The sequence below is a fragment of the Haliotis rubra genome, unplaced genomic scaffold (genome assembly GCF_003918875.1).
Source record: "Haliotis rubra isolate DU_JTF1 unplaced genomic scaffold, ASM391887v1 Scf71, whole genome shotgun sequence".
Taxonomy (NCBI): Eukaryota; Metazoa; Mollusca; class Gastropoda; order Lepetellida; family Haliotidae; genus Haliotis; species Haliotis rubra.
In genome coordinates, this window is record NW_025767424.1 from 1,501,732 (window position 1) to 1,640,910 (window position 139,179).

The 139,179-nt window shown below is 43.2% G+C and overlaps 4 protein-coding genes across 4 annotated transcripts; all 4 read left to right on the forward strand.

The window, feature by feature from the left end:
* The first annotated feature begins 907 nt into the window (after positions 1-907).
* LOC124259129 lies at positions 908-10,733 on the forward strand. The gene is made up of 9 exons (XM_046693223.1): positions 908-969; positions 1,055-1,121; positions 1,474-1,560; positions 2,433-2,534; positions 5,900-6,089; positions 6,918-7,031; positions 7,550-7,713; positions 9,245-9,391; positions 10,530-10,733. The coding sequence occupies exons 1-9, from the start codon at positions 908-910 to the stop codon at positions 10,677-10,679; spliced, it is 1,083 nt and encodes a 360-aa protein (XP_046549179.1). The 3' UTR covers positions 10,680-10,733.
* A 7,048-nt stretch (positions 10,734-17,781) lies between these two features.
* Positions 17,782-77,863, forward strand: LOC124259131 (cell wall protein DAN4-like). Its single transcript, XM_046693225.1, has 4 exons — positions 17,782-17,823; positions 18,748-18,856; positions 75,522-76,168; positions 77,085-77,863. Exons 1-4 carry the CDS (start codon positions 17,782-17,784, stop codon positions 77,316-77,318), a joined length of 1,032 nt encoding a protein of 343 aa, XP_046549181.1. The 3' UTR covers positions 77,319-77,863.
* Positions 77,864-88,501: 10,638 nt separating this feature from the next.
* LOC124259132 (ficolin-3-like) lies at positions 88,502-92,380 on the forward strand. The gene is made up of 3 exons (XM_046693226.1): positions 88,502-88,654; positions 88,776-88,851; positions 91,482-92,380. The coding sequence occupies exons 1-3, from the start codon at positions 88,502-88,504 to the stop codon at positions 92,168-92,170; spliced, it is 918 nt and encodes a 305-aa protein (XP_046549182.1). The 3' UTR covers positions 92,171-92,380.
* A 3,933-nt stretch (positions 92,381-96,313) lies between these two features.
* On the forward strand, positions 96,314-112,506 carry LOC124259105 (angiopoietin-1-like). The gene is made up of 3 exons (XM_046693199.1): positions 96,314-96,794; positions 97,329-97,404; positions 111,666-112,506. Exons 1-3 carry the CDS (start codon positions 96,501-96,503, stop codon positions 112,316-112,318), a joined length of 1,023 nt encoding a protein of 340 aa, XP_046549155.1. The 5' UTR covers positions 96,314-96,500; the 3' UTR covers positions 112,319-112,506.
* The last annotated feature ends 26,673 nt before the right edge of the window (positions 112,507-139,179 follow it).

Sequence of the window (139,179 nt, forward strand, 5' to 3'; positions counted from 1 at the left end):
ATTATTTACAGACCGCCGCCATATAACTGGTATATTGTTGAGTGCGGCGTAAAACTAAACTCACTCACTAAACGATCCAACTCATATCGAATGGGAAAAGGGGATTTTACGAACTATTCCGAATGCGACATCGGTACCATCTGAAGCGCTCGTGAAATCTTCATCATCATCATCATCACAAAAACCGTAAATGTGTTCATCACAGATCAGGTAAATTATATTGGTAAATGGAGAAAAATAATTTAACAAAATAATGCGCTATTTATCCGATAATTATGCTGAAATATGTTTTCCACAATGTTCTATATTCACCATCCGAGAACGTGCTTCCTTTGAACGCTGTTAATTATATTTATGTTGTAAATGTTTTAAAATATGCATGATAGTTCCTTTACACAATTCAATTTAAAAAACCCTTAAATCTGATTAAACTAAGCAATCTACTTGGACACCCCCACCCCCACCCCACCCCTCCAAAAATAATAAAAAATGAAATAAATAGGCTCAAGTAGAAAGTTGAAAGGGTTGATAGGAGGGAGTTTAATTTGAAATATCCTTATCAGAGTGGGGAAACAAAGACGTTATTAATGACGACACGATCTCGGAATTAACGTTTGAAGATTTCTTGGAAAACGTCCACTTCTTCCGACTGAGGATTGCACACTGATTACGTAACATGTGAACATGCGTACAATTGGTTAAGCATACAAACTAACACATACCGTTATCTTTTAATGAAACCAAAGGTCATCTCAACTGCTCTTGTTACTTCGCTGATGGTAGATATGAGAGTGTATTCCTCCGCAGTTTAAAAAATACCGCCAACTGACTCCTGAACGGGGTCCGCTTGAAGAAATAGTTCGCAAAATTCTTCGCCATGTGAGAAGATTTGGAAACAAAGTTAGCAATGGAGGGGAAATTGTTAGTTTTGTTGACCTTGGCTCTCTCCGTCGTGAAGCTTTATGGAAGGTGAGGTTATTTGATATGATGTCACGCAATTTGAATTCAAATTTTAATGCTGATTCCAATTGTAAAATGTGTGTATATGTTTCAGTTTTTTAGAGGTAAACTACCCAAATGTAAACGTCACGGCCGAGCCAAATGGAAGCGTTGTCGTTCAGGTAATATGTCTACATATATTGAAATACATACGCTCACGAAAATCTTCAATTTGGACGGACTGGTTTCCGATTATCTGAAACATTGGTTGTAAACTGCCGCGCACATGAGAGTATACACATGAAAAGCAGTCGCTGAAATAACGTCCTATCTATCCCCAAAATAAAAATTCCCTATCAAAGCTTGAACAGTATATATAATAATACCGGAACTGTCTTCCACAGTTTTCATATTTGTATTACAGCGGTATTGAAAATGTTTAATCAGAGGATAGAAGATCCAAATACCGCTTTTTAGTGATCATAACCAGCTTGATAATTGTTCCCCTTGCCTTTACTTGTTTTTCGTTTGCAGGGAGGTGTTGGAGGCGATATATTGCTGTACCCCGGAAAAATTGGATCTCTATACATCAACGGCTACGACATTGAAGGCCTAATCGCTGTCAGTAACATGGTTACTCGAGATATAGATATATAATGTTTTTAGGCAGGTAAAGTCAAATACCGATGTGTCGAACTTTCATATGTCGAACTGACGGTTGTCTTAAGTAAAAGCTTATTCCCTCATTATTTCTATGTATTTATTTTGCAGTTGTGACGAACCTCCGATTCCTCGAAGTGAGTGAGTGAGTATGGTTTTACGCCGCTTTTGGCAATATTCCAGCAATATCACGGCGGGGGACACCAGAAATGGGCTTCACACATTGTACCCATGTGGGGAATCGAACCCAGGCCTTCAACGAGCGGACGCTACCCCACCACCCCGATTCCTCGAAGTATTTACGTAGGTCTTTAAACGTCGACACAACGGTACTTGGCTGCGTATGTTATGTGTGACACTCAAGAAATATGATAGAAGGGCAGAAAACGATTGTGTATCACCCTCGGATTTGTGAAATCGGAGTGATCAATATAAACTTTATAAATAGTCCAAATGATGCCAAACATCTAGCCAGTGTCTCGCTTATTGAAAATTATAAGTAAAATATTGATTTGGATAAAATTAATGCTATATCCGTTTCGCATACGAAATCTGAAACCATAGTTTCGAACACAATATGTATTAAGACTTTAAAAAACCGTAAACACCCCTGTTTCGTTTCTAACACATATATCTATACGTTTCGTTGCTACTGTGTATGTGAGATAGATTTGCAACCAGTCTAGAGCATCCGTTGAACCATTGGCAAAATAGCTGTGAAAATTTCATGAATGGAGTAATGAAAATTGGTGCCGACACCGGGTGTTCAGGATTAGACAAAATGAACACCTCTGAGCATGACTATATTGGATGTATCAGTGTTTATGATGCAGATGGTGAACAGCCTCCCACCTGTCTGGACCAAACAAACTGTACATGACTCTCTCGGCACGTTTGATGCAGGGAAGAACCTGTCCGTCACCATCAACGCCAAGGTATGTTTGTTTGTGTAACGCCCAGGTGTGTTTGTTTGTGTAACGCCCAGGTGTGTTTGTTTGTGTAACGCCAAGGTATGTGTGTTTGTGTAACGCTTAGGTATGTTTGTTTGTGTAACGCGCAGGTGTGTTTGTGTAACGCCTAGGTATGTTTGTTTGTGTAACGCCCAGGTATGTTTGTTTGTGCAACGCCCAGGTGTGTTTGTTTGTGTAACGCCCAGGTATATTTATTTGTGTAACGCCCAGGTGTGTTTATTTGTGTAACGCGCAGGTATGTTTGTTTGTGTAACGCCCAGGTATGTTTGTTTGTGTAACGCCCAGGTATGTTTGTTTGTGCAACGCCCAGTTGTGTTTGTTTGTGTAACGCCCAGGAATGTTTGTTTTTGTGTAACGCCCTGGTATGTTTGTTTGTATAACGCCCAGGTATGTGTGTTTGTGTAACGCCTAGGTGTGGGACCGCCTCCGTGGTGTAGTGGTAAGAGCGTCCGCAGGGAAGAACCTGTCCGTCACCATCAACGCCAAGGTATGTTTGTTGTGTAACGCCCAGGTATGTTTGTTTGTGTAACGCCCAGGTATGTGTGTTTGTGTAACGCCCAGGTGTGTCCGTGTTTGTGTAAGCGTCCGCAGGACGAACCTGTCCGTCACCATCAACGCCAAGGTATGTTTGTTGTGTAACGCCCAGGTATGTTTGTTTGTGTAACGCCCAGGTGTGTTTGTTTGTGTAACGCCCAGGTATGTTTGTTTTTGTGTAACGCCCTGGTATGTTTGTTTGTGCACCGCCCAGTTGTGTTTGTTTGTGTAACGCCCAGGAATGTTTGTTTGTTTTGTGTAACGCCCTGGTATGTGTGTTTGTATAACGCCCAGGTATGTGTGTTTGTGTAACGCCTAGGTGTGGGACCGCCTCCGTGGTGTAGTGGTTAGAGCGTCCGCAGGGAAGAACCTGTCCGTCACCATCAACGCCAAGGTATGTTTGTTGTGTAACGCCCAGGTATGTTTGTTTGTGTAACGCCCAGGTGTGTTTGTTTGTGTAACGCCCAGGTATGTTTGTTTGTGTAACGCCAGGTGTGGGACCGTGTTTGTTTGTGTAACCTGTCCGTCACCATCAACGCCAAGGTATGTAACGCCCAGGTATGTTTGTTTGTGTAACGCCCAGGTGTGTCTGTTTGTGTAACGCCCAGGTATGTTTGTTTTTGTGTAACGCCCAGGTATGTTTGTTTGTGCAACGCCCAGTTGTGTTTGTTTGTGTAACGCCCAGGAATGTTTGTTTTTGTGTAACGCCCTGGTATGTTTGTTTGTATAACGCCCAGGTATGTGTGTTTGTGTAACGCCTAGGTGTGGGACCGCCTCCGTGGTGTAGTGGTTAGAGCGTCCGCAGGGAAGAACCTGTCCGTCACCATCAACGCCAAGGTATGTTTGTTGTGTAACGCCCAGGTATGTTTGTTTGTGTAACGCCCAGGTGTGTTTGTTTGTGTAACGCCCAGGTATGTGTGTTTGTGTAACGCCCAGGTATGTTTGTTTGTGTAACGCCCAGGTATGTGTTTGTTTGTGTAACGCCCAGGTATGTTTGTTGTGTAACGCCCAGGTATGTGTTTGTTTGTGTAACGCCCAGGTATGTGTGTTTGTGTAACGCCCAGGTGTGTTTGTTTTGTGTAACGCCCAGGTATGTTTGTTTGTGTAACGCCCAGGTATGTTTGTTTGTGTAACGCCCAGGTGTGTTTGTTTGTGTAACGCCCAGGTAGGTATGTTTATGTTTGTTTGTGTAACGCCCAGGTATGTTGTGTTTGTGTAACGCCCAGGTGTGTTTGTTTGTGTAACGCCAGGTGTGTTTGTTTGGTGTGTATGTTTGTTTTTGTGTAACGCCCAGGTATGTTTGTTTGTGTAACGCCCAGGTGCATGTTTGTTTGTGTAACGCCCCATGGTATGTTTGTTTTGTGTAACGCCCAGGTATGTTTGTTTGTATAACGCCCAGGTATGTTTGTTTGTGTAACGCCCACGCCCAGGTATGTTTGTTTGTGTAACGCCCAGGTGTGTTTGTTTGTGTAACGCCCAGGTATGTGTGTTTGTGTAACGCCCAGGTGTGTTTGTTTGTGTAACGCCCAGGTATGTTTGTTGTGTAACGCCCAGGTGTGTTTGTTTTGTGTAACGCCCAGGTGTGTTTGTTTGTGTAACGCCCAGGTGTGTTTGTTTGTGTAACGCCCAGGTATGTTTGTTTGTGTAACGCCCAGGTATGTTTGTTTGTGTAACGCCCAGGTATGTTTGTTTGTGTAACGCCCAGGTATGTGTGTTTGTGTAACGCCCAGGTATGTTTGTTTGTGTAACGCCCAGGTATGTTTGTTTGTGTAACGCCCAGTTGTGTTTGTTTGTGTAACGCCCAGGAATGTTTGTTTTTGTGTAACGCCCTGGTATGTTTGTTTGTATAACGCCCAGGTATGTGTGTTTGTGTAACGCCTAGGTGTGGGACCGCCTCCGTGGTGTAGTGGTTAGAGCGTCCGCAGGGAAGAACCTGTCCGTCACCATCAACGCCAAGGTATGTTTGTTGTGTAACGCCCAGGTATGTTTGTTTGTGTAACGCCCAGGTGTGTTTGTTTGTGTAACGCCCAGGTATGTGTGTTTGTGTAACGCCCAGGTGTGTTTGTTTGTGTAACGCCCAGGTATGTGTGTTTGTGTAACGCCCAGGTATATTTATTTGTGTAACGCCCAGGTATGTTTATTTGTGTAACGCTCAGGTATGTTTGTTTGTATAACGCCCAGGTATGTGTGTTTGTGTAACGCCCAGGTATGTTTGTTTATATAACGCCCAAGTATATGTGTTTGTGTAACGCCCAGGAATGTTTGTTTGTATAACGCCCAGGTATGTGTGTTTGTGTAACGCCCAGGTATGTTTGTTTGTATAACGCCCAGGTATATGTATTTGTATAACGCCTAGGTATGTTTGTTTGTATAAGGCCTAGGTATGTTTGGTATGTTTGTTTGTGTAAGGCCTAGGTATGCTTGGTATGTTTGTTTGTGTAAGGCCCAGGAAGTTCCAAGCTATATTTATATATTCAAGGTTCAGGTTTACCAGGTATCGGTGAACATGACATTATTCTTGAAGTATTTAAATAAATGAAAAAAATGAACCCGTGCCGGATGTACTGTACTGTTCAACTTTTGATGAGGATATTTAGATACCACATACATTTAACCCACATGTTTTTAATGAGTAATGACAAAATACGTTTGGTGAATAAAAAATATTGAACGAACAAAAGGTTGTATAATACATTTGAGAAAGATTTCTGCCAAAATCGATCACATTAGCATCTGGGTTCCTAGAAGTAAGTGTCTGGAAGACGGTTGACTGTTCACTGATTTATATAACCAAGGACCCCGAGGGGGGAGCGTTACAGTTCTCCTTGATATCTGGTCGATTCCCACCTGGCATCAGCCTCAACAACAAAACCGGCGTCATCAGCGGCATGGCGCCCAACTACGACGCCACCTACAGCTTCGGTATCCGTATCACCGACAAAGACGGCAAGTACGCCGACGGAACCTTCTCCATTGACATCAGAGGTACGTCATCGGCGTACGTCGTAGGTGAACCCATCGTTCACTGAAGATAGACATCAATTATTCAAATGTAGAGTCTAAACTGCCGGGCATATGACCCATGTTCGATTGTGTCGACAAATGTAACAAACAACAAATGGTCATTCGACTGTGCTGTATCTTCGGTTTCGTTTTTTGTAAATTGTGGTCAAATACAATCTTCAAGCGTATACTTTCTTTTCCCAGTAGAGTATTCAAACATGATGATGTATACATAACTCTCTGTATTCATGTGTCCTAAAACATGTGTATTCGTTTATTACTTTTGTATTGATTCTCGTATAATTTTGTTTCTGGTTTAACGCCGTTCTCAGCAATATTCCTAATGACGGCAGTCTGTTAATAATCGAGTCTGGATGAGACAATCCAGTGATCAACAGCATGAGCATCGATCTACACAACTGGGATACGATTGCATGTGTCAGCCAACCACGTCAGCGAGCCTGACCACCCGATCCCGTTAGTCGCCTCTTTCGACAAGCATGTGTTGCGCTGAAGATCAATTCTAACACGGATGGTCACTGGTAGATTATGGGATTTAGACATTTTCCATGATAACCAACCAGTATTTCTTCGTTACTGTATGGTGCGACGTGTGGAAATAATATGTCCTGGATTGAATTCAATGATCTGAAATTATTTTGTTAGAGAGGGATGGGTGTGTGTATGGATGTGATGTTCTTGTGTATATGTTAATCTTATTGTGTTAACCTCATAGCAAAGGGACTAGTCGTGACTGAATTATTTGAAAATGCAGAACATAACACTTCCATACGTTATCTGCTGTTGTAGAGCGAGAGCTGTGTTCCTCAAGGCCTTGTCTCCACGGGGGGACGTGTGTGGACGTCCCGGGGGGCTTCCGCTGCGACTGCATGCCCCTTTATGGGGGTAGGGCCTGCGATGTCTGTAGGTGGAACTCTTTACCTTGACTGTCGAATACTTTAGTTTCGGTATATATGGAAGAACCGATGGTTCAATGGGACTTCGGACGCTTACCAAATATAACAGTAATACAGTGAGAGGCAGAATTTAACCAAAACGCGAAGATGAACATTTTAACGTCATTTGTCGATTTCTCGCGTTTTGTTACAGTTACGCGACATAGCGACAATTTTCAAGGCATATCGCGTTGTCGCGCGTCGCCCCATATATAGCGATGTAAAACAGTATCCGGAACCATGGACAAGACATATATTTTCGTTGTCGCGATGTTGCAACAGGAATTGTTTTATACATAGCGACAATGTCCCTTCTCGGATTCCATAGATTTCTGTGTTACAGTTAAGGCATATGAAGTATATAGCGATGTGTATCCGCCATGGAGACGTTCAACAGGAATTGTTTTATAAAATATTCTTGTTTGTTTTTTCAAATTAATATTGGATACAGGAACGGCTTCATGTCTAGATCTGTTCCTGTTTCAGTATGTTCTTTGAACCCCCTCGGTGTTGGGATGAAGAACAAAGTGGTCCCTGACGCCCAGATCACGGCACATTACAGCTTCAACGGCTCCCAGGCCTCTGACGGACGACTGGACGCACCTGTTGGTGTGGGATGGGTGGGGCAGGGACTGGGGTCCTGGCTGCAGGTAATTCTGGGATTCATCTTTATGACGGGGGGATGACTTCTATGGGAGGTCTAGGCGGGAAGGTTTGAGCAGTATTCCAGCTATATAATGGCGTGTCTGTTTAATGTGGGAGGAAGGCCGGGAGTAATGCTGATCTTAGACGTTTAGTATACTCTTCCCAATTGCGTACATTGATGCTCATGCTGTTGATCACTGGATTGCCTGGTCCAGGCTCGATTATTTACAGACCGCCGCCATATTGCTGGAATATTGCTGATTGCGGCGTAAAACTAAGCTCACTCACTAAGATACTCTTCCCAAAAAAGTAAGGAAACCTGAACTTTCAATTTGGATAAAAAGTATAAGCGTTAAAAGTATTTTCAAAGGAAGACATCTTATGAACACACCACCATTTCTCTTTATCACCACCCCTAAACACTACACTGGATGGACTTGGTATGCGCTTCAAGAAGAATGGAACATATCCCCCAAGTGGTCATTGGGAGACTCATACGTAAAACTGACTTTCAAAAGAAAGTACACACCTGATGCGTTGGTACAATGTTTTCCTGAAAACAGCGTAATATTTAGAAAAGTGTTTTGATTGCGACTCACAAGTCACAAACATTGTGTACGTGTTGCAATAACACCATAGATATCGTACCCAATTGGAACATTGCTAGCAAAATATTTACGTTGTTTTGATAGTCTCAAAGCACCAAGTGTGTACTTTCTTTTGCACATCAGTATAGTATGACTCGTGGTCTGAATAAATGTCTGACCCTTCGTGGTGGAATCACACACTACTGAATGACAATCGTACACGTGCAAATCTGACGTCCTACACCAATCATCTTTCAACAGTATTACTGTACCAACAACGATGGTCATACAGAAGTCCAAGTGGTGATGCGCTCTCAAAACATTCATTATTATCATATGGAAATTGATTGACTCAGATATATCTCCCAATTTTTCCAATCGTAAATTAATAATGAAGTTCCCCTACTTTTTGGAAGAGTATATTACTTTGATGAAGGCCACTAGTACAGGTATGGTGCAGGTGTACTAGTTGTTGATTGTACACATTCAGCCAGGTCGCACGTACCTGGAACCTGTTGAGACCCGATACCACACAAAGGCTGACAATTAATGGTAGCATTTACAAATGGATATCTGGTGTCCAATAGGTCGATCCCTTAGTGATAGATCCGTGTCGATATCTTGGTAGTGTCCGGCATATCGATTTCTTTATTACTGTCTGGTATATCAATCTTTGATTTTTTCAAGTATATCAATTACTCAGTTTGTGTTTTATGGTATCGATCCCTTAAATTGTGCCAGGAACTCTGGTGGCTGATTAGGGCCATCGCTTTCTCGCCTTAAAATTCTCAGGCGAGAAAGCGAGAAAGCGATATCACGAGACGAGAAAGCGATATCACGAGACGAGAAAGCGAGATGGCCCTAATCAGCCACCATAAGGAACTGTTTCCGATAGATCTCCCTCTTGATTTGTGTCTGATTCATCGATCACTCCACCTGTGTCCGGCAGGTTGATCTGAACACAGAGATGAAATTGAACCGGCTCGCTGTTCAGGGCGTCAGCACGAACTTCTACACAAGCGAGTTCACGGTCCAGTACAGCACCGACGGCAACGTCTTCACCGACGTTCTTGACGCTGCCACTAAGAAGACTGAGGTGAGCATCAATGACCTAACTCGGGCGAGTGAGTGAGTGTATGTTTCCGTGAGGATGAAATAGAGACACGAACATTCACTTCATTTGCTTGTTCTGCATAGTGTAACGGAATCAGAGCCCCTGTTCATATTATCCGTGACGTCGTAAATGGGTACCCTACAGTAACCATGGTGTTGTCTTATACTTATTTGCAGCGTGCGAAATAGTTTCCAAATTTTGCTAGCCAGTCGGGCTAGCAATGCCTGAAAGTTACTAGCCCACAAAATTATTCACTGGCCCGAACTTTGAATGTAGACACGGGTTTCATCATTAAGCTGCTAATATGATGAACATTTTTATCAGGCCATAATCTTGCATGATTTAAAAGTGTATTATAACTTAACAAGTCGGAGAGAGTGATATACATGTATTTACAAAATGACCCCCATGAAAATTCACTAGCCATTCGGGCCAGTGACTGTGGAGATTTACTGGCCCGACTGGATTTTTACTAGCCACGGGCTAGCGGGCCAGTGGCTATTTCGAACACTACTTATTTGTGATCATTTTCAGAGACCACGGAGTGTTCCTCCTGATATCATGTACTGGTTGGTGTCGGTTCAGACTTAGGTATAATTATAATGCCACTAAAAGCGAGGTAAAACACACAAAAAACCGCTCCCTGAAGTATTATGTTTGATTGCTGACTGAAAAAAATATTGAATACGAACTGCGTCTTTATTCATAAAAACATCAGTCTACTGAGAGATAATTTAACCCACGCAACTTTACCCTAATACCATTTGTCATACAGGAACTGTATTCACTAGTTCACGTGACCATAACACAATCTAGCGGCATCAGATAGATATGATGTAGCTCCATATCAAAGTTTGTAACTAATTTCTATTAACAGTAAAATATTTCTCTCAAGTCGAATATACGATGATCGCCTCGTTTTCAATCATAACGTGAAATATCACAACTACGTACTAACTGGTGCATCATGCACGTATCGGATGGTGACCTGAGTTTATATTGGCCGAGTTCATTTCACCGTCTGCATAGTTCGTAATAAATATTGTCATATTAATATAAATATAAAATATACCCTTTGTTGTCTTGTTGATTTATAGATAAACGTTCTATTCATCTTCAGATATTTCACGGCAGTGCGTCCTATTTGATTCCTCAGCTGAAGCCGTTCGACCCCCCAATCCGGGCGCGGTTTGTCCGCTTCCTCCCCCTCACGTGGCACAAGGGGGCGGGGACACACCCGGGCTTGCGCGTGGAGCTGTATGGATGTTAACGGTCACAATATAAGTTATAACTTCACAACATTCACAATAAAATTTGAAACCTTTGCTTTTTCCATTGTTTTATCATATAAATTCTTAAAAATCACTGGGGGCGGTTGGGTAGCCTAGTGGCTAAAGCGTTCGCTCGTTACGCCGAGGACACGGGTTCGATTCCCCACATGGGTATTATGTGTAATATTGCTAAAAGCGACGTAATACTAAAATCACTTACTCACTCACTTAGGTCCACTGATTATCGCATTATCTATAGTGTGACATAAAGGGTTAACTTACTGACACTTGACCCACTTCCATACCGCTCTGTTATAAAGAATCGCTGTGCATTCGTGTTGCTTTGTCAATGTAGACCAGACATTTTGTTCAATGCTGTACCATTTAGACAAAAGACATACATTTTGTATTCATAGAACATCGTCTGAAGTCTACACACCTGATGTTGAAATTTGAAGAATGGTTGATTATTCTCTTGCCTCTGAATGTTGTGGAAAACATGTTCATTTTAACCTAAACTGCGCGTACGTCATGCCACGGCTTACAGAAAATCAGCGTATCCGCGCCGTGGGTATGCTGGAGACTGGAATGGCCCAAAAAGAAGTGGGTAGACATTTTGGTGTCCATCGAAACACGATCTCATCGCTATGGAGACGTTTTCAACATAATGGGAACACCAGAGATTTGCCTCGGACCGACCGTCCACGTGTGACGTCACGTCAGCAAGACAACCATATTCGGCTGACCCATGTAAGGAATCGATTCAGACTGCCAGTTTGACTTCTCGGACCATTTCTGGCTTACGTCCAATGAGTTCCAGGACTGTACTGAACCGACTTAGGGAGCACAACATCCGGCCCCAACGGTCTGCAAAACGTCAAATTTTGCTTCAACGTCGCCAACAGGCACGTCTTGCTTGGTGCAGACAGCAACTACGGTACAGGTGACAAAATTGTTTTGTTCATTGACGAGTCGAGATTCCATCTGGTCAGCTCAGATGGTAGGGCAAGGGTGAAAGGTATGGTGACACGAGCGTTGTTCAACGTCGACAGTTTGATGTCGCGAGCGTTATGGTATGGGAAAGCATCACATCTCATGGTCGGACACAAGTTGTCATTGTCAATGGCAGTCTGACAGGTCTGCGATATAGGGATTCGTTCATTCGGGCATAGACGTACGAGAGACGTAACTTTACGCTCCTGCAAGATAATGCCCGTCCACATGTCGCTCGCGTTGTGACAGATTTCCTGGGACAGCAGAACATTCCGGTACTCCCCGAACAGCTGTTTCTCCGGACCTGTCCCTATCGAGCACGCTTGGGATGAAATGGAGCGACGTTTACGTCAAGCACAGAATCAGCCATTGACGTTAGCTGAACTGGGACAAGCGTTGTTTCAGACATGGAACAACATCCCCGAAAGTTTCTTCAATCGCTTAGTGTAGTCATTATGTCAAGCCCGCATCAACGCCAATGGTGGACACACACGATACTGAATTTATTAACTGACTTTTGACACCACATCTATCGAAGGGCGTGTCACGATGCCTAGTGTCAAATCATACAGATTTCGATATTATCCTGTCAAAAGTTAAACAGTGATTAAGGAAAACACCACAAATCATGTTATTATCATTTTGCATTAAAATGGCATAACATCACATAATTCTCAGTTATTTGTTTTTAGTGGTATATATTGCAGGTATGCGGCGACGATCTGTATATAATCGAGTCTGGTTCCAGACAGTCAGGTGATTGACATCATGAGCATCTATCTACGCATTTTGGATACGATGGCATGTGTCAACCACGTCGGCGAGCCGTAAGAGGTGTTGTTTATATCCTTGTTTCGTTCCAACAGAGGAGAAGCTAGTAAGCCTACTGCGTCCGCTCGTCATGCCGAAGATCTGGGTTCGATCTACAGATGGGTGTAATGTTTAAATCTCCTTTTTTACTGAAACATGTGCCAAAGCGGCGTAAAACACAACTCACTGTCAAAGCGGCGTAAAACACAACTCACTCGCCCCGAGATAATTAGTCATCGCCCATTCGTAGCTGAAACAATTCACGTTTGTGTTTGTCTACCATCGGTGATCCACACGAGGCGTTTCCTATTTCCTATTCAACTAGAATTAGATGTAAGTTTAAAATAATGACGAGATTAACATATCACCAGACCCGAGTGATTGAGTAAGTGAGTGGGTTTAGTTTTACGCCGCTTTTAACAATATCACGGCGGGGGACACCAGAAATGGGCTTCAAACATTTACCCATATGGGGAACCGAACCCGGGTTATAGGCGAGACGAGCAAACGCTTTAATCACTGGGCTACCCAACCACCCCTCGCCTTCCCTGAACACTTCAGATAATCAGTAAGGAATTTCTACAATGCTTGAGTCAAGCACCCTTATGGTAGTACGTGCGTTTCGAAGGTCGTAGGTCACATCATTGCAATCACATGTTGCTTTTTTTCCCCATGTCCATTCTTTGTTGAAGAGTAAGTGTCACCCGTTCTTGGGCTGAATTGAAGTACATGGCTGCTGACAAGTGGGTTAGCCCATTGTACTTATGTATACGGACAGTTATTGCATGGCCGAGATAACACGACAAACGACCCCAACACCTGGATTTTTCATTGTTCTCATCCACTTGGTCAAAGGTTGGCTTCAAAAATATTCAAAGTCAAGATAATTCTCATTTCTTAATTGGATATTAATATCCAGTGTTGGGGCGAACTATTGTCCACACATATGAAAAGACAAAAATTATCTGTAAATAATAGTCGGTCTGTAAAATAATCGAGTCTGGACCAGACAATCCAGTGATCAACAGCTTGAACGTGGATCTACACAATTGGGATTCGATGACAAGTGTCAACCAAGTCAGCGAGCCTGACCACCCGTGAGTCACCTGTTATGACAAGCATGGGTTGCTGAAGACCAGTTCTAACCCTGATTTCACGGGTAGTAGCACCCTGATTTCAAGGGTGGTGGTAGTAGTAGTAGTAGTAGTAGTAGTAGTAGTAGTAGTAGTTCCTAAGTAGTGATGTTACCGAGTTGTACTGGTCACTCGCCAATACACTTTACACATTTCTGCTATGCTTTAGCAAACGCCCTGAGCTCCCAGTTCAATTCAACAGAGACCATTATCGATACGGCTATTGAAAACCTCCGTCCATTTCGATCAGTGATAAATCAATCATCTGCTGATACGATCGACGCGTAACCAGGCGGAGGCCTTATGCCTGTGTTGGCACCAGCTTTACAATCGCTGTAGGCGTGTTACTTCGCCGTACTATTTAGTGGGGCATGTTACGTAGCGGGTTAATTACCCACGGTTACAAGATTGTCATCGGTTAAACGTAAATGATCCAACAAAAGGAGCAGGAACTAACCCTTATTCAATTTTGGCCAGTGACACTGGGTGGAAAGTTATGTTACCTTCATGTAAAATACTTTAATTTCATTGGTCAATGACGGTTTAACAAGTTTCCGTGTCACCCTCCCTGGAGGGTGACAATCCAGTGATCAGGTCACTTCAGGGATAGGGCTAGGGTGACAACTGGAAAAAATATTACCCGATGCCACGGCAACCGCCAAGCTCTCCACCGAGAAGCTGAAGCGCTAACAATCGTATGACGTCATAATATGACGCATGCCGTTCCCGGAGTTCGAAAACCGTTCGATCAGCTGTTTTTGTGTTCACTTTGTACAGATTTATTTTACCGACTTTCACTGCTTTATTTAAGCTATTTTATACATTGAGTGGTTTGCACACTCAGCTTAAACATAATTAACAATTTTATAGCAGTTTTATGCTTGTCAGAATATGTTTCACTGATGTTAAAAATCCTGTCGAGAGGCAGACGCCATTTTGTTTGCATGTCATATAGTCGGTAGCGATCTTTAACATAAAATAAAATGATATTTTGTACGTTTAACATGGCGGTAAGATAAATATGTTGTATGCTTCTCCCTCGGGTAATACGGTCTGATGTACGCCTCTTTGTAGCAGCGTCATCCCTCGCTTACCGGCTCGGGTGACACTGCTACAAAGAGGCGTACATCAGACCGTATTACCCTCGAGAGAAGCATACAACTTATAGTGTCGCCGTAGTAAGAATTGTAGTTCAAGAAGAAACTAAATGCCTTACCATAAATTGTTACTGTAGTCATAGTAACAAAATATGCATGGTCTATGATAGCAGAGACCATATACGGTATATGGTCTCTGATGATAGTGTATGTAGTTATTGGCAATAGACTGTTTGTCAAAAGAAACCACACTTTAAAATAGTACTTGACCAAAAACGTTAAACGTCATATGCTATTAGCCGGCAAACTGTGGGGACCTTAGTCCCAATACATTATCATGATATCAGTATGAAGAATTAACATATCGCCACTATCGAACACCAGAGAAGCCACCCTCAGACACGGGTATATACTTACTTCTGTTCGGCAGACTCCTACCAAAAACAAAAGTGGTATTAGTGTTATATATTACGACATATTAATAATTATTATTTGAAATCAAAGAAATTCATATATCATATGACAATGAATTCTTTTTTGGGCACGGAGTCAGTGTTCTATGCCCTTGCAGCCCTCGGGGCGGTGGGGTAGCCTAGTGGTTAAAGGCGGTGGGGTAGCCTAGTGATTAAAGGATCACTCGTCACGCCGAAGACCCGGGTTCGATTCCCAACATGGGTACAACGTGTGAAGCACATTTATGGTATCCCCCGCGGTGATATTGCTGGAATGTTGCTAAGAGCGGCGTAAAACCAAACCCACTCTGTGCATTTCTCTGTACAGTCTTGGGTGTTGCCGCAATCCTCTGATCGTGGGATTGAAACCCACATTCGTGCTGATTATTTAGCTCTACTTCGCGTTGGTAAAAGTCTAAGACCTACATCACTTGAGCTTCCCACCCAATTTAAATTGACACACCGTGATAGAGCTGAAATACTGTTAAATACAGAGTTAAACCCAATTCACTCACTCACTATCTCACATGTCACAATTTGCCTTAAATCATCGTTGGTTGTAAGACAGGCTGTTTGTTGTGTGGCAACTTTCCTTTGACTATGTGCACTTGAATACCGGAGTTTAACTGTCACAACTACCGATGATCCGCAAACACATAAAGAACATCACAAAAATGGGTTTATAGCCCTTTCCCATGGTGAATAAGTGACCCCGTTAAAACCGAACTCAGTGCAGCGACTGCACCATACAAGGTTGCTAACACATTAAACATGCAGTGTTGCGAGTTGATCACAGAGTGATACGTGGCACGTTCGTGGTCCTGACAATGTATATATAAACACAACGAAATCACTTCCAGATGACCCCAAATATTAGGATAAAACAACAAATATTACCACAACGACATGAACATTGGGAAAATATTTAAATATATATATATATTAGCTTGAAACAGAGTTTCTCGTTACTCGTTTTCTTAAAATGTTTTGATTTTTTAACTGCTTCGACCCCGAGTCTTATCAGTACTTCTCGGAAATAATCAAAGACGGCATGTATTAGACGTGACTCACTCTAACAGTTTTTTACTGAGATCATTTATCTTCATCACATGTTTACAGAGTAAAAAAACTACCCGTGACTGGTAAAAAAAGGAAAAACATCTTATAATTCTTCGCGAATCAGTACTGAAAGTCAACACGTGACTGTTTTACAGATGCTTGTAAATTCATAAAGGTAATAACTTCTAATGACATGGTACTTTTATTGAATTGTGCTAAATTTACCATATCATCTCTTAAATATCGATCTTCTATATATTGACAACACACATGTCTGCCTATTGCCATTATGCACAATAGCATTATATTGCTTTTTGTACATGGCCGATGGCCTACAAACTGAAATAAACTTCATACAAATGCACAATAGGAGCGGCTGGGAAGTCCAGTGGTCAAGGCTTTCGTTCGCCACGAAGAAGACCGAGTTCGAATCCCAATATTGGTACAATATGTGAAGTTCATTTCTGGTGTTTCTCGCTGTGATGTGGCTGGATTATTGCTAAAAGTGGAGTAAACCCATAATCACTCACACATAGGTCTCTAAATTAAGTTATTCTCTTAATTGTTTATTTCTTTATGATCGGTATAGCTGGGATAGTGTGTAATTACACATGCCAATTATGGAGCCTATTGTCGGAAAATCATTAGTTTACTCAAAAAAACCACATTATCGTAATGTTATGTCCGTTAATTCTACAACCATTTTGTTTTCAGATAAACTGCACACGTCTATTTCATAAACCAAAAAAAATTGAGGTATGCCGATAACTGTCAATATATTTTACAGTTATGATAAATGTTTTGATATGAAATATTAACTCAACGAATCCGAAAGTCAGATCATAATAAATATATTCAAGACTTCAAACCGAGACACAAAATCGATATCAAATTATATATCTAAATCACTTATTTCGTATATATGTTTTGATACGCTCTTCATTAAAAATATATTTCAAATACTACAAAATTAAAAAAACAACAAAAAAGACGTAGAGACCGACGTAAACATTGAGCAATACACAGAAACCATGTAAGTAGCATGTGATCCGTTTCCATATGTGAATTACTCGCATTTAATTCACTTACCATGATTAATTCTCTATGTTTTGTTAAGCAGCGATAAGGTTTCACTTGCAAAGAAAGAGCTTAGTTATCAGACTGGATCTAGGAGGGGTTAACGCTAGCGCTTTGTATGGCCTGGCCTGTTGAGGTCTGCCTGGTAGTGATAAATTACCAAACAACCGTAGAAAGTACCTGACGTTAACTGTTCGCAATCCTAACCTACACCTATACAAACCTCAACATATATGCCAAAGTTTCAGTGTGTCTAGGATCGTGGTCGTGACTCTCCTCCAGGAACTCCTGACATAATGTTGACTTTCGTTGGAATAAGTTGCGGACCTCTGACGTGATCGAGGACCAGATTGAGGACATCGTCGTGCGATTGTTTTTCGTTAAACAATGACAAACTATTATATATGTGTGTTTTTCGGAATAGTTTGTCTGATCCTGGCCATTGAGGCACGGACTAGGCACAGGTACAGGAGACTGGATATGGAGGACGAGGAGGAGTCCTCGTGGTCGGAAGAATTTCGGGTGAGTTGAGAGTATTTTTATTGTGGCGTTTTCATGCTGGGAACCAACTCACGCCTCAGAGAACGCCCTCACTCACTCAACAACCTCACTCAGTCAACAATCTCACTCAGTCAACCTCACTCAGTCGACGCTCTTAGTCAACAACCTCACTCCGTCAATGTGTTCGGTTAACACCCTCACTCACTCAATACACTCATTCACTCAACAACATCGCTGTCAACACACTCACTCACTCAACAACCTCGCTCAGTCAACACCCCCACTTACTCAACAACCTCACTCGGTTAACAACCTCACTCAGTCAATACGTTTAGTTACCAACCTGACTCACCTAACACACACTCAGTCAACAACCTCGCTTACTCAACAACCTCACTCGCTGAACATCCGCAGATGATCAACATCCTTAATAAAACTTTAAACCCTAAATTTTAGTACAGTTACTATTTGATTGTACTGAAAATATTCATAGATAAATTCGTTAACCTTAAGAATTGAAAGGGTAAAGGTCACTCAGTGAAATCCCATTAATCCGTGATGCCACTGTCATAGAGTCCCACAAATGGATACCAGGTGGTTAAAATGGATGCTTAGTAAGAAAAAATGAAAGTCGTCCACTTGTTTGTTGTTTAACGCCGCAATCACCAACATTCCATATATAATTTACGGCGATCTGGACTAGACAATCCAGTGATTGATACCACGAACATCGATTTACACAGTCTCACTATAAGATGCTGTACCTGGTTGGTACATGTTTGACTTGTCATCGCACCTGTCAGCGTAAAGCCATTGCCCGTCATGAATAGAGACAGAATCTAGTCCAGTAGCTCCTTTCACGGAGCAACCTTTACTAAGGTTAACCTTAACTCCCATTCTTTAACATTGTACTAAGGTTACCTTAGTGACTTACGATCACCTTAGTACTTTGTGAAAGGAGGTCCAGTCCCGATTCCTATGTTCAACTGTGCTATCATAGAAATTCCCGTGTCGGTGATAAGCAGCACTGAAGTATTGCTCAGAAACCTGACAGGTGAGATGAAATGGGGATTAACGTCGCGTGCAAGATTATTCCACATATACAGCCACGTGGGTGCACTAGTGGGTGTGGCTGGTACAGGCCCGGACTTATCCCGGTGTTACAGAGCTGCCCACTGAGATACTATGCGGCTGTTAGACATGGTACCCTACTCAGGTTCCACCCCGACCACCCCTTGTTCTACTCCGGTCTGGGGCGGTGGGGTAGCCTAGTGGTTAAAGCGTTGGCTCGTCACGCCGAAGATCCGTGTTCGAATCCCCACATGGGTACAATGTGTGAAGACCATTTCTGGTGTTCCCCGCCGTGATGTTGCTGGAATATTGCTAAAAGCGGCGTAAAACCAAACTCAGTCAGTCAGTCAGTCTACTCCGGTCTGCCGAGCGCCTGTCAAGGGTACCAGCACTTTGTGGTGTGGTTTGATAAGACGGGATCGAACACCGACCTTTCCGCTCTCCGACCATACGCTTAAATTACTAAATTCACATTCACAATATATTATAGGCAATATGGCGTCATATTTTATGTTCTTAGACATTCACCTATTAAAATACTAATTATTATGTGGCATATCCCGTGTTTAAGACATAAATTCAAATTAAAAGTGAATGTTGTACACTATTCATCCCTTTCACTTAGCCTTTCTCCCATCCCCCGTCAACTCCCACCTCTTATTTATATCTGGCACTAGATGGTTAGATGATATAGCATACACAAAATTGGATTTGCTAGAAAAATGTAGAAATTTAAAAAAAATTATTAAAAGAATTAAAAAATAGAGTAACATTTGCCGAAACATTCCAAACGTAACGTCCAAAACACAACCATGTTACCTATATCGAATGTTTCAACATGGAACATCCGTTTCATTTTTGGTTTTCAATTTTGGCTAACAATACGGGTGTATAGTTTCGTTTCCAAGGCAGGTTAGTTTGGATAAAGCCGTACCATGCATGTCTGTTCGATCACTGGCTATTCTCACCATACATCGCTTGCTCAGGCTTACCCGTACGACAGTCGCTCACACTTAGAGTTACGACCGTCAAGAATCACCATGCAACGTCATCGTTGTCACAGCCCGGCCCCCGGAGGTTTAAGCGGGCCGGGTCAATGTACTCACATCAGTACATTTACAGTGTCTCGCCTGTACATGAAAGCACACCGGTATCAGTAAACAAGCTTTTCACACCTGTATACTTACCTGTATCCGAGTAATTGCCAGCTCTTTAAAGCCTTTATTCAGGTAACGCGGCGATTGAAAAATACACTGAATCAGGCGGCCCAACCCAGCAACAGTTTAGATTTCGAATCACGCATGTGAATAATTAATATATTTTGACATATACGTCAGCACTATGATTTGCTCATTTCGGCTACTCACGATATGGCTGAAATATTGCCAAAGTGACTTTAAATTTAAACTCACTCACTCATTTCGGCTACAAACACAGTTGGAAATTTACAGGCAAAGATTGTTTGAGTGAGTTTGTAAATGAATGAATATGGCTTTACGATAGTTTTAACAATATTCCAGCAATATCACGTCGGGGAACACCAGAAATCCCACGTTGTACCCATCTGGGGAATCGAACCCGGGTCTTCATCGTGACGAGCGGACGCTTCATCCATTAGGTTACCACACCGCCCACAGGGAAAGAAGTAGCCATTGATTGGTACCCATTTTCAATGTGTCTATCATTATATCAGTGTTCTTATGTGATCATTAACAACCTGATTGATTCACATCAGAACATTACTTCGAAGACACGTTGATTATTTTTCTAAATGTAAAAATTGTAACGACTTAAAGTGCTTCTCTTATGTAAATGTTTCAACGTTTCAGATCTGAAAAGGTTATTGATTAGAAATTCAACCTTAAAAATATCAAGAAGAGACACTGTTCTTGCATTTATTATCCTGTCAAAGCACTCCGAAAGGAATTAAAAGACGATACATGTACATACATCTATAATTATATTTAGCGAAACATCATGAAGAATATGTTGCATGAAAATAATTTTTGTATCAGAGAGGGCTTCAGATAGGCATTACACCTGTTGACCAATCCGATATGTTTGAAAGTACAGTATCGTCCAAAACACATGTGGGTTTACAAACAACAAACTTCGGTTTACACTACTTGAATCAAAATGGCGGGGCGTGCCAATCAGCTTGGGCCCAAACCCCCTTTAACACCGATATGGCTGTGTGGCAGATAAAGGCAACGTCAACGTCAGAGAATATACAGTCTCGATTATCTTCCGAAATAGTTCAATTTGGGCCTCAAGTAAAATGGTGATGAAAAATATCAAAATGGATCACTGAATCTCAATGATGAAACCTGGTGTTCTCGAAAATGGAAGCCATGTTCTCCTGGTAACACCCGCAACTCTCACCATTAGTATAAGCATGTAAGCATCTGTTTGTTGATTAACGCCACAGAGCGGCGCTCCTAGCATACGACGTTGTCCTGTAAACAAACGAGTCTCTGACCAGGCATTACAGAGCCATTAAAGCGTGCTTCCTGATTTCGTTGAAAATAAAAACGATGTTGAGAAACGAACTGATTTAGACCCACAGTCGGCTGATTCAAGTTTAAAATGTTAAAATGTAATTTTGCATATAATATTTTTGAAACTTTAAGCTTGTTTTACGCCTAATAAAATGTTTTAAAACATATAAATTTATGAAAGGTTGACTGCTCCTTGGCTGGATTTTCACCTGCCTTGTGTATTACAAAACGCTCACTACCTCATTATGAAACACAATGACGTTCCTCTATATACCGATGGCGGTATCGTTGGGCATAACACCCTGTGTGAAACCCTAACCCTAACCTAATGAATGGAGCTATGTACGTGTGGCGTACCTCGGGGCTCCGTCCTAGGTCCGGTCCTCTTTCTCATCGATACAAACCAGCTCAATCCGTCATCGACAGCTTCAAAATCTCGAACTATTCGTATGCAGATGATACCCCAACTCTGGAAGCCTTTCACACCTGCGTTACTATCACCAGCCGTCCAACAACTAGAACTTTGCATTGCTGGAATAATATCATGGATGAACGGCCAAACACTAAGCTCAATGATGAAAAAACAGAGGTTCTACTTGTTGGTAGAAAGCATCACCTAACTGATCTCAGAAATGAAGTCACAATTGGTTCAGCACAAGGGTCTACATCGAGACTTGTGAAAGACCTCTGAGTTCGGATTGACGTAGACCTTTCACCGCAGGAGCAAGTCAACAGAATATGCAAATCATGTTATTTTCATCTTAAATCCATAGGAAACATCAGGAAGTACATCACAGCGGAATGTGCCCACATCCTAGTCAGATGTCTAGTGCTATCCAAACTAGACTACTGCAACGGACTGTTGATTGGCCTCAGCAAACACAATATCTCCAGACTACAGAAAGTACAGAATACAGCTGCAAGAATTATTTCTCTGAAGACTAAATCTGATCACATCTCTCCTGTTCTCAAATCCTTACACTGGCTGCCTATTCATCAGAGAATCAACTTCAAACTTCTCTGCATCACTTTCAGCTGTCTCCACAATAAAGCTCCAGAATATCTCACTGAACTAGTCACAGAATACATTCCATCAAGATCACTCCGGTCCCTGAATCAGCACCTACTACAAGTTCACAAATTCCACCTAGTTTCGTATGGGAAAAGGGCTTTCGCCTATGTTGCACCAACTCTTTGGAACTCTTTACCTTTAGAAATCAAATTATGTAAATCTTTCTCAACCTTCAAGTTAAAACTCACCTGTTTCAAAGTGCCAATAACTGACTCTTTTACTCAATTCTTTTCAGCGCATTGAGCATTCATAAGTGTGTGGACATTTGCGCTTTATAAGTGACATTATTATGTTTTACAGATCAAAGATAGTATGCAGCAGAGAGGGTTCGGGTGATATTATTAGTATATAATAATACAAAAATTTAAAATCTAAATTTATCAAACCTGTGTAGACACATAAGGATTCAAACTCAGAGATTAGTGACATGTATCCAACATGCATGCACGTGCCACGTTCCGTGACGTCAATGGGTTCGTCCTTGAGACTTGCAATACGTTGTTGCACGTGCATTCCGGGAAAGAGAAACAGAGCAAATGAATGCCACACAATACTGTCACTTTGGAAAGCTCAACCCCTGCCCTTGCGATCGTTCAAAAAATTAAACGGCTATTCAAACGCATAGCATGCCAAGGCTCACGTCTGCACAACGCCATGAGGCCATTGGGATGGTCCGTGGGGGAATGTCTCAACGACAAGTGGCTGCACATTTTCACTGCCACCGGAACACCATTTCTGCACTGGTGAGACGCTACCAGAACACAAATGACGTCATCGATCGGCCACGTTCTGGACGTCCACGTGTAACAACGCTAAGACAGGACATATGGATAAACGTGACCCATCTTCGCCACAGGTTTCAGACTGCAGTGATGACTGCCCGAACCATCCCAGGACTTCGCCGTATCCACCCCAACACAGTTCGACAACGTTTACGTCATGACGGGATCAGACAACGACGTCCCGCCATACGGCCTATCCTGACACAACGTCATCGACAAGCTCGCTGAATGTGGTGCCGAAATCATGTCCGCAGACCCTTGTTTTGGTGGAGAAATGTTGTTTTTACAGATGAGTCCAGGTTTAACATTTCCCATAGTGATGGTCGTCAACGTGCCTATAGACGCGTGGGAGAACATTATGCACAGGCCTGTGTCTTGGAGAGGAGTCGCTTTGGTGGTGGTGGTTCCGTGATGATTTGGGGTGGAATAACAGCACGCCAAGAACTCCTTTGGTGATTTTTCAGGGCAACTTAACTGGTGTGGGCTACAGGGATCAGAGTCTTCGACCTGTGGCAATTCCTTTTTCTGCAACGTCATGGCCCTGGGTTAGCATTCCAACAGGACAATGCCCGCCCTCATACGGCAAGGGTTGCTATGGATTTCTTGCAACACCACAACGTTGACTTAGTGCCTTGGCCTGCAAATTCACTGGATCTCTCCCCGATAGAGCATGTTTGGGACGAGATGGATCGACGTCTAGGCCGTCTTCCTCATCCGCCAGATAACGTCCTTGACCTTGCAACAGAACTTGAGTGAATCTGGCGTGACATCCCACAAGCCTTCCTTGCACGTTTGATGCGTCGTCGATGCACTGCTGTTCTCAATGCCGATGGTGGACATACCCGTTATTGAGCTTGTGACATGGTCGTTTGACCCCTGTCCCGCTTGTGGACTCGTCACGTCATTATGATTGACTTTTCAATTGAAATTCTCCCGACTTGTCTCATGATCCCTCCATTAAAGTTTTTATGCACCTTTGACATTGTTATCGTACTTATCAACTGGGATAATATTTTGACAACGCACAGTTTCGTTATGTGGCTAGTATAGGTACACGCAGCGGTGCTCCGTGAAGCATTTTGGGATAGTCGAGATGTGTACCCTGTACTCCACAATTACTTTGAGAGTATTTTCCTTTATGAAAGACTTCATTTTCGTTGTCTTCTTCTTCTTTAGATTAAACAATTGCAGTTCGGGTCTGGGTGACATTTCTTCTTTTTTCGGATAAAAATTAAAATTGCAGGAAAAAGAAAGTACGGTGATCCTTGCATAGTGGGACTGGTTAGGTTCACCAGGAGTTCAGGGCCCTTGACCAGTTTTCAGTCCAAACCTTTTGTAAGCGAGGTCCGCATATTTGTCTTTTTTTAATCCTGTCAATCGCTTTAGTGTTAAAAGGGAAAGGAAGATGGATTTTGATAAACGTTTCAGGACGAAATACAGAAGGATACATTATTCATATGTTCTGTTGATACCAATGGACTTGTACACAAGTGTGTACAACCGCGGAGGACATAAATCTAGTGTGGGTAACATGTGGGTACTGTGTTTGCTCTTCGATGAACGGTACCTACTATATGTAACCCTGGTTATTGCTCAAATGTCTTTGTGCCATAAAAACTCTAAATAATAATCAATTTCTGACACACACTAACAAATACTAACTTTTGATACGAGGGTTTCGAGTGATCATCCTCGACCAGAAGAATTCAAAAACAATGCATGCTGCAAGAGCAATTCAAGGTATTGGTGACTGGCAGGCTACGAAGTATGTCCTGGCCGATGGTGTTTTAATGTGGCCCTTGGTTCTGTGGGACATTTACGATCATCAACCACTGGTTTGTAGATAACAGAGAAGCAGAGAAAATCCCCCCTGACCACACACACACATGCGCACGCACGCACGCACACGCACGGACATGTAAAGACAAACACACATACAAACACGCAAACAAATAAACACAAAGACGCACATGCAAACAAAAACAAACACATAGTATCAAGTAAACACAGGGGAACAAACACAAACAAACCTACAAATGAATATACATACAAACACAAACGCACAAACATACAATCACATATCCACCACACACACACACACACACACACACACACACACAAACAATCAAATATCCATACAAACCCACAAAAACACAACAAACACACACAATCAAATAAACATACCAACAAGCACACACATTCAAGCACACAGAGACATAAAAACGGACATGTACATACACACGCACACACTAACAAAAGATGGTATCAATACTTCTTCCCCACTTAGTGTGGAAGGACGGGTGCTCCAGTCAGCCCCATAAAACATCCCTAATGCATGACTGCCTGTTCTACCTAAGTGTTCTCCATTACCTGAACTTAGCTGTAGACGAGTATTGTCGCCTGCTACATTAATACACACAATACAAATGTCAGGAACACACAAGCGTCGCCGTAAATTAAGCACGCACACATATACAACATTGAACCGTTGTTGGTAACTAACTTGTTCGTGTAGGCGGGTACGTAAACTGTCAGACAAAATACATTAGTTCGTGTTATCTTGATGTGTTTGATTACAGGACTGGTTAATTCGTGCAAATTCCTTTACCCGTACCGAACATTTCCACGTCACTGTTAATTTATACTTGGAAACAACAAATGAGCGTTTGATGTACATTTGGCCAGTTTGTCTTGTTCGAGACAGAACTTGTATTCCCCACTGCTTTAGTACATGCACTTGTGTCTCTGAAAGGGGGAGTAGGGTGAGAGGTGATGGTAGCAATACTACAACGGTCTCATCAGCCCAGTTTTCAGTCCAAACTTTTCGTAAGCGAAGTCGGCTTATTTGTTGTTGTCTTTCTGAATCCTGTTAATCGCTTTAAAAAGTGTTAAAAGGGAAAGTAAGAACGATTTTGATAAACGGTTCAAAAAAGGCAAAAACACGCTGTACCCATTGCACCATGTGGGGAAACGAACCCGGATCTTCTCCGTGACAGGCAAACGCTTTAAACATTAAAACATTTATTAACTCACGCTAACAATTTCTTATTCAAATACTTAATGTACTCTCGCTAACATTGTCTCTTATTCAAATACTTATGTACTCTCGCTAACATTGTCTCTTATTCAAGTATTTATTTAGTCTCGCTAACATTGTCTCTCATTCAAGTATTTATTTACTCACGCTAACATTGTCTCTCATTCAAGTATATTCACTCACGCTAACATTTTTTATTCAAATACTTAACGTACTCTCGTTAACATTGTCTCTCATTCAAGTATTAGTTCAGTCACGCATACATTGTCTCTTATTCAAATACTTATGTACTTTCGCTAACACTGTCTCTTATTCAAATACTTAACGTACTCTCGCTAACATTGTCTCTCATTCAAGTACTTATGTATTCTCGCTAACATTGTCTCTTATTCAAATACTTAAGTTACGTACTCACTGCTAACATTGTCTCTCTTCACATGTATACTTACGTATTGCACTCTAACACGTCTCTTATTCAAATACTTACAATCACTGCTAACATTGTCTTCGCTAACATTGTCTCTTATTCTCTCATTCAACATTGTCTCTTATTCAAATACTCACGCTAACGTACTCTCGCTAACATTGTCTCTCATTCAAATACTTACGTACTCTCATTCGCTAACTAATTGTCTCTCATTCAAATAACATTGTCTCTACTTTCAAATTCACTCACGCTAACATTGTCTCTTATTCAAATACTTACGTACTCTCGCTAACATTGTCTCTTATTCAAATACTTATGTACTCTCGCTAACATTGTCTCTTATTCAAATACTTATGTACTCTCGCTAACATTGTCTCTTATTCAAATACTTATGTACTCTCGCTAACATTGTCTCTTATTCAAATACTTACGTACTCTCGCTAACATTGTCTCTTATTCAAATACTTACGTACTCTCGCTAACATTGTCTCTTATTCAAATACTTACGTACTCTCGCTAACATTGTCTCTTATTCAAATACTTACGTACTCTCGCTAACATTGTCTCTCATTCAAATACTTACGTATTAACACTGTCTCTTATTCAAATACTTACTCGCTAACATTGTCTCTCAAATATTCAAATATTGTCTCTTACGTACTCTCGCTAACATTGTCTCTCATTCAAAATACTAACACTGTCTCTTATTCAAACTTACTACTTCGCTAACACTGTCTCTTATTCAAATACTTACGTACTCTCGCTAACATTGTCTCTCATTCAAATACTTACGTACTCTCGCTAACATTGTCTCTTATTCAAATACTTACGTACTCTCGCTAACATTGTCTCTCATTCAAATACTTACGTACTCAACGCTAACACTTTGTCTCTCTTATTCAAATACTCATTCGTACTCTCGCTAACACTGTCTCTCATTCAAATACTTACGTACTCTCGCTAACACTGTCTCTATTCAAATACTTATGTACTCTCGCTAACACTGTCTCTTATTCAAATACTTACGTACTCTCGCTAACACTGTCTCTTATTCAAATACTTACGTACTCTCGCTAACATTGTCTCTTATTCAAATACTTATGTAATCTCGCTAACACTGTCTCTTATTCAAATAGTTATTTATTCACGCTAACATTGTCTCTCATTGAAGTACTACTTCATCTACCATCACTTTCATTTGTCTCTCATTCAAGAACTTATCACTCATGCTAACACGTGATCTCATTCAACTGCCACTATCCATTTTTAACACACGCTGACACAATATACCATAATATTCGCTCTCACAGGGTCTCGTTTGGTCATTTACATAAGCAGATAGTTTATCCTTCAATCATTCATTTATTCACACACAGTAACATTATTTCGTTCAATTATCCGTTGTGTGTAAGGTGACATAGTCTCCCATTCAATCATTTATATATTTACGTACATATGCCTCATTCAATAATCCATTTATTTACACACGTAGACATAGTCTCTCATACAGTTGTATATACATCCACTCACTCTCTTAACTCTCGGGGCGGTGGGGTAGCCTAATGGTTAAAGCGTTGGCTCGTCACGCCGAAGACCCGGGTTCGAATCCCCATTTCTGGTGTCCCCCGCCGTGATGTTGCTGGAATATTGCTAAAAGCGGCGTAAAACCAAACTCAGTCAGTCAGTCAGTCTTAACTCTCGTCATATTTACACACGTTGATACGGTCTTTTATTCAACCATTAATTTATTCATTCACTCACATTAATATAGCCTTCCATCCTAACTAAGGTTCAGTCAGTCAATCTTTCATCAACACTATCTTAATATAAGAAAACTCTATCTCTAAGACAGAAAGGATGGTTTATTCAGTCATTTCTGAATTCGCCGTGTGTTTTGTTTACAATGCCAAAATGTCCCTGACATACTTCGCGGAAAATAGAACCAGATTTCTTTATCTATTTCATTAAAGCTTTTGTGGATGAAGATTATCAGTTCGAGATTAGTCCTATTCATCACTTATTCATACAGTGAAGACAATTCAGCCTTGCCGCTTACACCAGTACGGTGAATCAATTTGTCACCAAGCTGTGTGGCGTGTGAAGACAAGACCAGCGAATATTGCCTACCTTTATGTGCGGCTGCAGTACGTTAAACGCTTGTTATTTGAAGCATCTAAATTATATTCCGTCTGCCGACCAGTCCTTGTTTACCTAATGCCATTAACAACACAAGTACCATGATTATAACAACAACCGACTCTTCGGGGCTCGAATTGGAGGAGTGAGTGAGGCGGACGTTTTACCCTGCTTTGAGGCGGTCTGTAACATATACTCATGCACAATGTTATACAACAACCGCTCTTCAGCTCGCATTGGAGGAGTGAGTGATTTGGGTTTACACTGCTTTGACCGGTATTTCATATATCATGGTAATAAGTCAGGTCAAAACCATGTAAGTCTTCAAACATCATGGTAATAAGTGGCAAAAATTAACGAGTAGACGGGGGGATGCGTTATCAAACTCTGTATTCTATTAGCGAATGTGTGACCATGGAATTTTATCACGGCGGGCGACACCAGAAATGGACTCTCAGAGTGTACTTATTCTTTGTGAGGAATCGCACTTTGCGAAACGGGGTCTTCAACATATATCTAGCATTTAGTGATGTTTATACCGAATTTAAACTTTTAGTTAGTGAAATTAATTATATTAGTGTTAGTGTATTGAGTTTATCATTCAGAAACAAAATGAACATTGTTAACAAAACCGACGTTCATTGTGATTATAATTTTACTAGTGAAAATAATGAATATGATCGACTATCATAAACGCCAAACCGATGATTTAATGATAAAATTAAAACTATCCACACCACTGCTACTGCTAGAATTGATCCATAAATGTCGCCTCAATCAACGTGGCAGTTAGACCCGTTAATCCGGACGTCATCGTTCCAATAAAATCATCATTAACATCAATTCCGGATAAACGAGTCAAGGTTTCCGTATTAATGGGGCTTCTGTGTACATTCCTGTGTGACTACTCTCATGAGTCAGATCTCCTATCAAGCCTGCGAATGTCCAAAATAACTGAATAATATACATGTAATACGACTAAATATCATCTTATCTCAAAATCAAATATATTGACAACCTAAGAGCAACAAATCAAATTCCGTCCTAGATTGAAATTAGATAATAACAATTAAACAAATTAAATGTTGATTTTTACAAACATTTTCTAATATTCATGATTACACTGACATATATGATATATTGTTAACCTTCGGTGCTCCCAGATACAGTTTTAAGACATTGGACATAGTGACTGTGAAATCTAGGTGTGGCAACTAAAATTAGAAATGGCAGAAAAAAACAACAAATCATTTGAATTAAATATACTAACTACTCAAAACGGATGACTTCGTTCATTTCTTTTGGTGACAGTTGCATTCTACAGACGTTTTCAGTTAAGGACCTTTATGAATATTGTTAAATATCGATAAGAGTTCATCAGATTCATAATAAATCATGAGATGAGTTAATTAAATGCAAGCACTTAACTCCCTTTTACAGGAATTATTATTATTATTATAATATTATTCTATATTCATTTCTTTGTCCTGTGAACAAAAGCAACACAGTCCAGCATTGGGGCAGTACTTTTTTTAGCTACACGTAGCCACCATTATCTAAATCTGGGTCGGTTGGTCTAAAATATAAAAATTAAGAATTTAGAAAAAAACCTCTTTATTCGTTTATATCTACATTATAAAAGAAGACAGGAGTGCATATGGAAAATCTGCACCCTAAAGAAGAACATTTATTCTGCTTTCTTTGCTATTCAGAAAATTAAAAAATATATACACAAAACCATGTGTTGTCAAATTTGCATATTTTGAATCCATAACACAGATGGCACTGCAAACAAAAACATCAGAGAACAACAAAGAACAATCCAAAACATGTGTTCCCGGGTCACTAATACCCCCGACCATGACTCCCGACTTCAGCTGAACAACAACTAATATTGATTATTGTTGATAAAAACACAATATCTGTACTAAACTTTGCAAATCACCTTTCCTATAACCAAAGAAACCATTACCCAAATCAGAAAACAATCCATTAAAGATTAAAGTTTTTGGCTGTTTTTTTTCCCCGGGATCAAAGATGTAATTTGTGATAATTCTTGATACATTTATAACATCAAAATAAAAGATTGCACAACACCTCTTCTATAGGTATGGCGGTTTAAAACCAAATTTGAACAGATTTCTTTAAGACACTGGTTGAACAAACATTTCTACGTTCAAATTTGTAAATTTCTGTAATTCTTTTTAAAAATAAAATATCATAATTTAAGGTTTCACCTCTCCCTCAGACAAAGACGGAAGGTGGTCTCCAAATTTGAAAACAATCCATCCAATAAATAGGAACGATTTTTTTAATGGATAGACAACTTCTTTTGAAAAATGGATGCGACGTTTCGGGGCAGATGCTTGATAACGGTGTTAGCATCTACACCGAAACGTCGCATCATTGCAATAAAGAGGCCCCGTTCATCGTACCAGCTTCTGAATGCCACTCAAAGAAATCCAACCAATATTGGTCAAGTTATTTGTTGAACAGACTTTTTGTGTTCAAAGTTGTAAATTTCTGTATTTCTTTAGCGAAATAAAATGTTTTAATATCAAAATTTGCACTGCACATCTAATTTACACAAAGAAGGTTTTTTTAAATTTTAAAATAATCCAGCACAAAGGTTTCAAGATATTTATTGAACAAACGTTTCCAAGTTCCAATTTGTGAATTTCTATAATAATAAAAAAGCAAATTATAATTATACTTTGCACTGCAAGTGTTCAGGTCGGGGATATAAAAAGCATCAGAGAACATCAAAATAGACTGAAACAGATGTTACTGTTACAAAGTTAGACATTGGACATTGTCATTCAAAAGGTTGCTTCACTAGTGTGTTAAAGAAAGAAGAGTGTTAATACCTAGCTCGTGAACATAATACTTTTTTGTACTGTACATGTATATGAAAGGTAGTAATACTGAAACAACCAGTGAAGATCGGCGACAGAATCGGTTTTCAGCAAGCCATGCTTGTCGTTAGAGCGATCAACAAGATTGCTGACTGGTTGACTCATGTAATCGTGTCCCCATTGCGTAGAAGGATGCTCATGATGTCGATCACTGGTCCAGATTATTTACAGACCGGCGTCATACAGTTCGGCTACTGCGGCGTTAAAGAACAAACAAACAAACAAACAAACAACCTAATACTGAAACATTGTGCGGTTCCCAGTAAGCGGTGTTTCTATATGTACCTACTACTCTTGGGCGATGGGGTAGAATAGTTGTTAAAGCGTTCGCTCGGCACGCCGAAAACCCGGATTTGATTGTCCACAGGGGTATAATGCATGAAGCCCGTTCCTTGTGTTCCCCGCCATGCTGTTATTGGAATATTGCTGAAAAGCAGCGTTAAACCATACTCAATCTCTAGATCCGACATAGTGAGAAAACCACATGGCGAAAACTGCATTTATAGATTCTGTTTTTGAAAAAAATATAAGATTTATACTCATGCCAATAATGGTTGTCACCCCCCTCCCCACCCCAACCCCACACACACCTCGCACCCCCATCCCACACACCCTCTCCAATTAAAAAAATTGAAGGGGGTGACAACCATTATTGGCATGAGTATATAAGATAATCTTCAAACAGTAAACTTGTGGGACATGACTGAGTGAGTGAGTTTAGTTTTACGCCACTTTTAGCACTATTCCAGCAATATAACGGCGAGGGACACCAGAAGTGAGCTATACACATTGTATCCATGTGGGGAAGCGAACAAGGGCCTTCGGCGTGACAAGCGAACGCTTTAACCACTAGGCTACTCCACCGCCCTTGTGGTACATAGCACAGTTTAGGTTGTAAATGGTGTTTGCAAACACAATATGACAGTAATAAATGTCCAAGTATGCCAGCCTACCGGGGCTTAAATCTTGGAAACAACTAGGACATGTTCAAGAGGACTGACGCTATTGCAATAAAAGCACGCATTGGACATTGCGAGCATAGGGTAGATTTCACAAGACGAACGTTAAAGGAGCCTTGATTGTCTACATGCCACTGTCGTTCGGGATATGTATGTGAGGTTAGGCAACACATATACAGTGAAATATTTACATAATGAACATGTTAAAACGAGTTTGGTTATATGGGTGTGGGGGGGTTGGGGTTGAGTTTTTTTTGTCTTTAGTGGCCCCTTTGTGTTCGTTATAACCGGAGTTAACTGTGTTTCTGTAGGAACATTGTGTGAGTAGCGGATGTTACCCATGAACAGGATATGCTAAGCATTCAGCGGTAGTATCCTTAGATCCATTTTTATTATATCGAGGGTATTAAATTAGGGATTTAGCTGGAATATTGCCATGGCTTGAAATTATTCGTATACTTTGATTATCATTTCCTTTCAGAGATGACTTAATTGAGTTGGATCTTTTTTAATGACAAATATAAAATGCGTTTCTTTAATGTTACTTTATTCCAGAAAACACATTTTCAAAACAGCGGAAATACAGCAGAGGAATGGACGGGCTCAAATAATCAACATAGAAAGCTTCTTTCAACAAATCAGGTAAATATCCACCCAGCTCCGTCCTTAAAAGCACCTCTGCTTTCAGGAAGGAACAAGGCAAACCTGCTGAAGAGCATCTTAGCTCAAGGTATCACCAAACACCCTGAAGCAATTAGTATAGACACCAGTCAGGAAAATAATGAGAAACATTATTTGTCCAGTGTTCTCATGCGACAGCGTGTTAAAAAACATTTGGCATCTTCAAAATCTTCTGAATCTGCACCAGAGAATACAGAAGAGATTCGGTCAAACAAAGAAAACAAAACCAATTTCAACTATAACAATGCCACATTAAACAATACGTTACTAAGTACAAACAACAGATATAGAAGGGATGCTGTTTCAAAAAACGACTCAACCTCAACCACAGAAACAACTACTGCAAGTCAGCTGACAACCTCGGAATCCACATCTACAAAAGAGGTAATCACACAGTCATCACTTTCCAACCAAACAACAGAAGCTACCGAAACGTCCAGCACACTCTCGTTCGTGCCTTCAACAGAGAGCACGACTGAATCAATTACAGGACCAACCCAAACATCCACCTCTACAGAGGAAGCATCAAGCACTTCGCAAAGTACATCTCCGACACAGGAAAGTACAACAGAGGTAACCACCAGCCCAACCTCTTCCCAGACTGAGGAAACCACTTCTCAAGCTTCCACATCTTCCGAGGAAACTACATCAGCAGAGGTAACTTCCCCACAGTCTGCATCCACAGAAACGTCTACTGCAAGTCAGCTGACAACCTCAGAATCCACATCTACAAAAGAGGTAATCACACAGTCATCACTTTCCAACCAAACAACAGAAGCTACCGAAACGTCCAGCACACTCTCGTCCGTGCCTTCAACAGAGAGCACGACTGAATCAATTACAGGACCAACCCAAACATCCACCTCTACAGAGGAAGCATCAAGCACTTCGCAAAGTACATCTCCGACACAGGAAAGTACAACAGAGGTAACCACCAGCCCAACCTCTTCCCAGACTGAGGAAACCACTTCTCAAGCTTCCACATCTTCCGAGGAAACTACATCAAGCAGAGGTAACTTCCCCACAGTCTGCATCCACAGAAACGTCTACTGCAAGTCAGCTGACAACCTCGGAATCCACATCTACAAAAGAGGTAATCACACAGTCATCACTTTCCAACCAAACAACAGAAGCTACCGAAACGTCCAGCACACTCTCGTCCGTGCCTTCAACAGAGAGCACGACTGAATCAATTACAGGACCAACCCAAACATCCACCTCTACAGAGGAAGCATCAAGCACTTCGCAAAGTACATCTCCGACACAGGAAAGTACAACAGAGGTAACCACCAGCCCAACCTCTTCCCAGACTGAGGAAACCACTTCTCAAGCTTCCACATCTTCCGAGGAAACTACATCAGCAGAGGTAACTTCCCCACAGTCTGCATCCACAGAAACGTCTACTGCAAGTCAGCTGACAACCTCGGAATCCACATCTACAAAAGAGGTAATCACACAGTCATCACTTTCCAACCAAACAACAGAAGCTACCGAAACGTCCAGCACACTCTCGTCCGTGCCTTCAACAGAGAGCACGACTGAATCAATTACAGGACCAACCCAAACATCCACCTCTACAGAGGAAGCATCAAGCACTTCGCAAAGTACATCTCCGACACAGGAAAGTACAACAGAGGTAACCACCAGCCCAACCTCTTCCCAGACTGAGGAAACCACTTCTCAAGCTTCCACATCTTCCGAGGAAACTACATCAGCAGAGGTAACTTCCCCACAGTCTGCATCCACAGAAACGTCTACTGCAAGTCAGCTGACAACCTCGGAATCCACATCTACAAAAGAGGTAATCACACAGTCATCACTTCCCAACCAAACAACAGAAGCTACCGAAACGTCCAGCACACTCTCGTCCCGTGCCTTCAACAGAGAGCACGACTGAATCAATTACAGGACCAACCCAAACATCCACCTCTACAGAGGAAGCATCAAGCACTTCGCAAAGTACATCTCCGACACAGGAAAGTACAACAGAGGTAACCACCAGCCCAACCTCTTCCCAGACTGAGGAAACCACTTCTCAAGCTTCCACATCTTCCGAGGAAACTACATCAGCAGAGGTAACTTCCCCACAGTCTGCATCCACAGAAACGTCTACTGCAAGTCAGCTGACAACCTCGGAATCCACATCTACAAAAGAGGTAATCACACAGTCATCACTTTCCAACCAAACAACAGAAGCTACCGAAACGTCCAGCACACTCTCGTCCGTGCCTTCAACAGAGAGCACGACTGAATCAATTACAGGACCAACCCAAACATCCACCTCTACAGAGGAAGCATCAAGCACTTCGCAAAGTACATCTCCGACACAGGAAAGTACAACAGAGGTAACCACCAGCCCAACCTCTTCCCAGACTGAGGAAACCACTTCTCAAGCTTCCACATCTTCCGAGGAAACTACATCAGCAGAGGTAACTTCCCCACAGTCTGCATCCACAGAAACGTCTACTGCAAGTCAGCTGACAACCTCGGAATCCACATCTACAAAAGAGGTAATCACACAGTCATCACTTCCCAACCAAACAACAGAAGCTACCGAAACGTCCAGCACACTCTCACCCGTGCCTTCAACAGAGAGCACGACTGAATCAATTACAGGACCAACCCAAACATCCACCTCTACAGAGGAAGCATCAAGCACTTCGCAAAGTACATCTCCGACACAGGAAAGTACAACAGAGGTAACCACCAGCCCAACCTCTTCCCAGACTGAGGAAACCACTTCTCAAGCTTCCACATCTTCCGAGGAAACTACATCAGCAGAGGTAACTTCCCACAGTCTGCATCCACAGAAACGTCTACTGCAAGTCAGCTGACAACCTCGGAATCCACATCTACAAAAGAGGTAATCACACAGTCATCACTTCCCAACCAAACAACAGAAGCTACCGAAACGTCCAGCACACTCTCGTCCGTGCCTTCAACAGAGAGCACGACTGAATCAATTACAGGACCAACCCAAACATCCACCTCTACAGAGGAAACATCAAGCACTTCGCAAAGTACATCTCCGACACAGGAAAGTACAACAGAGGTAACCACCAGCCCAACCTCTTCCCAGACTGAGGAAACCACTTCTCAAGCTTCCACATCTTCCGAGGAAACTACATCAGCAGAGGTAACTTACCCACAGTCTGCATCCACAGAAACGTCTACTGCAAGTCAGCTGACAACCTCGGAATCCACATCTACAAAAGAGGTAATCACACAGTCATCACTTTCCAACCAAACAACAGAAGCTACCGAAACGTCCAGCACACTCTCACCCGTGCCTTCAACAGAGAGCACGACTGAATCAATTACAGGACCAACCCAAACATCCACCTCTACAGAGGAAGCATCAAGCACTTCGCAAAGTACATCTCCGACACAGGAAAGTACAACAGAGGTAACCACCAGCCCAACCTCTTCCCAGACTGAGGAAACCACTTCTCAAGCTTCCACATCTTCCGAGGAAACTACATCAGCAGAGGTAACTTCCCCACAGTCTGCATCCACAGAAACGTCTACTGCAAGTCAGCTGACAACCTCGGAATCCACATCTACAAAAGAGGTAATCACACAGTCATCACTTTCCAACCAAACAACAGAAGCTACCGAAACGTCCAGCACACTCTCACCCGTGCCTTCAACAGAGAGCACGACTGAATCAATTACAGGACCAACCCAAACATCCACCTCTACAGAGGAAGCATCAAGCACTTCGCAAAGTACATCTCCGACACAGGAAAGTACAACAGAGGTAACCACCAGCCCAACCTCTTCCCAGACTGAGGAAACCACTTCTCAAGCTTCCACATCTTCCGAGGAAACTACATCAGCAGAGGTAACTTCCCCACAGTCTGCATCTACAGAAACGTCTACTGCAAGTGAGCTGACAACCTCGGAATCCACATCTACAAAAGAGGTAATCACACAGTCATCACTTTCCAACCAAACAACAGAAGCTACCGAAACGTCCAGCACACTCTCACCCGTGCCTTCAACAGAGAGCACGACTGAATCAATTACAGGACCAACCCAAACATCCACCTCTACAGAGGAAGCATCAAGCACTTCGCAAAGTACATCTCCGACACAGGAAAGTACAACAGAGGTAACCACCAGCCCAACCTCTTCCCAGACTGAGGAAACCACTTCTCAAGCTTTCACATCTTCCGAGGAAACTACATCAGTAGAGGTAACTTCCCCACAGTCTGCATCCACAGAAACGTCTACTGCAAGTCAGCTGACAACCTCGGAATCCACATCTACAAAGAGGTAATCACACAGTCATCACTTCCCAACCAAACAACAGAAGCTACCGAAACGTCCAGCACACTCTCGTCCGTGCCTTCAACAGAGAGCACGACTGAATCAATTACAGGACCAACCCAAACATCCACCTCTACAGAGGAAGCATCAAGCACTTCGCAAAGTACATCTCCGACACAGGAAAGTACAACAGAGGTAACCACCAGCCCAACCTCTTCCCAGACTGAGGAAACCACTTCTCAAGCTTCCACATCTTCCGAGGAAACTACATCAGCAGAGGTAACTTACCCAAAGACTGCATCTACAGAAACGTCTACTGCAAGTCAGCTGACAACCTCGGAATCCACATCTACAAAAGAGGTAATCACACAGTCATCACTTTCCAACCAAACAACAGAAGCTACCGAAACGTCCAGCACACTCTCACCCGTGCCTTCAACAGAGAGCACGACTGAATCAATTACAGGACCAACCCAAACATCCACCTCTACAGAGGAAGCATCAAGCACTTCGCAAAGTACATCTCCGACACAGGAAAGTACAACAGAGGTAACCACCAGCCCAACCTCTTCCCAGACTGAGGAAACCACTTCTCAAGCTTCCACATCTTCCGAGGAAACTACATCAGCAGAGGTAACTTCCCCACAGTCTGCATCCACAGAAACGTCTACTGCAAGTCAGCTGACAACCTCGGAATCCACATCTACAAAAGAGGTAATCACACAGTCATCACTTTCCAACCAAACAACAGAAGCTACCGAAACGTCCAGCACACTCTCACCCGTGCCTTCAACAGAGAGCACGACTGAATCAATTACAGGACCAACCCAAACATCCACCTCTACAGAGGAAGCATCAAGCACTTCGCAAAGTACATCTCCGACACAGGAAAGTACAACAGAGGTAACCACCAGCCCAACCTCTTCCCAGACTGAGGAAACCACTTCTCAAGCTTCCACATCTTCCGAGGAAACTACATCAGCAGAGGTAACTTCCCCACAGTCTGCATCTACAGAAACGTCTACTGCAAGTCAGCTGACAACCTCGGAATCCACATCTACAAAAGAGGTAATCACACAGTCATCACTTTCCAACCAAACAACAGAAGCTACCGAAACGTCCAGCACACTCTCACCCGTGCCTTCAACAGAGAGCACGACTGAATCAATTACAGGACCAACCCAAACATCCACCTCTACAGAGGAAGCATCAAGCACTTCGCAAAGTACATCTCCGACACAGGAAAGTACAACAGAGGTAACCACCAGCCCAACCTCTTCCCAGACTGAGGAAACCACTTCTCAAGCTTCCACATCTTCCGAGGAAACTACATCAGCAGAGGTAACTTCCCCACAGTCTGCATCCACAGAAACGTCTACTGCAAGTCAGCTGACAACCTCGGAATCCACATCTACAAAAGAGGTAATCACACAGTCATCACTTCCCAACCAAACAACAGAAGCTACCGAAACGTCCAGCACACTCTCGTCCGTGCCTTCAACAGAGAGCACGACTGAATCAATTACAGGACCAACCCAAACATCCACCTCTACAGAGGAAGCATCAAGCACTTCGCAAAGTACATCTCCGACACAGGAAAGTACAACAGAGGTAACCACCAGCCCAACCTCTTCCCAGACTGAGGAAACCACTTCTCAAGCTTCCACATCTTCCGAGGAAACTACATCAGCAGAGGTAACTTCCACACAGTCTGCATCCACAGAAACGTCTACTGCAAGTCAGCTGACAACCTCGGAATCCACATCTACAAAAGAGGTAATCACACAGTCATCACTTTCCAACCAAACAACAGAAGCTACCGAAACGTCCAGCACACTCTCACCCGTGCCTTCAACAGAGAGCACGACTGAATCAATTACAGGACCAACCCAAACATCCACCTCTACAGAGGAAGCATCAAGCACTTCGCAAAGTACATCTCCGACACAGGAAAGTACAACAGAGGTAACCACCAGCCCAACCTCTTCCCAGACTGAGGAAACCACTTCTCAAGCTTCCACATCTTCCGAGGAAACTACATCAGTAGAGGTAACTTCCCCACAGTCTGCATCCACAGAAACGTCTACTGCAAGTCAGCTGACAACCTCGGAATCCACATCTACAAAAGAGGTAATCACACAGTCATCACTTCCCAACCAAACAACAGAAGCTACCGAAACGTCCAGCACACTCTCGTCCGTGCCTTCAACAGAGAGCACGACTGAATCAATTACAGGACCAACCCAAACATCCACCTCTACAGAGGAAGCATCAAGCACTTCGCAAAGTACATCTCCGACACAGGAAAGTACAACAGAGGTAACCACCAGCCCAACCTCTTCCCAGACTGAGGAAACCACTTCTCAAGCTTCCACATCTTCCGAGGAAACTACATCAGCAGAGGTAACTTCCCCACAGTCTGCATCTACAGAAACGTCTACTGCAAGTCAGCTGACAACCTCGGAATCCACATCTACAAAGAGGTAATCACACAGTCATCACTTTCCAGCCAAACAACAGAAGCTACCGAAACGTCCAGCACACTCTCACCCGTGCCTTCAACAGAGAGCACGACTGAATCAATTACAGGACCAACCCAAACATCCACCTCTACAGAGGAAGCATCAAGCACTTCGCAAAGTACATCTCCGACACAGGAAAGTACAACAGAGGTAACCACCAGCCCAACCTCTTCCCAGACTGAGGAAACCACTTCTCAAGCTTCCACATCTTCCGAGGAAACTACATCAGTAGAGGTAACTTCTCCACAGTCTGCATCTACAGAAACGTCTACTGCAAGTCAGCTGACAACCTCGGAATCCACATCTACAAAAGAGGTAATCACACAGTCATCACTTTCCAACCAAACAACAGAAGCTACCGAAACGTCCAGCACACTCTCACCCGTGCCTTCAACAGAGAGCACGACTGAATCAATTACAGGACCAACCCAAACATCCACCTCTACAGAGGAAGCATCAAGCACTTCGCAAAGTACATCTCCGACACAGGAAAGTACAACAGAGGTAACCACCAGCCCAACCTCTTCCCAGACTGAGGAAACCACTTCTCAAGCTTCCACATCTTCCGAGGAAACTACATCAGCAGAGGTAACTTCCCCACAGTCTGCATCTACAGAAACGTCTACTGCAAGTCAGCTGACAACCTCAGAATCCACATCTACAAAAGAGGTAATCACACAGTCATCACTTTCCAGCCAAACAACAGAAGCTACCGAAACGTCCAGCACACTCTCACCCGTGCCTTCAACAGAGAGCACGACTGAATCAATTACAGGACCAACCCAAACATCCACCTCTACAGAGGAAGCATCAAGCACTTCGCAAAAGTACATCTCCGACACAGGAAAGTACAACAGAGGTAACCACCAGCCCAACCTCTTCCCAGACTGAGGAAACCACTTCTCAAGCTTCCACATCTTCCGAGGAAACTACATCAGCAGAGGTAACTTCCCCACAGTCTGCATCTACAGAAACGTCTACTGCAAGTCAGCTGACAACCTCAGAATCCACATCTACAAAGAGGTAATCACACAGTCATCACTTCCCAACCAAACAACAGAAGCTACCGAAACGTCCAGCACACTCTCACCCGTGCCTTCAACAGAGAGCACGACTGAATCAATTACAGGACCAACCCAAACATCCACCTCTACAGAGGAAGCATCAAGCACTTCGCAAAGTACATCTCCGACACAGGAAAGTACAACAGAGGTAACCACCAGCCCAACCTCTTCCCAGACTGAGGAAACCACTTCTCAAGCTTCCACATCTTCCGAGGAAACTACATCAGTAGAGGTAACTTCCCCAAAGTCTGCATCTACAGAAACGTCTACTGCAAGTGAGCTGACAACCTCGGAATCCACATCTACAAAAGAGGTAATCACACAGTCATCACTTTCCAGCCAAACAACAGAAGCTACCGAAACGTCCAGCACACTCTCACCCGTGCCTTCAACAGAGAGCACGACTGAATCAATTACAGGACCAACCCAAACATCCACCTCTACAGAGGAAGCATCAAGCACTTTGCAAAGTACATCTCCGACACAGGAAAGTACAACAGAGGTAACCACCAGCCCAACCTCTTCCCAGACTGAGGAAACCACTTCTCAAGCTTCCACATCTTCCGAGGAAACTACATCAGCAGAGGTAACTTCCCCACAGTCTGCATCTACAGAAACGTCTACTGCAAGTCAGCTGACAACCTCAGAATCCACATCTACAAAAGAGGTAATCACACAGTCATCACTTCCCAACCAAACAACAGAAGCTACCGAAACGTCCAGCACACTCTCGTCCGTGCCTTCAACAGAGAGCACGACTGAATCAATTACAGGACCAACCCAAACATCCACCTCTACAGAGGAAGCATCAAGCACTTCGCAAAGTACATCTCCGACACAGGAAAGTACAACAGAGGTAACCACCAGCCCAACCTCTTCCCAGACTGAGGAAACCACTTCTCAAGCTTCCACATCTTCCGAGGAAACTACATCAGCAGAGGTAACTTCCCCACAGTCTGCATCTACAGAAACGTCTACTGCAAGTCAGCTGACAACCTCGGAATCCACATCTACAAAAGAGGTAATCACACAGTCATCACTTCCCAACCAAACAACAGAAGCTACCGAAACGTCCAGCACACTCTCACCCGTGCCTTCAACAGAGAGCACGACTGAATCAATTACAGGACCAACCCAAACATCCACCTCTACAGAGGAAGCATCAAGCACTTCGCAAAGTACATCTCCGACACAGGAAAGTACAACAGAGGTAACCACCAGCCCAACCTCTTCCCAGACTGAGGAAACCACTTCTCAAGCTTCCACATCTTCCGAGGAAACTACATCAGCAGAGGTAACTTCCCCACAGTCTGCATCTACAGAAACGTCTACTGCAAGTCAGCTGACAACCTCGGAATCCACATCTACAAAAGAGGTAATCACACAGTCATCACTTTCCAACCAAACAACAGAAGCTACCGAAACGTCCAGCACACTCTCACCCGTGCCTTCAACAGAGAGCACGACTGAATCAATTACAGGACCAACCCAAACATCCACCTCTACAGAGGAAGCATCAAGCACTTCGCAAAGTACATCTCCGACACAGGAAAGTACAACAGAGGTAACCACCAGCCCAACCTCTTCCCAGACTGAGGAAACCACTTCTCAAGCTTCCACATCTTCCGAGGAAACTACATCAGCAGAGGTAACTTCCCCAAAGTCTGCATCTACAGAAACGTCTACTGCAAGTCAGCTGACAACCTCGGAATCCACATCTACAAAAGAGGTAATCACACAGTCATCACTTTCCAGCCAAACAACAGAAGCTACCGAAACGTCCAGCACACTCTCACCCGTGCCTTCAACAGAGAGCACGACTGAATCAATTACAGGACCAACCCAAACATCCACCTCTACAGAGGAAGCATCAAGCACTTCGCAAAGTACATCTCCGACACAGGAAAGTACAACAGAGGTAACCACCAGCCCAACCTCTTCCCAGACTGAGGAAACCACTTCTCAAGCTTCCACATCTTCCGAGGAAACTACATCAGCAGAGGTAACTTCCCCACAGTCTGCATCTACAGAAACGTCTACTGCAAGTCAGCTGACAACCTCGGAATCCACATCTACAAAAGAGGTAATCACACAGTCATCACTTCCCAACCAAACAACAGAAGCTACCGAAACGTCCAGCACACTCTCACCCGTGCCTTCAACAGAGAGCACGACTGAATCAATTACAGGACCAACCCAAACATCCACCTCTACAGAGGAAGCATCAAGCACTTCGCAAAGTACATCTCCGACACAGGAAAGTACAACAGAGGTAACCACCAGCCCAACCTCTTCCCAGACTGAGGAAACCACTTCTCAAGCTTCCACATCTTCCGAGGAAACTACATCAGCAGAGGTAACTTCCCCACAGTCTGCATCTACAGAAACGTCTACTGCAAGTCAGCTGACAACCTCGGAATCCACATCTACAAAAGAGGTAATCACACAGTCATCACTTCCCAACCAAACAACAGAAGCTACCGAAACGTCCAGCACACTCTCACCCGTGCCTTCAACAGAGAGCACGACTGAATCAATTACAGGACCAACCCAAACATCCACCTCTACAGAGGAAGCATCAAGCACTTCGCAAAGTACATCTCCGACACAGGAAAGTACAACAGAGGTAACCACCAGCCCAACCTCTTCCCAGACTGAGGAAACCACTTCTCAAGCTTCCACATCTTCCGAGGAAACTACATCAGCAGAGGTAACTTCCCCACAGTCTGCATCTACAGAAACGTCTACTGCAAGTCAGCTGACAACCTCGGAATCCACATCTACAAAAGAGGTAATCACACAGTCATCACTTCCCAACCAAACAACAGAAGCTACCGAAACGTCCAGCACACTCTCACCCGTGCCTTCAACAGAGAGCACGACTGAATCAATTACAGGACCAACCCAAACATCCACCTCTACAGAGGAAGCATCAAGCACTTCGCAAAGTACATCTCCGACACAGGAAAGTACAACAGAGGTAACCACCAGCCCAACCTCTTCCCAGACTGAGGAAACCACTTCTCAAGCTTCCACATCTTCCGAGGAAACTACATCAGCAGAGGTAACTTCCCCACAGTCTGCATCTACAGAAACGTCTACTGCAAGTCAGCTGACAACCTCGGAATCCACATCTACAAAAGAGGTAATCACACAGTCATCACTTTCCAACCAAACAACAGAAGCTACCGAAACGTCCAGCACACTCTCACCCGTGCCTTCAACAGAGAGCACGACTGAATCAATTACAGGACCAACCCAAACATCCACCTCTACAGAGGAAGCATCAAGCACTTCGCAAAGTACATCTCCGACACAGGAAAGTACAACAGAGGTAACCACCAGCCCAACCTCTTCCCAGACTGAGGAAACCACTTCTCAAGCTTCCACATCTTCCGAGGAAACTACATCAGCAGAGGTAACTTCCCACAGTCTGCATCTACAGAAACGTCTACTGCAAGTCAGCTGACAACCTCGGAATCCACATCTACAAAAGAGGTAATCACACAGTCATCACTTCCCAACCAAACAACAGAAGCTACCGAAACGTCCAGCACACTCTCACCCGTGCCTTCAACAGAGAGCACGACTGAATCAATTACAGGACCAACCCAAACATCCACCTCTACAGAGGAAGCATCAAGCACTTCGCAAAGTACATCTCCGACACAGGAAAGTACAACAGAGGTAACCACCAGCCCAACCTCTTCCCAGACTGAGGAAACCACTTCTCAAGCTTCCACATCTTCCGAGGAAACTACATCAGCAGAGGTAACTTCCCCACAGTCTGCATCTACAGAAACGTCTACTGCAAGTCAGCTGACAACCTCGGAATCCACATCTACAAAAGAGGTAATCACACAGTCATCACTTTCCAACCAAACAACAGAAGCTACCGAAACGTCCAGCACACTCTCACCCGTGCCTTCAACAGAGAGCACGACTGAATCAATTACAGGACCAACCCAAACATCCACCTCTACAGAGGAAGCATCAAGCACTTCGCAAAGTACATCTCCGACACAGGAAAGTACAACAGAGGTAACCACCAGCCCAACCTCTTCCCAGACTGAGGAAACCACTTCTCAAGCTTCCACATCTTCCGAGGAAACTACATCAGCAGAGGTAACTTCCCCACAGTCTGCATCTACAGAAACGTCTACTGCAAGTCAGCTGACAACCTCGGAATCCACATCTACAAAAGAGGTAATCACACAGTCATCACTTCCCAACCAAACAACAGAAGCTACCGAAACGTCCAGCACACTCTCACCCGTGCCTTCAACAGAGAGCACGACTGAATCAATTACAGGACCAACCCAAACATCCACCTCTACAGAGGAAGCATCAAGCACTTCGCAAAGTACATCTCCGACACAGGAAAGTACAACAGAGGTAACCACCAGCCCAACCTCTTCCCAGACTGAGGAAACCACTTCTCAAGCTTCCACATCTTCCGAGGAAACTACATCAGCAGAGGTAACTTCCCCACAGTCTGCATCTACAGAAACGTCTACTGCAAGTCAGCTGACAACCTCGGAATCCACATCTACAAAAGAGGTAATCACACAGTCATCACTTTCCAACCAAACAACAGAAGCTACCGAAACGTCCAGCACACTCTCACCCGTGCCTTCAACAGAGAGCACGACTGAATCAATTACAGGACCAACCCAAACATCCACCTCTACAGAGGAAGCATCAAGCACTTCGCAAAGTACATCTCCGACACAGGAAAGTACAACAGAGGTAACCACCAGCCCAACCTCTTCCCAGACTGAGGAAACCACTTCTCAAGCTTCCACATCTTCCGAGGAAACTACATCAGCAGAGGTAACTTCCCACAGTCTGCATCTACAGAAACATCTACTGCAAGTCAGCTGACAACCTCGGAATCCACATCTACGAAAGAGGTAATCACACAGTCATCACTTCCCAACCAAACAACAGAAGCTACCGAAACGTCCAGCACACTCTCGTCCGTGCCTTCAACAGAGAGCACGACTGAATCAATTACAGGACCAACCCAAACATCCACCTCTACAGAGGAAGCATCAAGCACTTCGCAAAGTACATCTCCGACACAGGAAAGTACAACAGAGGTAACCACCAGCCCAACCTCTTCCCAGACTGAGGAAACCACTTCTCAAGCTTCCACATCTTCCGAGGAAACTACATCAGCAGAGGTAACTTCCCACAGTCTGCATCTACAGAAACGTCTACTGCAAGTCAGCTGACAACCTCGGAATCCACATCTACAAAGAGGTAATCACACAGTCATCACTTTCCAACCAAACAACAGAAGCTACCGAAACGTCCAGCACACTCTCGTCCGTGCCTTCAACAGAGAGCACGACTGAATCAATTACAGGACCAACCCAAACATCCACCTCTACAGAGGAAGCATCAAGCACTTCGCAAAGTACATCTCCGACACAGGAAAGTACAACAGAGGTAACCACCAGCCCAACCTCTTCCCAGACTGAGGAAACCACTTCTCAAGCTTCCACATCTTCCGAGGAAACTACATCAGCAGAGGTAACTTCCCCACAGTCTGCATCTACAGAAACGTCTACTGCAAGTCAGCTGACAACCTCGGAATCCACATCTACAAAGAGGTAATCACACAGTCATCACTTTCCAACCAAACAACAGAAGCTACCGAAACGTCCAGCACACTCTCACCCGTGCCTTCAACAGAGAGCACGACTGAATCAATTACAGGACCAACCCAAACATCCACCTCTACAGAGGAAGCATCAAGCACTTCGCAAAGTACATCTCCGACACAGGAAAGTACAACAGAGGTAACCACCAGCCCAACCTCTTCCCAGACTGAGGGAAACCACTTCTCAAGCTTCCACATCTTCCGAGGAAACTACATCAGCAGAGGTAACTTCCCACAGTCTGCATCTACAGAAACGTCTACTGCAAGTCAGCTGACAACCTCGGAATCCACATCTACAAAAGAGGTAATCACACAGTCATCACTTTCCAACCAAACAACAGAAGCTACCGAAACGTCCAGCACACTCTCACCCGTGCCTTCAACAGAGAGCACGACTGAATCAATTACAGGACCAACCCAAACATCCACCTCTACAGAGGAAGCATCAAGCACTTCGCAAAGTACATCTCCGACACAGGAAAGTACAACAGAGGTAACCACCAGCCCAACCTCTTCCCAGACTGAGGAAACCACTTCTCAAGCTTCCACATCTTCCGAGGAAACTACATCAGCAGAGGTAACTTCCCCACAGTCTGCATCTACAGAAACATCTACTGCAAGTCAGCTGACAACCTCGGAATCCACATCTACGAAAGAGGTAATCACACAGTCATCACTTCCCAACCAAACAACAGAAGCTACCGAAACGTCCAGCACACTCTCGTCCGTGCCTTCAACAGAGAGCACGACTGAATCAATTACAGGACCAACCCAAACATCCACCTCTACAGAGGAAGCATCAAGCACTTCGCAAAGTACATCTCCGACACAGGAAAGTACAACAGAGGTAACCACCAGCCCAACCTCTTCCCAGACTGAGGAAACCACTTCTCAAGCTTCCACATCTTCCGAGGAAACTACATCAGCAGAGGTAACTTCCCCACAGTCTGCATCCACAGAAACGTCTACTGCAAGTCAGCTGACAACCTCGGAATCCACATCTACAAAGAGGTAATCACACAGTCATCACTTTCCAACCAAACAACAGAAGCTACCGAAACGTCCAGCACACTCTCACCCGTGCCTTCAACAGAGAGCACGACTGAATCAATTACAGGACCAACCCAAACATCCACCTCTACAGAGGAAGCATCAAGCACTTCGCAAAGTACATCTCCGACACAGGAAAGTACAACAGAGGTAACCACCAGCCCAACCTCTTCCCAGACTGAGGAAACCACTTCTCAAGCTTCCACATCTTCCGAGGAAACTACATCAGCAGAGGTAACTTCCCCACAGTCTGCATCTACAGAAACGTCTACTGCAAGTCAGCTGACAACCTCGGAATCCACATCTACAAAAGAGGTAATCACACAGTCATCACTTTCCAACCAAACAACAGAAGCTACCGAAACGTCCAGCACACTCTCACCCGTGCCTTCAACAGAGAGCACGACTGAATCAATTACAGGACCAACCCAAACATCCACCTCTACAGAGGAAGCATCAAGCACTTCGCAAAGTACATCTCCGACACAGGAAAGTACAACAGAGGTAACCACCAGCCCAACCTCTTCCCCCAGACTGAGGAAACCACTTCTCAAGCTTCCACATCTTCCGAGGAAACTACATCAGCAGAGGTAACTTCCCCACAGTCTGCATCTACAGAAACGTCTACTGCAAGTCAGCTGACAACCTCAGAATCCACATCTACAAAAGAGGTAATCACACAGTCATCACTTTCCAGCCAAACAACAGAAGCTACCGAAACGTCCAGCACACTCTCACCCGTGCCTTCAACAGAGAGCACGACTGAATCAATTACAGGACCAACCCAAACATCCACCTCTACAGAGGAAGCATCAAGCACTTCGCAAAGTACATCTCCGACACAGGAAAGTACAACAGAGGTAACCACCAGCCCAACCTCTTCCCAGACTGAGGAAACCACTTCTCAAGCTTCCACATCTTCCGAGGAAACTACATCAGCAGAGGTAACTTCCCCACAGTCTGCATCCACAGAAACGTCTACTGCAAGTCAGCTGACAACCTCGGAATCCACATCTACAAAAAGAGGTAATCACACAGTCATCACTTTCCAACCAAACAACAGAAGCTACCGAAACGTCCAGCACACTCTCACCCGTGCCTTCAACAGAGAGCACGACTGAATCAATTACAGGACCAACCCAAACATCCACCTCTACAGAGGAAGCATCAAGCACTTCGCAAAGTACATCTCCGACACAGGAAAGTACAACAGAGGTAACCACCAGCCCAACCTCTTCCCAGACTGAGGAAACCACTTCTCAAGCTTCCACATCTTCCGAGGAAACTACATCAGCAGAGGTAACTTCCCCACAGTCTGCATCCACAGAAACGTCTACTGCAAGTCAGCTGACAACCTCGGAATCCACATCTACAAAAGAGGTAATCACACAGTCATCACTTTCCAACCAAACAACAGAAGCTACCGAAACGTCCAGCACACTCTCACCCGTGCCTTCAACAGAGAGCACGACTGAATCAATTACAGGACCAACCCAAACATCCACCTCTACAGAGGAAGCATCAAGCACTTCTGCAAAGTACATCTCCGACACAGGAAAGTACAACAGAGGTAACCACCAGCCCAACCTCTCTTCCCAGACTGAGGAAACCACTTCTCAAGCTTCCACATCTTCCGAGGAAACTACATCAGCAATTACGGGAAGGTCCAACAACAGAGGTAACCCCCAGAGTCTGCATCCACAGAAACATCTACTGCAAGTCAGCTGACAACCTCGGAATCCACATCTACAAAAGAGGTAATCACACAGTCATCACTTTCCAACCAAACAACAGAAGCTACCGAAACGTCCAGCACACTCTCACCCGTGCCTTCAACAGAGAGCACGACTGAATCAATTACAGGACCAACCCAAACATCCACCTCTACAGAGGAAGCATCAAGCACTTCGCAAGGCACATCTCCGACACAGGAAAGTACAACAGAGGTAACCACCAGCCCAACCTCTACCCAGACTGAGGAAACCACCTCTCAAGCTTCCACATCTTCCGAGGAAACTACGTCAACACAAGCAATTACGGGAAGGTCCATGACAACAGAGGTAACTTCTCCAGAGTCGGCCACCACAGAAACATCTACTGCAAGTCAGATGGCAACCTCGGAATCCACATCCACACAGGAAGTAGTCACAATCTCATCGTCTTCCATCCAAACAACAGAAGCTACTGAAGTGTCCAGCACACTCTCGTCCGTGAGTCCCACAGAGAGAGAGCACAACTGAATCCTTTACAGGATCTACTCAAACATCCACCTCTACAGAGGAAGCATCAAGCACTTCGCAAAGTACATCTCCGACACAGGAAAGTACAACAGAGGTAACCACCAGCCCAACCTCTACCCACACTGAGGAAACCACCTCTCAAGCTTCCACATCTTCCGAGGAAACTACGTCAACACAAGCAATTACGGGAAGGTCCATGACAACAGAGGTAACTTCTCCAGAGTCGGCCACCACAGAAACATCTACTGCAAGTCAGATGGCAACCTCGGAATCCACATCCACACAGGAAGTAGTCACAATCTCATCGTCTTCCATCCAAACAACAGAAGCTACTGAAGTGTCCAGCACACTCTCGTCCGTGAGTCCCACAGAGAGCACAACTGAATCCTTTACAGGATCTACTCAAACATCCACCTCTACAGAGGAAGCATCAAGCACTTCGCAAGGCACATCTCCGACACAGGAAAGTACAACAGAGGTAACCACCAGCCCAACCTCTACCCACACTGAGGAAACCACCTCTCAAGCTTCCACATCTTCCGAGGAAACTACGTCACCACAAGCAATTACGGGAAGGTCCATGACAACAGAGGTAACTTCTCCAGAGTCGGCCACCACAGAAACATCTACTGCAAGTCAGATGGCAACCTCGGAATCCACATCCACACAGGAAGCAGTCACAATCTCATCGTCTTCCATCCAAACAACAGAAGCTACTGAAGTGTCCAGCACACTCTCGTCCGTGAGTCCCACAGAGAGCACAACTGAATCCTTTACAGGATCTACTCAAACATCCACCTCTACAGAGGAAGCATCAAGCACTTCGCAAGGCACATCTCCGACACAGGAAAGTACAACAGAGGTAACCACCAGCCCCACCTCTACCCACACTGAGGAAACCACCACCTCTCAAGCTTCCACATCTTCCGAGGAAACTACGTCACCACAAGCAATTACGGAAGGTCCATGACAACAGAGGTAACTTCTCCAGAGTCGGCCACCACAGAAACATCTACTGCAAGTCAGATGGCAACCTCGGAATCCACATCCACACAGGAAGCAGTCACAATCTCATCGTCTTCCATCCAAACAACAGAAGCTACTGAAGTGTCCAGCACACTCTCGTCCGTGAGTCCCACAGAGAGCACAACTGAATCCTTTACAGGATCTACTCAAACATCCACCTCTACAGAGGAAGCATCAAGCACTTCGCAAGGCACATCTCCGACACAGGAAAGTACAACAGAGGTAACCACCAGCCCCACCTCTACCCACACTGAGGAAACCACCTCTCAAGCTTCCACATCTTCCGAGGAAACTACGTCACCACAAGCAATTACGGGAAGGTCCATGACAACAGAGGTAACTTCTCCAGAGTCGGCCACCACAGAAACATCTACTGCAAGTCAGATGGCAACCTCGGAATCCACATCCACACAGGAAGCAGTCACAATCTCATCGTCTTCCATCCAAACAACAGAAGCTACTGAAGTGTCCAGCACACTCTCGTCCGTGAGTCCCACAGAGAGCACAACTGAATCCTTTACAGGATCTACTCAAACATCCACCTCTACAGAGGAAGCATCAAGCACTTCGCAAGGCACATCTCCGACACAGGAAAGTACAACAGAGGTAACCACCAGCCCCACATCTACTCCACTGAGGAAACCACCTCTCAAGCTTCCACATCTTCCGAGGAAACTACGTCACCACAAGCAATTACGGGAAGGTCCATGACAACAGAGGTAACTTCTCCAGAGTCGGCCACCACAGAAACATCTACTGCAAGTCAGATGGCAACCTCGGAATCCACATCCACACAGGAAGCAGTCACAATCTCATCGTCTTCCATCCAAACAACAGAAGCTACTGAAGTGTCCAGCACACTCTCGTCCGTGAGTCCCACAGAGAGCACAACTGAATCCTTTACAGGATCTACTCAAACATCCACCTCTACAGAGGAAGCATCAAGCACTTCGCAAGGCACATCTCCGACACAGGAAAGTACAACAGAGGTAACCACCAGCCCCACCTCTACCCACACTGAGGAAACCACCTCTCAAGCTTCCACATCTTCCGAGGAAACTACGTCACCACAAGCAATTACGGGAAGGTCCATGACAACAGAGGTAACTTCTCCAGAGTCGGCCACCACAGAAACATCTACTGCAAGTCAGATGGCAACCTCGGAATCCACATCCACACAGGAAGCAGTCACAATCTCATCGTCTTCCATCCAAACAACAGAAGCTACTGAAGTGTCCAGCACACTCTCGTCCGTGAGTCCCACAGAGAGCACAACTGAATCCTTTACAGGATCTACTCAAACATCCACCTCTACAGAGGAAGCATCAAGCACTTCGCAAGGCACATCTCCGACACAGGAAAGTACAACAGAGGTAACCACCAGCCCCACCTCTACCCACACTGAGGAAACCACCTCTCAAGCTTCCACATCTTCCGAGGAAACTACGTCACCACAAGCAATTACATGGGAAGGTCCATGACAACAGAGGTAACTTCTCCAGAGTCGGCCACCACAGAAACATCTACTGCAAGTCAGATGGCAACCTCGGAATCCACATCCACACAGGAAGCAGTCACAATCTCATCGTCTTCCATCCAAACAACAGAAGCTACTGAAGTGTCCAGCACACTCTCGTCCGTGAGTCCCACAGAGAGCACAACTGAATCCTTTACAGGATCTACTCAAACATCCACCTCTACAGAGGAAGCATCAAGCACTTCGCAAGGCACATCTCCGACACAGGAAAGTACAACAGAGGTAACCACCAGCCCCACCTCTACCCACACTGAGGAAACCACCTCTCAAGCTTCCACATCTTCCGAGGAAACTACGTCACCACAAGCAATTACGGGAAGGTCCATGACAACAGAGGTAACTTCTCCAGAGTCGGCCACCACAGAAACATCTACTGCAAGTCAGATGGCAACCTCGGAATCCACATCCACACAGGAAGCAGTCACAATCTCATCGTCTTCCATCCAAACAACAGAAGCTACTGAAGTGTCCAGCACACTCTCGTCCGTGAGTCCCACAGAGAGCACAAGTGAATCCTTTACAGGATCTACTCAAACATCCACCTCTACAGAGGAAGCATCAAGCACTTCGCAAGGCACATCTCCGACACAGGAAAGTACAACAGAGGTAACCACCAGCCCCACATCTACTCACACTGAGGAAACCACCTCTCAAGCTTCCACATCTTCCGAGGAAACTACGTCACCACAAGCAATTACAGGGAAGGTCCATGACAACAGAGGTAACTTCTCCAGAGTCGGCCACCACAGAAACATCTACTGCAAGTCAGATGGCAACCTCGGAATCCACATCCACACAGGAAGCAGTCACAATCTCATCGTCTTCCATCCAAACAACAGAAGCTACTGAAGTGTCCAGCACACTCTCGTCCGTGAGTCCCACAGAGAGCACAACTGAATCCTTTACAGGATCTACTCAAACATCCACCTCTACAGAGGAAGCATCAAGCACTTCTGCAAGGCACATCTCCGACACAGGAAAGTACAACAGAGGTAACCACCAGCCCCACATCTACTCACACTGAGGAAACCACCTCTCAAGCTTCCACATCTTCCGAGGAAACTACGTCACCACAAGCAATTACATGGAAGGTCCATGACAACAGAGGTAACTTCTCCAGAGTCGGCCACCACAGAAACATCTACTGCAAGTCAGATGGCAACCTCGGAATCCACATCCACACAGGAAGCAGTCACAATCTCATCGTCTTCCATCCAAACAACAGAAGCTACTGAAGTGTCCAGCACACTCTCGTCCGTGAGTCCCACAGAGAGCACAACTGAATCCTTTACAGGATCTACTCAAACATCCACCTCTACAGAGGAAGCATCAAGCACTTCTGCAAGGCACATCTCCGACACAGGAAAGTACAACAGAGGTAACCACCAGCCCCACCTCTACCCACACTGAGGAAACCACCTCTCAAGCTTCCACATCTTCCGAGGAAACTACGTCACCACAAGCAATTATGGGAAGGTCCATGACAACAGAGGTAACTTCTCCAGAGTCGGCCACCACAGAAACATCTACTGCAAGTCAGATGGCAACCTCGGAATCCACATCCACACAGGAAGCAGTCACAATCTCATCGTCTTCCATCCAAACAACAGAAGCTACTGAAGTGTCCAGCACACTCTCGTCCGTGAGTCCCACAGAGAGCACAACTGAATCCTTTACAGGATCTACTCAAACATCCACCTCTACAGAGGAAGCATCAAGCACTTCGCAAGGCACATCTCCGACACAGGAAAGTACAACAGAGGTAACCACCAGCCCCACATCTACTCACACTGAGGAAACCACCTCTCAAGCTTCCACATCTTCCGAGGAAACTACGTCAACACAAGCAATTACGGGAAGGTCCATGACAACAGAGGTAACTTCTCCAGAGTCGACCACCACAGAAACATCTACTGCAAGTCAGATGGCAACCTCGGAATCCACATCCACACAGGAAGCAGTCACAATCTCATCGTCTTCCATCCAAACAACAGAAGCTACTGAAGTGTCCAGCACACTCTCGTCCGTGAGTCCCACAGAGAGCACAACTGAATCCTTTACAGGATCTACTCAAACATCCACCTCTACAGAGGAAGCATCAAGCACTTCGCAAGGCACATCTCCGACACAGGAAAGTACAACAGAGGTAACCACCAGCCCCACCTCTACCCACACTGAGGAAACCACCTCTCAAGCTTCCACATCTTCCGAGGAAACTACGTCACCACAAGCAATTGGGAAGGTCCATGACAACAGAGGTAACTTCTCCAGAGTCGGCCACCACAGAAACATCTACTGCAAGTCAGATGGCAACCTCGGAATCCACATCCACACAGGAAGCAGTCACAATCTCATCGTCTTCCATCCAAACAACAGAAGCTACTGAAGTGTCCAGCAAACTCTCGTCCGTGAGTCCCACAGAGAGCACAACTGAATCCTTTACAGGATCTACTCAAACATCCACCTCTACAGAGGAAGCATCAAGCACTTCTGCAAGGCACATCTCCGACACAGGAAAAGTACAACAGAGGTAACCACCAGCCCCACCTCTACCCACACTGAGGAAACCACCTCTCAAGCTTCCACATCTTCCGAGGAAACTACGTCACCACAAGCAATTACGGGAAGGTCCATGACAACAGAGGTAACTTCTCCAGAGTCGGCCACCACAGAAACATCTACTGCAAGTCAGATGGCAACCTCGGAATCCACATCCACACAGGAAGCAGTCACAATCTCATCGTCTTCCATCCAAACAACAGAAGCTACTGAAGTGTCCAGCAAACTCTCGTCCGTGAGTCCCACAGAGAGCACAACTGAATCCTTTACAGGATCTACTCAAACATCCACCTCTACAGAGGAAGCATCAAGCACTTCTGCAAGGCACATCTCCGACACAGGAAAGTACAACAGAGGTAACCACCAGCCCCACCTCTACCCACACTGAGGAAACCACCTCTCAAGCTTCCACATCTTCCGAGGAAACTACGTCACCACAAGCAATTACGGGAAGGTCCATGACAACAGAGGTAACTTCTCCAGAGTCGGCCACCACAGAAACATCTACTGCAAGTCAGATGGCAACCTCGGAATCCACATCCACACAGGAAGCAGTCACAATCTCATCGTCTTCCATCCAAACAACAGAAGCTACTGAAGTGTCCAGCACACTCTCGTCCGTGAGTCCCACAGAGAGCACAACTGAATCCTTTTACAGGATCTACTCAAACATCCACCTCTACAGAGGAAGCATCAAGCACTTCTGCAAGGCACATCTCCGACACAGGAAAGTACAACAGAGGTAACCACCAGCCCCACCTCTACCCACACTGAGGAAACCACCTCTCAAGCTTCCACATCTTCCGAGGAAACTACGTCACCACAAGCAATTACGGAAGGTCCATGACAACAGAGGTAACTTCTCCAGAGTCGGCCACCACAGAAACATCTACTGCAAGTCAGATGGCAACCTCGGAATCCACATCCACACAGGAAGCAGTCACAATCTCATCGTCTTCCATCCAAACAACAGAAGCTACTGAAGTGTCCAGCACACTCTCGTCCGTGAGTCCCACAGAGAGCACAACTGAATCCTTTACAGGATCTACTCAAACATCCACCTCTACAGAGGAAGCATCAAGCACTTCTGCAAGGCACATCTCCGACACAGGAAAGTACAACAGAGGTAACCACCAGCCCCACCTCTACCCACACTGAGGAAACCACCTCTCAAGCTTCCACATCTTCCGAGGAAACTACGTCAACACAAGCAATTACGGGAAGGTCCATGACAACAGAGGTAACTTCTCCAGAGTCGGCCACCACAGAAACATCTACTGCAAGTCAGATGGCAACCTCGGAATCCACATCCACACAGGAAGCAGTCACAATCTCATCGTCTTCCATCCAAACAACAGAAGCTACTGAAGTGTCCAGCACACTCTCGTCCGTGAGTCCCACAGAGAGCACAACTGAATCCTTTACAGGATCTACTCAAACATCCACCTCTACAGAGGAAGCATCAAGCACTTCGCAAGGCACATCTCCGACACAGGAAAGTACAACAGAGGTAACCACCAGCCCCACATCTACCCACACTGAGGAAACCACCTCTCAAGCTTCCACATCTTCCGAGGAAACTACGTCAACACAAGCAATTACGGGAAGGTCCATGACAACAGAGGTAACTTCTCCAGAGTCGGCCACCACAGAAACATCTACTGCAAGTCAGATGGCAACCTCGGAATCCACATCCACACAGGAAGCAGTCACAATCTCATCGTCTTCCATCCAAACAACAGAAGCTACTGAAGTGTCCAGCACACTCTCGTCCGTGAGTCCCACAGAGAGCACAACTGAATCCTTTACAGGATCTACTCAAACATCCACCTCTACAGAGGAAGCATCAAGCACTTCGCAAGGCACATCTCCGACACAGGAAAGTACAACAGAGGTAACCACCAGCCCCACCTCTACCCACACTGAGGAAACCACCTCTCAAGCTTCCACATCTTCCGAGGAAACTACGTCACCACAAGCAATTACGGGAAGGTCCATGACAACAGAGGTAACTTCTCCAGAGTCGGCCACCACAGAAACATCTACTGCAAGTCAGATGGCAACCTCGGAATCCACATCCACACAGGAAGCAGTCACAATCTCATCGTCTTCCATCCAAACAACAGAAGCTACTGAAGTGTCCAGCAAACTCTCGTCCGTGAGTCCCACAGAGAGCACAACTGAATCCTTTACAGGATCTACTCAAACATCCACCTCTACAGAGGAAGCATCAAGCACTTCGCAAGGCACATCTCCGACACAGGAAAGTACAACAGAGGTAACCACCAGCCCCACCTCTACCCACACTGAGGAAACCACCTCTCAAGCTTCCACATCTTCCGAGGAAACTACGTCACCACAAGCAATTACGGGAAGGTCCATGACAACAGAGGTAACTTCTCCAGAGTCGGCCACCACAGAAACATCTACTGCAAGTCAGATGGCAACCTCGGAATCCACATCCACACAGGAAGCAGTCACAATCTCATCGTCTTCCATCCAAACAACAGAAGCTACTGAAGTGTCCAGCACACTCTCGTCCGTGAGTCCCACAGAGAGCACAACTGAATCCTTTACAGGATCTACTCAAACATCCACCTCTACAGAGGAAGCATCAAGCACTTCGCAAGGCACATCTCCGACACAGGAAAGTACAACAGAGGTAACCACCAGCCCCACCTCTACCCACACTGAGGAAACCACCTCTCAAGCTTCCACATCTTCCGAGGAAACTACGTCACCACAAGCAATTACGGGAAGGTCCATGACAACAGAGGTAACTTCTCCAGAGTCGGCCACCACAGAAACATCTACTGCAAGTCAGATGGCAACCTCGGAATCCACATCCACACAGGAAGCAGTCACAATCTCATCGTCTTCCATCCAAACAACAGAAGCTACTGAAGTGTCCAGCAAACTCTCGTCCGTGAGTCCCACAGAGAGCACAACTGAATCCTTTACAGGATCTACTCAAACATCCACCTCTACAGAGGAAGCATCAAGCACTTCTGCAAGGCACATCTCCGACACAGGAAAGTACAACAGAGGTAACCACCAGCCCCACCTCTACCCACACTGAGGAAACCACCTCTCAAGCTTCCACATCTTCCGAGGAAACTACGTCACCACAAGCAATTACGGGAAGGTCCATGACAACAGAGGTAACTTCTCCAGAGTCGGCCACCACAGAAACATCTACTGCAAGTCAGATGGCAACCTCGGAATCCACATCCACACAGGAAGCAGTCACAATCTCATCGTCTTCCATCCAAACAACAGAAGCTACTGAAGTGTCCAGCACACTCTCGTCCGTGAGTCCCACAGAGAGCACAACTGAATCCTTTACAGGATCTACTCAAACATCCACCTCTACAGAGGAAGCATCAAGCACTTCATAAGGCACATCTCCGACACAGGAAAGTACAACAGAGGTAACCACCAGCCCCACCTCTACTCCACACTGAGGAAACCACCTCTCAAGCTTCCACATCTTCCGAGGAAACTACGTCACCACAAGCAATTACGGAAGGTCCATGACAACAGAGGTAACTTCTCCAGAGTCGGCCACCACAGAAACATCTACTGCAAGTCAGATGGCAACCTCGGAATCCACATCCACACAGGAAGCAGTCACAATCTCATCGTCTTCCATCCAAACAACAGAAGCTACTGAAGTGTCCAGCACACTCTCGTCCGTGAGTCCCACAGAGAGCACAACTGAATCCTTTACAGGATCTACTCAAACATCCACCTCTACAGAGGAAGCATCAAGCACTTCTGCAAGGCACATCTCCGACACAGGAAAGTACAACAGAGGTAACCACCAGCCCCACCTCTACCCACACTGAGGAAACCACCTCTCAAGCTTCCACATCTTCCGAGGAAACTACGTCACCACAAGCAATTACGGGAAGGTCCATGACAACAGAGGTAACTTCTCCAGAGTCGGCCACCACAGAAACATCTACTGCAAGTCAGATGGCAACCTCGGAATCCACATCCACACAGGAAGCAGTCACAATCTCATCGTCTTCCATCCAAACAACAGAAGCTACTGAAGTGTCCAGCAAACTCTCGTCCGTGAGTCCCACAGAGAGCACAACTGAATCCTTTACAGGATCTACTCAAACATCCACCTCTACAGAGGAAGCATCAAGCACTTCGCAAGGCACATCTCCGACACAGGAAAGTACAACAGAGGTAACCACCAGCCCCACCTCTACTCACACTGAGGAAACCACCTCTCAAGCTTCCACATCTTCCGAGGAAACTACGTCACCACAAGCAATTACGGGAAGGTCCATGACAACAGAGGTAACTTCTCCAGAGTCGGCCACCACAGAAACATCTACTGCAAGTCAGATGGCAACCTCGGAATCCACATCCACACAGGAAGCAGTCACAATCTCATCGTCTTCCATCCAAACAACAGAAGCTACTGAAGTGTCCAGCACACTCTCGTCCGTGAGTCCCACAGAGAGCACAACTGAATCCTTTACAGGATCTACTCAAACATCCACCTCTACAGAGGAAGCATCAAGCACTTCGCAAGGCACATCTCCGACACAGGAAAGTACAACAGAGGTAACCACCAGCCCCACCTCTACCCACACTGAGGAAACCACCTCTCAAGCTTCCACATCTTCCGAGGAAACTACGTCACCACAAGCAATTACGGAAGGTCCATGACAACAGAGGTAACTTCTCCAGAGTCGGCCACCACAGAAACATCTACTGCAAGTCAGATGGCAACCTCGGAATCCACATCCACACAGGAAGCAGTCACAATCTCATCGTCTTCCATCCAAACAACAGAAGCTACTGAAGTGTCCAGCAAACTCTCGTCCGTGAGTCCCACAGAGAGCACAACTGAATCCTTTACAGGATCTACTCAAACATCCACCTCTACAGAGGAAGCATCAAGCACTTCGCAAGGCACATCTCCGACACAGGAAAGTACAACAGAGGTAACCACCAGCCCCACCTCTACCCACACTGAGGAAACCACCTCTCAAGCTTCCACATCTTCCGAGGAAACTACGTCACCACAAGCAATTACGGGAAGGTCCATGACAACAGAGGTAACTTCTCCAGAGTCGGCCACCACAGAAACATCTACTGCAAGTCAGATGGCAACCTCGGAATCCACATCCACACAGGAAGCAGTCACAATCTCATCGTCTTCCATCCAAACAACAGAAGCTACTGAAGTGTCCAGCAAACTCTCGTCCGTGAGTCCCACAGAGAGCACAACTGAATCCTTTACAGGATCTACTCAAACATCCACCTCTACAGAGGAAGCATCAAGCACTTCTGCAAGGCACATCTCCGACACAGGAAAGTACAACAGAGGTAACCACCAGCCCCACCTCTACCCACACTGAGGAAACCACCTCTCAAGCTTCCACATCTTCCGAGGAAACTACGTCACCACAAGCAATTACGGGAAGGTCCATGACAACAGAGGTAACTTCTCCAGAGTCGGCCACCACAGAAACATCTACTGCAAGTCAGATGGCAACCTCGGAATCCACATCCACACAGGAAGCAGTCACAATCTCATCGTCTTCCATCCAAACAACAGAAGCTACTGAAGTGTCCAGCACACTCTCGTCCGTGAGTCCCACAGAGAGCACAACTGAATCCTTTACAGGATCTACTCAAACATCCACCTCTACAGAGGAAGCATCAAGCACTTCTGCAAGGCACATCTCCGACACAGGAAAGTACAACAGAGGTAACCACCAGCCCCACCTCTACCCACACTGAGGAAACCACCTCTCAAGCTTCCACATCTTCCGAGGAAACTACGTCACCACAAGCAATTACGGGAAGGTCCATGACAACAGAGGTAACTTCTCCAGAGTCGGCCACCACAGAAACATCTACTGCAAGTCAGATGGCAACCTCGGAATCCACATCCACACAGGAAGCAGTCACAATCTCATCGTCTTCCATCCAAACAACAGAAGCTACTGAAGTGTCCAGCACACTCTCGTCCGTGAGTCCCACAGAGAGCACAACTGAATCCTTTACAGGATCTACTCAAACATCCACCTCTACAGAGGAAGCATCAAGCACTTCGCAAGGCACATCTCCGACACAGGAAAGTACAACAGAGGTAACCACCAGCCCCACCTCTACCCACACTGAGGAAACCACCTCTCAAGCTTCCACATCTTCCGAGGAAACTACGTCACCACAAGCAATTACAGGAAGGTCCATGACAACAGAGGTAACTTCTCCAGAGTCGGCCACCACAGAAACATCTACTGCAAGTCAGATGGCAACCTCGGAATCCACATCCACACAGGAAGCAGTCACAATCTCATCGTCTTCCATCCAAACAACAGAAGCTACTGAAGTGTCCAGCAAACTCTCGTCCGTGAGTCCCACAGAGAGCACAACTGAATCCTTTACAGGATCTACTCAAACATCCACCTCTACAGAGGAAGCATCAAGCACTTCGCAAGGCACATCTCCGACACAGGAAAGTACAACAGAGGTAACCACCAGCCCCACCTCTACCCACACTGAGGAAACCACCTCTCAAGCTTCCACATCTTCCGAGGAAACTACGTCAACACAAGCAATTACGGGAAGGTCCATGACAACAGAGGTAACTTCTCCAGAGTCGGCCACCACAGAAACATCTACTGCAAGTCAGATGGCAACCTCGGAATCCACATCCACACAGGAAGCAGTCACAATCTCATCGTCTTCCATCCAAACAACAGAAGCTACTGAAGTGTCCAGCACACTCTCGTCCGTGAGTCCCACAGAGAGCACAACTGAATCCTTTACAGGATCTACTCAAACATCCACCTCTACAGAGGAAGCATCAAGCACTTCGCAAGGCACATCTCCGACACAGGAAAGTACAACAGAGGTAACCACCAGCCCCACCTCTACCCACACTGAGGAAACCACCTCTCAAGCTTCCACATCTTCCGAGGAAACTACGTCACCACAAGCAATTACAGGAAGGTCCATGACAACAGAGGTAACTTCTCCAGAGTCGGCCACCACAGAAACATCTACTGCAAGTCAGATGGCAACCTCGGAATCCACATCCACACAGGAAGCAGTCACAATCTCATCGTCTTCCATCCAAACAACAGAAGCTACTGAAGTGTCCAGCACACTCTCGTCCGTGAGTCCCACAGAGAGCACAACTGAATCCTTTACAGGATCTACTCAAACATCCACCTCTACAGAGGAAGCATCAAGCACTTCGCAAGGCACATCTCCGACACAGGAAAGTACAACAGAGGTAACCACCAGCCCCACATCTACTCACACTGAGGAAACCACCTCTCAAGCTTCCACATCTTCCGAGGAAACTACGTCACCACAAGCAATTACGGGAAGGTCCATGACAACAGAGGTAACTTCTCCAGAGTCGGCCACCACAGAAACATCTACTGCAAGTCAGATGGCAACCTCGGAATCCACATCCACACAGGAAGCAGTCACAATCTCATCGTCTTCCATCCAAACAACAGAAGCTACTGAAGTGTCCAGCAAACTCTCGTCCGTGAGTCCCACAGAGAGCACAACTGAATCCTTTTACAGGATCTACTCAAACATCCACCTCTACAGAGGAAGCATCAAGCACTTCTGCAAGGCACATCTCCGACACAGGAAAGTACAACAGAGGTAACCACCAGCCCCACCTCTACCCACACTGAGGAAACCACCTCTCAAGCTTCCACATCTTCCGAGGAAACTACGTCACCACAAGCAATTACAGGAAGGTCCATGACAACAGAGGTAACTTCTCCAGAGTCGGCCACCACAGAAACATCTACTGCAAGTCAGATGGCAACCTCGGAATCCACATCCACACAGGAAGCAGTCACAATCTCATCGTCTTCCATCCAAACAACAGAAGCTACTGAAGTGTCCAGCAAACTCTCGTCCGTGAGTCCCACAGAGAGCACAACTGAATCCTTTACAGGATCTACTCAAACATCCACCTCTACAGAGGAAGCATCAAGCACTTCGCAAGGCACATCTCCGACACAGGAAAGTACAACAGAGGTAACCACCAGCCCCACATCTACTCACACTGAGGGAAACCACCTCTCAAGCTTCCACATCTTCCGAGGAAACTACGTCACCACAAGCAATTACGGGAAGGTCCATGACAACAGAGGTAACTTCTCCAGAGTCGGCCACCACAGAAACATCTACTGCAAGTCAGATGGCAACCTCGGAATCCACATCCACACAGGAAGCAGTCACAATCTCATCGTCTTCCATCCAAACAACAGAAGCTACTGAAGTGTCCAGCACACTCTCGTCCGTGAGTCCCACAGAGAGCACAACTGAATCCTTTACAGGATCTACTCAAACATCCACCTCTACAGAGGAAGCATCAAGCACTTCGCAAGGCACATCTCCGACACAGGAAAGTACAACAGAGGTAACCACCAGCCCCACCTCTACCCACACTGAGGAAACCACCTCTCAAGCTTCCACATCTTCCGAGGAAACTACGTCACCACAAGCAATTACAGGAAGGTCCATGACAACAGAGGTAACTTCTCCAGAGTCGGCCACCACAGAAACATCTACTGCAAGTCAGATGGCAACCTCGGAATCCACATCCACACAGGAAGCAGTCACAATCTCATCGTCTTCCATCCAAACAACAGAAGCTACTGAAGTGTCCAGCACACTCTCGTCCGTGAGTCCCACAGAGAGCACAACTGAATCCTTTACAGGATCTACTCAAACATCCACCTCTACAGAGGAAGCATCAAGCACTTCGCAAGGCACATCTCCGACACAGGAAAGTACAACAGAGGTAACCACCAGCCCCACCTCTACTCACACTGAGGAAACCACCTCTCAAGCTTCCACATCTTCCGAGGAAACTACGTCACCACAAGCAATTACGGGAAGGTCCATGACAACAGAGGTAACTTCTCCAGAGTCGGCCACCACAGAAACATCTACTGCAAGTCAGATGGCAACCTCGGAATCCACATCCACACAGGAAGCAGTCACAATCTCATCGTCTTCCATCCAAACAACAGAAGCTACTGAAGTGTCCAGCACACTCTCGTCCGTGAGTCCCACAGAGAGCACAACTGAATCCTTTACAGGATCTACTCAAACATCCACCTCTACAGAGGAAGCATCAAGCACTTCGCAAGGCACATCTCCGACACAGGAAAGTACAACAGAGGTAACCACCAGCCCCACATCTACTCACACTGAGGAAACCACCTCTCAAGCTTCCACATCTTCCGAGGAAACTACGTCACCACAAGCAATTACGGGAAGGTCCATGACAACAGAGGTAACTTCTCCAGAGTCGGCCACCACAGAAACATCTACTGCAAGTCAGATGGCAACCTCGGAATCCACATCCACACAGGAAGCAGTCACAATCTCATCGTCTTCCATCCAAACAACAGAAGCTACTGAAGTGTCCAGCACACTCTCGTCCGTGAGTCCCACAGAGAGCACAACTGAATCCTTTACAGGATCTACTCAAACATCCACCTCTACAGAGGAAGCATCAAGCACTTCGCAAGGCACATCTCCGACACAGGAAAGTACAACAGAGGTAACCACCAGCCCCACCTCTACCCACACTGAGGAAACCACCTCTCAAGCTTCCACATCTTCCGAGGAAACTACGTCACCACAAGCAATTACGGAAGGTCCATGACAACAGAGGTAACTTCTCCAGAGTCGGCCACCACAGAAACATCTACTGCAAGTCAGATGGCAACCTCGGAATCCACATCCACACAGGAAGCAGTCACAATCTCATCGTCTTCCATCCAAACAACAGAAGCTACTGAAGTGTCCAGCAAACTCTCGTCCGTGAGTCCCACAGAGAGCACAACTGAATCCTTTACAGGATCTACTCAAACATCCACCTCTACAGAGGAAGCATCAAGCACTTCGCAAGGCACATCTCCGACACAGGAAAGTACAACAGAGGTAACCACCAGCCCCACATCTACTCACACTGAGGAAACCACCTCTCAAGCTTCCACATCTTCCGAGGAAACTACGTCACCACAAGCAATTACATGGAAGGTCCATGACAACAGAGGTAACTTCTCCAGAGTCGGCCACCACAGAAACATCTACTGCAAGTCAGATGGCAACCTCGGAATCCACATCCACACAGGAAGCAGTCACAATCTCATCGTCTTCCATCCAAACAACAGAAGCTACTGAAGTGTCCAGCACACTCTCGTCCGTGAGTCCCACAGAGAGCACAACTGAATCCTTTACAGGATCTACTCAAACATCCACCTCTACAGAGGAAGCATCAAGCACTTCGCAAGGCACATCTCCGACACAGGAAAGTACAACAGAGGTAACCACCAGCCCCACATCTACTCACACTGAGGAAACCACCTCTCAAAGCTTCCACATCTTCCGAGGAAACTACGTCACCACAAGCAATTACAGGGAAGGTCCATGACAACAGAGGTAACTTCTCCAGAGTCGGCCACCACAGAAACATCTACTGCAAGTCAGATGGCAACCTCGGAATCCACATCCACACAGGAAGCAGTCACAATCTCATCGTCTTCCATCCAAACAACAGAAGCTACTGAAGTGTCCAGCACACTCTCGTCCGTGAGTCCCACAGAGAGCACAACTGAATCCTTTACAGGATCTACTCAAACATCCACCTCTACAGAGGAAGCATCAAGCACTTCGCAAGGCACATCTCCGACACAGGAAAGTACAACAGAGGTAACCACCAGCCCCACATCTACTCACACTGAGGAAACCACCTCTCAAGCTTCCACATCTTCCGAGGAAACTACGTCACCACAAGCAATTACGGGAAGGTCCATGACAACAGAGGTAACTTCTCCAGAGTCGGCCACCACAGAAACATCTACTGCAAGTCAGATGGCAACCTCGGAATCCACATCCACACAGGAAGCAGTCACAATCTCATCGTCTTCCATCCAAACAACAGAAGCTACTGAAGTGTCCAGCAAACTCTCGTCCGTGAGTCCCACAGAGAGCACAACTGAATCCTTTACAGGATCTACTCAAACATCCACCTCTACAGAGGAAGCATCAAGCACTTCGCAAGGCACATCTCCGACACAGGAAAGTACAACAGAGGTAACCACCAGCCCCACCTCTACCCACACTGAGGAAACCACCTCTCAAGCTTCCACATCTTCCGAGGAAACTACGTCACCACAAGCAATTACGGGAAGGTCCATGACAACAGAGGTAACTTCTCCAGAGTCGGCCACCACAGAAACATCTACTGCAAGTCAGATGGCAACCTCGGAATCCACATCCACACAGGAAGCAGTCACAATCTCATCGTCTTCCATCCAAACAACAGAAGCTACTGAAGTGTCCAGCACACTCTCGTCCGTGAGTCCCACAGAGAGCACAACTGAATCCTTTACAGGATCTACTCAAACATCCACCTCTACAGAGGAAGCATCAAGCACTTCGCAAGGCACATCTCCGACACAGGAAAGTACAACAGAGGTAACCACCAGCCCCACATCTACTCACACTGAGGAAACCACCTCTCAAGCTTCCACATCTTCCGAGGAAACTACGTCACCACAAGCAATTACGGGAAGGTCCATGACAACAGAGGTAACTTCTCCAGAGTCGGCCACCACAGAAACATCTACTGCAAGTCAGATGGCAACCTCGGAATCCACATCCACACAGGAAGCAGTCACAATCTCATCGTCTTCCATCCAAACAACAGAAGCTACTGAAGTGTCCAGCACACTCTCGTCCGTGAGTCCCACAGAGAGCACAACTGAATCCTTTACAGGATCTACTCAAACATCCACCTCTACAGAGGAAGCATCAAGCACTTCGCAAGGCACATCTCCGACACAGGAAAGTACAACAGAGGTAACCACCAGCCCCACATCTACTCACACTGAGGAAACCACCTCTCAAGCTTCCACATCTTCCGAGGAAACTACGTCACCACAAGCAATTACGGGAAGGTCCATGACAACAGAGGTAACTTCTCCAGAGTCGGCCACCACAGAAACATCTACTGCAAGTCAGATGGCAACCTCGGAATCCACATCCACACAGGAAGCAGTCACAATCTCATCGTCTTCCATCCAAACAACAGAAGCTACTGAAGTGTCCAGCACACTCTCGTCCGTGAGTCCCACAGAGAGCACAACTGAATCCTTTACAGGATCTACTCAAACATCCACCTCTACAGAGGAAGCATCAAGCACTTCTGCAAGGCACATCTCCGACACAGGAAAGTACAACAGAGGTAACCACCAGCCCCACATCTACCCACACTGAGGAAACCACCTCTCAAGCTTCCACATCTTCCGAGGAAACTACGTCACCACAAGCAATTACATGGAAGGTCCATGACAACAGAGGTAACTTCTCCAGAGTCGGCCACCACAGAAACATCTACTGCAAGTCAGATGGCAACCTCGGAATCCACATCCACACAGGAAGCAGTCACAATCTCATCGTCTTCCATCCAAACAACAGAAGCTACTGAAGTGTCCAGCACACTCTCGTCCGTGAGTCCCACAGAGAGCACAACTGAATCCTTTACAGGATCTACTCAAACATCCACCTCTACAGAGGAAGCATCAAGCACTTCTGCAAGGCACATCTCCGACACAGGAAAGTACAACAGAGGTAACCACCAGCCCCACATCTACTCACACTGAGGAAACCACCTCTCAAGCTTCCACATCTTCCGAGGAAACTACGTCACCACAAGCAATTACGGGAAGGTCCATGACAACAGAGGTAACTTCTCCAGAGTCGGCCACCACAGAAACATCTACTGCAAGTCAGATGGCAACCTCGGAATCCACATCCACACAGGAAGCAGTCACAATCTCATCGTCTTCCATCCAAACAACAGAAGCTACTGAAGTGTCCAGCACACTCTCGTCCGTGAGTCCCACAGAGAGCACAACTGAATCCTTTACAGGATCTACTCAAACATCCACCTCTACAGAGGAAGCATCAAGCACTTCTGCAAGGCACATCTCCGACACAGGAAAGTACAACAGAGGTAACCACCAGCCCCACATCTACTCACACTGAGGAAACCACCTCTCAAGCTTCCACATCTTCCGAGGAAACTACGTCACCACAAGCAATTACGGAAGGTCCATGACAACAGAGGTAACTTCTCCAGAGTCGGCCACCACAGAAACATCTACTGCAAGTCAGATGGCAACCTCGGAATCCACATCCACACAGGAAGCAGTCACAATCTCATCGTCTTCCATCCAAACAACAGAAGCTACTGAAGTGTCCAGCACACTCTCGTCCGTGAGTCCCACAGAGAGCACAACTGAATCCTTTACAGGATCTACTCAAACATCCACCTCTACAGAGGAAGCATCAAGCACTTCTGCAAGGCACATCTCCGACACAGGAAAGTACAACAGAGGTAACCACCAGCCCCACATCTACTCACACTGAGGAAACCACCTCTCAAGCTTCCACATCTTCCGAGGAAACTACGTCACCACAAGCAATTACGGAAGGTCCATGACAACAGAGGTAACTTCTCCAGAGTCGGCCACCACAGAAACATCTACTGCAAGTCAGATGGCAACCTCGGAATCCACATCCACACAGGAAGCAGTCACAATCTCATCGTCTTCCATCCAAACAACAGAAGCTACTGAAGTGTCCAGCACACTCTCGTCCGTGAGTCCCACAGAGAGCACAACTGAATCCTTTTACAGGATCTACTCAAACATCCACCTCTACAGAGGAAGCATCAAGCACTTCTGCAAGGCACATCTCCGACACAGGAAAGTACAACAGAGGTAACCACCAGCCCCACCTCTACCCACACTGAGGAAACCACCTCTCAAGCTTCCACATCTTCCGAGGAAACTACGTCACCACAAGCAATTACGGGAAGGTCCATGACAACAGAGGTAACTTCTCCAGAGTCGGCCACCACAGAAACATCTACTGCAAGTCAGATGGCAACCTCGGAATCCACATCCACACAGGAAGCAGTCACAATCTCATCGTCTTCCATCCAAACAACAGAAGCTACTGAAGTGTCCAGCACACTCTCGTCCGTGAGTCCCACAGAGAGCACAACTGAATCCTTTACAGGATCTACTCAAACATCCACCTCTACAGAGGAAGCATCAAGCACTTCTGCAAGGCACATCTCCGACACAGGAAAGTACAACAGAGGTAACCACCAGCCCCACATCTACTCCACACTGAGGAAACCACCTCTCAAGCTTCCACATCTTCCGAGGAAACTACGTCACCACAAGCAATTACGGGAAGGTCCATGACAACAGAGGTAACTTCTCCAGAGTCGGCCACCACAGAAACATCTACTGCAAGTCAGATGGCAACCTCGGAATCCACATCCACACAGGAAGCAGTCACAATCTCATCGTCTTCCATCCAAACAACAGAAGCTACTGAAGTGTCCAGCACACTCTCGTCCGTGAGTCCCACAGAGAGCACAACTGAATCCTTTACAGGATCTACTCAAACATCCACCTCTACAGAGGAAGCATCAAGCACTTCTGCAAGGCACATCTCCGACACAGGAAAGTACAACAGAGGTAACCACCAGCCCCACATCTACCCACACTGAGGAAACCACCTCTCAAGCTTCCACATCTTCCGAGGAAACTACGTCACCACAAGCAATTACATGGAAGGTCCATGACAACAGAGGTAACTTCTCCAGAGTCGGCCACCACAGAAACATCTACTGCAAGTCAGATGGCAACCTCGGAATCCACATCCACACAGGAAGCAGTCACAATCTCATCGTCTTCCATCCAAACAACAGAAGCTACTGAAGTGTCCAGCACACTCTCGTCCGTGAGTCCCACAGAGAGCACAACTGAATCCTTTACAGGATCTACTCAAACATCCACCTCTACAGAGGAAGCATCAAGCACTTCGCAAGGCACATCTCCGACACAGGAAAGTACAACAGAGGTAACCACCAGCCCCACCTCTACCCACACTGAGGAAACCACCTCTCAAGCTTCCACATCTTCCGAGGAAACTACGTCACCACAAGCAATTACGGGAAGGTCCATGACAACAGAGGTAACTTCTCCAGAGTCGGCCACCACAGAAACATCTACTGCAAGTCAGATGGCAACCTCGGAATCCACATCCACACAGGAAGCAGTCACAATCTCATCGTCTTCCATCCAAACAACAGAAGCTACTGAAGTGTCCAGCACACTCTCGTCCGTGAGTCCCACAGAGAGCACAACTGAATCCTTTACAGGATCTACTCAAACATCCACCTCTACAGAGGAAGCATCAAGCACTTCGCAAGGCACATCTCCGACACAGGAAAGTACAACAGAGGTAACCACCACCAGCCCCACATCTACTCACACTGAGGAAACCACCTCTCAAGCTTCCACATCTTCCGAGGAAACTACGTCACCACAAGCAATTACGGGAAGGTCCATGACAACAGAGGTAACTTCTCCAGAGTCGGCCACCACAGAAACATCTACTGCAAGTCAGATGGCAACCTCGGAATCCACATCCACACAGGAAGCAGTCACAATCTCATCGTCTTCCATCCAAACAACAGAAGCTACTGAAGTGTCCAGCACACTCTCGTCCGTGAGTCCCACAGAGAGCACAACTGAATCCTTTACAGGATCTACTCAAACATCCACCTCTACAGAGGAAGCATCAAGCACTTCGCAAGGCACATCTCCGACACAGGAAAGTACAACAGAGGTAACCACCAGCCCCACAACAGAATCATCTGAAGCCATAGCGACAGGGGCTACCAGTGTCCTGACAACAGAATCATCTGAAGCCACAGTGACAGGGGCTACTAGTGTCCCGACAACAGAATCATCTGAAGCCACAGTGACAGGGGCTACCAGTGTCCTGACTACAGAATCATCTGAAGCCACAGTGACAGGGGCTACCAGTGTCCTGACTACAGAATCATCTGAAGCCACAGTGACAGGGGCTACCAGTGTCCTGACTACAGAATCATCTGAAGCCACAGTGACAGGGGCTACTAGTTCCCCCACAACAGAATCATCTGAAGCTACAGTGACAGGGGCTACTAGTGTCCTGACTACAGAATCATCTGAAGCCACAGTGACAGGGGCTACTAGTGTCCCAACAACAGAATCATCTGAAGCTACAGTGACAGGGGCTACTAGTGTCCCAACAATAGAATCATCTGAAGCCACAGTGACAGGGGCTACCAGTGTCCTGACTACAGAATCATCTGAAGCCACAGTGACAGGGGCTACCAGTGTCCTGACTACAGAATCATCTGAAGCCACAGTGACAGGGGCTACCAGTGTCCTGACTACAGAATCATCTGAAGCCACAGTGACAGGGGCTACCAGTGTCCCAACAACAGAATCATCTGAAGCCACAGTGACAGGGGCTACTAGTTTCCCAACAACAGAATCATCTGAAGCCACTGTGACAGGGGCTACTAGTGTCCTGACTACAGAATCATCTGAAGCCACAGTGACAGGGGCTACTCAGTGTCCTGACTACAGAATCATCTGAAGCCACAGTGACAGGGGCTACTAGTGTCCCAACAACAGAATCATCTGAAGCCACAGTGACAGGGGCTACTAGTGTCCTGACTACAGAATCATCTGAAGCCATCAGAAGCCACAGTGACAGGGGCTACTAGTGTCCTGACTACAGAATCATCTGAAGCTACAGTGACAGGGGCTACTAGTGTCCTGACTACAGAATCATCTGAAGCCACAGTGACAGGGGCTACTAGTGTCCCAACAACAGAGAACAGTGACATCTGAGTGTCCTGACTACAGAATCATCTGAAGCCACAGTGACAGGGGCTACTAGTGTCCCAACAACAGAATCATCTGAAGCCACAGTGACAGGGGCTACTAGTGTCCTGACTACAGAATCATCTGAAGCCACAGTGACAGGGCTACCAGTGTCCTGACTACAGAATCATCTGAAGCCACAGTGACAGGGGCTACCAGTGTCCTGACTACAGAATCATCTGAAGCCACAGTGACAGGGGCTACTAGTGTCCTGACTACAGAATCATCTGAAGCCACAGTGACAGGGGCTACCAGTGTCCCAACAACAGAATCATCTGAAGCCACAGTGACAGGGGCTACTAGTTCCCAACAACAGAATCATCTGAAGCCACTGTGACAGGGGCTACTAGTGTCCTGACTACAGAATCATCTGAAGCCACAGTGACAGGGGCTACCAGTGTCCTGACTACAGAATCATCTGAAGCCACAGTGACAGGGGCTACCAGTGTCCTGACTACAGAATCATCTGAAGCCACAGTGACAGGGGCTACCAGTGTCCCAACAACAGAATCATCTGAAGCCACAGTGACAGGGGCTACTAGTTTCCCAACAACAGAATCATCTGAAGCCACAGTGACAGGGGCTACTAGTGTCCTGACTACAGAATCATCTGAAGCCACAGTGACAGGGGCTACTAGTGTCCTGACTACAGAATCATCTGAAGCCACAGTGACAGGGGCTACCAGTGTCCTGACTACAGAATCATCTGAAGCCACAGTGACAGGGGCTACTAGTGTCCCAACAACAGAATCATCTGAAGCCACAGTGACAGGGGCTACTAGTTTCCCAACAACAGAATCATCTGAAGCCACAGTGACAGGGGCTACTAGTGTCCTGACTACAGAATCATCTGAAGCCACAGTGACAGGGGCTACTAGTGTCCTGACTACAGAATCATCTGAAGCCACAGTGACAGGGGCTACTAGTGTCCTGACTACAGAATCATCTGAAGCCACAGTGACAGGGGCTACTAGTGTCCCAACTCATCTGAAGCCACAGAATCATCTGAAGCATCTGACAGTGACAGGGGCTACCAGTGTCCCAACTACAGAATCATCTGAAGCCACAGTGACAGGGGCTACCAGTGTCCTGACAACAGAATCATCTGAAGCCACAGTGACAGGGGCTACCAGTGTCCTGACTACAGAATCATCTGAAGCCACAGTGACAGGGGCTACTAGTGTCCTGACTACAGAATCATCTGAAGCCACAGTGACAGGGGCTACTAGTGTCCCAACAACAGAATCATCTGAAGCTACAGTGACAGGGGCTACTAGTGTCCCAACAACAGAATCATCTGAAGCCACAGTGACAGGGGCTACAGGGGCTACTAGTAGTGTCCTGACTACAGAATCATCTGAAGCCACAGTGACAGGGGCTACCAGTGTCCTGACTACAGAATCATCTGAAGCCACAGTGACAGGGGCTACCAGTGTCCTGACTACAGAATCATCTGAAGCCACAGTGACAGGGGCTACTAGTGTCCTGACAACAGAATCATCTGAAGCCACAGTGACAGGGGCTACTAGTGTCCCAACAACAGAATCATCTGAAGCCACAGTGACAGGGGCTACCAGTGTCCTGACTACAGAATCATCTGAAGCCACAGTGACAGGGGCTACCAGTGTCCTGACTACAGAATCATCTGAAGCTACAGTGACAGGGGCTACCAGTGTCCTGACTACAGAATCATCTGAAGCCACAGTGACAGGGGCTACCAGTGTCCCAACAACAGAATCATCTGAAGCCACAGTGACAGGGGCTACTAGTGTCCTGACTACAGAATCATCTGAAGCCACAGTGACAGGGGCTACTAGTGTCCTGACTACAGAATCATCTGAAGCCACAGTGACAGGGGCTACTAGTGTCCTGACTACAGAATCATCTGAAGCCACAGTGACAGGGGCTACTAGTGTCCCAACAACAGAATCATCTGAAGCCACAGTGACAGGGGCTACCCAACAACAGAATCATCTGAAGCTGACAGGGGCTACTAGTGTCCCAACTACAGAATCATCTGAAGCCACCAGGGGCTACTAGTGTCACTCTCATCTGAAGCCACAGTGACAGGGGCTACCAGTGTCCTGACTACAGAATCATCTGAAGCCACAGTGACAGGGGCTACCAGTGTCCTGACTACAGAATCATCTGAAGCTACAGTGACAGGGGCTACCAGTGTCCCAACAACAGAATCATCTGAAGCCACAGTGACAGGGGCTACTAGTTTCCCAACAACAGAATCATCTGAAGCCACTGTGACAGGGGCTACTAGTGTCCTGACTACAGAATCATCTGAAGCCACAGTGACAGGGGCTACCAGTGTCCTGACTACAGAATCATCTGAAGCCACAGTGACAGGGGCTACCAGTGTCCTGACTACAGAATCATCTGAAGCCACAGTGACAGGGGCTACCAGTGTCCTGACTACAGAATCATCTGAAGCCACAGTGACAGGGGCTACTAGTTTCCCGACAACAGAATCATCTGAAGCCACAGTGACAGGGACTACTAGTGTCCTGACTACAGAATCATCTGAAGCCACAACGACAGGGGCTACTAGTTTCCCGACAACAGAATCATCTGAAGCCACAGTGACAGGGGCTACTAGTGTCCTGACAACAGAATCATCTGAAGCCACAGTGACAGGGGCTACCAGTGTCCTGACTACAGAATCATCTGAAGCCACAGTGACAGGGGCTACTAGTTTCCCGACAACAGAATCATCTGAAGCCACAGTGACAGGGGCTACTAGTGTCCTGACTACAGAATCATCTGAAGCCACAGTGACAGGGGCTACCAGTGTCCTGACTACAGAATCATCTGAAGCCACAGTGACAGGGGCTACTAGTGTCCTGACTACAGAATCATCTGAAGCTACAGTGACAGGGGCTACCAGTGTCCTGACTACAGAATCATCTGAAGCTACAGTGACAGGGGCTACCAGTGTCCTGACTACAGAATCATCTGAAGCCACAGTGACAGGGGCTACTAGTTTCCCGACAACAGAATCATCTGAAGCCACAGTGACAGGGGCTACTAGTGTCCTGACTACAGAATCATCTGAAGCCACAGTGACAGGGGCTACTAGTGTCCTGACTACAGAATCATCTGAAGCCACAGTGACAGGGGCTACTAGTTCCCCCGACAACAGAATCATCTAAAGCCACAGTGACAAGGGCTACCAGTGTCCTGACTACAGAATCATCTGAAGCCACAGTGACAGGGGCTACCAGAAGCAGAATCACTAGTGACAGGGGCTACTAGTGTCCTGACTACAGAATCATCTGAAGCCACAGTGACAGGGGCTACTAGTGTCCTGACTACAGAATCATCTGAAGCCACAGTGACAGGGGCTACTAGTTCCCCGACAACAGAATCATCTGAAGCCACAGTGACAGGGGCTACTAGTTTCCCGACTACAGAATCATTTTCCAAATCATCAGCAGTGATAAGCACTGTGACTTCAACTTCTATTCATCCTGGATCGACTCTTTCTAGCATAATTACTTCTGGACACTCCACAACCGCCTCAACACAAACAACATCAACACCATCTAGTGGCACTGCCCCTGGCGTGTCTGCCGGTACAACATCTTCACCCTCCGTCCAACAAACTACATTCTCCACAACATTACGACCCACAACGACCAAATTCACCAGCTCAAGCAGCGCTGTGACAACCGCAACACCAACACACTCCACATCAACAACATCAACAACGTTTTTCACAATACTAACTAATGCATCCACAACACCATTTACATCATTCCCGTCGTCAAGGACGACAGTTACAAGCACAAACACAACCCCAACAACCGCAACTACGTCTACAACATCAGGAAAGACCACAAGTTCAGTCACTCCACCAATGCCCTCTCTATCCCCTACGTGGACAACAGTGACAAGTACACCCAACACATCTGCCATGACAGTAACTACAGTGACATCGTCTAATATGTCAACGTCAACAGCCACGACTTCTTCTAGCACGGCGCTACAGACAACGAATTCAACTGCTTTGGTAAGCGTAACTAACAATTGAACTGTATCTTTTTCACTGATGCGTTCACGCTCAAATATTAATTGGAATTTTTAGATAATACTCCTTTACAAAACTGAATATAAATGACATTTTTTCTGGTGGCGTTAAAGTGACAATGGAAGTTTGAATGGAAAGCTAAACGTAAAAGTTGAACTGACCTTGTATTGAATAAATTTAATGACTGACTGTTTCACTTTCTGTTGATGTGGATATCATAACTTAAAATTTGCTAAGGTCAATTAACGTTTTACAGTTTATGCTGATTTAATTAACTTAAAGTGACGATTAACGCAGATATAAGGCCACACCTATCACACCTATAGCACATAATGACTATGTACATACAGTATATGCCGACCAGTGATTGTACAATGACTCTATTTATGTATCATACATACGTGGAATTAAATGAGTTCAACAATTGATATGCTTTCCTTTGTTCACTGGGGTGGTGGGATAGTCTAGTGGTTAAAGCGTTCGATCGTCACGACGAAGACCCGGGTTCGATTCCCCGCATGAGTGTAATGTGTGAATCCTATTTCTGGTGTCTCCCGCCGTGATATTGCTGGAATATTGCTAAAAGCGGCGTAAAACTAAACTCACTCACTCTTTTGTTTACTAAACCGTTCTTGTCTCTTGCGCACACTGTATGTGACAGTTACATTTTTGCAAAACTTCTCCAATGCTATAATTTTCAAAAGTATATGCAACGTCAAGAAGACATTTTGAAAATATATCTTCCATTTATGTAAAAATGAATTGGTAAAATGAATATCGGATATTCCAATTTTCCATTCAAATTCAAATTTATAGCAATTGTATTTTTTAATTTATGATGATTTGCTATGTAAAATTTACTATTTCTGTTTTACAAGCGTGTTTCCATCTATTTCAGGGGACAACCATGGCCCCAGTAGACACTTGTCCAGAGAAGACATACTACATCGGAGTAGGGGTTGCAGCCACTCTGGCAGGAGGCGGAGTACTGCTTGCTGGCGTCTATATAGTGAAAGCCATCAAAAAACTAATGAACACGGCCAGATATAACATGAACAGTGTATACCCAGACATCGAGGTGCCGGACAGTGTGTCAGCGATTAGATTCAACCCTCGGCCAAAGATTCAATAAAAGGATTTAGAGGGGAATGCTTCCCTAAGTGCCTCCTGAAGTGTCAGTCCAATAAGTTGCAATTATCATATAAAGGCCTTTACTACGTGGAACAGTGGGAGGATTCAGTAAGAGCCATGAACAGCGTGTGCTTTCATATCGTGTTTGGTCTAGATGTATTACGTTTTCAATCGTTGAATTGAAACTATGACCCGCAGATTTTGTGAGTGACGACTGCGGGGCAAGACACCTGCAAGACACCTCCCCTTTTCGTTAACACCTGGTGTCTTTACGGATTTGTAATCATTTATTGATATAGCATCCATCCGTATTTTACGCCAAGTGGAGTCGGATGATTAAGACTGGTTATCCTCTCGGACTATGTTTAACAGGTGGTCACTTCTTTCAGACTGTCAAACCACAAATATTAATGTACCCATATAAGGGACGATCATGTCGTGTAGAGAAGCCCTGGTCGTCCCTGTTTCACAATGTATATAATAGTCGTTCAAGTCACTAATTTATAATCAAATTTCCTAGACCATGTGCAGCCCATTTCTGGTGTCCCCCGCCGTAATATTGCTGGAATATTGCTAAAAGCGGCGTAAAACCCAACTCACTCACTCTGGCTTAAAGTTAGGGCGGGTATCAATCCAGATAGGTGTCACAGCTAAGCAGAATCAAGATACTTTGTTTGGTTACCAGTATCCAAGACTATGTTGTGTATTCTCGTCCAGCTGATGTTAAACCACAGCCGGATGTTGACTTTGTCATACCATAAGTGCGGCTATTTGTACATGGAATTGAAGAAAACAGCAGTAGTTCCTGTAAGCATAGTGATCATTCGGGTGGTAGTATTGAAAACGTGGACTCTTCTGGGATACTCTTGGAGTTGCTGTGGGTATAAATGCACGGTCGAGCCACGGCAAGTGTTTTTTATAAGACTTACTCAGCTGTAACTGTGATTTGTTAGAAATGTATTTTCTGTTGTAGATTTATTAACTGTGATAAACATGTTGTGATATTGATGTATATAGGACGGAGACAAGGACAGTTTCATGCCTCTTTGTCCCTTTACTGTTGGCACGTATGGTAATGTTACACGGTGTTTGTATACTATGTTGTGAGGGTATGAAGTATTATATGATAGGGATGATATATGATGTAACAGTTACATGTTAAAGGTACGATGTTACACGGGATGTGATACGATGTTACACAGAGATACAATGGACAATCAGTCGATGTTACATGGGATGTCATACGAGGTTACATGGGATTCGATACGATGTTACACAGTAACACAAATTACGTTTGGATGTTACATTGGATGTGATACGAAGTTACATGGGGGATGTGATACGATGTTACAAGGGGATGTGATACGATGTAACATAGCATTACATTGATGTTACACAGATCTTGGGTATGTAACATTGGGTTGTCCAATATGTTACACGCTAGTGTGTCATATAACACACTACCGGCATACTAAGTGCTATGCGCTTGTATACTACGTGATCCGGCCTGGCATATTATGTGATATGCCTTGACATGCCATGCGATATGGGCTAGCCTAACGCTGGAGAGGAACAATTTACTTTACGCTCTTTATAAATGATTATCTAATTGCCAGTTCCCCGTGTTATGTAGTAATACGCATCAGCTTAAGGCACTTAAGGCACACACGTGGAACATCCTGCAATGTATCCGTCGGTTAATAACTAAGGTATATTCTTGAATAAGTGGCATGTTTGATGCATATGTATTTTCATGTTATAAATGTAACAGCATACTGACGTGCTAGATATTTCAGTTTGTACAAGTCTCTTACTTGCGAAACTAGGAACTTAGATTTCCTTGAACTATCGATAATATTGATTTGTTTTCTCTGTATTTGACCTTGAGCTGACCTTAAACCTCTTTTAAGTCTATGTTTTTGCTGTTTTGTAGTTAAATTGTAACAAAAGGAAAGGAAAGAATTATCAAAGGCTGATCTTGCAAGGCAATGAAATACAACCTTTTCTTTGAACTTCGATCATGTATATTTCAGATACTATCACGTCCTAGGTAAATTGTTGGCAAACTTACATTGTGTTATTTATGTAACATACCTGTAACATTTAAATTCTTCAAACACCTGGTGTTATAATATGTAACGTTATATAAGACTATGTAACCAGAGCGGTATCGTTCTAATCTGATATCTGACATCGAATAACGGATCGTGGGAACCGTTGTCACTTTAGTAATGTCAAAACGTTTCAAATGGACAACCCCAGACAAACGAGGTGTCAATGAATAGGCTGTTTTTTCACTCATTTCAAAGAACTCTTTTCCACGTGACAGAGAATAGCCCGCTAGGACCTCTAAAACCTAACGATAGAAAAGTAAAAATATACTTCTGAACAAAATAATTGTTCGGTTCTGATTTACAATTAGGTGAAATGTTTAGGAAAATGATATATCTCAACGGTTGATCGAAATAGTGTCTCCCACCGTGATATTGCTAAATATTGCTAAAAGCGGCGTAAAAGTAAACTCACTTTTCTTCTCTTCCCGAGTGCACATGTATTCTGTATTATATTTACTCTCTTTTGTCCTATGATGTTCATTCAGGGCGATAAAACTGCGGGTCAAATAACACTGAGGAGACAAACTGTCACCTGAAAATTCCCTGAGGTTTTCTTTTTGGCGAGGCGGTGGGGTAGCCTAATGGTTAAAGCGTTCGCTCGTAACGCCGAAGCCCGGGTTCGATTCCCCACATGGATACAGTGTGTGAACCCATTTTCTGGTGTCCCCCGCCATGATATTGCTGGAATATTCCTAAAAGCGGCGTAAAACTAAACTCACTCGGTGACAATTCGTCGCTAAACAGACCCAAAAATACGGGTTTGAAGGCAGCCACTCTGACAATATAGTGAATAAGATAGCAAGTCATGATTCGCTAATCTGATTACCACTGCAACACATATAGCAGCAGTTTAAAAGGGTAAACATGCCTGTAAGGCTGGCTATCCTGACCCAAACATCGATAATCATTAACTAAATATCGATCGATTATCGATAAATACCGGAAAAGTAACTCTGAACAAATATGCCCAAAGGTCTCAAAGAAAACATAATATTTCAGATCGCTGGTGAGTGGTGACATATATATATATATATATATATATATTTAGGCATGGATTATTTAATAGAGACAACAAAATCATTTCCACATTCATAAGAACTCTCTGCTAACAGTCGATATCGATAATCATTAAGATTCTTCCCATCGACGATATTTCTGATTATCGTTCTTTTCAGCCAGCCTTATTTGTATGACAGTTAGGTATAAGCGAATAAGCGAATACGGTTTTAACCAAAACATCTTTAACTAAAAGTGCATAAGCTCTGGCGATGCTACTATGGTTTTCGACTAATACCAATAAACAATAATATGTTGTGTCCTAGCGATTGTGAAATCTTTGATCAGATGTAGAGAGGGCATGCGCAAAAACTTATGAAAAATTTATCAATAAGTAATATTGATCTGTCAACTGTTGAAGTATGTTGTCAAGATACTACATTTTGCAAATATTGATTAATAGAAATTTCTTTCTATTATTGATCTTGTGACTCTGTATGTCAAATACAGAAATGTCAACACTGGTGTTACATGTACTATGGAACTGTTATAGTGAGTGGACAGCGCCTTATAAGCATGGGTTACTGAACATCAATTCTAACCAGTATCTTCACGAGTCGGAACTATTATAAATGTTGTTGTTATAAATTTGGTAATTCCTCTTTGCGAAAAGAGAAAATCATCGTAACATCTTTACAAGCAAATGAGAAAATATACGTTTTCTATTTGTTATATTTATTTTATCAAGCATATAAACATATTTCTAGTCTCTATTTATTACCAGAACGTATTCCAATTTAAAATCAAATAACGAGATTTGTTTGATTGTTTGTATATCATAACGGGTGTGTTTAATCACATGATTATCAGGACTTGTGGTGTTTGTGTAGATGAACTAATAACATCATGGTATCTCTCACTGGCTGAAGGACTATGGGACCAAATAACTATCAGCAAAGTGTCACTTTAACATGAATCTTACAATCAGAGGTACAGACAATTGAAGGCTGTGTATCTGCGTAAATTACGCATATATTTATGTGAAAACTTAATTCCTATTAAGTCTATTGTGTACAAGTACGCTTGAATTTGTGTAAATACTCAATAAATTTGATCTTACATGCGTACACACAAATATGTCAAATCTAAGCTTGCGTACCGGTGGATAGACAAAATAACTGTGGTATATTGAGAGGTTCTATTTCAGCACATAAACTTGGCAACTTGCAGTCTTTCTTATCGTTCCTCATATTACATGATCAAATATAAATAACAAACACGTTAACAAACATTTAAACTTTATTATATTATTACAATTAATGGAAAGTAGCAAAATACCCAGTTGAGTTTGAATGAGGTGGGTACAATTTATTTGGTTACTCAAAGGAAAATTAGGATAAAGGAAAACTAAGTTCTATGGATAGTCAACTTCTTTATATGCAGCAATGTATATATTCTCCTTGTTTCAAATTGTTGTATCACTTGCTTGATAACGGTGTTAGTGCCTACACCGAAACGTCGCACTCATTGCAATAAAGAAGTTGACTATCCATAGAACTTAGTTTACCTTCATCTTCACAACTTCTAAAATGCCTCTCAAAGAAATAAAAATTAGGATATCCAATTGAGATGAACACAAGCGAGTACATAACTCAGTGACTCAAAAAGTTATCTGTAGCTCTGTTACAAAAATGAAATCAGCAAACATTGATGTTTTTTTAGATATATATTTGATTTTTCACCAGTGTCGTTTCGTAACCATTGGTTACAGTTATAACAATTTCGAGCATAACTTATTATAAGACGAGGGCGCCATTTGTGTACACTGAGCACACTGTTATGTAACTCGTTATCGAGTGTTGATGTATCTATTATTTCAACATTCCGTCCAAAGATGTTTATATGGTAGAATATTGAATTGTTTGTATATGTGAATGTCTTAAATGTACCTAGGTATAATTAAAAATACGTCTATCTATGGACTGATTTATCTGGTCGGACGATGTGCGATTAAAGATATATATTTCTTTATAATTGGGAATTTATTTTTGTTGTTTTGTTATATTGTGATGAGTGTGTGAGACTTTGTGGTTTGGGTTTTGAATGGTATTTCAGGAAAATCAGCTTTATAAGGCCGTGATTCAGGTGTTCAGCGTTAGCAATTGGCGAACGACCCGTAATGATCCGGGTTAGACTTGATCTTCAGTAACCCACGCTTGTCGTAAGAGGCGACTAACGGGATCGGGTGGTCAGGCTCGCAGACTTGGTTGACACATGTTATCGTATCCCAATTGCGTAGATCGATGCTCATTATACTGATCACTGGATTGTCTGGCCCAGACTCGATTATTTACAGACGGCCGCCAGATAGCTGGAATATTGCTGAGTGCTACGCTAAACAGCAACGAACAAACTGAATTTTCCAGGCGTCGCTAGACAGGTTTAGGAGTCATGCTACTGGGTGGTCATTCGAATCTCAGGTTCGTGTAATAATGACAACAAACAAACAAAACCAATTGGCGACACTAATATAATGCTAATAAACATGGAAATACACTCTGGGATTCGAACCTACGCCACACGCATTGCGTTTGTTCGTTTGAGAAAGAGGGGGTGGAGGGAGGAGAGAGAGAGAGAGAGAGAGAGAGAGAGAGAGAGAGAGAGAGACCGAGCCTTCGTGAGACGGAGACAGACAGTGGCAGCCAATGACGTTTTGTGGAAACACGATATCAGTGTGTGAGTGAATGAGCATGGTTTCACGCCGCATTTAGCAATATTCCAGCAATATCCCGGCGGGGGGACACCAGAAATGGGCTTCACGCACTGTACCCATGTAGGGAATCGAACTCGGGTCTTCGGCGTGATGAGCGAACGCTTTATCCACTAGGCTACACCACCGCCCCTACACGATGTCAACACGGCCTTCTTCAGTGTGGTTAAAGGAGATAGTGGCTCCTCAAGAATAGATGATTGTAGATCCTGAAGATCGAAGACACTAATGCATAATGATATCCAATGTCATTGTCATTATTCCATGGTGAACAAAACAGTAGAAATCGATCATGTATTGAACGTTTCGTTTTATCCGTAACTAAACACAAGGACCACACAGGTTGGTTGTCTCAAGAAACACTTTGCTTTGTGTGTATAAGAACAAACTCAAATTGAAAAACAGTAACGTCGATTAAACAGAAATGAAGTGACAAATTTAATTGTTGAATGTAATTGCGAATTTACCTACCTATAAAAATTATATCCTTTGATGCTTTCCTTATGACTAGGTGCATATACATTTAGTTGTACCCATAACTACAGCAGCTATGGGTGGTAGTTGAGTTAGCGAGTTTATGGTCATAAACACATGCAAAGGTCGGTCAATTATTCACCCAAAAGACTTACTGACTGAGTTTTGGTTTTACGCCGCCTTTAGCAATATTCCAGCAACATCACGGCGGGGGACACTAGAAATGGGCTTCACACACTGTATCCATGTGGAGAATCGAACCTTGGTCTTCGACGTGACGAGCGAGCGAACGCCTTAACCACTAGGCTACCCCACCGCCCCTGGTTGTAGTTGAAAATAGCCCAAACTGAGATCAATGCTGTATGCATAAACCGCCAAAGAAAACGAAATAACAGTTTGAAAACTGGATTTGAACAGCACAGTTGGCAAACATGATGAAAACGTTACAAACGTGACAACAGTTGTCACAATTACAGTCTCAAGCACAGCTGTTCAACCCGTATCATATACACTGCTGTACACTTTGGTCTCAAGCACAGCTGTTCGCTGCTTTTAGCCCAGCAACATCACGGCGGGGACACCAGAAATGGATTTCACACATTGTGTGCTGTAATCTACCCGGTTTCGGCGTGACGAGCGAACGCTTTAAACCACTAGGCTACCCACCGCCCTTACATTAAGGATATGTCCTAACAACTGGAACAAAGGTCAAAGCGACTCATTCACTTACTTTTACAAACAGCAGTCCATTGTGGCAAAGGTGGAATTATTTTGCTACGGTGAGTGAGTATTCTTTTACACCGCATTTAGCAATATTCCAGCAACATCACAGCGGGGGACACCAGAAATGGGCCACACACATTGTATTCATGTGGGAAATCGAACCAGGGTCTTCGGCGTGACGAGCGAACGCTTTAACCACTAGGCTACCCCACCGCTCTCATTTGCTAGAAGGGACGCAGTCACCCTCACGAAACAAGCCATTTTTTACCACAAAAAAATGTAGCACTGTCGGGTTGTTGCTATATCTTCCTCGACCTTTATTGGACCGCATGTTCGCGAAGTGAATTATTCAAATTCCATGCATTCTTATCAATCTCCATCTTGTTGTGTTCGGTACAAGTTGACACAGCGTCGTTGGACATACAAAACGTATCCATGTAGCTTATCTCCAGATCTGAAGCCAAATTGATCCCTAAACATGTGCGTGATAAACAATGACCATATATGGCACCACTTGACAGATCAAACACTGCCATTTTGTGTTTTGAGAAATTGAAAAATCATTATTGTGTTCAGTTCAATTTTCATAAAAATGTCACTAAATTTGGAGCCATATTTATGAAAATGGTTGCTAGTATTTTCATATTTTTATAAATAATACGCCCTGTAGCAATATCATCATCACGAGAGTCGTGGAGAGAGTGAGTGAATTTAGTTTTACGCCGCACTCAGCGGTATTCCAGCCATATGACAGCGGTCTGTAAATAATTCAGTCTGGACCAGACAACCCAGTGATCAAAAGCATGAGCATCGATCTGCGCAACTGGGATACGATGCATGTATCAACCAAGTAAGCCTGACCAACCAATCCCGTTAGTTGCCTTTTACGACAATTCTAAAGACCAATTCTGAAGACCAATTCTAACCCGGATCTTCACGGGTCTTTGGTTTGGTTGGGTACATGTAGCATATTGTAACCAGTTTCACTGTTGGTTAGAGCAGCAAGCCGGGCGTGGTGCCAGACAATGGCTGACAAATATTTGCCCCTGTACCGTTGAATATTAATTTCGATCTCAGGTAAGTTATCTTAGTTCCACCAGATCGTTTATGGGAAGTGGAATAATACTTAGATAAGACGATTACAAGGATGATTGTAAGTGGCTTTGATCGATTGTAACCAAGGTTTCTCTGTACAGCAGGTAATCAGTTCGTTCCGATCAGTGTTTGACTTGCATCTTCACTGACGGAACTGATAAGAGCGGAATCATGGATCATATTATTGAACTTGTTTACGTTGTACTCACCTGTCAAATCGCAAGTGAGTGAGTATGATTTTACGCCGCTTTTAGCAATATCACAGCGGATCGGACCCAAAATAGGCCTCACACTGTGTGCCCATGTAGGAGTTACTAGGGAATCGAACCCAGGTCATCTTTGTGACGAATCAACGCCTTGGGCTACCACCCTCACCCACAACTAAATGTCATGACTTGGAAGGGAAGTAAACGTGTGCGTTCTAACCTCAGACGTTTTATAATACTCAAAAGAAGTAAAGGAACATCCAAATCTCTCACATCAATTTCCATTTTACGGGTGGCGGGGTAGCCTAGTGGTTACAGCGTCCGGCCGTCACGCCGAAGAGCCGGGTTCGATTCCCTACATGGGCACAATGTGTGAAGCCCTTTTCTTGTGTCCCCCGCCGGGATGTTGCTGGAATATTGCTAAATGCTGGCGTAAACCATGCTTTCTCACTCCATTCTATTCAAAGGAAGTTAAATAGCTTAGTATTACCATAGTTACATATAATCTGTCATGGCCTTGCTACGTATCAAAGTCAAAGGCAGATTGAACATGCAGTTCTTTCATGACATAAATATGTCAGTATATTGATACTCGAAAGGAGAAAATGAACACCAGATTCTCGTATACTATTAAAGCATTTATTTACAAAGTCAGTACTATCTTTTCGTGTATATACTTGAGTGGTGGGGTAGCCTAGTGGTTAAAGCGTTCGCTCGTCACGCCGAAGACCCAGATTCGATTCCCCACATGGGTACAATGTGTGATGCCCATTTCTGATGTCCCCCGCCGTGATATTGCCGGAATATTGCTAAAAGCAGCGTAAAACTAAACTCACTCACTCGTGTATAAGCTAGAAAGGTTTTCGAATATGCAACAAGAAATATTTCTTTCTGTGGATGGTCATCAGAGATAACAGTCTTATGATATTGTAACTTAAACATACCATTTCTGAATCATCATATGCATATAGTCGAGATGTTTCAACTCAAATGTTTGTCAGTATTAAAACTGTCAGTCTTCCGTGCACATTTAGACAAAAACACACTGTATTCACAAATTGTCGTGACATGTTCTTCAGCTTGTCCCTTCCCTTCACAAATCAAACCTTAATAGCGCCACCACTATAGCGGCCGAGTTATTTTCGTATACCTCCAACCCGTGAAGATCGGTATTAGAATTGGTCTTCAGCAACCCATGCTTTTCGTAAGTGGCGACTAACGGCGAGTAACGGGGGATGGTCAGAGTCACTGACTTGGTTGACACATGTCATCGTATCCCAGTTGCGTAGATCGATGCTCATGCTGTTGCTCACTGGTTTTTCTGATCAAGACCGATTATTTACAAGCCGCCGCCATATAGCTGGAATATTGCTGGGTGCGGCATTAAACACAAAGTAACCCAAATCGTTTACCTCTAAAACTGTTGACTGATCGAAAACCGGTCAAAACCTGTGAAACGTCTGCAAGAAATAGTACGTAAGAGAACGTAGTCATGTCAGCGGCACAAGGGGGTTGCTTTACCTGAGTGTCTGGGTTATCCTGTTTATGCAGTCCGTCGATGGTGCATCACAGAATCTTGAAAGCTGGACCATTGCCATGCTCTCACGACTTTTTGTTTTGGGATGCTGATACGGGAGTTACCTCCCCTAAGGGTCCAAACAATTCACCTGTCTAACCAGAGGGTCGGCCTTTTCTCCCTATTGCGGCATTACCGTTGTCGAAGAAATCCCTCCCGAGTACCTCCCGGGTCTTTTTCAATATGTTTCCTTTGTCCTTTGTAATCAGACATCTGGCAATGAGGTGAAAGCTTTGCAAGCCTGAACTTACTTCGTGAGCAATTGTTATGGACACATCTTTGGATATTTACCCGTGACTCAGAAAATGTAGTTTAGTGTCCTCTCCGAGTCTCCTCAAGATTCAACACTGTCACCTTCAGTACTATGAAATATCACGTTCCTCCGGTCTCTGCACTCGGGAGTTTCTCTTTGGGTCGCGTCACCGAAGTCGTTGATCACATTGACAGTGGTCACTCTAACGATATTATCATGCTGAAGGTAGTTCTACGGATATTTAAACACAGTACGAAATTCACTACCGCTATATATCATTTGCAAGATATAATTGTTGGAATGTGTGATGTATCCTAACGGAGAAAAGTAACTGTGTTTCAGGTAGGCTCAATAAGAAATAATATTATATATATAAATCATATATATTGAAATTTAATACTGCGTATTTCAATAGTTTTCCGGAAAAAGTCCCGGATTTCGAAATCGCTATTTTCAATTTGACCGTGCGTGCACCCAGTGCCTTTATTGCGTAGATCGATACTCATGTTGTTGATCACTGGATTGTCCTGTTCCAGACTCGATTATTTAGAGACCGCCGCCAAATAGCTGGAATATTGCTGAGTGCGGTGTAAACCTATACTCACTCACTCACTCTCTGCATTAGTTGTCTTCTCTGACGTCCGCTATCAACATGATTAAAACACGTGACAATTCTGCTTGTCTATTGTGTACAGAAATTATCTTCTTTGACATTTTTATGAAACGGCAAACATCAATGCATTTAGAATCCACCAATAATCGAACAGAAATATACACCAGTTTATAAGAAGAGAAAAGACTAGCCAGGACGCAGATGCGTAGATATTTTCTCCAGTATGGGTGTTTTAGAGGTTTTAGTAGTTTTGCTAATTGTCAGAACTGGAATTGGTTTCAAATTTTCAAATTTTCGTAAAACGGAACTGTTTGAAGAAATTTTAGATCTCCGTCTCAAGAAGACAATAGACGGTCTAACTTTGATGACGTGCGGCAGGGAATGTCTTGGTGATTCAGAATGTCGGCGTTTTAAGTTTTGCGAAACCGATGCGACAACTGGTCAGTGTAAGTTGTATGAGGATGGCAAGGACTGTCCGAACTTCGACACTGGTCAAGTCTGCTCATGCTACCAGAAGGTAATTCTATGTAACATTTTGTAATTTAAATGTCAATCTGCTCCATATTTAGAAACATCTATCCCATTTCTATTGTACTGTATGTTTGTTTGTTATTGTGTTTGTTTTTGCTCTCTTTCAGAAAATGCAATGCGATGATGAGGCATGCACGTGTCCAATTGGTTACTATGGCAACAGATGCGAGTATGTCATAAAACGTAAGTTGTCATGCCAACATCAAAGTTTTGAGGTTAACAGTTTACGGTCATGTAAAGGTTATTTTAAGATAGCCAGTTTATAGTTTATCTTTCAATATCGATTTGCATGATATTATATTGTATTTTCTATTTATCTTATGGGGGCAGTGGGGTAGCCTTGGGTTCGATTCCCCACGTGGGCACAATGTCTGAAGCCCATTGCTAAAAGCGGCGTAAAAACCATACTCATTCACTCACTCACTCACTCAATTTATCTTCTGTCACTGTCATATGTTGTAACCTCTTGGCAGAGACCATATCAGTATATGGTCTCTGCTCTTGGTAACACAACATAGGTCTGTATGACACTGACCTTGTGTCTTCGTTCAGGGATGAGGCCATTCTTGTTTCTTATGCCCAACCGTAAGAGGCGACTAACGGGATCGGGTGGTCAGGCTCGCTGACTTGGTTGACACATGTCATCGGTTTCCAATTGCGCATATCGATGCTCATGCTGTTGATCACTGGATTGTGTGGTCCAGACTCGATTGTTTACAGAGTGTCGCCATATAACTGGAATATTGCTGAATGCGGCGTAAAACTAAACTCACTCACTCACTCTTATCCCTAACCTCAGCCAGCCTGAAACTGGGCAGGCGAAAAAAAGAATTTAAATGTGAAAAAATAGGGAAAACTATATTTCAGTATTCATGTAACTTGTTTATGAAATTCTATATAACCTAGATCACTTGGCAACAGTATTTATGACGTACATCAAGTAGCTTTGCTCCGGAAACATTTTTAAGTAATGTAGATGGGGAAAGATCAAGCTCACCTGTTTTTGTGCAAGGGTAATACTGTTTTAATCACATATGGGTATAAATTTCCAAAGAGACGGGGAAAATTGAGATAATAAAATGTTTAATTATTTCATTTTCGGAATAAAATTCAGGACGGGCTGACAGTGGGAAACGCAGACAGCCGTATGTCATACGTAAACTGAGTCTTTGGTTTAACGTTTTTTGAACAGTATTTTATAGTTACATCAGAGCGCATCAGTTTCATATGCGTTGAAAAACCCGGAAGTGATGCACGTCTTCAACGTACACCACTTTATAAAACAAACTTCGTGCTAACATGCACAGAGACGTGATCAGAACAAAAAGGATACGAACCCATGATCTTTGTTTTTTGTTGTTGTTTTCTTATTTTGTGTTATTGTTTTGTTTTTATTAAAAAACTATTTATTTAATTCATTCATTCATTCATTCATTTATTTATATATTTATTTATTCATTATTTATTATTATTATTTATTATTATTATTATTTATTTATATATTTATTCATTTTATATATATTTTTTAATATTTTTTATAAAAAAAATTATCAAACAAACCGCTGACGTGATTTGTCGTTCGATTCCATCTACATCGAATAAGAGGTGACTGTGCTCCTAATCTGCCAGTAAACAGGTGCTGACCAATGTCTCGTAGACTGCGATTGGACAACAGTATCCATACAATTCATTGGATAAAGGACTATGTGAAGTAAAGCTTGAAAGCACTGAAGCAATGCGGTATAATTTTGGTCGCCCGATACAAACCTTCCCTGTGCAGACATGCGCCTATACTTTCTCATGTTAGACATTCAATGTATCATTAATTGAGGTGCCCGCTCAATGACAGGAATCGATTGAGATGAACCAGTGTATTCAACTGCCTCGTAGGTAAGTATGCAAGTTAACCGTGGCGTCTCATGGCAACATGATTGATAACGTCGTTGGGCAAATTTAGATCGTTGTGAAATTACATTGATCCGCATTCAGTCTGATAATGTGTATACTTCTGCAAATTTTATTTGTGATGATATTTAATCGTGATCAAATGTATCTTTACCGTTAGGCATGTTTGTTTATTTATTGCTTAACGCCGCAATCAACAATATTCCAGCTATTTGATGGAGTTAAATAATAAAGGTCTGGACCAGGCAAACTAGTGATCAACATCACGAGCATCGATCCATGAATTGGGATACAATGACATGTGTCAACCAAGTAGCTTCTTACGACACGCAAAGGTTGCTGAAGACCAATTCTAACCCGGATCTTAAATAAAACGCTGTAAGAAATTGGCCTTTGAAGTAACTGCTGGGAAATATTATCTCCACATCATCTGTGATACGGGACACATGACATGTTTTGGGATCTACACGATTCATTCTAAGATGGGGTGGTTCGGTAGGCAACAATAATTACTCTGTACCTGAAAATGATGGAAAAGCATAATTTAAACTTAGGTCGCACTCAGCAATATTCCAGCTATATGGCGACTCTCTGTGGACAATCCAGTGATCAACAGCATGAGCATCGATCTACGCAATTGGGATACGATGCCATGTGTCAACCAAGTCAGCGCGCCTGACCACCCGATCCCGTTAGTCGCTTCTTACGACAAGAATCGGTTGCTGAAGACCAATTCTAACCCGGATCTTCATGGGTTCTGGGTAAGGATATAATTGGTCAAGACAAAGTCGTATAGAAGCATCGACAGAAAAAACATATTCTGTGTCAAAACCTACTCAGGAACTACCCGAAAACCGTTGACACCTGTGTTCCGTGTACACGACCGGAGACTTTTGTTTCTCTTTCAGACTGCGGAGATGACATTGGTCAGAAACTAGAGAGTCTGGGGAGAAAGATCTCCTTCATCCAGCCCGATGGTGCTGAAGAACCGTTTGAAGTCTTCTGTGAGTTTCGATACGGTGGCCTGACAACGATCCAGAGCCGAGACCTAAAAGCGTCTCCTGTCAACTTCAATCGGTCCCTGGAGGAGTACATACATGGATTCGGTCACCCAAGATACAACTTCTGGCTAGGGCTGCACAGAATAAGCCTCATCTCTGCTATGGCATCATTGAGATGCAATATCTACCTTGAAACCCCATCTTCGTCGTGTCAAACGTTTTACGACAGTTGCAGCTTTGGAGGAGGACAATTCTTCAACATGAGGATCAGCTCCTTCTCTTCCGAGGAACCGAACTGTGGAGACTCTTTAACCGGCGTGGACAACATCTACGATGCCCCTTTCTCCACCTACGACTCCGACCGCGGTGGTTACAACTGTGCATCCAAGATGGCGGCTGGCTGGTGGTACGCGCCAACGACCGCATGCACCCAGGGGAATCTTAACGCCCCGCTTGTATCCCTTGCTGATGTCACGGCAGTCCCTGGTGTCATGAATGAAATGGGCGGAAAAGTTGGGAGACGAGCTCCTTCAGTATTCGCTCATCAGAGTTATCGCAAAACAAAAGCGAAACTAGATCCGGGTCAATATAATTAATTCCATATGAATATGTATATCTGTCACACTACTCTCCTTGTGTATGCACATGCCTTCCCATAAGTCCTCAAACCAAACTTAAATTTAACTGGGAAATAGTAAGTGAATTGTAAAACCATTTCACAGGTACTGCAAGTATTCCCAAAGACAAACCCAACTGTCATTAATTACATTTTGGGACAGAGGTCAAAATGTCACGATTTCACAACTGCCACACTGGTTGTAGCGAGATTGCCGCAAGTGTATCGAACGTGAAAGTGTAACGCGCTGGGAAGGCACTTGATAAATACACAGAAGATTACTCAAACGGAGACTACTCTATAGTCATGCTTTGTTCATCTGGAATATTACATCCGGGCTATTTCCCTTTTTGCCAGTTTCACCCTGTTTTAGAAGAGCAACTGTATAATCCAGTGTAAAAGCAATTATCTCATGGTTGCAATCACCAAAAGTATATCAAATTGGTGTAAATGACTCGCAAATGTTTGATTTTTTATGACATATTGTGTGTTTCGCTTGAATATTCCAATGAAACGTAAAGATTTTAGGGGCAGGTTAACTTAGAATAGCAAATTTGCAGATTAAAAACAACTCTAGGGCATACTTAATCACACATGCATGAACACATTTAAAGTAGGACAAATGAAAAATAGTATTGGGGTAAACATACATGAAAACCCCTCACAAATTCCACAAAGGAAGCATTAAACATTAACCTCCAACTAGCTGCTAAGATTCTAAGGATGGATGAACACTACAAACAAGTCAACATATCAGCTAATGAAAGTGTTTGTCCTGCTCCACTTCAGCACCACGCTCCCCCCCCCTCCCCTCCCCCCAAAACGATACAAAAAACAAAACAAACATAAAACAAACAAAACAGCAACAAGCCAAAAACAAAACAAAAGAAAAACAGAAGAAATGACTATCTTTTGAATCCGAAAACAGAGCGCCTTATTTCAGTGCTTTTTCGATGATATAATCACATTTTTTACATACCCTTCTGCAATAGCTATGATGTTTTCTGTCTCGGAAAATGGTTGAATGTAAAACTGATATTTGCAATCATTAATCTTCAGTTTATTTGCCCTTCAAGTGTGAGGTCACTATGGATCAATTTCGTTGTTAAGATAATACTTGAGTTGTATCAGACGGCGGATCCAGCAAACAAGTCAATCCAAGCGTCTGCCTTTGATATGTTCGGCTTTGAATAATGACTGCTCAACAGAACTGGTGCAAATTTATCAACATCCGAGATAATTGTGGTCACCACGGAAACGAAACCAGACACGAAAACAACTGTGGCTGAACGATCTGTTGCATGTCCTACGTTCTGGAATTCTACACCAGTCGAACAGACACAAGTAAACTCTATTGATCTGATGTCAAAATTAAACCTTTATGTTTACTCAAGCTTTTTACTATTGACTTATTGAGATTTTCCACGTATATTTGTAGTTTTGTGTATTGAAGGTTAGGCTGTACAAAAGCGTTATTTTTATTTGAACATTTAAATAAATGAATGTCGCAAATTGGGTTCGGGTTATCATGGTATAGTCGTCCTGGTAAGGATCATCATAAACTGAGGGGCCCTAGCCCTCTTTACACGCACCCGAGACAGCGAATGGGATCTCTTCCAGAGAGCACTGTCTAGTCCAACCCACCCCGAACAGTTAGGAAAGTGTAGACACCCCAACACTTCAGCCTTCTGCATTACCCATAGTGTCAGACTGACTGACTGACTCACTGAGTTTGGTTTTACGCCGCTTTTAGCAATATTCCAACAATATCACGGTGGGGGACACCGGAAATGGGCTTCACACATTGTACCCATGTGGGGATTCGAACCCGGGTGTTCGGCGTGACGAACCAACGCTTTAACCACTAGGCTACCCCACCGCCCCTCAGTGTCAGAAGGGCTGTGTTCCTGGAAGCAAACCCAGGCTCCCCAGACAGTGAATGGGATCTCTCCCAGAGAGTACTGTCTGGTCCAACCCACCCAGAACAATTGGGAGAGTGTAGACACCCCAACACTTCAGCCTTCTGTATTACCCATAGTGTCAGAAGGGCTATGTGCCTGGAAGCAAATCCAGGCTCCCAAGACAGTGAATGGGACCTCTACCAGAGAGCACTGTCTGGTCCAACCCACCCCTTACAGTTAGGAGAGTGTACACACCCCAACACTTCAGCCTTCTGTATTACCCAGAGTGTCAGAAGGGCTATGTTCCTCGAAGCAAACCCAGGCTCCCCAGACAGTGAATGGGATCTCTCCCAGAGAGCACTGTCTGGTCCAACCCACCCCGAACAGTTAGGAAAGTGTAGACACCCCAACACTTCAGCCTTCTGTATTACCCAGGGTTTCAGAAGGGCTGTGTTCCCGGAAGCAAACCCAGAATCTGTTCCACTGTCAGTTAACAGAGCGGACGGCACCAAACCTAAGGCCTCAACAACAATGGAGAGTCGGACAACTACTACGAGGGCTGCAAGCGTGACATGCTGTTCGCATATTTGAAGTTTTTATTTAAAAAAATTTTTTTAGCATAATTATTAAGTTTATCTAAAATACAAGTTTTATTTTGTTGTTGGTTTTGGTACGTCTGAGGATGCATGCTGGCTTATTTCAAAGAATGATATTAATGAGTAATGAGTACAGTACAGACGGATTGATAATTATTCAAACATGTTTCTTTCCTTGTGGGGCGGTGGGGTAACCTAGTGGTTAAAGCTTTCGCTCGTCAAGTCAAAGACCCGCTTTCGATTCCCTACATGGGTACAATGCGTGAGGCCCATGTCTAGTGTCTCCCGCCGTGATGTTGCTTGAATATTGCTAAAAGCGGCGTAAAACTATTTTCACTCACTCACACTTTCCTTGTGAACATATTATTAAGAAGAAAATGATGCTGTTTCAACAGAACTTAATGTACAAACTTTACAATTTAATGTACAAAAAATGTTTTGGCACGTAGCAATACCAATTAACTTAAACGTTAACAAGAAATGGTAGTTTTTAAATCATTTGATGTTCAGATATTTAAATACTATTCACAATGGATTGAAGTTTTAATTTGGGCGTAGTATGACATTTGTTTGGAATTGAAATTAAAAAAAGATTTTTTTTTTTCCATACATTTGAAACGACCAGATATCTTTAAATTCTAATCAAAGAGTTAAGTCCTTAATTCCTTTACCAAATTTATAGGTCCGTATTCGTCATGCAAACACGTCAAACTTTAAACCACGTATTCTACTCAGGTTGTTGCAGTATGAGCATAACTAGATATCTCCAGGACCTGCGTTCCCGCGGTGGGGTAGCCTAGTGGTTAAAGCGTTCGCTCGTCACGCCGATGACACGGGCTCGATTCCCCACATGGGTACAATGCTTGAAGCCCATTTCTGGTGTCCTCCGCCGTGATATCGATGGAATGTTGCTAACAGCGGCTTAAAACCAAACTCACTCACTCACTCACTCACCCACTCCTGCATTCACCCAGTACATCATTTTTTAAACTGAAGGTTTTCAATTCACAAATCGCTTACAGGCATACATTTGCACCGTATCTAGCTTTTCCGTATTTTCAAAACCGAATATTTCTGCGGCATACAGAAGAACAGTCCCGTGTACAGGGTTTTAACATTTATCAGCACATTTATCCATACCCTTCTGTATAATCATATCAAATCACCGGCACACAACATCAAAGATATTGATCCTTCAGTCAAATGTAATGCTTCATTTTAATGCACAAACAGTCTAAGCGAGATTATTGTGATTTGTACATAAATATCGATAAATCTATAACACCTCACGGGCGTTCATCAGACCTTGAATTCATACTAGTAATTTAACCATTAATTATGCTCTTTATAAGGTCGAGATATACGTTTCAGGTTGCCATTCTATATAAGGCAGATTACACGTGTAAAGCACGCCCGTAAACAGGTTGTGCCTTATTAATAATGAGCTACATATTGGAATTTTCAAAAACAGTCAGGTTTTTAGAGAGATACCTGCATGACACAAAGGCGGTATGAGTGTTTGATGTTCCATCTCTGAAACACTTCAAAAAATGTTTTTGGCAAACACACGGTGAAACATTTTAAATGTTACAAGTAGCGTTACATATAATTCGTTTTAAAAGGAATACGAATCATTCTTCTTACTTGACGTCAACTCCTGAATCAAGAACAGGCGACGTGATGTTCGATTTTTCCATTGTTGCATCCAGTGAACGCATTTCTGATCATATTACCGAAGCGGACCGAGAGAATAGCTGTATGGGAATATTCCTCTTTTGAATAACTTGTTGTTGATGTAAAATTAAACTCAAGGATGAGGTTCATAGGTTGTTTGATCGTGCTTCTAGCCATAAAGTTTGGATGCGGAAACAAATTTTCAAATTTTCGTAAAACTGAAGTATTTGATGAAGTCTTGGATGTCGGTCTGAAGACCACGATCGATGGTGTTGCTTTGATGACATGTGCCAAAACATGTTCTGACGACGTTGACTGTCGTCGTGTGAAGTTCTGCGAGGATGACCACGTGTCCGGCCAGTGCAAGATGTACGAGGATGGCAAGGACTGTCCCCACGAGGCAGATGGACGCGAATGCACGTGTTTTCAGAAGGTATGACTGGTTTTGTGTTGTTTTCGTTAAGTGTTTTCAGACTAGTGAACATCCAGGCTTGCATTTATAACATAATATTGTAATATGTCCCAGCAGTCACGTCAAAGGCCATTTCCTTACAGGGTTTCATTGAATTCCGGTTTAGAATTGGTCTTCAGTAACCCATGTTTGTCGTAAGAGGCGACTTACGGAATCGGGAGGTCAGGCCCGCTGACTTGGTTGACACATGTCATCGTATCCCAATTGCGTAGATCTATGCTCATGCTCTTGATCACGATATTACTTAGTGCGGCGTTAAACAACAAACCAACCAACCACTAATTAGGTGTTTCCAGCATCCCTGTAACCAAAGTTTGTTTGTTGGTTTCTTTGTTCAACGCCTCACTCAGCAATATTCTAGCTATATGGCGGCGATCAGTAAATAATTGGGGACGTTCTGTTGATAATCGAGTCTGGGCAAGAAAGTCCAGAGATCAACAGCATGTACATAGATCTTCTGTATTCTGTATTCATAAGGTGTAGATGCATTTACAGATGAGGCAATGTGAGGACGCCAACTGCGCGTGTGCTATTGGTTTATATGGCAACAGCTGTGAGAAGGTCATAAAAGGTACGTATTACTTTTGTGAACTCGAATGATGATACATAACATTGTTCCAAGAACCCTTCGATCCCAAATGAAAAAGACGTTTTGTTCATTAAGAACATAAGATGCTTTTTGGATATAATTCGAAAAGCACTTTTCGAAACAATATCGATTTAATAAAGTTGTCTGAAAACAAAGTAAAAATAATTGTTGATTTCACTGAAATGGTTTTACATTATATCGAGGACTCGTATTATTTTGTTCTTCCACATTAAATTGACGCTCCGCAGTATAACTGAAATACTGTTGAATGCGGCGTTATATAGCACTCAGAAGATATTTCTGCCAAGGGCAGAGTTGATGGTAGAATTCCCACTAAATGTGTTCATGAATCACTGTCAGATAATGATAAAATCAGGTGAGCGTATTCTGCCCTATCAGCGGCACGTCATAAACACATGCAAAGGTCGGTCAATTATTCACCCAAAAGACTGACTGAGAGACTGAGTTTTGGTTTTACGCCGCTTTTAGCAATATTCCAGCAACATCACGGCGGGGGACTCCAGAAATGGGCTTCACATTCACCCAAAAGAAGGGAAGGTATGGTGCGAGTGACAGTAGGGAACTGCATCTGACGTTATTTTTGTTACGTAAGTCCGCAAAATAAGATTTATACAGTTTTCCAATTGACAGTACATAAACAGCTCTTTGTTTAATTACCCAGTATGCCAATGTGAACCTGAGTATTTCTTTACTGAATTATATATACTGATCGAAGATCGGGCATACATGCATTTACTGTTGTCAATAACGCACCAAAGACTTACTAGAAATTAGACAGTCATGTATATCTCAGTTGTTAGTTTATAGATCATGGTACATATTTGAGTTGGTTGGTTGGTTATTGTTTAACGAAATTCAACAGTATTCCAGTTATATGGCGACTGTCTGTAAATAATTGAGCCTGGACCAGACAATCCAGTGACCAACAGCATGAGCATCGATCTACGCAATTGGGATACGATGACATGTGTCAACCAAGTCAGCGCGCCTGACCACCCGATCCCGTTAGTCGCCTCTTACGACAAGCATGGCTTACTGAAGACCAATTCTAACTCTTATCTTCACGGTTCGGTACACATTTGGGGCGGCACAAAAAAAGATGTGATTTAAAAACCGGCTGAAATAAGAGATTATGTTGTTTTTTATAATGTCCTCTCATTGCTGTAAAACTAACTAAAAGACTGGCATGTGACGAGTGTCTATGGCCCTACGCAGAATTCTGTTAATATCACCGCGGGTGTCACCAGAAATTGGATGTACCCATGTGAAGAATCGAACCCGGGATTTCAGCGCGACGAGCGAACGTTTAATCACAAGGCTACCCCACCGCCCCTTAAAACCGAGGCAGTATCAGTATATTTGACCATGACTATAGAAAAAGCTTGATCATAATTTGCTCTAAAATTCGTAAAAGTAATTCTTTTAGACACAAAAACATAGTATTACCATGAAAATATTGATCTAGCCTTACGTAACAATGGCTGTCGATATTCTACTGGAGCTATGCACGTTCATTGTTCAAAACAACGCCATTTCAAACATGATTAAATCAATTTTTCATCGATCACATAAAAATCATTCTCTCAGACTCTTCCATGCCCTACAATACGGATTTTAAAAACTATAAACTGTTGTTTCTCCAGTATACTTTAAGGTGGTTTCTTTGGCAATGGCGTTGGGGTAGCCTGTTGGTTAAAGTGTTCGCTTGTCACACCAAAGACCCGGGTTCCATTCCCCACGTGGGTAAAATGCGTGAATCCCATTTCTGGTGTCCCTCGCCATGATATTGCTGGAATAGTGCTAAAAGCGGCGTAAAATTAAACTCACTCGCTCCTTCGGCAATGACTTGTGCCAGCAAATATACCACGTAAAATATGCTCAAGAACGCCTTATTTCTTCATCTGGCTGTGGTTGGTGGGTTGCCTTGTCTGAAGTAGTAGGGCAGCGGGGTAACCTAGTGGTTAAAGCGTTCGCTCGTCACGCCGAAGACCCGAGTACAATGTGTGAATCCCATTTCTAGTGTCCCTTCAACGCCCCTTCCAGCTTAGACACTCGTGTACTCTGTAAGCCTGTGTCATTTTACCACTCCATTCCAATCCATGAAAATGCGGGCTAGAATTGGTCTTCAGGAACACGTCAAAACATTGATTACACAACAGTCTCGTTTCCTGCTGACTGGGTTCTGTCCTATTACGAAACTTAGTAGAATAACCAGTCCAGAATTTTTAGACCAACTCATTCAACTGGATATATAAATATTAATCAGTATTATTTGATACATCTAATCACTTGTATATTGCAACACTACGCTCCTTCTAATCCTTGCAAACACGTCGTGCCGCTTGCTCTGTCGTACAGCCTGCACTGACAAACGGAAATATGGAAATCGTGGAAATCCCAAAACGAGGCTCGGCCGCTAGAAAAGTTTGGCGGTCTTGTACAGCCTTGATATTATATCAATCTCATTGTACGTTACACAAATACACGTAATAAGCGCAAAGAACACATAACATGTGTAACCAGTGAGCCAGATGAATTGTGAATCATTTTACGACTTCATCAAACAGGGGCAGCCTATCATGCTGCCTAAACCTCGCCATAAAATATAGAAATACGATTTTTCTAAAGTTTAAAATTAAAATTCATTTGTAAATACCATTTTCTTATGAAATAAGGAATTGGAATTTTGTGTAACCACAGGTGTTTGCAGTGTCTCTTCGGCTCAAATAGGTCATTGTCTGAATTGGTTCGATCATGAGATTCTTGTTTCGGTTTAATTCAGTCCGTCGTCAATATGCCAGATATATGAAGGCGGACTGTACGATGTCAACCAAGTTGGACGCAGTGGAAGCTGGTAAATACGTAGTCAAAGGACAACAGAGCACTTTTCTTAATTGTTTTTACAGTTTTATTCCAACGTGTTTATAATCTCCAATATGTACAAATATATTTACAGAAATAATGGTGTGTCTCTTCACTTTCACACGAGGAAATTCGGATCGGCTGAAAAGTAGGCCAATGTCTAAATTGGTTCATGAAACTGATTCGGTTCGCCTTGCTTGTCGTGAGAGGCGACTAACGTTATCGGGTTGTCTCGCATGACTTGGTTGATACATATGTGTTCGTATCTAAATCGCGTAGATCGTGGTCTGTCGACAACAACAAATAATCCGTCCAAATTACTTGTCGACAGTCCGGGGAAAGGGGATGATGTTCTACAGGAGTGACTTCACGCCCAGTGTGATTCTGACCTTCATGAATGTTGTCAATCAATGTAACCCGCACCACAGCATTTGTCATTTTGACAGTGGTAACAGTAGTAGTTATTTGCTTTATTTAACGTCGCACGCACAACTAAGGTATTTCGGCGACGGGGTAGTACACTTATTAAAAAATGAGGGGGAACAAAAAATAGAAATTTTGAAAGAGTGATGTTACCACCCAAAGAAAAACCAAAAAACAATTGAGCACTAAGGGAAATTTGAGGGTTGGCGGCGAATTAAACAGGTAAAAATATGAAATAGGTAAAGAGTAATAGAGATAGATGTAGTGTAGTAAATGGTTATTGTTATTGTTTTTACAACCAACCCATGTTTAAAAACATATTTATTAAGTGAATAATGGTAAGCATATAAAAGGTTATGAACTTGATAAAAAGAGAGAACTAATTTGAAAAGTTAAAAGAACATATATACATATTTATAACAATTTTTAAAGTGGTAAAAAGTGGTATTATTGTTTTTGTTGCTAGATTGTTTGGTATAATTTTGTATGAATGAAATATTGAGTGAGTGGTTTAATTAATTCGGGATTTGTTAGAATGTGCTTGAGATCAGTAGAGTTAGCATTGTTGAGTGGCAGTGGTAACAAATTTATCATGATCTATTATATATACCCAAATGCTAAATGTTTTCAACAGCATTTCGATAATCCTTCTACTCCCAATATCACAAAATAATGTGTAAGCTCTCTGTTTCTTTCAGGTGTTTTTGCATGTTAAACTCCAAAATGGTAATCCTTCTGCTTGCAACTTTACTTCTCTTACAAATTGTTAAAAAGACATTCTCTTTTTTAATTAATTTATCCATGATACAAGCATAGTCACTTGCAAATCACTAAGCAAACATTCTCTTTAATTACTTAACACGTGTGTTGACCACGCGATATCTACAACTTTAACTTCTGTATTTCCCCTTTAACCTCCCAACGGTGGTACAAGAGTACAAAAGCATCTGATTACTTAAAAAATGACAAGATGGGGCACAGTTAGCATTTAAAGTGTGATAGTATACTATTAATAAACATCGATAGCTTTTTCAATTCTGCTGTTTTCTTTGTACACTTTAGTTGCTTGAAGGTAGCCAGATTTTTACATTTAAAGTATTGCGAAGGAATATAGTTTAGTCTTATATCATTAAAGTAACTACATCTCAGTAAATAATGAAGTTCATCAGCAATTGCGGGGGAGTCGCATAACTTACATGTTCTATTTTATCTGGTTATGCCCTCCCAGCGGCCGGTCTCAATGGGTAGAAGCATATAGATAGTTAATATTTATATTTTCATGATAATTTTATGTGAAATGAGTGTTTCATGTAACGCTATAAGTCGTTGGAAGTAGTCAGTGATGTCATTGTTAAAAGAAGTTATATTTCTTTGAGCATATCTGGCTGGATACTATTATTATCTGTAAATATAATAACAGAATTAAACTTCATCAAGTTCACTCCATTCTTCCACAGAGGAGTCATCAGTGTCCAGACGAATGACAACTGGATTAACTGTTTGCTCCTGCAAGCCATCTTTGAGCCAGTACTCTTTCTCCACCTTCTTGACATGTTCAACACATGCATGCCAGCGTGCAATGTCAATGTCACATATAGCAGTGTTGACAATGTGCTTGACATCATTCAACTTGAATGATTGATTTTTCCGGGCCACTGTACTTTTAAGGTCTCCCCATATAAGTTCGATTGGGTTGAGATCACAGTGGTACGGTGGTAATCTCAAGACCGTGTTGGCGTAGCATGTTGTCAATGTTATATGTGGGTGGAGGTTTGTTAGGTTTAATCAAAGAGTACAACTGTGGTTTAGTGACCTTTATTGAAAATTGTATATTGTTATTTGTTAGCCATTGCTGCATATCTGACTTCTTTGTATTGGAAGTTGGGCACCTATTGTTTGGATCTCGAACACTGTGATAGGGAGCATTGTCCATGACAACAAGACTTTTGTAAGGCAGAGCTGGCAACAATTGTTCCTCAACATACTGTGTGAAAACCGTTGAGTTCATTTCTGTATGATAGTCCCTACCATCTGTGCTCTTTGACCGAAATACCAGATCACACCCAGGTAGGAATCCACGGTGGGAACCAGCATGAAGAACGATTAAACGTTCACCTTTGCCTGTTGGTATTTTCCTACCATCACTGGGATCAGTGGGTAGCCACTGTCTGGCAGCAGTATGGTTTGCATTGATCCAGGTCTCATCCAGATATATAGGTTCGAACCCATCCTCTCTTGCCTGCTTAATTTCTCTCAGATAGTTACACCTTATTTTCACAATATCAGATCTCTCACACATTACAAGTTTCTGGTTTGCTACCTTCTTGTACTTGTATCCAAATTTGAGCAGTAGTTTGCTTAGCATAAACCTAGAAACATTAATGTTGTGATCCTCTGCAAGGATGTGTTTTAACTTTCTTGTGGACAGGTGTTCATTTCTAGCAAATAGCCGGCGAATGACATCTCTGATGACCCTGATGTCAAAAGAATCTAACTTTGGATGCCTACCTTTTTGTACAAGGTTTTGTTTATTGGTTGTTGGTTTATTTTTCACAATTTTTAGCACGATGTTCTTTTTCATGCCAAGAGCAAAAGTTGTACGTTTCATGTAATCCGACACCTTATAAATCGGTTTGCTACGTTTGCTCTCTTTTTTAAAAAATTAAACACATTTCTAATTAAACGTTTAGCATCATCTGAATAAGCTTTCATGATGACAGCTAGAAGTAGTCAATGTGAATGATCCAAACGGTCTATCACTGTGCAGTGCACAGGTAACTATCATGAACTGCACGTGCTTTTACCTTTATGACCCAACACTGCCGCTGTTACAGGTCATTGGCTCCCTCCCTATGCAAGCTGTCTGCGTTCTGCTGTTTATTTTGTTGACAGTTACATAGACAGATTCTTTAATACAAATGCATAAAATGGGTGATTTACAATGTGATTAGGTTGTCTGACAAAACATCCACTTGCACAGTTTGAGATCGATTGGGTCATTGGATGAAGAGATATTTACAAAAAACCGGGTCCACATGCATTTCATGCCAAACTATAGTGTTGGGAATTGGTTAAAATCTCATAATTGATGATTGGTTCATTACAACCGATCAATCATCGAAAATAATTGGGTAGCATCATTTATAAAAAATTCCTGTTTGCACAAAGACATAAAGAAAAAACTTGTAAACTGAGGGGCAAAAGAAACGTCCCCGATCATTTTTGTATCATAAAATGATACAAACACGTGCAATTCAATGTTGAAATGTTTGATATAATTTTTGAACATATAATGCAGACTGTCATTACAGAACAATTGAAACAATTTGCTGTAAGTAGAGTTTTTGTGACGTTTTTCACAGGAGGTTCAAATGTCCGGTTTTCGATCATGACAACACATGCACATCAGTACTGACAGAGTGTCTTTGAGTGTCCAACTCCTCAGTAGCGAGTGTGTCCACCTCTTGCAGCGATACATGCTGCCACACGACGTCGTGCAGAGTGCACAAGACGTCTGATCACGTGATGTGGGATGCGACGCCATTCTTCCTGTAGAGCTTGAGCCAAAGCGTTTCTTGTCTGTGGGGATGTTGACGTTGCTTCACCTGACGGCCGAGATGATCCCATAGGTGCTCAATAGGTGATAAATCGGGGATCTTGCTGGCCAAGGAATGACGTTTACGTTGTTGTTGTTCAGGAAGTTCCGGGTAACAACAGCAGTGTGGGGAGTAGCGTTATCCTGCTGAAACAACACGCCTCGATTCTGCTGGAGGAAGGGTAACACGACAGGTCGTAAAACAACATCAGTGTATCGACGGGCATTCAGGTTTCCCTCTATCACCAACAAGTCAGTCTTCCTCTCGCCACAAATTTCCCCCACACCATCACACTACCGCCGCCAAACGTCTCAACTTCCTGAACGCAACAACGTGCTGTGCGTTCGTTCCGACGTCTGTAGACTCGTACCCGACCATCAGCTTTGTTCAACTGGAAGCGGCTCTCGTCACTGAAGAGTACCCGGCGCCAGTTCCGCGGCTGCCACTGCCGAACTCTACGTGCCCAAGCCAATCGACGACGTCGATGTTCACGCGTTAACGTCACGCCCCGGAATGGTCTGTAGGCTCTGATACCGAATCGGCGGAGTCGTCTGGATATGGTCCTTCTACTGACTGGATGGGTAAGGCTGGTTGTTGCTGATGACGTCACAGTCAGGAATCTGTTGCGCAAGTGAAGCACCCGTAAATGGCGGTCTCCCTGAGGGGTGGTTACGGGTGGTCTCCCTAGTCCTAGGCCTGTCTGCAGTCCGACCTGTTGTTCTGAAGCGTGTCATCAGTCTGGTGATGGTTTTCTTGCTGCAACCCATGATTCTTGCAACGTGACTGTGAGAAGCACCCAGCTGCATCATCCCAATAGCTCGTTCTCTCTGTTCTGCCGTGAGTCGAGGCATGTTCTTTGTGTCCAACGTATTGAAGTGATGAATTCGAACAGTCGAGCATAATTTTTATACTGTACTCTCATACGGGTATGTTTCCACAGAAGCATGCAAAAAACGTGAATAAAAGCAATTTTCATGCTTACAAAAAACTCCACGTGGATTTCCTTTCTGTGAGACGTGGGGATGCGTTCGGGAGATGTGTTCCTAAATAAATTTCCGTCATAACGAAAACAGAAGAAATGTTTTTTACAATTTTACTTTGGGGACGTTTCTTTTGCCCCTCAGTTTAGTTCTTTGGTTGTTTTTCCCGCAAAATTCACATCTTTAAAGGATGACTAGTATGTTAGGAATATAAATTTCTTGGGGTCTTTAAGATAAATTCAATCATGACTTGGACCAAGCTTGTAGTGCTCATGAAATGTAACAGACAAAGCCAACCTTGTGAAAAAAAAAGGTGTTCCAGAATTGTTTGTATTCAATTATGAGACAACATGATCCACTGCTTGGTCGTCTAGTCACTGCGACACATCTTCGATTATTTCAATTAATCGGACCACCACTAGTGTTAACAAATTCTGGATTTCTGAAAATATTACTAAGACCTAAATGATGTAACGCACATTCAATAAAATGTAACTACTTATCTTGATAGTCATAGTGCTGTTCTTGTAGTGTAACAAAGTTGTGTAAAGTGTGAGATAATTTAACGTTTGATATTTTAAGTTCAGCAAGGATGTGCCAATATTAATCAATCGCTTTACAATCTTAATTATCAGAGGATACCTTCCCGTTTCCCCGTAGGCCATGTAAGTTGGGGTAGATACTTTAAGTTTACAGATGCGTTTCAGAAACTTCAGGTGAACTTTTTCAATAATTTCCATTGATTCATGTCCCCAGGTTTCACAACCATAGCAGAGAATGGGAACAACCATTACATCGAAAGCCCGGATTAAACTGTCAATCGGCAGGTTAATATTTCTTGCCGTTTTTAAAAGGCAGAACATAGCCTTAGTTCCTGAGTCAATTAAAGTTTTGATAGCGTGTACCAACCTACCAGATCTATGAAGTTTTAAACCTAGATACATGTAATAGTCAACAAGCTCGAGTGCATGTTCTCCGAAATAGAATATACACTCTCCAAAAAAAGAAACGCATAGGGAAAAAATCAGGATATATATTGTGTTTATTCAAGCAAGCACATCTCATAGCAGAATGAACCTAGAGAGCCAAAAAATCGTACATAGATTGACAACTGCATTCTGAATAGTGTCATTACGTTTTCATAACAGTCACTGCACAAGGTGTGGCCCCAGGGAGTGTTATAGTCAGTACCTAGTGTGAGCACCACGAGCTGCTATCACTGCTCGACACCTCCTCGGAACAGACCGGATGAGACGTTGGATTCTTGCCATTCCTCCTGTAACGCCACTGCAAGTTCTCCAAGCTTCTGCGGGACCCGTTGACGTTGACGTACACGTCGATCCAGCTGATCCAAAGATATGTTCTATGGGGTTCAAGTCTGGGGACCTGGACGGCCATGGCAAGACATTAATGTTCTCATTGGCTAGGTAGGCCATTGTCACACGTGCCGTATGGGGTCGGGCGTTATCTTGCTGTAAGATCTCTCGCTGGCGGTTGATGATGGGACGCACGTGTGGACGAAGAATCTGGTTGATGTACCGGTTTGCAGTTAGATTCCCCTGAACCAGCACTAAGTCGGTCCTATCGGTGTATGATATGCCACCCCACATCATAACACTCTCCCACTGAAGCGATCGACCTGTCGTACGCCGTTAGGCGCGTAACGTTCATTCCTACGTCGGTACACACGTTGTCTTCCATCATGGTGTTGCAGGATTAACCGTGATTCATCACTGAACCAGATTCTCCTCCAGTTAGCCAGATTCCAGGGCTGTACGGTGGTGCACCAACGGTAGACGTCGACGTCGATGTAGACGGCGCAACACAGGCCCAACCATAGGGCGTCTCGCTCGAAGTCCCGCCTCTCTCAGACGGTTGCGGATCGTTTGGTCGGATACTCGACGTACACCTGGCACATGTCCTGCTGTATCCGTGGCTGTGGCTTGCCGATGACGTAGGTGGAACACCCGGATCCTGAGCAGGGGTGGTCACTCGTGGTCGTCCACTTCTTGGGCGATCTCGCGTCGAATTGAATGCTGTATAACGGGCCCACAGACGAGATATTGTGCTTTGGTGGACGTTATAATGACGTGCAACGGCAGACTGGCTTTTTCCAGCTTCCAGACGTCCAATAACAGTGTTCCGGTCAGCGGCATTCAGTCTTGGCATTTTGCGTTGTTCATTCCTCATCAATATTTGTGATACAATGGAGTAAATGTATCGGGCTTTTATAGTCATTATCTCTACTGATGAATTCCACTCATTTCACGTGCACTGTGATAAACATGTGCGTTGCACGCGAGTTTCATGCAATTTCTTCACAATTGCTTACAACTGTTACATTAAGTTTTTTTGGTTGTGTTTGCGCGACATAACCATTAAAAATCACATACATCACATCATTCAACCATAAACATAGTCTATAGATCGATTGCCGATATGAAAATGCAATAGAAAAATCTCAATCCCCCTATGCGTTTCTTTTTTTGGAAGAGTGTATGTACATTTAGAATTTAGAAGGTACTCCACCACCAAATATTACAATGTTGGTTTTGGATATATTGACATCAAGTTTCCACTGCACACAATACATACGGAACGAATTTAATAATCTCTGGAGTCCATTAGGACTTTGGCTAACAAGTACTGCGTCACCTGCATACAAGAGAAAAGGTGTAAAACAACATTCACATCTAGACCCTCGATCTGAACACCATCACATTTATCATCAGAAATGTGTGACTCAAGATCATTTAAGAACAGTGAAAACAATAGTGGTGATAGGTTTTCACCTTGTCTTACACCACACTCACTTGGGAAGTAGTCTGAATAATTATTATTTGCACATACGCATGGTTTAATGTTTTTGTACATATTTTGTATTAAGTCAAAACCGCCCATGTATACCTTGCTTCAATAGTTTATGCCACAAACCGACTCTCCAAATATTATCAAACGCTTTAGAGAAGTCAATGAAAGCACAATATAACTTTTGTTTACGTTTTTTGAGCAAATTCTTCAACATGTTTAAAACAAAGATATTATCGATTGTGGAAAACCCTTTCGACACTCCGGGTTTTATATTCTGTCGTCGGTTATCATATTTTTCATTTGTCGACAGATCGGGCTGACACGCACTTGATTGTCCGATCCAAACTCAGTTATGTACAGACCGCCGCCATGTAGTTGGAATGTAGCTGAGTGACGCGTTAAAGAACAAACAAACAAACAAACATGCCATTGTGATGTCGGTATCATACTAGGAGTCTATTATAACAGCATGACAGGTGTGTTGTCCTGTGCGTAGAGCTCAGGTCACAATCAGTTGAAGTTAAGCAACGTTGGTCGCGGACAGTCCTCGGATGGGTGACCGTGTTTGGCAGCTTGACCCCTGAAAGTTTCTAGGACTTCAGTCCTGCCCCAAAACGAAGCACTTGTGAAGCATGTGGTCTCACCTTAGGCAAGTGAGTTTGTTTAAAATTGCCTCTGTCCACCCGGCAGTAAAATTGGGTACCTGGTATGATACGATGGTAGTCTGAATTTGAACCTTGAGCGCCTGACAGGCGACCGGTTGTATTCTCCACAGGGAGTGTTCTGTACTCGTTAAACGCGCAATATAAATGGACTATTATTATTATTATATGATCAAGAAAGAATTTTTCGCGTTCATTTAGTCGGTGAATATTTAAATGTTAGATTTAAAGTGGTTAGATGGTTCAATAATGTTCGCCGTTGGGGTCTCTTTTAAAATGGATTGTCAAATCAATACATTAATGTTTTTCTTCAACTTTACTGTCGTCACGCTTAGGCCAGGAAGTGCAGCAAGTGAAATCGCTAAACTTAGGATGACAAACAGTTATTGGGAAAAGTTAGTTCAATGACGGTAATCCGATATTTACCTCATGTTTACTGTAGGCATCAACTCGCTCACACAAATGGGTTTTTTGTACTTTATTAAGTTAGAATGTACTGTTACCTTACAATGGGATTCTGAAATATTGGTATTGTAGTTGTTTAAAGATTAATGTTTCATGGGGAACAGCTCAAAATGAATTCAGTCTTTCAGTCACGTAGTGGATTTTAAAACATATCCTCTTTCCTCTTTTCTCAAAGATGTGCACAGCGTAATATCCACACTCCTTAGTTATGTAATGCATCTAACGGGTGTGTATATAGACAGACATTTTACTCGTTTAATCAATTATCATTGTTGTTGCATGCAGTTCACTTTCATTTACGTAATCTGTCTGAAAGGATCTCTGTCTTAGTTGATGGATACGCCTTCCTCTCCCCGTCGCTTAGATTGATTCTTATATAATCACTTGATTGTCTTGTATAGACTCGATTACGTTTAAACCACAGTCCCACAGTAAGGGCATTGCTGAATGCGGCGTCAAACAGCAACAAAACAAACACACACAAAATAATCATTATAAATTATATTATAATAATTTATTGCTCATTATGTCTGATAGACTAGTCAATTTCTTATTTTGACTCAATGGTTCCACGCGTTGTTTTAGCGACACGGTTTCACGTCATTGTGGCGTTATCGTGTATATGACACATCGTGCTGTTTAAAGTAGTTCGCTCTACCCCCATGTGTAGTATAATAAAGTACACTTTTGCACTGAACTATTATAGTTAAAGTGCGAGGACGCTTGATGTTAGCCGAGAGAAGCAACTGCAAACCCAGAAAAGGGGTGCTACGCAGTAGTTAACTGTAGGAGACTGTACGAGGTGATGACAACTGACATGCATCGTCAATACAGTGTGACGTCATAAAAAGTGATTTGATCTTTTAGCGAAGCATATTAGGATTGACGTCATTGTGGCGTTATACTGTATATGACATGGTATGCTGTTTGACGTCATTGTAACGTTATCCTGTATATGACACAGCATGCTGTTTGACGTCATTGTCGCGTTATACTGTATATGGCACAGTATGCCGTTTGACGTCATTGTCGCGTTATACTGTATATGGCACAGTATGCCGTTTGACGTCATTGTAACGTTATCCTGTATATGACACAGCATGCTGTTTGACGTCATTGTCGCGTTATACTGTATATGGCACAGTATGCCGTTTGACGTCATTTTGGCGTTACACTGTATATGGCACAGTATGCCGTTTGACGTCATTGTCGCGTTATACTGTATATGGCACAGTATGCCGTTTGACGTCATTGTAACGGTATACTGTATATACCACAGTATGCTGTTTGACGCCATTGTAACGGTATACTGTATATGGCACAGTATGCTGTTTGACGTCATTTTGGCGTTACACTGTATATGGCACAGTATGCCGTTTGACGTCATTGTCGCGTTATACTGTATATGGCACAGTATGCCGTTTGACGTCATTGTAACGGTATACTGTATATACCACAGTATGCTGTTTGACGCCATTGTAACGGTATACTGTATATGACACAGTATGCTGTTTGACGTCATTTTGGCTTTACACTGTATATAATACAGTACGCTGTTTGACGTCATTGTAACGTTATACACTGTATATAGTATGCTGTTTGACGTCATTGTATATGACACAGAATGCTGTTTGACGGCATTGTAACGTTAGTGAAGTATGAATACCCCACTCACACACATTATACTGACTCCGAGCCGACCAGTCCATCATCAATGCCGAGCGCCAGGCAGGGATCAACAAGTACCATATTTTAACGTCTTTTGGTATGACGCGATCGGGGATCGAACCCGCGACCTTCCGCTCTCCGGGCGGACGCTCTAACCACTACACTACATAGGCGGTGTATGGTATTTGACATAAATGTAGCTTTATAGTGTATATGCACAGTATGTTGTTGCCATCAATGTGGCGAATCTTGAGAGGCATACAGATGTCAATGTAGACTAATGCTTAGTCTCTGTATATAATTTTGATAGTAACAAACAAGCCCATTTAAATTGAAAAGGAGCCCCAGGGAGACCAGAAACTCTAGACTTGCTTTATTAAGGGCTTTAGCACTGCAGAGAGGGCTTGGCAGTGGGGAAAATAATGGGGTTCATGCAGGGACTGTGAGACAGACTAATGTCAATGTGGCGTTATACTGTATATACTGTTTCACGCCACGATAACTTTTCCCAGGGTTACGGTAGGCTTCGACCACAACAATACTTAAGCCGAGTCCAAAGCTCGTTTTCTTTTCAAAACTTGGTACACCTTTCGCAAAACCAATTACATGTAATGTCAACTACAAAGTTGCATTAGATACTTCTGCCTGAAATTGTACACAAGTGTCAATGATATCGACCTACGCTGGGCCCTTGACCCGCAGCTAATGCATCATGAATACCGCAGACAATACACCATCATTAATCTTTCTTCCAGACTGCAGTGAAGGCAAGAATCACGGACTTGAGAATCTGAAGGAAAAACTCTCCTACATACAACCAGATGGTGCCGAAGAGCCATTTGAAGTGCTCTGCGAATTTCAACATGGCGGCCTGACTGTGATCCAGTCTCGCAAGTTGGCAGCTTCTTATGTCGACTTTAACAGATCCTTGGAAGAGTACGTACAGGGATTTGGCCGTCCGAGGTATAACTACTGGCTTGGCCTGAAACACATCAGTCTTTTATTTGCAGCAGGGGACATGAAATGTAACATTATGATGACGTACGAGTCGGACTTCTGTCAGGTGTATTATGACCGCTGCCATGTTGGAAACGAGACAGACGGCTATAAAATTACCATCAGTGATTACTCAACATCATTCAACAAACTGTGCGGGAACTCTTTGACCGCCGTGGACAACATTAACAACGCCCCCTTCTCTACTTACGACTCCGACTCCAGTGGTTACAACTGTACATCCAAGATGGCGGCTGGCTGGTGGTACGCGCCAACGACCAACTGCACCCAGGGCAATCTTAACGCCCCGCTTGTAGCCAGTCCCGCCCAGGGGAACGTACGACTGAAGTGGATTCTTGATAAGGGTGATACTACTTTCACTTCTTCTGTGTTCAGAATAACTGCTTTATGAACGACGTGATTAAAATGTTGAGCTGCAGCGACTTAGAAAAAAGACTTGTTTTGTTTGACTGGTTTAAAGAGTCATTGTACGTTATTAGTCATGTCTAAGGTTAGCGTTCTGGGTCTCGATCCACAAGACGTGCGTAGCGCTACGACATTCGTAAGCCTATGATAAACTATAGAGTCGTAACGTTACGAACGCTTCGTGGATCGGGACCCTGGATTGCCTGATTCTTCACAAGCGTTACCTGCCAGCACCATGTTCGTGGATTCACCAGTATGAAAATCTATAAAACCACTTGTCTTTTGTTGTTTCGAGTTGCAATATTCCAGTTTAATGACTGAGGTGACATTGGGTTTTACGTCGTACTTGAGAATATTTCGCTCATATGACGACGTGCATGCGTGTGTATTTGTATGTGCGGCTGCTTGTACTAGCCCAGATTTAAGCTGATCGGGACCCTGGATTGCCTGATCCTTCCCAAGCGTGACCTGCCAGCACCATGTTCTTGGACTCACCAGCATGGAAATCTATAAAACCAGTTGTCTTTTGTTGTTTCGAGTTGCAATATTCCAGCTAAATGACTGAGGGAAACAAATAAGGGAACGCCACTTCATTACAGTATTCCTCTTATTATTCTCAGATTTTCACCCACAGTGCAATACAAAACGCTTGTGAAGAAACCTGGAAAAGAAGAAAGGAACACTTGTGCTTTCATGTGTTCCCTTATTTTTTCCCTCAGTATATATTTGTACCAGACAATTCAATTACAAATATCCTTTTAACCTTCTCACACTTTTGGTGTCCACGTTTTGGCATGATCAGATAGATTCGTATGGCTAAAATGAGTGGTAAATGATATTTGCGGTGAGTAAATGGTCTCGCTAATACTACTTCCTTGATTAGTGATGGCAGCCAGACATCCACAGTGGATATGCCATCTTATCTGGTGGACTACACGTGAGAAAGCAGCGAGAATGTTGTTTTTCTAAGCCAAGACCACATGATATTGCTTACTTTCGCATTGACCCGTGAAGATCCGGGTTAGAATTGATCTTCAGTAGCCCATGCTTATCGTGAGAGGCGACTAACGGGATCGTGAAGACTCGGGTTACGATGTGTCTTCTGTAACCCATGCTTGTTGTAAGAGGCGACTAACGGGATCGGGTGGTCGGGCTCGCTGACTTGGTTGGCACATGTCATCGTATCCGAGCTGCGTAGATCGATGCTCATGCTGTTGATCACTTGAGTGTCTGGTCCAGACTTGACTATTTACAGATCGCCTCCGTGTAGGTGGAATATTGCTGAGTGTGGCGTTAAACTAAACTCACTCACTCACTACTTCCGCAGTGGTCGGTGTCACTTCTGTCACTTTGAGACAACATGGCGCTGATTACGAGCCAGAGTGTTAGGTATATATTGTCCTTTCAATGTTGTTTTCATGACTGACATTGTTATTGATTTAGTAGCATGTACTAATACAGAGGTTTGCTAATGTAAAGAATATTTGTTGTTGATTTTCTTTATTCTATAGTTACTTTGTATAGTATTGTGCAAATAAACCTGAAATGTCTCAAAACTCCTTGCAGCGTATCTTTTACGTCATTTGTTATTAGACCCGTGAAGACTCAGGTTAGAATTTGCCTTCTGCAACCCATGTCGTCGTAAGAGGCGACTTGGCTGACACATGTCGTCGTATTCCAGTTGCTTAGATCGATGCTCATGCTATTGATCTCTGGACTGTCTGGCCGGGCCTCAATTATTTACAGACCGCCGCCATATAGCTGGAATATTGCCGACAACAAACAAACAGTATCACATGTTCTCGCCTGTGTGTTTGCAAACTGTATTGATCAGATGTCAACAGGAAGTGTTAAGTGACGTAGAAACGACTTACTACGTCATGAGATTAGATGATACTAAGTAAAGAGGTTATTGCATAATGACCAATATGTATAAAAATTATCGATTTTGCAGCTTAAAATGGCTGAATATTTAGTAAGAAGATATTAGTTAAGTTCCTGTTGCAAAAAACTGGAAAGTTGCTATGCATTTGGCAGATTCCTATTTGAACAGTACATATTTGAAAAGTATTATGATTACGTCAATTGGATTATTGTCTCTGTGGCAAAATCTGAGGAGAATGTGTTGTCTGGAGAGGAAGAGGGAAATCTACTAACTGAATCAGTTAATCTATGATAGGACATAATTTATATTCTTATTGTCAAATATTTACTTACTGGCAGGAAAAGTCTACTGACACGAGAAAGTGAGGAAGTAATATCACATCAAAAGACACCAGAAACATGCTTGACACATTGTACTGATATGGGTAATCGGGTTTTCGAATCGACGAGCTACCCGACTGCCCCTTTAAGCTAATTCACAAAGTTAGTAAACTTTACTATTTCTGTGAGTGCGGTAAAAGGTTTGTGTTCACAAACTTTGAAAACCCTTCATAACGACCATTAAACTTTGACAACGAATTTTTAATGCATTATTTGCAGTTGTTAATCATGAAATGAACATAATGAGCAAAATCTAATACTCAGTGGAGAAGTTTTCTTCTACTATGTAAAGGCATTATATAAATTATGCATATATCGTAGGCACCTTGGCGGTAGATGGGTTTTATCAGGGAATGTACGTACACTAAACGCCAAAAGAAACGTTACCCTCCTACCTTTATGAATTACTTAAAAACTACCAAAGATATGTTAAGAGGTATTAGTTTACAAGAAAGCTTAACAACACAGCTTTATGCAAATCACGAAAAGAATTCTCAAATGCATTCATATTTGGGTGAAATGCATATTTTTCAGAAGAGTGAAATTGTCCCATTTTCGACCATGCCGAAATAAACCAATAACAGTGATTTAGATTGAAAGGTTGAAATAAAATTCTGCTTTGAGACAAGATAAACCATTTAAAGTCACCATTTTTCAACTATAAAAACAAGAAACAACTGTTGTAGAGTGTGTAAAATTGTAAAAGAATCATTCCTATAATTCCAATCTTTTAGAACATTTTCTGCTGATTTGCATTAGTGAAAACAAGTAAAACGCGTCTTTGATATTGAGTACGAGAAATATGCCACGATTAACAGCTGAAGAGAGATTCTATAGGGTAAAGAGCCATTGGGGTACGGGGAAATGGCTGAAGCGAGAGAAAGAGCCATTGGGATGGTGCAGATGGGATCGACATACATGTTGCCAACGCCCTCGGATGCCACCGTATCACGGTTATAAGACTTATTCAACGCTACAGACAGACTGGGGTCACCGTAGACAGACCAAGAAGTGGCATCACAAAGCCAGCTGAAGATAGGCACCTCCGTCATTAAGGAAGGGGGGTAACGTTTCTTTAACCGTTTAGTGTAGACATGTTTGTATAATTTCTGAGTTAAGCTAAAGTTGTGTTACCTAATCTAAATCACAGTGCTGTCAATATAAATGAAATAACAGCAGTTTATAATCATGACCATCAGCACAGCCATGTACAGGTCAACTGGGTGTAATTGACCTTAAGTATCCCCAGTATAACCGGTCGGCTACGGAAGTTTAACATGGGATGGGGTGCTGGACATTGCAGGCTGACCATACATGTATCGTAATGCGACACAAGGCTGCCTGACAGTCAGTAGTATATAGACAATGAATTCTAATGTAACGGGACTTGACCCTCGGGCAGCGGCTAGGCAGGTGGGCTGACGATCGGCTCTGTGATGCTGCCTGGCCGTTGCTGCACTATCATGTAATTGTACATTTTGACCACGAATAAAGTGCTGTGGACCCACTGATGGACTTCTGTGTTTGAAGAGACAGATATCCCAAACCATAACCCACCCGGGATACATATTTGGCTGTCAGAAGGAACACCTGTCCTCTCTTGTCCTATGGATTCGAACCCTCCGTTCACAGGATCCCGGCAAAGCGAGATGCGATACACCGTGGTCACCCCTGTCCTTCTGTATCTTCTATGATTGTAAGGTATGGAAATAGTATTAGGTCATCGGGTGTATGTCTTCCTGCGAATTGATTTTTTATACTTCAGTTTCACCAAACCAACGGACGCAACTCTCTAGATCGATTGGCGTCCCACTAGAAATATATCCTACATTGAACAATAGGCTTTTGACACCTGCGACCTACTTTTCAAAAACAGTGGTCACCCTTTCTGGCGGTCCTAGTGGTCAAGTATGTTGACATTAATTGTTAAAGAATATCGGATCGTGTAGGCCTATTTTTACAAGGTATGTATTTGATATATGTCATCCTACACATGTTTGCTATCATATTTGTGAATTGAAAATGTTTTTGTAACTTTGATTTTTACGCATTGCCCTAAGTGTGAAACAGTTCATTGATCTTCCAATATTTACTTATGGTTTTCTTACTAAAAATATTATGTCCTTTTGTATTTTAGCTTTGGCTTATTTGTAAGTGCTGCCTGTAATCAATGCGTGGTGTTTTCACACTTATAATCGATGTTTACACATAATTACCTGAGTTTCGGAAAACAGTTTATTTTTAAGTGGGGGTATTTACTTTAATCACCGCCACCGCCAGACAGTTGTTGTTTCAAAGGCCTTTTTCTACCGCAACAGTCTTCTGCGCAGCCAGAACATTAAACAGCTTTTGTGTGTTCGCGAGACAAGGTTATATAAAGTATAGATGAAAGACTGTCGGATATGAACTCGAGGAGTACCTCGTTTAGGGGAAAAATTGACTGTCACAACATCATTGCTGAAAAAGATTAATAAGGCGAAGTTCAACTTACTTACCAACAAAAAGGTTTTACGGATCATTGCAAATATTCGCACTCAACAAATAATAATACAGTCGATGATATGCAAAACTCAACAAACATCGTTTAACCCTGTGAAAAGATAAACAAAGTGAATCATACACGAACAGGATCCAAACACCTAAAAAACACTGCCCAAAGACGTTCTGATAAATCTCCACTAGTAACCTGGATGCATCTACGACTTGGCCCGATAATTGTATTAGGGCAGCATATTTATTGTCTGTGTTTCGCATCGCCCGACCTACCCTAATTTTATTGCCGACCCAAAAAATTAAATATAAAAAACACTTTTTGTTCTTTTTATTTCATTTTCAACACCGCCAACTCGAACCTAGAACGTACCGACTCGTCATATAAAATGTTACCACACAAAAAAAATCAGAGTTATGTCCCTTGACAACAGACCAGCCATGATGTCTGCTACTGGCATAGCAAACAAAAACGAAAACAAACATCCGGTCTGTTTTGAAGTATCACCTTCATATCCCTTTCAAAGTGGGAGTAGTGTCATCATAATCTGATAACCTTTTAAAATGAACTCTATAAAATCATTTAAGCAATAATATATTTGTGTTAGATACACTGATCTCTAATATTTGTCTTTATATAAGGACAAACTATACTGTTTTTTCGTTGATCTTAAAGCTACATTGGATGCCATCAATAGAACAAGTTTGATGTATAAACTTTGGACTGGCAATGTGAACGGTAAAATATGTAGATTAATTGGAAATATATATATATGTGCACAAATGTTCAATCATGTATAATAAAAATAATATCATTGCAAGATGGTCACACACAACTGTTTGACTGTGTGAGCGGAGTAAAACTATCACCACTGCTATTTTCATTGTATGACTGTTAATGATATTACTGAATTCCTCGTTGTTGATGAAGTTATATGTATTGACCTGGTGTCTGTCGACTTTTCATGTTACTCTTCGCTGACGATATGTTACTGTTTGATAGCACTGTCCGAGGTTTACAAAAATAATGAATAATCTAGCAATATTTTGTAAACAGTGGATTTTAACCGTCAATAATAGTAAAACTAAATGTATGGTTTTCAGGAAAGGAGGTAAATTAAAGAAATACGAAAAAAAAAGAAATATTTTAATGATACCCAACTAGAAATTGTGGGTCATGGCATATAACACAGAACACTTTGTCATATCAAGCCCCGAAATTGTTAGATATTGTACGTTTCCAGCTATCAAATTTCAGAAAATTAACATTATCTGTTCTTCTCCACATATTTTACCACAAAGTAGTCCCAACTTTATGTTACGGCTCAGAAATATGTGGATTTCATTACTCACAGGGTGCAGACGGGGTATACAATAATTTCTTAAAGCAAATTCTTTTTCTTGGTATAAATGCACCGAACTTACATAAAACTTGGATGTTTATCTTTCAAAACAAGATAATATATAACAATTGTGAAATATTGGACACGGTTATTATACGAAAAAGATAATGGAATATTATACCACACATACCTTATCAATATATATTAGCAGAATTTGGTACACAATGTTGGACCTATAATGTAAAACAATTGTTAAATAAGTATGGTTCTAGTTATGTGTGGCACAATTAAGATGTAGGCTGTATAAATAAGTTCATATTTCATTTAAAGAAAGGTGTATATCAATAGATCAACAAACATGGTTTGATTCTAAAGAAGGAATAATGTTGTGAAGAATATTTAAATGTAACTTCATATAGAATAGCACTTACTAAATTTAGGTGTTCAAATCACAGATTGGTGATAGAGGTGAGGTGAGGTGAAATTGGGTTTAACGTCGTGCTGGAGAATATTTCGCTCATATGACAACGTGCATGCGTGTGTATGCGTATGTGCGGCTGCTTGTACTAGCCCAGAGTTAAGCTGGTTTTATAGTGCTAGCCCACTGAGATACCATGCCGCAGTGAAGCATGAATACCCCACTCAGACACATTATACTGACTCCGAGCCGACCAGTCCTTGATGTACCCATTAGTGCCGAGCGCCAGGCAGGGACCAACAAGTACCATATTTTAACGTCTTTTGGTATGACGCGGCCGGGGATCGAACCCGCGACCTTCCGCTCTCCGGGCGGACGCTCTAACCACTACACCACGGAGGCGGTCTGGTGATAGAGGAAGGTAGAAACCTTCATACAGCTGATGATCAACGGTTTTGTCTTCTAGGCATTGTTCCCTGTATTGAAAGTACCATTTCTGCTTAATGTCCTTTTTTGTCAGATTTGAGAAAATTGTTACCTGAATATTATATTGAAAATTGAACATATCCTAAATTGTATCAGCTATTATCATCAAAACCCCAGATATTATTAATTCTCAAGCAAAGTATGTATTTCTTGCCATGAAAAAAAGAAACAACCAGTTGCAATTGTAAAGGATAATCACGGCACTCTCTGTATGTGTTACATACATGTTGTACTACTTGTATCTTCATGCACTATATTAAATCATTAAGACTGTGTCAGCTTCCTATGTATGTGAGAACTGGCTATCTAATTGATGTCTAACTGTCAAACTCTCACTTTATACAGGATAACTGAAAGAAAATGAAAACAATGTACCTTGAATTTAATTGCATATTTCTCTATTGAAATCGATTGATCTAGAAAGATTTCGTTATTTTATATTTTATTAATAGGTGTTATCTGAGATAGTTTGGGTGAGTTTATCATTAAAGACAATTGTTTACCTACATCTCAGTCGCTGCCACAAGTTTGAAGTCCAGAGAACGCGAGAAAGTGTAACAAGAATTACAATAAATGAGAATCAAAAAAAACTATTCAGATAATTTTGCCTTTATTAAGGGTTTTGGGGGTTGTTTTTTTCTCCGAAAGACCGACCCATGTTCAGAATTTGGTGGCTACGTGGAACACACACACACACACTAAAGTGATGCCCTTACTTTACTTTGCTAGCTCCCCCTTCTGACAGCAGCCAATCAGATAAGCCGTTACAACCGAGCTTGCCACTGTCAACAAAGATGGCGGAAGCAGCCGCGAAGGTTTGATCGCTGTGCGACTCAGATTTAGGGGAAAATTCATGCAAATTCACAGGTCTGAAATGTTAAAAAATACATGCAAGATCTTCTACCTCTTAACATTTCTGTTTATCGAAGAAGCGGAAGTGAGTTATGATAGAAGCCTTGTGACTGGTACGCTCCTCTTCCCAGCGGAGACACCTGATTGAATAAAAAGCCAGCAAAGGGAGGTAATAGAAGTTTCAGACCGAGCCGTAGATGTATCCAAGGTACTAGTGGAGATTTATCGGAACGTATTCCCTGGAGATTATCAAGGATGGCCCAAAGAATGATGCAGTGTGATCAACTGCCAGCCATTCAAAATGGGGTTAAATCTGGTTACATTGTTGAAAACGTCGTGCAAGTTTCGTCCAAAGCTGTGAACACCTGCATCAAAGTAAAAAATATCTCTGGATGTATTTGTTTGTTTGTTAAACGCTGCACTCAGCAATATTCTAGCTATATGGCGGCGGTTTGTAAATAATCGAGTCCGGACCAGACAATCCAGTGATCAACAGCATGAGATTCAAATCAAACGACTGAATGAAACTTCGAAGGTTCCTAACTCTCGAGACACCATTCTGTTCAAGGGCAATGGTGTTCAATGAAAAATAGAAACGATTCCATCGGTACCGTTAGGGAAGTGTGCGCTTTAGTTACACTCAACATCCAACTTCTTTATGAAATGTAGAGCATTCGCTCGTCACAGTACAGTGTTGAAATAGGGCGATGGCAGGTGGATCGCGTTTCGGTCCAGTTTCGATATTGTTGTCTTCATGACCCGCAGGGCGGCGATGTAGCCTCGTGGTTAAAGCGTTCGCTCGTCACGCCGACGACCTGGGTTCGATTCCCCACATGGGTATAACTACAATATGTGAAGCCCATGTCCCCCGCCGTGATATTGCTGGAATATTGCTTAAACCGGCGTAAAACTAAACTCACTCACTCACTCTCTATGAAACGAATCTATGACGTCAGCATCTTCATGAATGAACCGGCATGATTACTTTGAATGAAAAATAAAAATAAGTAGTTCCGTGTCAACGTGATTATTCAATGAAACCGCGCGAATCGGGGTCAATTCCTTACGACACCGGTCAATCATGTCACACATCTGTCGTTCAAGTTTTGTACCTTACCCTCTGCTCCTGCACCACGTGGGCAATACTTAGTGCAACAAGACGGACATCTGGCATAAAGCATTTTCATAAATATAAAAAAATTTTTGACACTTCTATAAACACACAGTAATTTAACAAATATGCGAAGTATTTTAGAATGGAAGCACTAGGCAATTCCTAAATACATTATTGGGTGTTTTATAATGTATATGTTTGTCGCATTGTGAAAATAATGATGTTGATTTCTTAAAATTAGCTAGGACCTTAAAGACTGCAAATCTTTCTTGGCGCAAGGCAAAGTTATTATTAAGAAATGGTAGAAGCAGATTTATTATTCCATCTGATAACTACCATTGTAAACATCTTTAGAGTCCAAATATATAAGAAGATCGTTCAAAGTTTAGCCAGACCGTTGCAGACTTCCATTTGAATAGTAATTCTGTGTTGAATGCAATAATTCCTTTGATATTAGTATAGCTTTTAATTCTTTGAAATGGATAAAGCACTCGAACATGATGACATACCACCTGAAGTTTTAAGAAAACTTTATTTATGCTTCCAATTTTAAAAGTGCTGTATAATGCCATATTAGATAACGACCATTTCAAAGATGCGTAGCACGTACCGACGATTTTGCCTCTTTGAATAAAGCTTATGTTCATAAATGAACTAATTTACGTGGTATTTCGCTCATAAACATGATGGAGAAATATTCACGTCTAGCCCTGATTCTGGAATAACAGCCTGGTCAGATATGAATCAAATTACCCATGAAACACGGGCAGGGTTTCGGAATGACAACTCCATGACATGTTTCTATCATACAGTCCATACAATATTTGAAAATCAACACACCTTTTTGTGCTTCATTTATAGATTTTCGGAAAGCATTTGGTTTGTTTAACGTGCCAAATATACTCTCCCAAAAAAGAAACGCATCATGAAAATAGCAATTCATGTAGCAATGAATTAAAACGTGATTCATTTTACAAAAGGTTTTGCTCTGTTTATGAGTCCTTTGGTGTTTATGTTTTGAAACATCACAACAAAACGCACCATCCGTAAAATACCCGTATTTAACAGCATGATTTTCAATTTCGGCGTGTAGTGTCACAGATTACACAATTCACATGCAATGCACGTGAAAGTTGGGGATCAGACAGTCTCAATGATGGGTATAAAAGGTTGATCGCTGTCTGTCGATTATTCACTGTACAATGTATTTCGAATATTGTTGACTAACGCAAAATGCCACGTCTAAGTGAAGCCAACCGTCATATCGCCATTGGTTTGCTTGAAGTTGGCCAGTCTCAACGTGCAGTTGCCCGACGCATGAATGTTCACCAAAGCACCATTTCACGTCTCTGGGAGAGATATCGCCGGCAGAATTCGGTAGCAGATGCCCCTCGTAGTGGGCGACCTCGAGCGACCACTGCGGCGCAGGATCGCTACATCCGGGTACATCACCTGCGTCATCGAACAGCTACGGCGACCAGTACCGCTCGACAAATACCCGGATTGAGGAGGCTTTCTGCACAGACCGTCAGGAACAGGTTGAGAGAGGCTGGTTTACATGCCAGAAGACCTTATTTTGGCCCTGTGCTTCGACAACAACATCGTCGACATCGAGTTCAATGGTGCACCAACGTTCAGGCCTGGAACCTACCGAATTGGCGTAGAATCTGGTTCAGTGATGAATCACGATATCCTTTGGAACGACGCGATGGAAGAATGCGGGTGTACAGACGTCGACGTGAACGTTTCGCCGACGCTTGCGTTCCCCAGGTGGACAGATTTGGCCGGGAAAGTGTTATGATGTGGGGAGAGATCACCTGCCGTAGGAGAAGTGATTTGGTGATGATCCAGGGCAACCTGACAGCTCAACGGTACTGTGACGAAATCCTACGCCCACACCTCCTTCCAATCATTGATCGCCAGAGGGAATTGTTTCAACAGGACAATGCCAGGCCCCACACAGCACGTCACACTAGAGACTTCCTCCAGATACACAACATCAATGTGCTCCCCTGGCCCTCAAGATCACCGGACTTAAACCCGATCGAACATCTGTGGGATGCCCTGGACAGACGGGTGCGACGCCGTAACCCTCAGCCCCAGACACTTCAGCAACTCGCACAGGCACTACAGGGAGAGTGGGCTGCGATTGGGCAACACAAGATTCTGAGACTTATTCGTTCGATGCCGAGGCGATGCCGTGCAGTACTGGATGCCCACGGTGGTCACACGAGGTATTGACTTCAGCGCCACCACACGTCTCCATGTGACACTCAAACTGACTTTCCTCGAGTTGGTGCCAAAGACGGATAAGTCTGCATTCCCAGTGTGCAATTTCGCTATATTTCATTGACTCATAACGCCTACAAGATGTTTCAAAATAAACATAAAAATACAGTTGAAATTCCTATATGCGTTTCTTTTTGGGGAGAGTATATTTATATGTAATATATAATATAAAGTATTTATGCTCTAGCAAAAAATGCATGATGAGGTATATGCCTTTATTTGTAATGATAATAAGCAGACGGAAATGTTTAGCGCTGCATCCGGTGTCAGCCAGGGAAACCAATTAAGTCCAATATTGTTCATGTTCTTTATAGATGAATTCTGTTTTGATATTAGAAACTGTAACTTAAGATGAATTTGCATTCCCGAGAAGATGGAGGAAATGTTCCTTTGTCTTTTTTTGAAGATGACGCCGTTCTTGTCGACATCAGTGTTATTGGCCTACAATAAAAATCAGATTTGCCGAAGGAATATTGTGATAAATGGAGTTTAAAGGTACGTTTGGGAAAGTCTAATATAATAGTATACTCATGCCAATAATGGTTGTCACCCCCTTCAATTTTTTTAATTGGAGAGGTGTTAGGGTGGGTGTGATGGTGTGGGGTTGGGGTGGGAAGGGGGGTGACAACCATTATTGGCATGAGTATATTTAGAAAATGTGGGTACCTGAAAACGGTAGAAAGACAGTGGTATTCAGGCAAAAACAATAATGATAGTTGGGGATAGTTAACAACTATATTTCTCAAAAGATGTTTGCTCTAATCTAAGTATACGTCAACTCGAATGGTTTTAGGTGATACTGGAAAAATAAAAGACATTTTATTCTAAGTATTGTTGTTGGTGTAGGCTTTGCATGTGCAGTCTCATTGATATGCACCAGTGGGTGAGTATGGTTTAACGTCGCTTTTAGCAATATTCCAGCAAAATCACGGCGTGGGACACCCGAAATTGACTCTTCACACATTGAGGAATCGAATCCGGGTTTTCAGCTGATGCTTTAACCATTAGTTTACTCCCAGCGTCTCGATATGATGGATCATATTGATTTATTAGTTATTTTGCCACTTGCGTTTTTCCTTTGTTAATAAACGCGCTTTGGTTTCTTTACTAGGCTATTGCGCAGCCTCCTGCGGACGAGGTGAGTGAGTGAGTGATCTTACTTTACGCACTCAGCAATATTCCAGCTATATGGCGGCGGTCTGTAAATAATCGATTCTGGACTAGACAGTCCAGTGATCAACAGCATGAGCATTGATCTACGCAATTGAGATACGATGACATGTGTCAACCACCCGATCCCGTTAGTTACCTCTTACGACAAACATCAATTCTAACCCTTATCTTCACGGGCCCGGCGGACGAGGACAGGTTGTCCTCCACGACGTTGTCCTATGTATCGTTATAGTCATCAGGCGTCGCCAAGGCAGTGTTCGAAATAGCCACTGGCCCGCTAGCCTGTGGCTAGTAAAAATCCACTCTCTCCAACTTAGTAGATATAATACACTAAGTCTTTTAAATCTTTCAAAATTATGGCCCGATAAAAATGTTCATCATATTAGGAGCTTAATGATGAAACCCGTGTCTACATTCAAATTTCGGGCCAGTGAATTATTTTGAGGGCTCGTAACTTTCAGGCATAGCTAGCCCGTCTGGCTAGCAAAATTTGGAAACTTTTTCGCACACTGCGCCAGGGCATTTATCATGCTACTGGGTAGTCATTCTAAACCCAGGTTTCGCCAGTAAATGGTCATGGGGCAGCTTTCTCGTGGGCACTGACTTATTCTGGTGGTAGTGAGATATTGAACTTCGTACGTTTTTCATAGTCCTTTATTCTGGCAATCCGTGGTAAACCAACATTATTGTCCAGGCAAGTACCTGTTTCCTACTGGGAGTCAAATTACTCTTTTGGTCAATTACCTCTCTTCATTCTTGCGAGTATAGATACTTTGTAGGCTAAGCGCCTTATATTGTTGAGAAGTTTAGAATTGCCTTGTCCAGTCAAAGTGACGGAGTCTGTAGGACTAGTTTGTTGTTCAGGCGGTTTACATCAGTTGCTATGGTCCAAGAGACCTATTTTAGAGATACACCTTAAGTGTTTGTTTCTTTCCCCAACCAAGGTTATTTACTCATTAGACTGACTGAGTTTAGGTTTACGCCGCTTTTAGAAATATTCCAGCAATATCACGGCGGGGGACACCAGAAATGGTCTTCACACATTGTGCCCATGTGGGGAATCGTGACGAGCCAACGCTTTAACCACTACGTTACCCCACCGCCCCCTCTAATGAGTAAAGGGGCGGTGGGGTAGCCTAGTGGTTAAAGCGTTGACTCGTCAGGCGGAAACCCGGGTTCGTTTCCAAAAATGGGCACAATATGTGAAGCTCATTTCTGGTGTCCCCCGCAATGATATTGCTAAAAGCGGCGTAAAACCATACTCACTCTCATTAGCGTGTTGAGTTGATCAAATCTCAGACATGTGAAAAATACGAATCATATCGGGAAGCGCACGTAAAATATCCCAATCATCAGCATAACTCTCAGGTGTTGATCGGTTGCAACCCACTTAAATGGACGTCTTTGATCTTGCAAAGCATTGATTTAGCTGTTCTATTGTTGTTACTGTTATATAGTTGCTGAGCTAATCAGATTTGTGTATTTACTCTGATTTAATCAATCAGTGATTATTGTCCGGGTACATTTAGTTTTGGATCTTTCACATAATAATAATAATAATAAGTCATCTTCTATAGCGCACGTTTCCAAACACCAAGTGATCGCTCGCGGCGCTTAATCAGAATCTGATTCTTATTACCCCGGATAACCCAAGCTGCCTGTTAGGCGCTAGAAGGTCTCACAACTTATTTCACCGGGTACCCATTTTCTGAACAGAGGCAATTTGAACAAACTCACTTGCCTAAGGTGAGACCACATGTATCACATGTGCTTCGTTGTGGGGCAGGACTGAAGTCCTAGAAACTCTCAGGAGTCAAGCTGCCAAACACGGTCACCCATCCAAGGATTGTCCGAGCTCGACGTTGCTTAACTTCAACTGATTTGTGACCTGAGCTCTGTGCACAGGACCACATCGTCTGTTTAAAACTGTAAACGTTTACAATGATTTCAGTTAATACTCTATTCTTGTTTAATACCACCCCCCCTCAAGGCCTCGAGACGCGACTTATTAAGATCAACATCACAGTAATGTATTTAAGTGACCACCTATTCGTTGAACCGGAAACAGAAGTTTAATGAACCGGAAACAGAAGTTTAATGAAACGTTACCGAATTACTTTTAAAGGGACAGCAATCATCACAGCTTCACATGTGTCTTATTAAGAGATATCACCGCTTATGGTTTGCTGGAGATTAGTCAGAACCATGCTAATATTTACATTTCAACTTAACCGACACCTACGTTTGTGACAATTACATATATCGTCAATGCTAAAGAAGCGAACGTAGAATCTATGAACTCGCCACTGTTGGCCTGCTCGTTGGAACCGACAGATTTGTCATCATACTCAAAGTGTTTGGCACGAATGATCACAGGCCCTCGTGTCTTTGCGAAGATTAACGATTGAATAAAATATTGTTTGAGATGACCCCGACTCGAAACGCTACACAATACAATACATGAATGTAATATACTGTGTAGCATTTCGAGTCGGGGGTCATCTCAAATGTTTTATGGGTTTTTTTACATCTTTAATCCTCGCAAAGACACGAGGACCGGTGCGAATGATCACAGTAGTTGAAGACGAACATTTTGTACTCAGTATATTTTGTTTCTTAAATAAATCTAAAATACCATGAATCAATTTGGGATGCAATGTCCAAAGTTATGTCAGAGTTATGTTATTGCGGTCTCTAATCGAGCCTGGACCAGACAAATCAGTGATTGACATCATGAATATCGATCTGCGCAACTGGGATGCAACAGCAGAGTCAGCAATCCCGACCACCCGATCCCGTTAGTCGCCGTTAGTCGCCTCTTACGAGGAAGCAAACGCGTGTTTACCCACGTACAAGTCATTGGGAAAATATTACAGATTATCATGATCAAATTATCACAGTATTTTAAATATTAGGTAATTGAGCAAATCCATGAATTGCCACAAAACTGCTTTATGTGGACATTTCGTTCAAATATTTGAATATAACTGATCTTTCTAAATAATGGGTATGCCTATAATAGCAAAATCAAAATTCATTTACTAGTTTACTGTATAATTCAAATTCACTTATAATTCAAAACGGTGGGTAGCCTTAAGCGTTCGCTGGTCACGCCACACAGGTGCAATTTTCAGTAAGTTCTAGGGTTCTGCCGGGACATGACGTTCGGAATCAAAGGGGCGGTGGGGTAGCCTAATGGTTAAAGCGTTGGCTCGTCACGCCGAAGACCCGGGTTCGATTCCCCCACATGGGTACAATGTGTGAAGCCCATTTCCGGTGTCCCCCGCCGTGATGTTGCGGGAATATTGGTAAAAGCGGCGTAAAACCAAACTCAGTCAGTCAGTCAGTCAGAATCAAAGCCTATCTACTCTCGCTAAAACACTCCTTCAATAAACTGCTACTTTGACACACCCAGAACGAAAATAACTATTTCACACACGATGTTTATTCAACGGGATATTTGTCTCAGTTGTGTTGACGGATATCTATATCGGACCACAGGATCGATTTGCAATAAAAATACATAGCATTATCACTTCCACATAAATAGAGCTACTATATTTGACATAAGAACTGTTAATAGCGACTTGAACTTGCTTTGTAACGAAGGACATAGTATGTGTTAGAACCATTCAATCAAACACTAGATTTGACATTCAATCTGACACTAGCTTGACAAGATTATACAGCATTTAAACGCGGATCCCCTGGGTAACCCATCTCCTTTTTAAAGCCAATATCACATTCATTCAGTCAATCATTAATTTGATAAAAATATAATTTTGTCAATGGTGAGTTATCGTATCGAATATAGATAGTACTTAAGATTTCTTCGTTTTGGACTGCATTATTTTGAACTTTAAAAACACGTTTCAAACCTTTTTCTGACAGTTGTCCTTAAATGAGTGGACCACCTCCGTGGTGGACTGGTTAGAGCGTCCGCCCGGAGAGCGGAAGGTCGTCGGTTCGATCCCCGACCGCATCATACCAAAAGACGTTAACATATGGTACTTGTTGGTCCCTGCCTGGCGCTCGGCATTAATGGGTACAACAAGGACTGGTCGGCTCGGAGTCAGTATAATGTGTCTGAGTGGGGCATTCATGCTTCACTGCGGCATGGTATCTCAGTGGGCTAGCACTATAAAACCAGCTTAAATCTGGGCTAGTACAAGCAGCCGCACATACCATACACACGCATGCACGTCGTCATATGAGCGACATATTCTCAAGCACGACGTAAAACCAAATTTCACCTCACCTCACCTTAAATGAGTGGCCCTTAAATGCACCCAACGTACAACTGCATCGGCAGATGCGACTTCTCGGCGGTGTCTTAATGAAGCAGATAGAAACCAGTAGTTGATAGTGGTGGATAGTTGGTATATTTCATTTACCGAGTTTTAGACATAAGGTGTTGGAAAAGTTGAAGCAGTATTTATGCAAATGACTTATGCATAAACCAAAACAATTTCATCATCTAGTATAAACGTAGATGTACAATGCTCAGAACAGTATTAAAGTCAATCAGCATTACAAATCTCCATTCAGTCTGAGGGGCGGTGGGGTAACCTAGTGGTTAAAGCGTTCGCTCGTCACGCCGAAGACCCGGGTTCGATTCCCCACATGGGTAAAATGTGTGAAGCCCATTTCTGGTGTCCCCCGCCGTGATATTGCGGGAATATTGCTAAATGCGGCGTACAACCAAACTCACTCACTCACCCATTCAGTCTGCAAATCCGCTGTACTGGCATATTTCCAGTCAGTGTGTAACCTGGTTAAATCAATTATTTTAGACATATTACGCTCATATTACATCAGGTGATGACATTCACTCCGATATTGATATGACATTATGAAATCAACAAGTTCATTCATTTGTGTACTAGATATTTCACACGTTATATTGCATTATTCACATCCGGGTAAATTCAAGGTATGCATTGTTTCAGTACGATAGCATATCTGCTAAATGGCTTTCATCAATTTAAGTACTCCCGGTGGATATAAAAACTGATGCACTCCAATCGACGGTCCAATAGAAGGTGATCCCAATGCGGAAGCATCCATGAAGAACTTCCGGTTGTGATTGACGTAATATCCTATAGAGCACAATCGGAATCCCTCGAGAGTCATTCAGAACTCGCTGTAAAAATTGCACGTCGTCTATCTCGGACGACTTGTTAGAGAAAAGCACGTTTTCCATTCACAGATTTCAGGTGACTGATCAAAGGATTCGATCTGTACCCGAGTATTTCCGAGTAGGATTTCAATAGATGGCTCTCGGGAAGAAAATTATTTAACCGCTGACCATTAACAGGTAGTAGGATATTACCATACCTTTGATAAAATCATTGTCAGATTTGTTTGATTAGCGGAGCAGAAGAGTTATATTTAGATATTAGTGCTTATGAAATAACCCTACCTTATCAGCAGAATCAGTAATTATAATCGCACGAATGGGAGGGTCTTACAGTATTCCCTTATCGGTTAAAATATTTTGTTTGTACAATCGACACGTTATTTGTATTAACATATCGTGACCGCCATATAATTGGAATATTGCTGAGTGTGGCGCGAACAACAACAACAGCAACAACAAACAACATATCGTGAACATCTATAGCTTGAAATTTCCCCTTAAAGATTATAATCTTATTGATCCTATTGCTCCATCAATGTAAAATGCACTGTCAATGTTTCGCCACATTATGCGTTAATGACTAATAGGCGAGTTTTTTAATATCGGCCTAAGTTAGTCGAATTAAGTCAACATGAGTTGAAATTTGTGTCATGATGCTTATAAACACACACGCATTCATTTACAACCCCCAAAGCATGAATTCTTAGCAAAATTAAACATTCTCGCCCATGGGCGAACGAGTTTAAATTTAAAGTTTTCGAATAACATTTTTTTCATTTTTTCATCCTTGGCATATATTCATAACAACTGCATATTTAATTTGATCAAATCCCTTGTCAGAGAGTGCCCACAGTGCGGAGAGTTTCTGGACTTTTGTGAGTCCAGAATTCAATTGTGACGTGGTACTTTATTCTTGTGCAAGCTGTCAATGATACATATTTATTTCTCCACATAATGCCATCTTCTGTCCATTTATGCCATGGGGTAAGTTAGTGGTTAAAGCGTTCGCTCGTCACGCTGAAGACCCTGGTTAGATTCCAAACATGGATACAATGTGTGAAGCCCATTTCTGGTGTCCCCGCCGTAATATTGCTGTAATATTGCTAAAAGCAGCGTAAAACCAAACTCACTCACTCACTTGTACAAGCGAAACATCGTTAACGGAGCGCTATATACTGGCTACATCTGTGCAACATTTCGAGCCAGAATAGTTAAGAATCCATCATGTTTGTCGACAGAGCTGAATATAATGGGCAACGGGTGGTCAATGACTTATGGACAGAAGCACTCGCCCGAACACCTTCCGTTCATGGACATTCTAAAACGTTCGAGCGAACGCGCATTGAAATTGACATTTTTCTGCTGCAACCCGTGCAGATTGGCACGTGGTTGCTTCACCTCGGTTCTTGACTTGTATGAGAGCAGTCACACTTTGCTGACTGTCTCATTTTTTTCTGATATAAATGAATGAAATTGTAGTAACTTTTGAATATTTTGTGTATTTTTGAGAAACTTGGGATTTGATAGTTATTGAAGAATTCATTGAACACGTTTGGTGTCTCTTTTTGTGTAGTGTCGTATTTGGACACGCTTTTGTAGAGTTCATAACTTTTGAAAACGCCATTGAACAGTGTCATATTTGAACACACACTTATAGTGTCATATTTGGACAAACTCTTGTCTCTTATAGTGTCAAATTTGGAGACATATATAATGTCATAATTGGACACACCATTATTTCTGTAAATATATTTTGTACATATTGGCGATTATAAACACATGGGAATAAAACTGTAAAAACAATTAAGAAAAGTGCTCTGTTGTCCTTTGACTACGTATTTACCAGCTTCCACTGCGTTCCAACTTGGTTGACATCATCGTGTCTTGTTGATCATCATATCATCCTCTCATGTACAGCCCGCCTTCATATATCTGGCATATTGACGACGGACGGAATCAAACCGAAACAAGAATCTCATGAACCAATTCAGACAATGACCTATTTGAGCCGAAGAGACACTGCAAACACCTGTAGTTACACGAAATTCCAATTCCTTGTTTCATAAGAAAATGGTATTTACAAATGAATTTTAATTTTAAACTTTAATAAAATCGTATTTCTATATTTTATGGCGAGGTTTAGGCAGCCTGACAGGCTGCCCCTGTTTGATGAAGTCGTAAAATGATTCACAATTTATTATGGATCACTGGTTACACCTGTTATGCGTTCTTTGCGCTTATACGGTGTAACGTATTCTTGTAGCGTACAATGTGATTGATATAGTATCATCAAGTCCGTACCAGACCGCCAAACTTTTCTAGCGGCCGAACCTCGCTTTGAGATTTCCATGATTTCCAGATTGCCGTTTGTCAGAGTACGCTGTAGATGTATCAGATAATACTGATTAATATTCATATGTCCAGTTGAATGAGTTGGTCTCAAAATTCTGGACTGGTTATTGTACTAAGTTGCGCAATAGGACGGAACCCAGTCAGCAGGAAACGAGACTGTTGAGTAATGAATGTTTTGACTTGTAGACAACAAACAAATCCCCGTGTAATGTATACTTCTTTTCAAGCCCTACCTTTAACTTGTCACACGTTTCCATGTTCTTTCTGGTGAACAATTGACTTGCCTTAGCATGAGTTTGTGACGGGTGCCAACGTCGGGACAGGATGCGTTCACCTGTTCGCGAAGCGCCTGTATCTCCACTGTTTGAGAATGCTACATAAACATATGCTTATGATGCGGAAGTAATCGGGCTATGGATCCATGATTTTGTGGACACGTCGTAAGAAAATGGAGGAATTCGCAAAAAAACAATGTAAAAATAATAGCTGCATACACTTTCATCAGAGAATCAATAGTTGATATACACCAATGGCTAAATAAAAGAACAGTGGACCCAAAGGAAGTTTTTTGTAACTAGTATATGTGTATATACGTATCTGTGTGTTTAATTCATACCTTGACTTTAGTCAATCAATACAAATCATGATTTACTACAAAGGTGAGTGAGTGAGTTTAGTTTTACGCCGCATTCAGCAATATTCCAGCTATATGGCGGCGGTCTGTAATTAATCGAGTCTGCACCAGACAATCCAGTGATCGACAGCATGAGCGAACCGTTGATTTGTGTCAACCAGGTCAGCGAGCCTGATCTCCTGATCCCGTCAGTCGCTTCATATGACAAGCATGGGCTACTGAAGATCAATTCTAACCCGGATCTTCACGGGTATACTACAAAGGCTTCAGAGTTGTTTCGCTTTGGAGCATCAGGAACCTATGATCTTTTGTTCGCCTCCATTATGTTTCTCGGTTGTCAACACCATATCCGTGCTCGAGACTTCACCAAAGGGGCGAAAGTCTTTGACCTGCATCACTTCGAGCTTTACGGCGGCATTCAGTTGAAACGCTGTGATATAACGTTTATATTGTCCAAGGCGGTAAACCTATATCCGCCGTAGAAAGATCCTTTAATTACTTCCGTTCAATAAACCCCCATTAATTGACTCTACACATTCAGCGAAAGCGAGGACACTTTTGATTATAATTATTATTAGTTCGATGAAAGGACGATGCATACTCGATGAACCCACGGCTTGGATGCACAATTGATACACCCCCGCAGTTTCATCTTGCAGTTCTTCATCTCTGGCAGACTCTTCAGATGTCGGACTCTTTGAAGATGACTATGTTAAGTTAGATAGCAGTCTAACGCAGCGATTTAAACATGAAAATACTTCTGCATTATTTCTTCTTCGATGAGCGATAAAAAGAAACTCCAAGAAAGTCATCGTTGATTCTTTGAGCGTGGTTTGATAAAAGAACCTTATAAAGAAGCAGCGACATATGAAAATATGAAAGCAGTGGTTGGTTTAGAGTGTGTAGCGTCGTGGTCTGAATTGTGTGGGTACGTCTAAATACATGTACCGGCATCAAAGACACATATTGGATGCGGACATTTGATGAACGACCGAGCATTTTATCCTATTACGACATATCCGTTATGAGCTAACATCTTTTTGAAAGAGTTAATGTAACCGGTGATGCGTTTCTCAAAGATGAAATTTGTTGAAAATGAACCAAATCTAAACTTAAATTGTTCACAGGATTCAAAGACAGAGAATAATGATACGTAGATTCTGTGCGATCAAGGCAAACAGAACACATTATGAGGAGTTTTACTGATTTCATCCAGGGTATGGGGAATGGCAAGGAATGGCATTAAAACAGAAATGTCATGTTTTTATCATAAGGTTAACTCAACTTAACTGATATATCTAATAGTCGCAACAACTGAGGCAAACAGACTGGGGTTGTCAGAGTCCTTTCTCAACTAAGGAAACAGCACGAAACGAAACGAAACAAAACAACAGTTATGGACAGATAGTGTATTTGTTAGTATCATTATCAACGTGGTAATGACCCGTGAAGGTATCTTCAGTAACCCATGCTTGTCGTAACAGGCGACTAACGGGATCGGGTGGTCAGGCTCGCTGGCTTGTTTGACACATGTCATCGGTTCCCAATTGCGCAGATCGATGCTAGTGATGTTGATCACTGGATTGTCTGATCCAGACTCGATTATTTACAGACCGCAGCCATACAGCTGGAATATTGCTGAGTGCGGCGTAAAACTAAACTCACTCACCCTGTATGGTATCCATATCAACGTAGTAATAGTGGTTTGGATTTCATTACATAGTTCATTAGTGCCAGTGAGTGAAACAATTATTGCCGCTTTGAACAGTATTTCCTGTCCACATGATGCTAGCCGTTTACTATTCTGCTGAGTCCAGAAGCACTGGTACTAAATCGTTTGGCAAATGGCGAAGAATTATCAACATGAATTAACGGGGGACTAATAATGAAATCTGTCGTGGTGCCACGGGTTACATCTCTGTGTTACCCGTTCCATCATGAGCCTATATAGAGCAATGTGGATTTCTAACACAGTCTATGGTTGGAACGACGTGATCCTTTGGGACGATTTAATGAACAATTGTTACGTCTTCTTATTTGACTTACCGGATGTTTATACAAGCTTGATCTCGCTTTGGAGTTTGAAACACTGAAACATCTAGAATTGAAGTTTCCTTTTGTTCACGTTCATCAGCTGACGAATGGTTACATAAGCTATAACAAAATAACATATTCATCTAAACACCAAGCTTTGATTATTGAAAGAGTTGTTTGTGTCGTGACGTCATCCGCCCCCAAAAACATTGGGAGTTACGTCCCTTTGTCAATTCATGATAGTGAATCATTAACGGTCACATACAGTTTGAAATTGGATACAAATACAGCGACAATATGAAATCGACAGACCAACTCTTATGATTTGTCTCATAATTATGGACACCCGAAAAAAAAAGTTGTTTAACAAAAGATCATGACTTTGTTGTCACTTTTCGCTTTTTCTTACGAGGGAGGACCACTTGCTGGTAGAACAGCCAGGTGTGCGAGTTGTACGTGTGAAATTAAAATTTCACTGCGCACGCTTGTTGATTACCTGGCTGTTCTACCAGCAAGTGGTCCTCCCTCGTAAGAAATAGAGTGAGTTTAGTTTTACGCCGCACTCAGTAATATTCCAGCTATGGCGGCGGTCTGTAAATAATCGAGTCTGGACCAGACAATCCAGTGATCAACAGCATGAGCATCGATCTGCGCAATTGGGAACCGATGACATGTGTCAACCAAGTCAGCGAGCCTGACCACCCGATCCCGTTAGTCGCCTCTTACGACAACGTAAGAAATAGAGAAAAGTGACAACAAAATCATGATCGTTTGTTAAACAACACATTAAGTTCTCTGTACAGCCTAGTCCTCCCTGCAATGATAAAGCTCTAAATGAAGCAAGTCTAGATTTCCTCAGATTGAGGAATCTGAATCCTCCGACACACTGGGTTCTGAATTTCCAATCTCACTGGGGCTGCTTTTCAATTTAAATGTGTTTATTTGTTACTATCAAAATTACATATATTCAGAGTCTAAGCGTTAGTCTAAGAAGATAACCGGCGATTTATTCAGGGTTCTCGTTGAAATATCAATCTCCGGAGACATGATCTATACTGGGACATTAATATCAATATGGATGCTTGGGGAGGAAATATGGATGCTTTCATTGTACCGTAGAGAGTGTCTGAATCGTAATGCGTGAGCTGCCGAACAGGAGACAGATTTGTCATCTTGAAAGGGAATTATTTAACACAGACTAATGCGCTAGACTTTGTGAAGTGTTGACGTTACCATGGTGACAAGTGTAATCATTTAGGGTATATGAAGTTAAGTCTATTGGTTAAAAGGGTTGGATGTCAAACCCATAACTGTGTCCCCCAGCGTGACAGAGATAGTGACAGTGATAGTGATATTAATAAAATACATTGGACCGTCTACAGCGATAAAGTATGAAGTGAATCAGTGAGTAATATTTGTCACTGCATTATCAGATCCGCAATAGACAAGTTGTTGGCAACATCACACCCGGATTAGGTAGTTCATTGGCAATATCAGGGTGGTAGGGTAGTCTAGTGGTTAAAGCGTTCGCTCGTCACACTGAAGACCCGGGTTCGATTCCCAACATGGATACAGTGGGTGAAGCCCGTTTCTGGTGTCTCCTGTCATGATATTGCTGGAATATTGCTTAAAGCGGCGAAAATCTAACTCACTTACTTATTGGCTATGTCAGATCGACATTAGGTAATTCGTTGGCAATATCACATCCGCAATAGATATTTCGTTGGATATATAACTTCGACATTAAACAGTTCATAGGCAATATCACACCGCCATTATGTAATTTATTGGACGTGAATGTAAAGTAGGTAAATGTGAATGACGTGAATGTAGAGTAGGTATATGTGAATGACGTGAATGTAGAGTAGGTAAATATGTACACCGCCATTATGTGAATGACGTTTATTGACGAATGACGTGAATGTAGAGTAGGTAAATGTGAATGACGTGAATGTAGAGTAGGTAAATGTGAATGACGTGAATGTAGAGTAGGTAAATGTGAATGACGTGAATGTAGAGTAGTAAACGTGAATCTGGTAAATGCCGTGAATGTAGAGTAGGTAAATGTGAATATATGTGAATGACGTAGAGTAGGTAAATGTGAATGACGTGATGATGTAATGACGTGTAGAGTAGTAAATGTGAATGACGTAAGAGTGTAGAATGTAATGGAGGTAAATGTGAATGTTCTAAAGGTAGTCATCTCCGCCCCATTTCAACCTCAACATAGATGATCAAACAGATGATGTACGTGTTGATTACATTATAAGCGCAAAGTAAGATGTTGTTTTGTTTTGTTATTCAAAATAACAAAAAGAAACACAAAAGTAGAAAAATACAAAATGAACACCAGATATGAATGTCTCATGTCCGAATGCATCGGGAGAGATATGTGCAGGTAGAATAAAGTAAGGCCAAAATATTAATACTGAAACTGTGGGGGAAACGCAAAAACTCAACCACGTGAGAGCTAACCAACATGGAATGAACGTGCAACATGAATTGTTTAGGTTATGAAAACGATGGTTTTAATTTGCCTGTCATCACAGTTGAAACATGACAAATTACAAACATGCCATGACAGAAACTCAACGCAATACGGCCATCGGTGGACTGCAGACAGGCGACTCAACTTCTGTAAATAGTCGAGTCTGGACCAGACAATCCAGTGATCAACAACATGAGCATCGATATGCGCAACTGGGAACCGATGACATGTGTCAAGCAAGTCAGCGAGCCTGACCACCTGATCCCGTTAGTCGCCTCTTACCACAAGCATGGATTACTGAAGATTCTAACCAGGACCTTCACGGGTCTCTTCAATTACAGCAATATCTGGATTGCGTAGGAATTCAGCGCAGACAGTACAGAATCGTCTTCGCGCCGCAGGTATGTATTTATCCGAGACGTCGAGGTTCGAGACGTTATCGGATAAATCGGCATTGTCAGTTGCGACGTCAGCTGCGACGTCAGTTGCGTCTATGACACAGGACATCAGCGACGGAGATGTGTAGGGTTTAGTGACGACTCGCGTTTTTAAGCTTCTCCGTACAGACGGAAGATGTCGTTGGAAACGTTTGCTCGAAACAGCATTCTGGATGTCGACATTATTGGTGGAGAGAGTTCAATGAGGGCCGCCATCTCCTATACCGGTAGAACAGACTTGGTCAACTTTATGGACAATTTAACTACACAACGTTACAGATGAAATTCTTCGGCAACACGTCCTCCCTATTTTGAACATTCCCCAGGACACAATTCGTAATCTGAGTAGCTCCATGAGGAGACGATGCCAGGCAGTTCTGGACAATACAAGACACTGAGAACAGAAGACCTGCACCATGGCATTGGATTGTTTCATGATGAACCTCGGTCAGTGACAATGATTTGTGCCGAATTTGAACAGTTCATTATGATCTTTTGATCATGTATATATGATAAAAGTATAAATCTAAAAGCCACTGTTGCTTTTCTTTTTTTGCAGAGTATACATTGAAAACAATACTCATACGTCCCATACTTTTGCGTATTTGCGTAATGCATCGTAAATGGACCTAACTTTTGTTACCAACCAAAACATGTTAAAAGAGGTCATAAACATGTCGTATTGTTACGATATTTTTATTAATGATCAGTTTAAGTGCTCATTGAAGTGTTTTACACTGTATTCACCATTATAACACAGGCGCTGCTAATGTCACTTTCACAAGACTTCCGGGTCGATACTCTCACACTTATTTCACAGCGATTAGTCACACACAGACATGAACAAATGTATATTTAAAGGTGTTCAGATTACATTTTTCTATTTTCATGACAGGTTTATAAATATATATAGTTGTCGACCTTTGAAGTTTGAAGTAGTATCACGAATTTTACAAAGACATCTTCGTGTGTCTTTTGCTTAAAGGTGAAAACAAGCTATTTCGGTGAGAAGGAATATCGCTTATACTGACTGACTGAGTTTGGTTTTACGCCGCTTTAAGCAATATTCCGGCAACATCACGGCGGGGGACACCGGAAATGGGCTTCACACATTGTACCCATGTTGGGATTCGAACCCGGGTCTTTGGCGTGACGAGCCAACGCTTCAGCCACTAGGCTACCCCACCGCCCCCGAATATCGCTTATAACGACAAAAATATCGAAAGTGTGTTTTTTTACGATTTTTTTCCGCTTTGGTAGTGATAAACATGATTGTGAAGTTCCATCGCGTGATTACAATCTGGGTAGGATTCGACCACCATGTGCCAGAGA

Coding starts and splice junctions, on each gene's coding strand:
- LOC124259131 (XM_046693225.1), top strand. CDS start 17,782: ATGGAGGACGAGGAGGAGTCCTCGTGGTCGGAAGAATTTCGG. Junction 18,857..75,521: donor ATTGCTCAGAAACCTGACAG/GTGAGATGAAAT, acceptor CCCCGACAACAG/AATCATCTGAAGCCACAGTG. Junction 76,169..77,084: donor CAACGAATTCAACTGCTTTG/GTAAGCGTAACT, acceptor CATCTATTTCAG/GGGACAACCATGGCCCCAGT.
- LOC124259129 (XM_046693223.1), top strand. CDS start 908: ATGGAGGGGAAATTGTTAGTTTTGTTGACCTTGGCTCTCTCCGTCGTG. Junction 2,535..5,899: donor CCGTCACCATCAACGCCAAG/GTATGTTTGTTT, acceptor TATATAACCAAG/GACCCCGAGGGGGGAGCGTT. Junction 7,032..7,549: donor GGGTAGGGCCTGCGATGTCT/GTAGGTGGAACT, acceptor TTCCTGTTTCAG/TATGTTCTTTGAACCCCCTC.
- LOC124259105 (XM_046693199.1), top strand. CDS start 96,501: ATGAGGTTCATAGGTTGTTTGATCGTGCTTCTAGCCATAAAGTTTGGA. Junction 96,795..97,328: donor AATGCACGTGTTTTCAGAAG/GTATGACTGGTT, acceptor ATGCATTTACAG/ATGAGGCAATGTGAGGACGC. Junction 97,405..111,665: donor CTGTGAGAAGGTCATAAAAG/GTACGTATTACT, acceptor TCTTTCTTCCAG/ACTGCAGTGAAGGCAAGAAT.
- LOC124259132 (XM_046693226.1), top strand. CDS start 88,502: ATGACGTGCGGCAGGGAATGTCTTGGTGATTCAGAATGTCGGCGTTTT. Junction 88,655..88,775: donor TCTGCTCATGCTACCAGAAG/GTAATTCTATGT, acceptor GCTCTCTTTCAG/AAAATGCAATGCGATGATGA. Junction 88,852..91,481: donor ATGCGAGTATGTCATAAAAC/GTAAGTTGTCAT, acceptor TTTCTCTTTCAG/ACTGCGGAGATGACATTGGT.